General features: G+C 44.5%; 1 protein-coding gene across 7 annotated transcripts; it reads left to right on the top strand.

The window, feature by feature from the left end:
- The first annotated feature begins 47705 nt into the window (after positions 1-47705).
- LOC143765604 (keratin, type I cytoskeletal 13-like) lies at positions 47706-112548 on the top strand. Of its 7 annotated transcripts, none has more exons than XM_077252447.1 (9): positions 47706-47889; positions 48317-48593; positions 76178-76260; positions 81194-81350; positions 84461-84625; positions 89317-89442; positions 93289-93509; positions 95667-95716; positions 112233-112548. In XM_077252447.1, exons 2-9 carry the CDS (start codon positions 48387-48389, stop codon positions 112349-112351), a joined length of 1128 nt encoding a protein of 375 aa, XP_077108562.1. In that variant the 5' UTR covers positions 47706-47889; positions 48317-48386; the 3' UTR covers positions 112352-112548. The 7 variants fall into 7 exon arrangements, with proteins under 7 accessions (XP_077108562.1, XP_077108564.1, XP_077108560.1 ...); XM_077252449.1 differs by having other exon boundaries at positions 47732-47889; positions 112254-112548; XM_077252445.1 differs by having other exon boundaries at positions 47733-47930.
- The last annotated feature ends 31631 nt before the right edge of the window (positions 112549-144179 follow it).

Here is a 144179-nt window from a genome sequence, read left to right as displayed (position 1 = left end):
AGTAACTTGACAATAAACGGCTTCACCCAACCACTAACCACGAGTGGAGAAAAAAGTTTGGTGTTATCATGCATATTCTCTGAAAAAATGGCCAAGAAAGCAAAAATGTAAACTTTTGAGCACAACTGTAGATGAAGCCATAACTGCTGAGTCCTCTTGGTCTGGAGCTCTTCTGTGAGGGCTTAGGTAACCGGTATTTGCCAAATTTTCAAAGTATCCTTCCGGGAGGAGAATGATTTTCCTCGAAGTGTTGAAGTATTTTTTAGACCATGCCTCCTCCGAGCCTCCACCATGCCATCCCGTTACAACTTTACTGCCCCTGACCTGAATGTGCATATGGATACTGCCAAAGGCTCCCAAAATCTAGAAAGTTTTGAGAGACGTTGGCAGCGACTATAAAATTTACAGACTCGGCGGGTACTGGAGGTCTCTCTATCCGAACTTACAACCTCATATGTGTCTATGAGGCTGTAAGTTCACACTGTAAGACCCGCAGTCCGTCGGTGCATGGCGGTTCGTTTGTCCTTACAATGGTAGCTGTATCCAGAAACAGAAGGCAAAAAAACTCTGTTTTTCTTGATATGACTAGTAGGCATCATCAGCCATTTCAGCAGGTAATATAATATCCTCCCACACATGTATGAGCATAACCTCACCTGCTATTAAATAATAAAAGACGTTCCCACATTGCATAAACAGTTTCTCCAGGGTGAGGGAGAAATGAAGTCATGGTATTAATCCAACACGTAGCGCTGGCTAAACTGGATCTGCCAGGTCTCCGAGTGATTCTACCATACATATATAAATAAGATAACACATTGCGAATCTACATATCAATGGTAACTCCTATTTATTTATATACCTGTTCATATTCTTTATTTCCCGATAAACCGCACCCGCTAAATGAAATATTTCCATAGAACTTACCATATAATGTCTATGAAGTGATTTATAATAACAGCATTAACCTCTTAAAGGAACATTAACGTTTGAAGAAATTTACATTTTTTGTACAATAAATAAAAAATATAATTTATTAATATTTTTTTTTCAGTTTTCAAGATTTCTCCTTATTGCCGACTTTTTTTGTTAACTGATACACATGCTGTAACCAGATCATTCCTGCCCACAAGGTTTGTTTGTAGTCTGTTACCATGGAGACCCATAAGTCTGCCTAGGAGCTGTGTATACAAAATTGTTAGAAACTGATTTTAAAAAAGTGCAATGGTCCCAGTCCTGCCCAGCTACACCAACTTTTTGAGAAAGTGGACAGAGCTTAGTGGGGAGGGCTGTTTTCGAGTGTGACCAGCGCATTTATCCTAATTTTCACAACAAAAATGTAGCTCAGTCCCTGAGCTATTCGATCCTCCCTATTAGGCCGGGATCACACATGCGAGAAACACGGCCGAGTCTCGCATGTTAATACCCAGCACTGCACCCGTCACTCAGAAGCGGAGCGGGCGGCTGCATGTATTGCTATGTGTCCACATGCTCCGCTCCTGAGTGCCGGCGGCAGTGCCGGGTATTAACATATGAGACTCGGCCGTGTTTCTCGCATGTGTGATCCTGGCCTTAAAGAGGTTTTCCACTAGTCAATCGCTTCAAAGATTCTAAATAGAAATCAGATTTGGGTGAAACTTGAATTTTGCCATATTTTTTCATCTTTACTCTGAAGTTTGCCATAGAATTGGATTAGTTATGGCAAATCCTAAAAGTTTATTTACATTTTTAGTTTGCTATGGAAATGTTTTAAAAATGCATATAATTCTCACATGAAGTATCAATAAAGTTTTATCAAAACCAAATATTGTGAAGTATCAAAACAAAGCAGCTTTATTTAAAACATGTTATACCAAAAAGTGACAAAAACTGCGGCATCAAAAGCGCTACAAAAAATGCAATGAAAAAAACTCCACAAGTAACCTAATTTAGCTAATTGGTGCAGAAAATCTGCAACCTCAAAAACTCCCCAAATACTTAATGTTGAGACATAACCTTAATGAGCATAGCATGATGGATGTGCTCTGCAGCACCATCTACTGGCACAAACCTTATCCCTGCAAGGCAAGTTCCTACACAGGATGTATCATATGCCATGATACAATTTATATGTTCTTCCCGAATGTTTTGAGTGGTTGCTCATAGTCTGCAGCCTTTACACTTCTGTGTGATGGAACTGTGAATGCTGCAGTCAATCAGCTGCTAAGCTTCAGCCCTCGCAAAACATAATAAGGTACTCTGGCCTCTGGGAGACACAGCACTGACATTGCCAGGCTGTGAAGTGGGGAAGTATCAGGGGAAACAGTTTTAACAAAACCTATGGAAACTGGCATCAGTTCTTCAGTAATCTTAAAACGATTTTAGAGCAAAAGGTCAAGAACACACACTTGTACAGTTTTGCAACTAAAATAATGCACTAAAGTTAATTGAGCCAAATCAAATGTCCAATATTGTACTTTGGGGTCATTCCAAACTTAAAAGTATAATAAATGTGAAGTGTAAAAGAAAAATAATTATTACCCTTCTCTGGTGAGCGACTCTTCAGGAATCTTCACTCTGCATTGGGACATCCGGGAAGATGTCCTCAGATGTGATCCTTTAAATGATGGTCCGTCTTCTGGCGGCAGCGGTCGGTCTCTGGTACCTTCTGCTGAGCCCCTAGTCCATAAACACGCGCGGTCAACACAAACAGAGGAACGGGCGCAAAGTCACTGGCAGGAAAGGCCTCATGATTCTGTCCGGTGCTTGGCCTTCTCTCCTCTGCTCGTGCGCAGTACTCTCAGTCACAGAGTGCACAGTACCTATCTCCTCAGCAGCCCCGCTGGAGACGGCAGGGACCAACCAACGCAGCCTGTCGTGGTTCCGATACTCAGGGGATAGAGCACGCTACTCACCCAGCTGTGCGCTGTTAGGTTGCGTCAAACTGCCCGCTGCTGCGCGCGCTTTTATGTTCCCCTCCTACCCAGGTCATGAGGTTGGTCTGGCTCCTCATCTTTTCCCCCAGGTAACAAGGAAGGCAGCCTCAACAGTTCCAGACTCAGCTCAGTACAGGTACTCGTAGCTCAGTCTTTTTCCTTACACTCCCCCTCTCCTTTAGCTCACCATTCCACAAGCGAAAGTTCTTACAGGCATTGACACTCCTCTGTTGTGAATTAGACTTTTTTGGCTCCCTCTAGTGGTTACTAGTGATATGACTCTGGGATTTCCTTCCCTCTGTTTGCACCCAGCTGGGTCGTTACTTCAGGGGTGTTGCTATATAAACCTCCTGGAACCTTAGTCCAGTGCCTGGCATCGGTGTTATCAGACACATTCTGTTTGCTCCTGTTTGCTGGTCCTGGTTCGTGCTAAATTAAGCTAAGTCTTGCTTCTTTGTTTTTTGGGTTATTTGTTTGCTATCATTTTTGTCCAGCTTGTACTAAATGTGATTCCTGATCTTGCTGGAAGCTCTAGGGGGCTGGTGTTCTCCCCCCGGGCCGTTAGACGGTTCAGGGGTTCTTGAATTTCCAGTGTGGATATTTTTGATAGGATTTTTTGCTGACCATATAAGTTATCTTTCTATATTCTGCTATTAGCTAGTGGGCCTCTCTTTGCTAAATTCCTAGCTCATTCTTATGTTTGTCTTTTCCTCTTACCTCACCGTTATTATTTGTGGGGGGCTTCTATCCAACTTTTTGGGGTATTTCCTCTGGAGGCAAGAAAGGTCTTTCTTTTCCCTTCTAGGGGTAGTTAGCTCTCCGGCTGGCACGAGACGTCTAGGATCAACGTAGGAACGTTCCCCGGCTGCTGGTATTTGTGGTGCTAGGATTAGTTATATGGTCAGCCCAGTTACCACTGCCCTATGAGCTGGTTTTCTGTATTTACTGACTTAGCATTATTCCTGAGACCCTCTGCCATTGGGGTCATAACACTCCTCCATCTCTCGGATGATCTGTTGCTAAATAAACTGGTCTTGTTCATATCCGAGATGAGCAGGACCCACGGTCAAGTAGTCGATCATAAGCAGTTCCAAGGGAGCGGAGGTCATAATAGTCCGTGAGAGAGCTCTCTGTTCTGGAGGTTTAGCCAGTTCACAACTCTGACACTGTCGACAGGCCTCTTCCACTGCAGACTTCAAACGAGGATGAAAGACCAGCTTCTGTAACCACTGAAACGTCTTCTTCACCAAAGTGAGTCCCTCTTGCATGAGCTTCTGTGGCCACCTCACTGATCACCATCTCGGGGAGTACTACTTGCCAGGTGACTCCCAATTCCCATACCAACTGCACCTTACAAAAGAGCAAGCCGTCTTCGAGTTGGAGCCTCTCCCATTGTCGGAGAATCTGCCTCATTGCTGAGGACAAGGCATCTCGCTCACTCTGGCTGGAAAGTTGTTTTAGGGCCACCCGTCTCAACTGGGTGAGTTCTCTGTCTTCTTGTTGAAGCCACACCCAGTCATCTCGAGGTCATCCCAATAAGTGTTTTCCTGGCGCCTCTTCGACCTGTTTCTGCGTCATTGCCAACGTCCTGGAGAGGTTCCAGAACCCAGGGATCTCTTCTGCCTCCAACTCCTCATCTCAGTCACGGCCAGGTCGCTTGTAAGTCACTCTGGACAAAGCATCGGCATGTGTATTCTCAGCTCCTTTCCTGCAAGCGATCTTGTATTGATATTTTGCCATACGGGCTACCCATCTTTGCTTCAAGACCCCCAATTTTGCATTTTTATGGTGGGCCAGGGCTTTGCTATCATTGCGGATACTGACAGGTACCCGGCAAACTTCTCGGTCATCGCCCACACTAATACCAGTAACTCCAACTTGAAAGAACTATAGTTGTTGGGGTTTCGTTCTGAGTCATAGAGAGACCGGCTTGCTTAGGCAATCACTCGTTCCTTTCCGTCCTGTATCTGTGACACTACAACCCCTAATCTCTGGAGACTTCCATTGGTGTGGAGGATGAAAGGATGAGAGAAGTCTGCATAAGCGAGTATGGGCGCTTCAATTAGGGCCATCTTTAGGGCTCAAAAGGCTTCCCCCTGGCTTCTTCCACACTGCATGGTCCGATTCTTCGCACCAGACGGCACTCCCCTTAACAACTCTAACAGTGGATTGACAATTCAGGTGAAGCCCTTCATGAACCGTCGATAGTATCCCGTAAGCCCCAGAAAGGCCCACACATCCCTGTTTTCAGAGTGGGCCATTCCTGTATTGCCGCTATCTTCTCACACACAGGTCGCAATCCCACAGCAGATACAACATGTCCGAGGTATTCAATTTGCTGCCGAAAGAGGTGACACTTCTCTGCTTGACTTCTGACGTGCCCATCCGTTTTACATTCCTGTTTTGGATTGTTCTATCTGGCTCCGATCTTTGGCGTGTTTCTGGCTGTGCTTTCGTCTTGTCCTCTTGTTACCTCGCTCCCCACCGGCTTTTTGACCTCCGACTTGCTTCAGACCTTGCTCCTGCCTTCTTCTCTGACACTGTGTTCCTGGCTGTTGCTTATTTGGTTTGTACGTCCTCTCTACTGCCTCCTAGTGGATTTGCCCAGCTCTTCAGGTCTTCGCTTGAGCTCAGCTTCAGTTACCTCCCTTCCTCTCCCCCTGGTGGTTGTCCCTGTACTGCATGGCATAAACTGGCTTAGACCCACTCACAAAGTATGGACCACCTAAATCACAGAACACCAATACAGTTAAAACTTGTATGGGCTCCCTGCTTTTCTAGCCTCCACCTTTATAGGCCACAGGTTGGTGAAGGTAAATACAGTGGGGAAAAAAAGCATTTAGTCAGCTACCAATTGTGCGAGTTCTCCCACTTAAAAAGATGAGAGAGGCCTGTAATTGACATCATAGGTAGACCAAAACTTTGAGAGTCAAAATGAGAAAAACAAATCCAGAAAATCACCTTGTCTGATTTGGCAAGATTTATTTTGCAAATTATGGTGGAAAATAAGTATTTGGTCTCCTAAAAGCATGCAAAATTTCTGGCTCTCACAGACCTGTAACTTCTTCTTTAACCCCTTTCTGACATCAGACGTACTATTCCATCGAGGTGGCCTGGGCCCGTATGACCACCGATGGGATAGTACGTCATCACCGATCAGATGCGCTCTCGGGGGGAGCGCGGCTGAGCGTGGCCGGGTGTCAGCTGATTATCACAGCGGTCACGGACCGCTCCCGGCACATTAACCCCCGGACCACTGCAATCAAACATGATCACAGCATTCTGGCGGCATAGGAAAGCATCGCGTAGGGAGGGGGCTCCCTGCGTGCTTCCCTGAGACCCTCAGAACGCGATGTTGTTCCGAGTGTATCCTCCGTCCTCCTCCCTGCAGGCCCTGGATCCAAGAGGTCCCTGGGGGGCCTTCCAGGTCCTGCAGGGAGGTGGCTTGCAAGCGCCTGCTAAGAGCAGGTGCCGGCAAGCCTGCAGCACTGCCTGTCAGATCGCTGATCTGACACAGTGCTTTGCAAGGTGTCAGATCAGCGATCTGACACTATACTGTGATGTCCCACCCTGGGACAAAGTAAAAAATTTTTTTTTACATGTGTAAAAAAAAGAAAAAATCCTAAATAAAAAATAAAAAAATATGTTGTTCCAATAAATACATTTCTTTATGTAAATAAAAAACAAACAATAAAAGTACACATATTTAGTATCGCCTGACCTGACCCACTAGTTAACCCCTTCAGTGAACACCGTAAAAAAAATTAATAAAAAATGGGGCAAAAAACAATGCTTTATCATCATACCGCCAAACAAAAAGTGGAATAACACACGATCAAAAAGCCGGATATAAATACACATGGTACTGCTGAAAATGTCATCTTTTCCCGCAAAAAACAAGCCACCATACAGCGTCATTAGCAGAAATAAAAGAAAGTTATAGCCCTCAGAATAAAGCGATGCAAAAATAATTATTTTTTTTTTATATAAAATAGTTTTATTATTTTATTATTTATTACATAAAAAACATATATATGAGATATTGCTATAATCGTACTAACCTGAAGAATAAAACTGCTTTATCAATTTTACCAAACGTGGAATGGTATAAACTCCCCCCCCAAAAGAAATTCATGAATTGCTGGTTTTTGTTCACTCTGCCTAGCAAAAATCGGAATAAAAAGCGATAAAAAAGTCATGTGCACGAAAATGGTACCAATAAAAACGACAACTCGTCCCGCAAAAAATAAGAGCTCACATGACTCTGTGGGCCAAAATATGGAAAAATTATAGCTCTCAAAATGTGGTGACGCAAAAACTATTTTTTGCAATAAAAAGCATCTTTTAGTATCTGACAGCTGTCAAACAAAACCCGCTATAAAAACCCGCTATAAATAGTAAATCAAACCCCCTTCATTGGGGCTAAAGTTAGGGTTAGGGTTGGGGCTAGAGTTGGGGTTAGGGTTTGGATTACGTTTACGGTTGGGTTAGGAATGTGTCAGGGTTAGGGGTGTGGTTAGGGTTATGGTTAGGGTTGTGATAAGGGTTAGGGGTGTGTTGGAGTTAGGGGTGTGTTGTGGTTGGAATGAGGGGATTAGGATTAGGGGTGTGTTTGGGTTAGGGGTGTGGTTAGGGTTGGGATTAGGGTTAAGGGTGTGTTATGGTTATGGTTGGAGTTAGAATTGGGGGGTTTCCACTGTTTAGGCACATCAGGGGCTCTGCAAATGTAACGTGACACCCACAGACCATTCCATAAAAATCTGCTTTACAAAACGCCACTCCTCCCCTTCCGAGCCACGACATGAGCCCTAACAGTGGTTTACCCCCACATATGGGGTATTAGCGTATGCAGGACAAATTGGATAACAACTTTTGTGATCCAGTTTCTCCTGTTACCCTTGGGAAATTAAAAATTGGGGGGCTAAAAAGTCATTTTTGCGGGAAAAAATGTTTTTTTTTTTCATTTTCACGCTCTGCGTTATAAACTTTAGTGAAACACTTGGGGGTTCAAAGTTCTCATAACACATCTTGATAAGTTCCTTTGGGGGTCTAGTTTCCAATATGGGGTCACTTGTGGAGGGTTTCTACTGTTTTGGTACATCAGGGGCTCCTTAAACGCAACGTGACGCCCACAGACCATTCCATCAAAGTCTGCATTCCAAAACGCCACTTCTTCCCTTCCAAGCCCCGATTTGTGCCCAAACAGTAGTTTTCTCCTACATATGGGGTATCAGTGTACTCAGCACACATTAAACAACAACTTTTGGGGTCCAATTTCTCCTTCTACCCTTGGGAAAATACAAAACTGGGGGCTAAAAAAATCATTTTTGTGGAAAAAAAAGATGTTTAATTTTCATGGCTTTGCGTTATAAACTTTAGTGAAACACTGGGGGGTTCAAAATTCTCACAACACATCTAGATAAGTTCCTTTTGGGGTCTAGTTTCCAATATGGGGTCACTTGTGGGGGTTCTACTGTTTAGGTACATCAGGGACTGTGCAAACGCAACGTGACGCCGGCAGACCATTCCATCAAAGTCTGCATTCCAAAACGGCATTCCTTCCCTTCCGGGCTCTGCCATGCACCCAAACGGTGGTTTTCCCTCACATATGGGGTATCAGCGTACTCAGGACAAACTGTACAATGACTTTTGGAGTCCAATTTCTAAGGATACCCTTGGGAAAATAAAAAATTGGGGTCGAAAAGATCATTTTTGTGGGAAAAAAAGGATTTTTTAATTTTCACGGCTCTATATAAGAAACTTTAGTGAAACAATTGGGGGTTCAAAGTGCACACCACACATCTAGATAAGTTCCTTAGGTGGTCTAGTTTCCAAAATGGTGTCACTTGTGGGGGGTTTCCACTGTTTAGGCACATCAGGGGCTCTCCAGACGCGACATGGCATCTAATCTCAATTCCAACCAATTCTGTGTTAAAAAAAAGTCAAACGGTGCTCCTTCCGTTCGGTGCTCTGCCATGCACCCAAACAGTGGTTTACCCCCATATATGGGGTATCAGCATACTCAGCACAAATTGCACAACAACTTTTGGGGTCCACTTTCTCCTGTTACTCTTGGCAAAATAAAAAATTGGGGGCTAAAAGTTCATTTTTGTGAAAAAAATATGATTTTTTATTTTTACAGCTCTGCATTATAAACTTCTGTGAAGTACTTGGGGGTTCAAAGTGCTCACCACTAGGGTTGAGCGACTTTCATTTTTTTAAGATCGAGTAGGGTTTTGGGAAACCCGATTTTGTCCAGAGTCGAGTCGAGTGCAGTCGGCCGATTATCGCTAAAAGTCGGGGATCGACCGAAACACGAAACCCAATGCAAGTCAATGGGGAAGCATAGTCGGCAGTGAGTGGAGGCCAGGAAAACACCTACAGTGCCCATTTTAATGCCAAAAACATCCATTCTTGTTTCTGAAGCTTGCCAATCTTAATTAACTGTATAATAATAGTTGGGCATAGGGAATTGGGGGAAAGTTGTGGGGGGAGTAGGGCTGGCTCAAGTTTTTCGTGGGCCCAGGAAATGCGGACTACGTCACGGCGGTGTTGCAGGGAAAGGTAAGTATTTAAAAGTTGCAAGTGCTGTGATCCTGAGCAAGCAGGGGGGGGGCCACTCGTTCGCATTGCCACTGGCACAGGGCCCCTCAAAGTACGGCGGTGTGTTTGCATGGCGGGGGCGCCTCCCACCAGCAGCGACACTTTTGCGTACTCTGAGGGGCCCTGTGCCAGTGACGTCGCCAACGAGTATGCCCCCCCACCTGATGAAGGAACCTGCACTTTCATCTGCACCTTCCTCTTTGTCCCTGTGTAAGGTGGTATAACATGCGGGAAGGGGAACCTTACTTTCAGCAGGGTCAGATTCTGGCTGTGTAGAGTACAAGGGGAATGTAGTGGTCTAGGTCAATGTACCAGCAGACTCATTTAGCAGTGGCTGGGCAATGGGCAGGATGAGGAGGAAACAGATATAGGGCCAAAGAATAAAGTAGGCTACATGCAGTTCAAAATTGGTAACAGGACTAAACAGGCGGCATTGCTTTGTTCAGTGGAGTAGCAAACCCAAGAGCAGCAGACACTGTTTCAAGGGCCTAACCACACTAGTAGGCCAAATGCAGTTTAATATCTGATAGTATAGGGCGAAAGCCAGAATGTGGAAGCTCAGCTTTGTTCAGTTGAGGACAACACCAGGGAGGGGCAGACACCTTTAGTAGGCCGGAAAAGCCTATTGCATTTTTTAAAATGGTAATTTGGAGCAGAAGGTTGAAGCTCAGCTTTATTTAGTTGAGGGCAACACCAGGGAGGGGCAGAAGCCGTTAGTAGGCCCTAACCACCATTTTTTTTTTTTAAAACCACTTAATGAGAGCCGGAAGGTTGAAGCTCAGCTTTATTTAGTTGAGGACAACACCAGGCAGGGGCACACAGACAGACACCTTTAGTAGGCCGGAAAAGCCTATTGCATTTTTTAAAATGGTAATTTGGAGCAGAAGGTTGAAGCTCAGCTTTATTTAGTTGAGGGCAACACCAGGGAGGGGCAGAAGCCGTTAGTAGGCCCTAACCACCATTTTTTTTTTTTAAAACCACTTAATGAGAGCCGGAAGGTTGAAGCTCAGCTTTATTTAGTTGAGGACAACACCAGGCAGGGGCACACAGACAGACACCTTTAGTAGGCCGGAAAAGCCTATTGCATTTTTTAAAATGGTAATTTGGAGCAGAAGGTTGAAGCTCAGCTTTATTTAGTTGAGGACAACACCAGGCAGGGGCACACAGACAGACACCTTTAGTAGGCCGGAAAAGCCTATTGCATTTTTTAAAATGGTAATTTGGAGCAGAAGGTTGAAGCTCAGCTTTATTTAGTTGAGGGCAACACCAGGGAGGGGCAGAAGCCGTTAGTAGGCCCTAACCACCATTTTTTTTTTTTTAAAACCACTTAATGAGAGCCGGAAGGTTGAAGCTCAGCTTTATTTAGTTGAGGACAACACCAGGCAGGGGCACACAGACAGACACCTTTAGTAGGCCGGAAAAGCCTATTGCATTTTTTAAAATGGTAATTTGGAGCAGAAGGTTGAAGCTCAGCTTTATTTAGTTGAGGACAACACCAGGCAGGGGCACACAGACAGACACCTTTAGTAGGCCGGAAAAGCCTATTGCATTTTTTAAAATGGTAATTTGGAGCAGAAGGTTGAAGCTCAGCTTTATTTAGTTGAGGGCAACACCAGGGAGGGGCAGAAGCCGTTAGTAGGCCCTAACCACCATTTTTTTTTTTTAAAACCACTTAATGAGAGCCGGAAGGTTGAAGCTCAGCTTTATTTAGTTGAGGACAACACCAGGCAGGGGCACACAGACAGACACCTTTAGTAGGCCGGAAAAGCCTATTGCATTTTTTAAAATGGTAATTTGGAGCAGAAGGTTGAAGCTCAGCTTTATTTAGTTGAGGGCAACACCAGGCAGGGGCACACAGACAGACACCTTTAGTAGGCCGGAAAAGCCTATTGCATTTTTTAAAATGGTAATTTGGAGCAGAAGGTTGAAGCTCAGCTTTATTTAGTTGAGGGCAACACCAGGGAGGGGCAGAAGCCGTTAGTAGGCCCTAACCACCATTTTTTTTTTTTAAAACCACTTAATGAGAGCCGGAAGGTTGAAGCTCAGCTTTATTTAGTTGAGGGCAACACCAGCGAGGGGCAGAAGCCGTTAGTAGGCCCTAACCAAAGTTGAAGGCCAAATGCAGTTTAATTTCTGATACTATAGGCCGAAAGCCAGAAGGTGGAAGCTCCGATTTAGACAGTGGAGGACAATTTGAATTAGGGACTGCAGACAGACTTAGTAGGCTGTCCCCTGTGGACCATGCATCCACCACATTAACCCATTGCGCCGTAATGGACACGTAATCTTCCGTGGCCATGCCTACAGGTCCATGCGTCTGTTGTCAGGTGCACCTTTGTACTCACAGATTGCCAGAGTGCATGGACAATGCGGTCTTCTACATGCTGGTGGAGGGTTGGGATGGCTTTTCTCGCAAAAGAAGTGTCGACTGGTTAGCTTGTAGCGTGGTACAGCGTAGTCCATCATGGCCTTATTAATAGTAAATAAAATATATAACTAGGCTCTATGAACTTTTAAATAGGTTCCAGGGGTACACGGGCAGCATTGGTGTGGTCAGTGGAGGAGTATTGCAAGTAGGGGCTGCAGACAGGCTATCAAAGGCCTAAAATAACAAACAGTAGGCAGTCATGGCAGTTTTACATCGGTTACATGGATACACAGGCAGGCACTCCAGGCAGCATTGTGGTCAGTGGAGGAGTATTGCAAGTAGGGGCCGCAGACAGGCTATCAAAGGCCTAAAATAACAAACAATAGGCTCATTGCCATTGCAGTTTTACAGCGGTTACATGGATAGACGGGCAGGCAGCTTGGTGGTGAGTGGAGGAGTATTTAAAGTAGGGACCGCAGACAGGCTATCAAAGGCCTAACATAACAAACAATAGGCTCATGGCAGTTTTACAGCGGTTACATGGATACACGGGCAGGCAGCTTGGTGGTCAGTGGAGGAGTATTTAAAGTAGGGACCGCAGACAGGCTTCAAAGGCCTAACATAAGAAAATGGGCTGGCTGTAGGCACTTTATAATTGGTTCCAGGGGTACACGGGCAGCAGTGGTCTGGCCAGTGGAGGACTAGTGGAAGGAGGGACCGCAGACAGGCTTCAAAGGCCTAACATAAGAAAATGGGCTGGCTGTAGGCACTTTATAATTGGTTCCAGGGGTACACGGGCAGCAGTGGTCTGGTCAGTGGAGGACTAGTGGAAGGAGAGACCGCAGACAGGCTTCAAAGGCCTAACATAAAAAAATGGGCTGGCTGTAGGCACTTTATAATTGGTTCCAGGGGTACACGGGCAGCAGTGGTCTGGCCAGTGGAGGACTAGTGGAAGGAGGGACCGCAGACAGGCTTCAAAGGCCTAAAATAACAAACAATAGGCTCATGGCAGTTTTACAGCGGTTACATGGATACACGGGCAGGCAGCTTGGTGGTCAGTGGAGGAGTATTTAAAGTAGGGACCGCAGACAGGCTTCAAAGGCCTAACATAAGAAAATGGGCTGGCTGTAGGCACTTTATAATTGGTTCCAGGGGTACACGGGCAGCAGTGGTCTGGTCAGTGGAGGACTAGTGGAAGGAGGGACCGCAGACAGGCTTCAAAGGCCTAACATAAAAAAATGGGCTGGCTGTAGGCACTTTATAATTGGTTCCAGGGGTACACGGGCAGCAGTGGTCTGGTCAGTGGAGGACTAGTGGAAGGAGGGACCGCAGACAGGCTTCAAAGGCCTAAAATAACAAACAATAGGCTCATGGCAGTTTTACAGCGGTTACATGGATACACGGGCAGGCAGCTTGGTGGTCAGTGGAGGAGTATTTAAAGTAGGGACCGCAGACAGGCTTCAAAGGCCTAACATAAGAAAATGGGCTGGCTGTAGGCACTTTATAATTGGTTCCAGGGGTACACGGGCAGCAGTGGTCTGGTCAGTGGAGGACTAGTGGAAGGAGGGACCGCAGACAGGCTTCAAAGGCCTAACATAAAAAAATGGGCTGGCTGTAGGCACTTTATAATTGGTTCCAGGGGTACACGGGCAGCAGTGGTCTGGTCAGTGGAGGACTAGTGGAAGGAGGGACCGCAGACAGGCTTCAAAGGCCTAAAATAACAAACAATAGGCTCATGGCAGTTTTACAGCGGTTACATGGATACACGGGCAGGCAGCTTGGTGGTCAGTGGAGGAGTATTTAAAGTAGGGACCGCAGACAGGCTTCAAAGGCCTAACATAAGAAAATGGGCTGGCTGTAGGCACTTTATAATTGGTTCCAGGGGTACACGGGCAGCAGTGGTCTGGTCAGTGGAGGACTAGTGGAAGGAGGGACCGCAGACAGGCTTCAAAGGCCTAAAATAACAAACAATAGGCTCATGGCAGTTTTACAGCGGTTACATGGATACACGGGCAGGCAGCTTGGTGGTCAGTGGAGGAGTATTTAAAGTAGGGACCGCAGACAGGCTTCAAAGGCCTAACATAACAAACAATAGGCTCATGGCAGTTTTACAGCGGTTACATGGATACACGGGCAGGCAGCTTGGTGGTCAGTGGAGGAGTATTTAAAGTAGGGACCGCAGACAGGCTTCAAAGGCCTAACATAAGAAAATGGGCTGGCTGTAGGCACTTTATAATTGGTTCCAGGGGTACACGGGCAGCAGTGGTCTGGCCAGTGGAGGACTAGTGGAAGGAGGGACCGCAGACAGGCTTCAAAGGCCTAACATAAAAAAATGGGCTGGCTGTAGGCACTTTATAATTGGTTCCAGGGGTACACGGGCAGCAGTGGTCTGGCCAGTGGAGGACTAGTGGAAGGAGGGACCGCAGACAGGCTTCAAAGGCCTAACATAAAAAAATGGGCTGGCTGTAGGCACTTTATAATTGGTTCCAGGGGTACACGGGCAGCAGTGGTCTGGTCAGTGGAGGACTAGTGGAAGGAGGGACCGCAGACAGGCTTCAAAGGCCTAAAATAACAAACAATAGGCTCATGGCAGTTTTACAGCGGTTACATGGATACACGGGCAGGCAGCTTGGTGGTCAGTGGAGGAGTATTTAAAGTAGGGACCGCAGACAGGCTTCAAAGGCCTAACATAAGAAAATGGGCTGGCTGTAGGCACTTTATAATTGGTTCCAGGGGTACACGGGCAGCAGTGGTCTGGTCAGTGGAGGACTAGTGGAAGGAGGGACCGCAGACAGGCTTCAAAGGCCTAAAATAACAAACAATAGGCTCATGGCAGTTTTACAGCGGTTACATGGATACACGGGCAGGCAGCTTGGTGGTCAGTGGAGGAGTATTTAAAGTAGGGACCGCAGACAGGCTTCAAAGGCCTAACATAAGAAAATGGGCTGGCTGTAGGCACTTTATAATTGGTTCCAGGGGTACACGGGCAGCAGTGGTCTGGCCAGTGGAGGACTAGTGGAAGGAGGGACCGCAGACAGGCTTCAAAGGCCTAACATAAAAAAATGGGCTGGCTGTAGGCACTTTATAATTGGTTCCAGGGGTACACGGGCAGCAGTGGTCTGGTCAGTGGAGGACTAGTGGAAGGAGGGACCGCAGACAGGCTTCAAAGGCCTAAAATAACAAACAATAGGCTCATGGCAGTTTTACAGCGGTTACATGGATACACGGGCAGGCAGCTTGGTGGTCAGTGGAGGAGCATTTAAAGTAGGGACCGCAGACAGGCTTCAAAGGCCTAACATAAGAAAATGGGCTGGCTGTAGGCACTTTATAATTGGTTCCAGGGGTACACGGGCAGCAGTGGTCTGGTCAGTGGAGGACTAGTGGAAGGAGGGACCGCAGACAGGCTTCAAAGGCCTAACATAAAAAAATGGGCTGGCTGTAGGCACTTTATAATTGGTTCCAGGGGTACACGGGCAGCAGTGGTCTGGCCAGTGGAGGACTAGTGGAAGGAGGGACCGCAGACAGGCTTCAAAGGCCTAACATAAAAAAATGGGCTGGCTGTAGGCACTTTATAATTGGTTCCAGGGGTACACGGGCAGCAGTGGTCTGGTCAGTGGAGGACTAGTGGAAGGAGGGACCGCAGACAGGCTTCAAAGGCCTAAAATAACAAACAATAGGCTCATGGCAGTTTTACAGCGGTTACATGGATACACGGGCAGCTTGGTGGTGAGTGGAGGAGTAGTGCAAGGAGTGTCTGTCCCAGTACTCCCAAAATATAAATAGATGTTAATGTCTCGCAAAACAACCAAAACAAAAAAAAAGGTGGCATACTTAGGTACAGGGGTGGGCTCATCTGCTGAGTTTCTGACATAGTAATTTGGCAGTAACTATTTAATGGTGCCAATATAGGACACAGACACAGACTACTTTAAGTTGCATCGTAGATGTCTACAAATTTGTATTGTCAGTGCCAGACATTGAATGATGTCAGCGAATAGACTAAAGATTGGTGGAGCTGTGCGACATAATTTTGCATGTGGTAGAGCACATTTTGAGCTGGGGTAGGGGGGAACTCTCAAGAGGCCGGCGGGACCGCCCCAGGGCCCCTCATGTTACAACGGTGTGTCTGATGTTGGGTGCGCACCACCACCGCCAGAGACACTACATTGTACTATGAGGGACCCAGTAGCAATGCCGTCAACCAAAAGCGAGCACACCCACCTCTTCAGACAAACAGCAGTCTCACGGGTGCTTGCGCCAAGTCGCGATACCACGGCCCCGTGTGGGGAGTTTGGCCATTTAGGGAGGTGTAAACATGTCGTATGCTGTACAATCAGCTGCAGCAAATTAGACATTAGAAAAGTAATTCACAGGCAAGAGCCTTTCATAGGAAAGCTAGGTGTCGGCCGGGCAAGGTGGGGCAAAAGATTTCGAAATCCAGTTGTGGTTCATTTTAATGAATGTTAGATCGTCAACATTTTGGGTAGCCAGACGAGTCCTTTTTTCGGTTAATATTGAACCTGCAGCACTGAATACTCTTTCTGATAGGACACTTGCTGCCGGGCAAGCAAGCTCCTGCAATGCATATTCTGCCAATTCTGGCCAGGTGTCTAATTTGGAGGCCCAGTAATCAAATGGGAATGACGGTTGAGGGAGAACATCGATAAGGGATGAAAAATAGTTAGTAACCATACTGGACAAATGTTGTCTCCTGTCACTTTCAATTGATGCAGCAGTACCTGTCCTGTCTGCGGTCATAGCAAAATCACTCCACAACCTGGTCAGAAAACCCCTCTGTCCAACGCCACTTCTGATGTGTGCACCCCTAACACTCCTAGTCTGCTGCCCCCTGGAGCTCGTGTGAGAACGATCACGTGCGCTGTGTGCTGGGAATGCCTGAAGCAAACGGTCAACAAGAGTTGATTGTTTGGTTGCTAATATTAGTTCCAAGTTCTCATGTGGCATAATATTTTGCAATTTGCCTTTATAGCGTGGATCAAGGAGGCAGGCCAACCAGTAATCGTCATCGTTCATCATTTTCGTAATGCGTGTGTCCCTTTTTAGGATACGTAAGGCATAATCCGCCATGTGGGCCAAAGTTCCAGTTGTAAAATCTCCGGTTGTGATTGGTTGAGGGGCAGTTGCAGGCAAATCTACGTCACTTGTGTCCCTCAAAAAACCAGAACCCGGCCGTGACACGCAACCAATTTCCTGTGCCCCCGGGAAAGGTTCGGCATTAAAAATATACTCATCCCCATCATCCTCCTCGTCCTCCACCTCCTCTTCGCCCGCTACCTCGTCCTGTACACTGCCCTGACCAGACAATGGCTGACTGTCATCAAGGCTTTCCTCTTCCTCTGGTGCAGACGCCTGCTCCTTTATGTGCGTCAAACTTTGCATCAGCAGACGCATTAGGGGGATGCTCATGCTTATTACGGCGTTGTCTGCACTAACCAGCCGTGTGCATTCCTCAAAACACTGAAGGACTTGACACATGTCTTGTATCTTAGACCACTGCACACCTGACAACTCCATGTCTGCCATCCTACTGCCTGCCCGTGTATCCTCCCACAAATAAATAACAGCACGCCTCTGTTCGCACAGTCTCTGAAGCATGTGCAGTGTTGAGTTCCACCTTGTTGCAACGTCTATGATTAGGCGATGCTGGGGAAGGTTCAAAGACCGCTGATAGGTCTGCATACGGCTGGCGTGTACAGGCGAACGTCGGATATGTGAGCAAAGTGCACGCACTTTGAGGAGCAGGTCGGAGAACCCAGGATAAGTTTTCAATAAGCACTGCACCACCAGGTTTAAGGTGTGAGCCAGGCAAGGAATGTGTTTCAGTTGGGAAAGGGAGATGGCAGCCATGAAATTCCTTCCGTTATCACTCACTACCTTGCCTGCCTCAAGATCTACTGTGCCCAGCCACGACTGTGTTTCTTGTTGCAAGAACTCGGACAGAACTTCCGCGGTGTGTCTGTTGTCGCCCAAGCACTTCATAGCCAATACAGCCTGCTGACGCTTGGCAGTAGCTGGCCCATAATGGGACAACTGGTGTGCAACAGTGTCATCTGCCGATGGAGTGGTTGGCAGACTGCGTTCTGTGGAAGAGCTGTAGCTTCTGCAGGAGGACGAGGAGGAGGAGGAGGAGGGGGTGCGAACGCCTACAGCCAACTGTTTCCTAGACCGTGGGCTAGGCACAACTGTCCCTAAATTGATGTCGCCTGTGGACCCTGCATCCACCACATTCACCCAGTGTGCCGTGATGGACACATAACGTCCCTGGCCATGCCTACTGGTCCATGCATCTGTAGTCAGGTGCACCTTTGTACTCACAGATTGCCTGAGTGCATGGACGATGCGCTGTTTAACATGCTGGTGCAGGGCTGGGATGGCTTTTCTGGAAAAAAAGTGTCGACTGGGTAGCTCGTATCGTGGTTCAGCGTACTCCATCAGGGCTTTGAAAGCTTCGCTTTCAACTAACCGGTAGGGCATCATCTCTAACGAGATTAGTCTAGCTATGTGGGCGTTAAAACACTGTGTACGCGGATGCGAGGATAAGTACTTGCTTTTTCTAACCAGAGTCTCATGTAGGGTGAGCTGGACTGGAGAGCTGGAGATCGTGGAACTTTCGGGTGTGCCGGTGTACATGGCAGACTGAGAGACGGTTGGAGACGGTATTGTTTCCGCCGGTGCCCTAGATGCAATATTTCCTCCTACAAAACTGGTGATTCCCTGACCCTGACTGCTTTTGGCTGGCAAAGAAACCTGCACAGATACTGCCGGTGGTGCGGAAAATGGTGGCCTTACAGTGACGGAAGGGATGTTGCGTTGCTGACTGGCTTCATTGGCCGAGGGTGCTACAACCTTGAGGGACGTTTGGTAGTTAGTCCAGGCTTGAAAATGCATGGTGGTTAAGTGTCTATGCATGCAACTAGTATTTAGACTTTTCAGATTCTGACCTCTGCTTAAGCTAGTTGAACATTTTTGACAGATGACTTTGCGCTGATCAGTTGGATGTTGTTTAAAAAAATGCCAGACTGCACTCTTCCTAGACTCGGATCCCTTTTCAGGGATTGCAGACTGAGCTTTAACCGGATGGCAACGCTGTGCTCCAACAGGTTTTGGCTTTGACACGCGTTTTGGGCCAGATACGGGCCCGGCAGATGGAACCTGTTGCGATGTTGATGCCTGCTGCGGCCCCTCCTCCACCTCCGCTTCTGAACTACTGCCGCCTGCACCCTGTTCCCCCAATGGCTGCCAATTGGGGTCAATAACTGGGTCATCTATTACCTCCTCTTCGAGCTCGTGTGCAACTTCGTCTGTGTCACTGTGTCGGTCGGTGGTATAGCGTTCGTGGCGGGGCAACATAGTCTCATCAGGGTCTGATTGTGGATCTGTACCCTGAGAGGGCAATGTGGTGGTCTGAGTCAAAGGAGCAGCATAGTACTCTGGCTGTGGCTGTGCATCAGTGCACTCCATGTCAGAATATACTTGTAATGGGCATGGCCTGTTAAATGTTTCACTTTCTAAGCCAGGGACGGTATGTGTAAAGAGCTCCATGGAGTGACCCGTTGTGTCGCCTGCTGCATCCTTCTCTCTTGTTGTAGTTTTTGCTGAGGAGGACAAGGAAGCGACTTGTCCCTGACCGTGAACATCCACAAGCGACGCGCTGCTTTTACATTTACCAGTTTCGGAAGAGGAGGCAAAAGAGCTAGAGGCTGAGTCTGCAATGTAAGCCAAAACTTGCTGTTGCTGCTCCGCCTTTAAAAGCGGTTTTCCTACTCCCAGAAAAGAGAGCGTTCGAGGCCTTGTGTAGCCTGACGACGAAACTGGCTCCACAGCTCCAGACTTAGGTGGAATATTTTTATCCCCACGACCACCTGATGCTCCACTACCACTACCATCATTACCAGCTGACAATGAACGCCCACGACGACCTCTTGCACCAGACTTCCTCATTGTTTTAAAATCTTAACCAAAGTAACTTTATTTGTTGCTGTCAAACAACTTACACGGTGAGCTATAACTTCAGTATGATTTCAATATCCCTTAACAGGTTGGTGAGACCACAAGGAAAATCAGGCACAATGTTACACACTCTGTTTTCTGTGGCACAAAATCACAGAGATGACACACACGCAGGACTGTCACTCAAGCACTAATGTCAATATTAATCTCCCACCTAATTTATTTTTATTTTTTTCTCAGGGAGACTTTAGAAACCAAATAATATTAAAAAAAAAAAAAAAAAAAAGGCTTTCTATGGCCCACAATTAGAGAGAGAGAGGTGGCACACCCAGGAGTCAAGACTGGCGCACAAGCTGAAAGGGCAATATTACTCTCCCACTGTTTTTTTAAGTTTTTTTTTTATTTCAGGGAGACTTTAGAAACCAAATAATATAAAAAAAAAAAAAAAAAAAAAAAAAAAATAGGCTTTCTATAGCCCACTGAATGAGAGAGAGAGGTGGCACACCCAGGAGTCAAGACTGGCACACAAGCTGAAAGGGCAATATTACTCTCCCACTGTTTTTTTATGTTTTTTTTTTTTTTTTCAGGGAGACTTTAGAAACCAAATAATAAGAAAAAAAATAAATAAATAAATAGGCTTTCTATAGCCCACTGAATGAGAGATAGCACACACAGCAGTGGCACACAAGCCCTGACTGAGGCCAATATTTTTCTCCCACTGATTGATGTAGTGTTTTTGTGTTGAGGTAGATTTTAGAACACAAATCAAGGAAAAAAAAAAAATGCTTTCTATGGCCCACTGAATGAGAGAGAGGTGGCACACCCAGGAGTCAAGACTGGCACACAAGCTGAAAGGGCAATATTACTCTCCCACTGTTTTTTTATGTTTTTTTTTTTTTTTAAGGGAGACTTTAGAAACCCAATAATATATTTTTTTTAAAAATAGGCTTTCTATGGCCCACTGAATGAGAGGGAGAGAGGTGGCACACCCAGGAGTCAAGACTGGCACACAAGCTGAAAGGGCAATATTACTCTCCCACTGTTTTTTTATGTATTTTTTGTTTTTTAAGGGAGACTTTAGAAACCCAATAATATTTTTTTAAAAAAATAAATAGGCTTTCTATGGCCCACTGAATGAGAGGGAGAGAGGTGGCACACCCAGGAGTCAAGACTGGCACACAAGCTGAAAGGGCAATATTACTCTCCCACTGTTTTTTTATGTATTTTTTGTTTTTTAAGGGAGACTTTAGAAACCCAATAATATTTTAAAAAAAAAATAAATAGGCTTTCTATGGCCCACTGAATGAGAGGGAGAGAGGTGGCACACCCAGGAGTCAAGACTGGCACACAAGCTGAAAGGGCAATATTACTCTCCCACTGTTTTTTTATGTATTTTTTGTTTTTTAAGGGAGACTTTAGAAACCCAATAATATTTTAAAAAAAAAATAAATAGGCTTTCTATGGCCCACTGAATGAGAGGGAGAGAGGTGGCACACCCAGGAGTCAAGCCTGGCACACAAGCTGAAAGGGCAATATTACTCTCCCACTGTTTTTTTATGTATTTTTTGTTTTTTAAGGGAGACTTTAGAAACCCAATAATATTTAAAAAAAAAAAAAATAGGCTTTCTATGGCCCACTGAATGAGAGGGAGAGAGGTGGCACACCCAGGAGTCAAGACTGGCACACAAGCTGAAAGGGCAATATTACTCTCCCACTGTTTTTTTTTTTTAGGTTTTTTTTTTTTTTTCAGGGAGACTTTAGAAACCAAATAATATTAAAAAAAAAAAAAAAAAAATAGGCTTTCTATAGCCCACTGAATGAGAGATAGCACACACAGCAGTGGCACACAAGCCCTGACTGAGGCCAATATTTTTCTCCCACTGATTGATGTAGTGTTTTTGTGTTGAGGTAGATTTTAGAACAGAAATCAAGGAAAAAAAAAATGCTTTCTATGGCCCACTGAATGAGAGAGAGGTGGCACACCCAGGAGTCAAGACTGGCACACAAGCTGAAAGGGCAATATTACTCTCCCACTGTTTTTTTATGTTTTTTTTTTTTTTTAAGGGAGACTTTAGAAACCCAATAATATTTAAAAAAATAAATAAATAGGCTTTCTATGGCCCACTGAATGAGAGGGAGAGAGGTGGCACACCCAGGAGTCAAGACTGGCACACAAGCTGAAAGGGCAATATTACTCTCCCACTGTTTTTTTATGTATTTTTTGTTTTTTAAGGGAGACTTTAGAAACCCAATAATATTTTAAAAAAAAAATAAATAGGCTTTCTATGGCCCACTGAATGAGAGGGAGAGAGGTGGCACACCCAGGAGTCAAGACTGGCACACAAGCTGAAAGGGCAATATTACTCTCCCACTGTTTTTTTATGTATTTTTTGTTTTTTAAGGGAGACTTTAGAAACCCAATAATATTTAAAAAAAAAAATAAATAGGCTTTCTATGGCCCACTGAATGAGAGGGAGAGAGGTGGCACACCCAGGAGTCAAGACTGGCACACAAGCTGAAAGGGCAATATTACTCTCCCACTGTTTTTTTATGTATTTTTTGTTTTTTAAGGGAGACTTTAGAAACCCAATAATATTTAAAAAAAAAAATAAATAGGCTTTCTATGGCCCACTGAATGAGAGGGAGAGAGGTGGCACACCCAGGAGTCAAGCCTGGCACACAAGCTGAAAGGGCAATATTACTCTCCCACTGTTTTTTATGTATTTTTTGTTTTTTAAGGGAGACTTTAGAAACCCAATAATATTTTTTTTAAAAAATAAATAGGCTTTCTATGGCCCACTGAATGAGAGGGAGAGAGGTGGCACACCCAGGAGTCAAGACTGGCACACAAGCTGAAAGGGCAATATTACTCTCCCACTGTTTTTTTAGGTTTTTTTTTTTTTTTCAGGGAGACTTTAGAAACCAAATAATATTAAAAAAAAAAAAAAAAAATAGGCTTGCTATAGCCCACTGAATGAGAGATAGCACACACAGCAGTGGCACACAAGCCCTGACTGAGGCCAATATTTTTCTCCCACTGATTGATGTAGTGTTTTTGTGTTGAGGTAGAATTTAGAACACAAATCACGGAAAAAATAAATAGGCTTTCTATGGCCCACTCAGTGAGAGATGGCACACACAGGGATGGCACTGTAGCAGAAATGCCAATCTTAATCTCCCACAAAAAAAACAAAAAAAAAACAGGGACTGTCCTACAATTACTATCTCCCTGCAGTAATCTAAGCCAGGTATGGCAGGCAGCAATAGGAGTGGACTGATGCACAAATTAAATAAAAAGTGTGGACAAACAAAAAAGATAGCTGTGCAGAAAGGAAGGAACAAGAGGATATGTGCTTTGAAAAAAGCAGTTGGTTTCCACAGTGGCGTACACACAGCAATACAGCTATCACGGAGCCTTCTAGGGCAGCCCAATGAGCTACAGCGCTGAGGGGAAAAAAAAAAAAAAATAGCTTCCACAGTCCCTGCACACCGAAGGTGGTGTTGGACAGTGGAAATCGCTGCAGCACAAGCGGTTTGGTGGTTAGTGGACCCTTCCTAACGCTCTCCCTGCTTCTGACGAAGCGGCAGCAACCTGTCCCTAAGCTCAGATCAGCAGCAGTAAGATGGCGGTCGGCGGGAACGCCCCTTTATAGCCCCTGTGACGCCGCAGACAGCAAGCCAATCACTGCAATGCCCTTCTCTAAGATGGTGGGGACCAGGATCTATGTCATCACGCTGCCCACACTCTGCGTTCACCTTCATTGGCTGAGAAATGGCGCTTTTCGCGTCATTGAAACGCGACTTTGGCGCGAAAGTCGCGTACCGCATGGCCGACAAGCACAGGGGTCGGATCGGGTTTCATGAGACGCCGACTTAGCCAAAAGTCGGCGACTTTTGAAAATGATCGACCCGTTTCGCTCAACCCTACTCACCACACATCTAGATAAGTTCCTTAGGGAGTCTAATTTCCAAAATGGGGTCACTTGTAGGGGGTTTCCACTGTTTAGGCACATCAGGCGCTCTCCAAACGCGACATGGTGTCCTATCTCAATTCCAGCCAATTTTGCATTGAAAAGTCAAATGGCGCTCCTTCCCTTCCAAGCTCTACTATGCGCCCAAACAGTGGTTTACCCCCACATATGGGGTATCGTCGTACTCAGGACAAATTGTACAACAACTTTTGGGGTCCAGTTTCTCCTATTACCCTTGGTAAAATAAAACAAATTGGATCTGAAGTAATTTTTTATGAGAAAAAAAGTTAAATGTTCATTTTTATTTAAACATTCCAAAAATTCCTCTAACAAGAAAAATTTTGGTTCCAAAATTGTGCTGATGTAAAGTAGACATGTGGGAAATGTTACTTATTAAGTATTTTGAGTAACATATCTTTGTGATTTAAGGGCATAAAAATTCTAATTTGGAAAATTGCGAAATTTTCTAAATTTTTGCCAAATTTCCATTTTTCTCACAAATAAACACAAGTAATATCAATTTTTTTTTACCACTATCATGAAGTACAATATGTCATGAGAAACCAATGTCAGAATCACTGGGATCCGTTAAAGCGTTCCAGAGTTATAATCTCATAAAGGGTCCGTGGTCAGAATTGTAAAAATTGGCCAGGTCATTAACGAGTAAACCATCCTTGGAGGTAAAGGGGTTAACAGGCTCCCACTTATTACCTGTAGTAATTGCACCTGTTTGAACTTGTTATCAGTATAAAAGACACCTGTCCACAACCTCAAACAGTTGCACTCCAAACTCCACTATGGTGAAGACCAAAGAGCTGTCGAAGGACACCAGAAACAAAATTGTAGCCCTGCACCAGGCTGGGAAGACTGAGTCTGCAATAGGCAAGCAGCTTGGTGTGATGAAATCAACTGTTGGAGCAATAATAAGAAAATGGAAGACATACAAGACCACTGATTAGCCTCCCTCGATCTGGGGCTCCACGCAAGATCTCCCCCCATGGGGTCAAAATTATCAGAAGACCGGTGAGCAATAATCCCAGAACTACATGGGGGACTAAGTGAATGACCTGCATAGAGCTGGGACCACCGTAACAAAGGCTATCATCAGTAACACACTACGCCACCAGGGACTCAGATCCTGCAGTGCCAGATGTGTCCCATTGTTTAAGCCAATACATGTCAGGGCCCATCTGAAGCTTGATAAAGAGCATTTGGATTATCCAGAAGAGTATTGGGAGAATGTCATATGGTCTGATGGAGAATGTTCGTCCTGTAGGCTTGTTGAGGACAGGCAGTGACCCCTGTTACAGCTAGGGGGCGTTGTTTCTGCGTGCAGATGGATGAAGTCCAGAGGTGTGCATGGCAGTCGCAGGTGTAGCTGTGATAGCAATGCGAGGCAGTGACTTGTGTAATAGGTAGGGGTCACTGTGTGTTCTCCCCAGGTTGTACATGCAGATGGATGAAGTCCATAGGTGTGCATGGGAGTCACGGATTTCCGATCCTGGTTTTCCATGTGGCTGAAGGCCACAGGTTTGTGTGTGTTAAAAGCCCTGCAGTAAAGAGGTATAGGTGTGTCAGGTGTGTCAAGTGCAACCTCAGTGTCAGTCTGGTGTGTGCTGGTGTGCAGAGCAGAGGCCTGCAGAGCACTGGCTGAGTACATGGAGACACAGGCCAGCAGAGCCAGCACCCAGGGCAGCTGAATAGCCTGGCACCCACAGGTATACAGTGATGCAAGTCGTCCATGGTACTGTTCTCGGATGTGGACAGTCCTATGCCTGGACGTGGATGTCCTGTGCCCGAGTCTGATGTGGACAGTCCTGTGCCCAGAGGTGGATGTCCTGTGCCCGAAAGAGGACTAGCATGTGTAACGATTGCAAACAGGTGGATATGGTGGATATGGTGCCCGGCTGCTATCCAGAGGATATCCTGGACTGTGTACGGCTGTGTGAGTAAAGAGACTGTAAGAGACTGTGATACAGTGATGCAGGATACCCACGAGCAATAGTCAGAGGAGGGCTGGTGTATGTAGTGTCTGCAACATATGAGACTGTGTGTATGGAGACTGTAATATGGTGTGCAGTCGCCCAGGGAAACTGGACAAGGGAAGTCTGGCCTGTTTAGGGACCCCAATTTAAAGCCATATGATACTGTATGTATTGCTATGAACTGGTCTGAACTGAACACTGATAATATACACTGAAGTTATATGCATTTGTGTGAAATGGACTTTAATGCTGTAATGCTGTGAGGAAACACATTAAAGAGACTTTTGTGTTGGAACTTTGTGGGTCACTGCCTCTTCACTGCGTACGATGTTACTGCAGCCTTAATATATATATATATATATATATATATATATACACTGTATATATACTGTATGTGTGTATATATATATATATATATATATATATATATGTATATATATATGTATATATATATATATATATATATATATATATATATATATATATATACACTGTGTATATACATACAGCTCTGGCAAAAATTAAGAGACCACTGCAAGATGTTCGGTTGTCAGATTTTTCTCTTTATAGGTATATTTTGGAGTAAAATGTAAATTGTTCTTTTATTCTATAAACTTCTGACAACATGTCTCCGTCTCTGTTCCCAGCAATAAATGTTGTGGGGTTTTTTCTGACAAAGAAAAATGGTCAAAATTTAAAAAAACAAAACAAAACAGTGCTTTCAGACCCCAAATAATGCAAAGAAAACAAGTTAATAATAGTTTACCAACAACATACTAATGTTTTAACTCAGGAAGAGTTCAGAAATCAATATTTTGTGGAATAACCATGATTTTTAATCACAGCTTTCATGCGTCTTGGCATGCTTTCCACCAGTCATTCACACTGCTTCTGGCACAAAAATTTAAGCAGTTCTTCTATGTTTGATGGCTTGTGACTATCCATCTTCCTCTTGATTACATTCCAGAGGTTTTCAATGGGGTTCACATCTGGTGATTGGCCATGATAGGGTTTTGATGTGGTGGTCTCTTAATTTTCGCCAGAGCTGTATATATATAAAGAAATATTGTCCTATTTGAACTTTAAATTGTAAGAATTTCTCCTGAGTGTCCTCCTTTTCATGTACTAATGTCCCATGAGTGCCCTCATAAAGTAATAACACCATCTGACAAGCATAAAAAAACTGGTAATGTCCCCTGAGAGTCACCTCAACAATTAATGCCCCATGAATGATTCCTTAACAATTATTAATGTCACTTGTATGTCTGTTAAAAATGTTCCCCTCACCCCCACCCCCTCAAAAGAAGTGTGAGGGCACTCATGGGATATTAGTACATGAAAAGGAGGACACTCGGGAGAAATTCTTACAATTTAAAGTTCAATTAGGACAATATTTCTTTAAAAGGAGTTTCTTGGCATTATTACTTTCTAAGTGGGCACTTTAAAAGGCATTAGTACATTTAAAGGGGCACTCTTGAGCAAAACTGCTTTATAAGTATACACTTGGGCATTATTCCTAGGATGTTGACGCTAATTGTGGCGTCATCACCGCTTACCATCTTGGTGGACTCCTCAAAGTTTTTCAGGATGGTACAGATGTCTGACATTCATGTCCACTCCTGAGGTCTTATGTGGGGAGTCTGAACAGAATAACTACAGCCTTGTTGGTGCTGGTAGTCAACAACAGCCCTCTTCTGCTCACAAATCCTTTCCAACATATGCAGTGTAGAGTTCCAACATGTGGAGACATCACACACCAGTCAGTGAGCTGGAAGCTGCAAACGCTGCTGAAGAACGGCAAGGGCTGCTGAAGCTGTAGCTGACTTTCTAAAATGGGCACACAGTCGTCGTACTTTCATAAGCAGTATTGATGAGCGAATATACTCGTTACTTGAGATTTCCCAAGCACGCCCTGGTGTCCTCCGAGTATTTTTTAGTGCTCGGAGATTTAGTTTTTAGCACCGCAGCTGAATGATTTACATCTGTTAGCCAGCATAAGTACATGTGGGTTTTTTTATTTTTATTTTTACAATACGAGGTCACGGGAAAGGCAGCGCAACATAAAGTCAGCCATGTGTGCCAGACTGGTAACAGGAAAGCCTTCCATTTCCTCAACAACAGGTCGAGTGACCAAGGTATCCTCCTCCTCCTCCTTCCTGTCCTCAGGCTTTCCTGTTATGGTTTCCAATGGCAAGGAAACATCAGAAGCATAGAATAAACGGACAAGCTCTCGGGTGATGGAAACTAGAGCTGACCGCGATGCTAAACCTACACACCACACTAGAAGTAGCCAGGGGGCATTCCTGCGTTGTCTCTAGATGCAGCGCGCCAGCTGGAGAACTAACTACCCCTGGTAGAAGAAAACACAGTCCTGGCTTGCCTCCAGAGAATGTCCCCACAGGAGATAGCAGCCCCCCACATATAATAACGGTGAGAGCAGATGAAAAGACACACGTAGTATGAAAGCAGATTTAGCACAGAGAGGCCCGCTAACTAAATAGCAGAAAGATACAACAGAGGACTTCGCGGTCAGCTGCAAAACCCTTCAAAACACCATCCTGAAATTACCTTAACTCATGTGACAACTCATGCCACTGGAGTGGTAATTTCAGCCCAACAAGAGCTTCCAGCTGCAGAGATTCACATAAGTGCAAACTGGACAAAACATACAAAAATAGACTTAAGGACTAAAGTGTCCAACTTAGCTGAGCAGAAAACTGGGAGCAGGAACATGCAACAGAATCACTCTGGATACATTGATGGCCAGCATTAGAATGACTGAGGAGCAAGGTTAAATAGGATACTCCCACATCCTGATAGGAACAGGTGAACTGAGAAGGCAAAGCTTGCAGGACACCAGTACCACAAGAGACCACCGGGGGAGCCCACGAACCGAATCACAACAGTACCCCCCCCTTAAGGAGGGGGCACCGAACCCTCACAAGAACCACCAGGGCGATCTGGATGAGCCCTATGAAAGGCACGGACCAAATCAGAAGCAAGAACATCAGAAGCTGTAACCCAAGAATTATCCTCTTGACCGTAGCCCTTCCATTTCACCAGATATTGAAGTCTCCGTCTGGAAACACGGGAGTCCAAGATTTTCTCCACCACGTACTCCAATTCACCCTCAACCAGCACAGGAGCAGGAGGCTCAACAGAAGGCACAAGTGGTACCTCATACCTCCGCAATAATGACCGATGGAAGACATTATGGATAGCAAAGGATGCTGGGAGGTCCAAACGAAAAGACACAGGGTTAAGAATTTCCAAAATCTTATAAGGACCGATGAACCGAGGCTTAAACTTAGGAGAAGAGACCCTCATAGGGACAAAACGGGAGGACAACCACACCAAGTCCCCAACACGAAGACGAGGACCAACACGACGATGGCGATTAGCAAAACGTTGAGTCCTCTCCTGGGACAACTCCAAATTGTCCACCACCTGCCCCCAAATACAATGCAACCTATCCACCATGGTATCCACTCCAGGACAATCCGAAGACTCCACCTGACCAGATGAAAAACGAGGATGGAACCCTGAATTGCAAAAGAAAGGGGAGACCAAAGTGGCAGAACTGGCCCGATTATTAAGGGCAAACTCAGCCAACGGCAAAAAGGAGACCCAGTCATCCTGATCAGCAGACACGAAACACCTCAAATAAGTCTCCAAGGTCTGATTAGTACGTTCCGTCTGGCCATTTGTCTGGGGATGAAATGCAGACGAAAAAGACAAATCAATGCCCATCCTGGCACAAAACGCCCGCCAAAATCTGGACACAAACTGGGATCCCCTGTCGGAAACGATATTCTCCGGAATACCATGCAGCCGAACCACATTCTGAAAAAACAGGGGCACCAACTCAGATGAGGAAGGCAGCTTGGGCAAGGGCACCAAATGAACCATCTTAGAAAAGCGGTCACACACCACCCAAATGACGGACATCTTCTGAGAAACAGGGAGATCAGAAATAAAATCCATAGAGATGTGTGTCCAAGGCCTCTTAGGAACAGGCAAGGGCAACAACAACCCACTAGCCCGAGAACAACAAGGCTTGGCCCGAGCACAAACATCGCAAGACTGCACAAAAGTACGCACGTCCCGAGACAGGGAAGGCCACCAGAAGGACCTAGCCACCAAATCTCTGGTACCAAAAATTCCCGGATGACCTGCCAACGCAGAAGAATGAACCTCCGAGATGACTCTATTGGTCCACTCATCCGGCACAAACAATCTACCAGGCGGACAACGATCAGGCCGATCCGCCTGAAACTCTTGTAAAGCACGTCGCAGGTCTGGGAAGACAGCAGACAATATCACCCCATCCTTAAGTATACCCGTAGGTTTAGAATCACCAGGGGAATCAGGTTCAAAACTCCTAGAAAGGGCATCCGCCTTCACATTCTTAGTACCTGGCAGATACGAAACCACAAAATTAAACCGGGAGAAAAACAACGACCAGCGCGCCTGTCTAGGATTCAGACGTCTGGCCGACTCAAGATAAATCAAATTTTTGTGATCAGTCAAGACCACCACCTGATGTTTAGCACCCTCAAGCCAATGACGCCACTCCTCGAATGCCCACTTCATCGCCAAAAGCTCCCGATTACCGACGTCATAATTTCGCTCGGCGGGCGAAAATTTTCGAGAAAAGAACGCACAAGGTCTCATCACTGAACAATCTGAACTTTTCTGCGACAAAACCGCCCCCGCTCCGATCTCGGAAGCATCAACTTCCACCTGAAAAGGAAGAGAAACATCAGGCTGGCACAACACCGGAGCAGAAGAAAAACGGCGCTTAAGCTCCCGAAAGGCCTCCACCTCCACAGCAGCAGGAGACCAATCTGCAACATCAGCACCCTTTTTAGTCAAATCAGTCAAAGGCCTGACAACTAGTGTTGAGCATTCCGATACTGCAAGTATCGGGTATCGGCCGATATTTGCTGTATCGGAATTCCGATACCGAGATCCGATACTTTTGTGGTATCGGGTATCGGGTATCGCAACAACATTAATGTAATAATGTGTAAAAGAGAGAATTAAAATAAAAAATATTGCTATACTCACCTCTCCGACGCAGCCTGGACCTCAGCGAGGGAATCGGCAGCGTTGTTTGTTTAAAATTCGCGCGTTTACTTGGTTACGTGAAGTCCCGGCTTGTGATTGGTCACGGCGGCCATGTTGCCGGGACGCGGACCAATCACAGCAAGCCGTGACGAAATTACGTCACGGCTTGATGTGATTGGTCCGCGTCCCGGCAACATGGCCGCCGTGACCAATCACAAGCCGGGACGTCACTGGAGGCTGGACACGCGCGCATTTTAAAATGTGCGCGTGTCCAGACTCCCGTGACATCACGGCTTGTGATTGGTTGACCGCGGCGCAACCAATCACAAGCCGGGAGGAAGGAAAAGCGCACATTTTAAAATGCGCGCGTGTCCAGCCTCCCGTGATGTCACGGCTTGTGATTGGTCACGGCGGCCATGTTGCCGGGACGCGGACCAATCACAGCAAGCCGTGACGAAATTTCGTCACGGCTTGCTGTGATTGGTCCGCGTCCCGGCAACATGGCCGCCGTGACCAATCACAAGCCGGGACTTCACGTAACCAAGTAAACGCGCGAATTTTAAACAAACAACGCTGCCGGTTCCCTCGCTGAGGTCCAGGCTGCGTCGGAGAGGTGAGTATAGCAATATTTTTTATTTTAATTCTTTATTTTACACATTTATATGGATCCCAGGGCCTGAAGGAGAGTTTCCTCTCCTTCAGACCCTGGGAACCATCAGGAATACCGTCCGATACTTGAGTCCCATTGACTTGTATTGGTATCGGGTATCGGTATCGGATTGGATCCGATACTTTGCCGGTATCGGCCGATACTTTCCGATACCGATACTTTCAAGTATCGGACGGTATCGCTCAACACTACTGACAACGCTAGAAAAACCAGTTATGAATCGACGATAAAAGTTAGCAAAGCCCAAAAATTTCTGAAGGCCCTTAAGAGAAGTCGGTTGCGTCCAGTCACAAATAGCCCGAACCTTCACAGGATCCATCTCAATAGAAGAGGGGGAAAAAATGTACCCCAAAAAAGAAATCTTCTGAACCCCAAAAACACACTTTGAACCTTTAACAAACAGAGAATTGGTCCGCAAAACCTGAAAAACCCTCCTAACTTGTTGAACATGAGATTCCCAGTCATCCGAAAAAATCAAGATATCGTCCAAATACACAATCATAAATTTATCCAGATATTCACGGAAAATATTGTGCATAAAAGACTGAAAGACCGAAGGGGCATTTGACAGACCAAAAGGCATCACCAAATACTCAAAATGGCCCTCGGGCGTATTAAATGCGGTTTTCCACTCATCCCCCTGCTTAATTCGCACCAAATTATACGCACCGCGAAGATCAATCTTAGAGAACCACTTCGCCCCCTCAATGCGAGCAAATAAATCTGTCAGCAATGGCAAAGGATACTGATACTTGACTGTGATCTTATTCAAGAGTCTATAATCAATACAAGGTCTCAAAGAACCATCGCTTTTAGCTACGAAAAAGAACCCCGCTCCAAGAGGAGACGAAGAAGGACGAATATGTCCCTTTTCCAAGGACTCCCTAATATACTCTCGCATGGCAGCATGTTCAGGTACAGACAGATTGAATAGACGACCCTTAGGAAATTTACTGCCAGGGATCAAATCTATGGCGCAATCGCAATCTCTGTGAGGAGGAAGAGAATTAAGAGTAGATTCCTCAAAAACCTCACGATAATCAGACAAAAACTCAGGAATTTCAGAGGGAATAGATGAAGCAATGGAGACCAAAGATGTGTCCCCATGATTTCCCTGACATCCCCAGCTTAGTACAGACATTGTTTTCCAGTCAAGGACTGGGTTATGAGTTTGCAACCATGGCAATCCCAGCACCAACACATCATGTAGATTATACAGTACAAGGAAGCGAATCACCTCTTGATGGTCTGGAGTCATACGCATAGTCACTTGTGTCCAGTATTGTGGTTTATTACTAGCCAATGGTGTAGAATCAATACCCTTTAAAGGTATAGGAACTTCCAGAGGCTCTAGATCAAACCCACAGCACCTGGCAAAGGACCAATCCATAAGACTCAAAGCGGCGCCAGAATCCACATACGCATCCGCAACAATAGAAGATAACGAACAAATTAGAGTTACAGACAAAATAAACTTGGACTGCAAAGTGCCAATAGCAGAGGATTTATCAACTTTCTTTGTTCGTTTAGAGCATGCTGATATAACATGAGTAGAATTTCCACAATAGAAGCACAAATGATTTTTGCGCCTATAAATCTGTCGTTCGCTTCTGGACAGAAAGCTATCACATTGCATACTCTGTGGTGCCTCTTCAGAAGACACCGCCAACTGGTGCACAGGTTTGCGTTCCCGTAAACGCCGATCAATCTGAATTGCCATTGTCATGGACTCATTCAGACCAGTAGGCGCAGGAAACCCCACCATGACGTCTTTTACAGCATCAGAGAGACCTTCTCTGAAAATTGCCGCCAGAGCGCACTCATTCCACTGAGTAAGCACAGACCATTTTCGAAATTTTTGGCAATATATTTCGGCTTCATCTTGCCCCTGAGAGAGGGCTATTAGGGCTTTCTCAGCCTGAATCTCCAAATTTGGTTCCTCATAAAGCAACCCCAAAGCCAGAAAAAACGCATCCACATTGAGCAACGCAGGATCCCCTGGTGCCAATGAAAATGCCCAATTTTGGGGGTCACCCCGCAGTAAAGAAATAACAATTTTTACTTGCTGGGCAGGATCTCCAGCAGAATGAGATCTCAGCGAAAGAAACAATTTACAATTGTATTTAAAATTTAGAAAACAAGATCGATCTCCAGAAAAAAACTCCGGTATAGGAATTTTAGGTTCAGACCGAGGAGCATGTAACAAAAAATCTTGTATATTCTGAACTTTAGAGGCAAGATTATACAAATTGGTAGCCAGACTCTGGGGATCCATATTTCAACAGATAAAGTCTGAGCCATTCAGGGGTTAAGAGGAGAGGAAAACAGGAGACTGCAATTAGAGCTGGAGTGCAACTTCAGAGGAAGGAAAAAAAAAAAAAAGGTTTCACACAGTTCCTTTTCTCTCCTGCTTCAGCCTATAGATTAAACATTTGGGCTGGCCATACTGTTATGGTTTCCAATGGCAAGGAAACATCAGAAGCATAGAATAAACGGACAAGCTCTCGGGTGATGGAAACTAGAGCTGACCGCGATGCTAAACCTACACACCACACTAGAAGTAGCCAGGGGGCATTCCTGCGTTGTCTCTAGATGCCGCGCGCCAGCCGGAGAACTAACTACCCCTGGTAGAAGAAAACACAGTCCTGGCTTGCCTCCAGAGAATGTCCCCACAGGAGATAGCAGCCCCCCACATATAATAACGGTGAGAGCAGATGAAAAGACACACGTAGTATGAAAGCAGATTTAGCACAGAGAGGCCCGCTAACTAAATAGCAGAAAGATACAACAGAGGACTTCGCGGTCAGCTGCAAAACCCTTCAAAACACCATCCTGAAATTACCTTAACTCATGTGACAACTCATGCCACTGGAGTGGTAATTTCAGCCCAACAAGAGCTTCCAGCTGCAGAGATTCACATAAGTGCAAACTGGACAAAACATACAAAAATAGACTTAAGGACTAAAGTGTCCAACTTAGCTGAGCAGAAAACTGGGAGCAGGAACATGCAACAGAATCACTCTGGATACATTGATGGCCAGCATTAGAATGACTGAGGAGCAAGGTTAAATAGGATACTCCCACATCCTGATAGGAACAGGTGAACTGAGAAGGCAAAGCTTGCAGGACACCAGTACCACAAGAGACCACCGGGGGAGCCCACGAACCGAATCACAACACTTTCCACGCTGAACAGATGTGACAGTTGTGCCTGTAGTACCGTCTATACCACTAGGGTAGCAGACAGCCCAAAAGGGGAATGTAGGCCTGAAAAGCAACTATTTGGTGAGCACAGATAGACCAGGAGTCTGACGGAGATAACAGACTGTTGAATACATGGCCTATATTTTTTTAGTTTTTACCCCAAAATAGTAAAATAGTGTATAGACCTAGAGTAGCAGACAGCTCAAAATGTGGAATGTAGGCCTGAAAAGCAATTTTACAGCACAGATAGACCAGGAGTCTGACGGAGATAACGGACTGTTCAATATGTGGCCTGTATTTTTTTTTTTTTACTCCAAAATAGTGTCTGTCAGACTCCTGGTGTATCTGTGCTCTCCAAATAGTTGCTTTTCAGGCCTACATTCCACTTTTTGGCTGTCTGCTACACTAGGTCTATACACTCTTTTGGGGTAAAAAAAAAAATACAGGCCACAGTGTTATGATCTGGTGGCCTAGGAGCAGCATGGACAAGCTCTGGAGTAGGTGGCCTCTATACTGACTGCAGACCCTGAACTTAACACCGCAACTATAAGTAGCCGTGGGATGTTCCTGTCACTCCCTCGACACCTCGTCACAGCCGGAGGACTAATTACCCCTAAAGAAAGAAACAGGAAAACTATCTTGCCTCAGAGAAAATCCCCAAAGGAAAGACAGCCCCCCACAAATATTGACTGTGAGAGGAGAGGGAAATTACAAACGCAGACTGAAAACAGAATTTAGCAAAGGAGGCCACGCTACCTAGAAAGAAAAGACAGGACAGAGTACTGTGCGGTCAGTATTAAAATACTACAAAAATCCACCACAGAGAATACAAAAATCTCCACACCTAACTAAAGGCATGGAGGGTAACTCTGCGACTCCAGAGCTTCCAGCTTGGCTGAATAAATCCTTACACAGACAAAGCTGGACAAGAAAAAACATAGCAATTCACTGAACTATAAAGTCCACCGCATGTGGACTGCAAAAACAAAGCCAGGACTTATCTTTGATGATTTGGACAATCCAGCAGGAGAAACCAAGCAGAGATGTGAATCCTCCAGAAAAACAATGGACAACTGGCACTCACAAAAGGGTGAAGCCAGACTATATAGCCCCGTCCAAAGTGGAAGCACCTAATGACTGCTGTGAAGGACAAACAGCAGCACTACCACTTATAACCACCGGAGAGAGCCCAAGAGCAGAACCCACAACAGAATTCACAACACCACAGTCCTTCAGACTCCTGGTCTATTTGTGGCCTACAAATTGTGGCAATTTAGGCCTATATTCCACTGTCTTTACTGTCTGTTACCCTAGTTCTGTACACTGTTTTGGGGTATAAAACAAATAAAATCCAGGCCACATATTGAAGAGTGTGATATTTTCGTCAGACTCCTGGTTTATCTGTGCTCTACAAATAGTTGCTTTTCAGGCCTACATTCCACTTTTTGGGCTGTCTGCTACCCTAAGTCTATATACTGCTTTGGTTGTTGCCATAATAGGGATCAGCAGTTTATGTCTAATGCCTGCGTCTTACATTAGGCCCTGTTCACACTGCCTTTCTTTACTGCGTCTGGTGGGTTCTGCCTGAATCCTGTATAGAGCCATAGATTGCAATGACAGGAATGGATTTCAAATTAATTCCATTGGTGATTTTTTTTTCTGAACGTGTTCTTCTGTTCCAACAGCCACAGAAAAGTGGACACTTTTAGACAAAAAAACTCAAGCAGACTGATGGTAAGTTCAGATGATTAGTAAACGAGGCGTACTTGCGCAGCGTCCAACCCACAGTGCCCAGATGTTATAGCATAGTGAATGGGAGTTCAAGAAATCCCATGCTCACTATACGTGCACAGACACCCGTCAATCTCCCACGGAGATGGACTTGCGGTGCGTCTCTCCAGAGCACAGCATGTCTATTTATCTAGTGAGGCCGTATATAAAAAAGAAAACTGAGTCCTCTGGGGAGTAGGTCCCGGCTCCATCGCTCTGCACCATGACGGGTAATGTTATTTGACTTCAGCCCTTTACTTTATATTTTGTGCCGCCAGCATAACATTCTCATGCAGTGAGTGGTTAGCAACGAATATGAAGGCATTATAGGGGCTCCTATTTATCCAGGAGTAGCCTTTAGCACCTGTGGGAGCATCCCTACTAAAATCCTGGCTATACTTGGTTTTGCAGCTAACCCTACTATGTTTAAGAGTATTATCTCTATGGTGGCACAATAAATGTTATAGACCTTTTGGTGCAATGCTCTGCAGCCGCTACCTAACAACTTGGGACTTCTTGTTCACTGACCCAGTGTTTACTTATTAGCCTATTAGCCTATTAGGCTGTTTTACACGTTGCTTGTCTTTTGGTTTTTCATATCTTGTATTTTACATGGTCTAAATAAAGGTATTTCTGTATTTTTGATAAATTAGCTAAAACTCAGTTTTCTTTTTTATATACTGCTTGGTCAGAGTCGCTAACGCATAATACGCAATTAGCATATAGATGTAGATTTGCACATCGTACTATATATTTGAAATAATGATTTGGAGAGGTTATATATTATTTATCTAGTGAGGCCGTAGTGGGCCACCGGCCCTTTAAAGGGAGGCCGGCATGACAAGTAGACGTGGGATGATAAGGAGCGGTTTGGTTTTAAAAGTAAATAAAGGGTTAATGGGAATGCTGAGGTGATGAGATCACTGTTTGGGAGGGGCAGAGGGATTCAAAAAAGGCCGGTTTATAAATAGTGCAGCCATATTGGTGGGACAAACAGTCAGGTACCCACCTGTTAGAAGAAGCGTCCCACCCACCCTCCCTGTAATGTAGTCGGTGTTTATGTCATGCTTATATGGGGTCGAGATGTCAAAGATTATTGGGGTGGTTGTGTACTTTGTGCTTGTAAATTTTAATATCATGTCATGGCAGCGTGGCGTGGGGGGAAGGTCCTCGAAGTTGGTGGAAATGGAAATGGTGGATTGGTAGGGGGGGGGGATCTCACAAGGTCCTGGACTCCCCTAAGGAATTTCGGTTGGACAGGGTCTGTTCGATCCTATGGAAGGGTTAATCAAGGGACCCGTCAATTGTTTAGTGGTTCGGACAGGTTGGTTATCATCTGCCCCCGAGCTGGTGCATAGCGGCTGGGGGTAAGACTTGACCTGGGGCCACGGTGGGCTGTGGATACTTAAGATTAGGTTTTGGGGCTTCGAGGACCACACCCCCTCTTTTGGACTTTATTGATAAATCGTTTTATTAAATGTTAATAAAAGGCTGCTGTTGCCATTTAATCCAATTTCAGTGTAAAGTTTTTATTCGGCAATGGTCACCGCATCAGGTATTTGGGCAAGGTTTCAGTGAAAGAGGTCGGTATGGTGGATAGATGGGGAGTAGGTTAACTAACATCTAAGCTACTTTTGACTCATGGATACCCTAATGTCATGTGGAGACGCGAGTCTCCACAAGATAAATTTCACCTGTTTCAACCCATACAATGTGGTGGATGCGATGAATCCGCACGGTTCAGTGAACACATGAGGATTCACCTGCGTTTAATAGCCGGCAGCGGACATGTGCAGCATCAAAAACGCTGCCCATTCCTGACCGTGTGCACATACCCTGAACTCTGCTTGTGTCAGTGCAGTCTGTGGCCCCGTCGGAGATTTATGTGTATCCTATTTTAGGGGGATTCAGGCAGAGCCCCCGGACACACTGCAGAAGCGCAGTATGTACAGGGCCTAATATACTATTGTGTGGAATAGTGCAGTCTACTATACTATTCCTCGCTGTCCGAGTACACCGGCCAGACACGGACACCGGCCAGAAGACACTTTCAAATCTGTTGCATGTCGTCTTTCAGCATTTCTGCAGTGTTTTTTTTCCTTGTTCAAATGAATGGAGACACTACAGGGGTTTTCTGAGAATGTAAAAATAATAATTAGCATGAAATGATAAATCCCCCCGTGGCTCCAGCAGTGATGCTCTGGTGTTCTCGGCCAGTCTCAGCACTAGGCTGCAGGGGTCTTGTGGCTCCGGGGGTCTCCGTCAGTCTCAGCACTGGGCTACAGGGGTCTTGTGGCTCCCGGGGTCTCCGCTAGTCTCAGCACTGGGCTGCAGGGGTCTTGTGGCTCCGTGGGTCTCCGTCAGTCTCAATGCTGGGCTGCAGGGGTCTTGTGGCTCCGGGGTTCTCCAACAGTCTCAGCACTGGGCTGCAGGGGTCTTGTGGCTCCGGGGGTCTCTGACAGTCTCGGCACTGGGCTGCAGGGGTTTTGTGGCTCTGGGGGTCTCCAACAGTCTCAGCACTGGGCTACAGGGGTCTTGTAGCTCCCGGGGTCTCCGCTAGTCTCAGCACTGGGCTGCAGGGGTCTTGTGGTTCCGTGGGTCTCCGTCAGTCTCAATGCTGGGCTGCAGGGGTCTTGTGGCTCCGGGGGTCTCCAACAGTCTCAGCACTGGGCTGCAGGGGTCTTGTGGCTCCGTGGGTCTCCGTCAGTCTCAATGCTGGGCTGCAGGGGTCTTATGGCTCCGGGGGTCTCCAACAGTCTCAGCACTGGGCTGCAGGGGTCTTGTGGCTCCGGGGGTCTCTGACAGTCTCGGCACTGTGCTGCAGGGGTCTTGTGGCTCTGGGGGTCTCCGCCAGTCTCAGCGCTGGGCTGCAGAAGTCTGGTGGCTTCGGAGGTCTCTGCCAGTCTTAGGCAGCACACGCTGCGGATTACTCTGCAGATTTTTCCTAACTGATTTTGGTAAATCCGCAGGTAATCCGCACTGCGGATTTCCTGCGGAATTATGGCAGATTTACAGCGTTTTTTTTGCATTTTTTGTACGGATTTCACCTGCGGTTTTACACCTGTGGATTCCTATTATGGAGCAGGTGTAAACCGCTGCGGAATCCGCACAAAGAATTGACATGCTGCAGAATAAGCAACGCTACGTTTCCGCGCGTTTTTTTCCGCAGCATGTGCACTGCGGATTTTGTTTTCCATAGGTTTACATGGTACTGTAAATGCATGGAAAACTGCTGCGAATCTGCAGCGGCCAATCCGATGCGGATCCACATCAAAATCCGCAGCGTGTGCACATACCCTTTGCACTGGGCTGCAATGGTCTTGTGGCTTCACCGTATATTATAGCTGCAAAGTGAATAATAACCATCAGGGACCCCGAACCATCAACCACGGAGCCAGAGGCGATTTAGCAGAGTAGTTAGGGGGACATGTAGGACATTTTTTTTTATCGCTTTTTATTCTGCCGTTTGTGAGGTAAGGTGTAGAAAAAGATGACAATTCTGCTAATGTTTTTTATTATGTGACTGTACAGCCCCCTTCACACGACCTATCATGTTTTCACAGATGCCACGTGTACCCTTTTTGACCTATGGTGCTGCACTCATGTCCGTGTTTTCCCAGCATCAGAGATGACAATGGCCAATACAAGTCTATGGGTCCGTGCAAACATGGCGTCTGTGTGCCATATGTGTGTGGAGCGCCCCCACTGCCGCAGGGCCGAGGGGTACCCGGTACCGGGCCTCTGAGTCTCTGTCCTGGGGTTGTCACAGTGGCTAGACCCGGTCCGTGACCCTGCTGAGGGGCGCCCAATGAAAGGTGTTGGTGGGGGTTATGTTATGGTGCGGTGCAGGTAGCAGTAAATAACGAGGACACCAGGTTGCAGTCTTTTTACCTCTTTACTGAAGGCCCCAGGATCCTCAGTCCGGAATACGGTTAACCGGGCTGCGCAAGTCCGGCCGGTCCGATGGCACCTCCAGAGTTCCCTTTGCAGGTGGAAATCTGTGCCTACCTTCTAGCGCTTGTGTGTTGTGGTCCTCCCCTGCTGTGCTTACGGGATAGTCCCCACAACTGTTGTGTCTGTTTCTGAAGTTCCCTCACAACTCGATTATGATGTTCTTCTTCGTCCCCCAGATGATATGGCTAGGACGCACCCGTATGACGGGTAGGCTCGGAGCTCTTCCTGGACCCTAGTGTCGCCCCTCTCCTGTTGTTGCCCCCTATGTCTTCTTAGGTGAATTGAGTGAGACAGCCCGCCTATAACTGACTGTCCTGCCGTAGGTTTGAAGTTAGGCCTGGAGCTCTATACTTCCTCGGCGTTCCGGCCACCGGCTGCGCGCCTCAGTAGGATGTTGCCTCGTCTTACAGCACGACTCCTACTGGTGTTTCTCCTTGTTGCGTTGATCTCGTTTCTCACTCAGCACAATATACCTCACTTCTTGTCCTTTCTTAGGGTACCGCCGCGATGAAGTGCAGGCGCGGTCCCGTAACGTTCTCTCTGTTCACTAGGCCTCTGTCAGGATCCCACCCCTGACAGTGACCCCCCTGAATCTTCCCCTGCAACACCCTCTGCCACAGGATGTTGCCTGGTTCCAACCCAGTCAGCTTCTAACTAACTTCCTATCTAACCCCCAGTTTTACCAGACTGTGAGGAGTGGCCTAATACATAGCACCCTTAGCTCCCCCTGGAGGCCAGACTGTGAAGTCTATTGGTGTCTGTGATACCTGGTCAGATGAACTCCTTCAGTGCCATCAGACGTACCATAGCCCCCCTTAGCGGCGGAGCATCAGTACTGCAACGACCAGGACTCTGGGGCGCTGCATGTGCTGTACGAGTGTAACACGGAAAGTTTATGAGAAGCTTTGTAATTTCATTTCCAGTATCCAAACTGAAAAAGCACGGATGGCACAAGGACGACACACTGATTGAAAACACTGGTGACACCGATATTGGTGTAAACCGTACGAGTTTTATATGGACATGTGAAGGGGGCCTAACAGTGCTGGTGGAATATTTCAGGATTGGGGGCCCCACATTTGAATTTTGCCCAGGGCCCCAATGTGTCTAAAACTGTCCCTGTCCCCAGCCCCACTATGTTATGTGGAACCCTTAGCTATGGCACTGAGTAGAGCATATAATATTTCTAATTATTCTCACAGCTGCAAAGCAGCTTATTTACCGTGAGGGTGGGCTTCTTGCTCACAATTATTAGAACCCCTAGTCTTGCAGCACCTGATCCCCCTCCTCTACATAAAGAGTTAAAGAGGAACTGTCGTCAGATCAAAAGTGGCCAAAAATGATCAGATTTTCCTGTTGTTACCACAGTTCCCCAAGTATGCGGTTTTGTTTATTTGCTTCCACTTTTATTTAGTGCTAATTTTTACGGTCTTTGTACCAAGGGAGCGTGGCTCACGGTTATAATGCAGAGTTGCCTGAAGATGCACCTCTTGAGTCGTGCCCATTTGGCAAATGTCATAAAAATTTTTAGTAAATAGTAAAGAACCAAATATCTGTAACAGTATGGTGGATTAAAAACATAAAAAAACAAAGAAACATAAAACTGATTATTCAGGGAGCAGCAGGAATGAAATAAGAGCAGAGCCTCACTGTTTTTCATTGGATGACAGATCCTCTTTAGGCTATGTTCACACGATCCTTTTTTCGCTGTGGAATTTTCAGGTCCTGATTTGGGAAAACCGCAGTGCAAAACCTGCGGTGGTTTTCACTGCGGTTTTCAGTCCTTTTTCTACTGCGGATTCCACTGCGGGTTTCCAGCTGCATTTTCCTATTGGTGCAGGTGGAAACCCGCAGCGGAATCCGCAGAAAGAATTGACATGGTACTTCTTTTTTTCCGCAGAAAATCAGCGCGGATTTTCCAGCGGAAAAAAGGAACGTGGGAACAGCGGTTTTCTTTTTCCATAGGGTAACATTGTACTGTACCCTGCATGGAAAAAGGATGCGGATCTGCAGCTGCAAATCCGCTGCGGATCCGCAGCGAAAACCGCATCGTGTGAACAAGCCCTTAAAGAGTGCACCAGCGCAGCACTGCTCATCTCTGTGTGTCAGATTAAGGGTATGTGCACACGCTGCGGATTTTGCTGCGGATCTGCAGCGTTTCCGCAGCTGCGGGTCCACAGCGGTTTCCCATGAGTTTACAGTATAATGTAAACCTATGGAAAATGAAATCCGCAGTGCACATGCTGCGGAAAAAAACGCACGGAAACGCAGTGGTTTACATTCCGCAGCATGTCAATTCTTTGTGCGGATTCCGCTGCGGGTTTACACCTGCTCCAATAGAAAACTGCAGGTGAAAACCCGCAGCGGAAACCGCGATAAATCCGCAGTAAAAACCGCAGCGGTTTTGCACTTCGGATCTATCAAATCTGCTGCGGAAAATTCCGCAATGGAATCCGCAGTGTGTGCACATGGCCTTAATGTGTGTACAACTCTGAACTACTGTGTATTTGCTCATTATTATGCTATTTCAATGTCTATAATTTTATATATTTTGTTGAACACAATGTTTTGCGCTCAACCAACTAGATTACCGTTAAATACTAATGCTGTGTCCGAAGTTAATAGAGACACGTTGCGATACACTGTTAAAGGGGTTGTCCAACCTCAGGTTACAAATCTGCAGTCACTCTATGTGACTGCAGAATTGTGGATCTTCACATTGCACACACTGCGCGCTGTAAGGATTCTCCACCGCCACAAGCAGGTGGTCATGTGACCGCACGTAAGCTATTGGAATACTTCCGGCTACATTCTGACCAGCAAGGCTGCACTCATGTAGTCAACACAACCATCGCTCCCTGCATCAGCAATGGAGAATCCTCACAGTGTGTGCGATGTGAGTATTCACATGTCTGCAGACACAAAGTGACTGCAGACTTATAGCTTAAAGCGAGACCCCTCCTTTAAGGGCAGCTGTAGACATCCGTATATTCTCTCAATGCAGAGAATTAGACAGGTTATGCAAATCACACTACGATCAGACTGTGATCTGATGCTCCAGGCTGACGACAAGACTGAGAAAAATATTTTCCATTTTCTCTATTCTGTCAGTCTGTGGAAATCGGATTGCAATCAGATGTCACCCAAGTGCAGTCCAATGGTTGACTTACATGGCCGAGTGCTATCAGAACAGGGCCAGACTAGACTAAAATTCAGCCCTGGCATTTGAAGGTACACAGGCCCACTTGTCACATGGTGACAGTATAATATCTTTGCACACTTGTAGGTTACAAGAAGTGAGGGGAGTGTAACACGACTATATAACATATAATCACAGCTGTATCCACATTACAGCTCAGTCCTATTTATTGCTTTTAGTTGCAGTATCAAGAAAAGCCGCTACTTTACCTACATAACTGGATCTCGTAGATAATGAAGGGATTGAGACGACCAAAGGCTATGGAATCTCCTTCTGATGCTCCATAAACTTTGCCTACAGCCATTTTTGGTTCTGCTGCGCAGCACGAGACCCGGTGAATCTGAAAAGAGGTGACATCAGTAACGTCACCGCTCTTCAGATATTCCGGGTCTTGCGCTGAGCTCGGCGACTGTGAAGAGCGGTATTGTTACTACCGTCACCGCTCTTCAGAGTCGCTGGATCTTGCCAGGTCTGGGCTAGTAGTGGGAGTGTCTGATAGACACATCTCCATTACTTACACCAGGGATTGATAGCAGCTGGCATTACGCAGCTGACATCAACCCTAAAAATCATTACACATACCAGAATTAAATGCTCTGGCGGCTGGGAAAAGCAGTAGAGTTAGCGCTATTCCCAGGCGCCGGGTGCTAACTACAACTGTCATCATCCTTGCCTGGTCTCCCTGCGAAGCATTTCTGCTGTATTTACATGCACTAATGTCAGGCCACTAAACGAGTGTGATCGACAATAGTGAAGTCGTTTGCTTGTTTCCCGGCCTCTTTACACCAACTGAGAAAGAATGATGGGGACAGAACAATCACAATTAGATCAATCTGTCCCCATACAGTATCATGTTATCAGCAGCACATCTACAGTTTACACCGGCGATGTGCTGCTGAGAACAAGGATTTCTGTTCCCACATAAACAATCCAATCACTCGATGAAAAGGCAGCATTTTGCTTGTTTAGTATAATACACCCCATAGTCCTTCATATATTCTAATGTGCACCTCAGTCCTCCATATAGTATAATACACTCTTCAGTCCTCCATATAGTATAATACACTCTTCAGTCCTCCATATAGTATAATACACTCCTCAGTTCTCCATATAGTATAATACACTCCTCAGTCCTCCATATAGTATAATACACTCCTCAGTCCTCCATATAGTATAATACACTCCTCAGTCCTCCACATATTAAAATACACTGCTCAGTCCTCCATATAGTATAATACACTCCTCAGTCCTCCATATAGTATAATGTACTGCCACAGTCCTCCTAATAGTATAATACACTCCTCATAGTGCTCTATATAGTATAATGCACCGCCATTGTCATCCTTGAAGTACAATTCACTTCCCATAGTATAATGCACCCCATAGTTCTTCATATAGTATAATGTATTCCCCATAGTCCTCGATACAGTATAATGCAGCCCACATATAGTATAATGCAGCCACCCCACAGAATATATTGTAGCCCCCTGAGTATAATGTAACCCCCCAGAGAATATAATGCAGCCCCCTCATATGGTATAATGCAGCCCCTGCATATATATGGTAGCCCCCTCATAGAGCATAATGCAGCCCCCATAGAATATAATGCAGCCCTCATCATATACTATAATGCAGCTCCTCATAGAATATAATGTAGCCCCCATACAATGTAATACAGCCCCCCATAGAATATAATACAGCACCCCATATAATGTAATACAGCACACTTCCCACAGAATATAATACAACCCCCATGGAATATAATGTAGCCCCCATAGAATGTAATACAGCCCCCATAGAATGTAATACAGCACAGCCCCCCTAGAATGCAATACAGCACAGCCCCCATAGAATGTAATAAAGCCTCCCAATAGAATGTAATGCAGCCAGCCCCCATAGAATGTAATACAGCCAGCCCCATAAAATGTAATTCAGCCAAGCCCCCATAGAAAGTAATACAGCACAGCCCCATTGAATGTAATACAGCACAGCCCCCATAGAATGTAATACAGCACAGCCCCCATAGAATGTAATACAGCACAGCCCCCATAGAATGGAATACAGCTCAGCCCCTATAGAATGTAATGCAGCACAGCCCCCATAGAATGTAATACAGCCCTTCCCCATAGAATGTAATGCAGCCATTCCCCATAGAATTTAATGCAGCCCTTCCCCATAGAATGTAATGCAGCCCTTCCCCATAGAATGTAATGCAGCCCTTCCCATAGAATGTAATGCAGCCAGCCCCCATAGAATGTAATGCAGCCAGCCCCCATAGAATATAATACAGCCAGCCCCCACAGAATGTAATACAGCACAGCCCCCATAGAATGTAATACAGCACAGCCCCCATAGAATGGAATACAGCACAGCCCCCATAGAATGTAATACAGCCCTTCCCCATAGAATGTAATGCAGCACAGCCCCCATAAAATGTAATACAGCACAGCCCCCATAGAATGTAATATAGCACAGCCCCCATAGAATGTAATGCAGCCAGCCCCCATAGAATATAATGCAGCCAGCCCCCATAGAATGTAGTACAGCACAGCCCCCATAGAATGAAATACAGCACAACCCCCATAGAATGTAATACAGCACAGCCCCCATAGAATGCAATACAGCCCTTCCCCATAGAATGTAATGCAGCCAGCCCCCATAGAATGTAATGCAGCCAGCCCCCATAGAATGTAATACAGCACAGCCCCCATAGAATGCAATGCAGCCAGCCCCCATAGAATGTAATATAGCCCCCCTCAATTGCCCCACAATCAAGTTATCACTCACTGATATATAAAAAAAAAACAAGAAAAACACTCTCCTCCCCTCTCCTCGTGCCCCGCGCTGCTCCTGGCTCCAGTCTCAGCAGCTGCAGTCTAACACGGCACACAGCAGGTGCGATGATATGACATCATCGCGTATCCGCAGTGTCAGAGGCAGAGAGGAGAATGATGGGAAAGGGAGCGACAGCAGATGCTCTCTCCTCCATCATTGCATTCAACTGTACTGGCGTCATAGATACCGGTATAGTTGAATGTGGGGCGTGGCGGGGGATGTGAGTCGGCGCTGGCGCCGCTGATAGCGGCAGCGGCCCACTCCTGGCACCGGCCCTTCTGGCATTTGCCAGAAGTGCCCGATGGCCAGTCTGGCCTTGTATCAGAATATTGGATCAAACTCGGGCATGTGACAATTCTTTTTTTCCTTGGACTGGCTCTGTTCGAGGAAAAAATTGGACATGTGAGCAGCACATCAAATTAACATTGGTCCGAGTGAGATCCAATGTTTTGTCAGATTGTCCTTGGACCAAAAATATAGTTGTCTGCAAGAGCCCTCATTGGGGTTATGTGTGTAGGCAAACATGTCAATCAGTGAGCACACTGCACATGCTGCACTTTATGTTGTTAAAGGGAGCAGAGTTATAAGATACAAGGTAAGCGCACACTGACAGCGCACCTGATGAATATTTGCCTAGTATCAATGTATGGTAAGAACACTGTCTGCCATGGCGGCACTTTTGGTGTCAATGAATGCCTCTGACAGTGCTCCCAAGAGACTGTCGCTCTTTAATATGAAAACTAACTATCCATTGTTCTATCCTTACCTAGGTCAGGGCAAGTTAATCCCATGACCGGTCAGAGAATGCTGTTAGCAATGCTCCATTGGTAACACCAAAATAATTGCACTAAATAAAATTGCCCAAAGCTCTGGAACTGTGGTGGATAAAAAAGCTAATATTAAGGGGAGTAGCAGGAATAAATTCGTAGCAGAACCTTGCCATTTTTCGTCAGATTACAGGTTCTCTTTACCAGTGCACCAGCGCAGCACCGCTCATCTCTGTATTAGTGTCAGATTAATGTTTGCACAAGTCTGAACAGCTGCATATTTGCTCATTATTATGCTCTTTCAATGTCTACAAAAAGTAGAGAAAGAAAATCTCTAATCGGAATAGTACGGTAATTAGTATACTCTGTAAATAATAAGCCATGTACTCAAGAAAAACAGGAACCCTGGACTGCTTCCCAGTCATTCCTGTCCTGTTAGTTCTCACAGTCTGAAGGTATTTCGAGGCGGTCATACCTCATGAGTAGAGGCACAGGTGAGACAATCCGGCTACACAGAACATAAGAATGGGCTCCATTATTCTCTGTGCCTCCTGGTCCAGAGTCAACATGACTTGACCCGAGGGAACGTCTTCCTATACTTCTTCTGGTGAGTCAGTTTAACCCCTTGAGTATGTGTATGTATATCAGGTACTGTATTTACTATCTTTATAGCCCCTGGCATTTCAGGAATTTCTCACAACCCCCTTAATTTTCTGCCAAGCCAAAGAAAAGCTGTTCTGCAAGTAATCTTGTACTGCAGAGCTGCCGATCCCGCAAGTCAAATTAAGGAAAATAAATAGCAGGGAAAAGATTATTTGGAGCCCAAGGTGAGTGAAATCTGAGCCGCGAGACATGGTTCACAGGCTAAGCCAATAATATGCAGTTAAAGTAAAGCCACGAGACTTCCTTATTTCAGGTTACTATGGGAGCTGGTTAATCACACATTAGAGAGTCACCATGCCCTACAGTAGTAGGTCTGCACTCATGTCATGTGGGGATTCTTCTAAACCTACATCTTACCCTATGTCTTTCAGACGATTTGATGCTTTAGGATTGAGAAGAAAACTCCAAGATAATGGATGCAGGCTGAGCCATGTGGATACCATGGCCAGTGGAAACGTTTTCAGTCCAAACCAGAAAGATGTCTTGATAGGTTTGAACAGTCGTCTGGCTTCATATCTTGAAAAAGTAAAGACACTGGAAGAGTCCAACCACAAACTTGAACTACAGATCCAACAGGTTTCTGAGAAACGGGTGGCATACCGAGACAGCAGTCACCATTGGAAGACCATTGCTGAACTCGAAAATCAGGTGAGATATCACAGGTTCTTCATCTTTTATTCATCGTAAGGTATCCATATCATGTCATTTTTTTATTGCATGGTAGGCCGTAATGCCCTCCTGTCTTCTAGGGTCATATGCATATGTGAGTCAATGACGGAGACTGAAGAAGGACCAGTATATATTAATCTTATTTTGGCAAATGTATTATCCACATAAAGTGACCTTGATGTAACATAGTTGTCATTACCAAGCTCTGTGCCAAAAATCTGCACAACCATTCAACCCAAAACAAGCTAGAATTATAGGATGCTATAAAAAGCTTTACGTTGACTTTTGCCATTTATGGTACATTCTACTATTAAAGAGAATGATATAGTGTGGGGTGGGGGGATGCAAGTTCTAAATGCCCCAGGTAGACTGACACCCTGTCCAGTTTTTACAAGTAGTACATCCCAGCCCTGCTTTTGAGCCACTGGGGTAGATACTTTTTAAATAAATGACTTCACATCCAGAACTCATCTTTTCAAGGAGGTTCTCTGACCCTCAAGAATAGGTTCAGGCTTTCAATATTAAACCTACGGTTTGTGATACTTACCTTACAATTTAGAAGAATTCAGATGAACAAATGTGTCCCCTTCCAGTACATGTTTTAATATGGAGGTATTCTCATTAGAAGCATTGCTAAGGGAGATAATATTGTGCTTTATGGTGGCACAATACAGCAATAATAAAAGTGCCTGTAGGTCAATAACAAGGAATTTTAGAACTTTGTATACCACCATACTTTGCAGAGTGCATGGACTCCAAGCTGGTACTGTTATATGTCCAGCATGAATGGAGATAAACATTCTGTTTCGAAGAGCAACCAGTAGATTTTTAAAGCAATTATCTACTAAATTGAGAAAGAGATATAAAATCAGAATAAAACCGTAAAGCCAAGTATATGTGACATACTCAACTTGTAAGGATTTAATACTAATTTCTGTAGGAATTCTCAAACCCATGGAAAGCATGGAGGAGGAAAAATTAATGTTTATTTGCTGGAGTCAAAAATATTTCCAACATTGGAGATCAAAGAGATTGCATGACCTGGGCTTTATTGAAAAACAACATTAACCTTTTGAAAGTGTTTTACTCTGTGCAGCCAGCATTCCCATAGGTTTATCCACTAATGAGGGGCACCGTTGTGTTCCTTCTAGGTGTGATATACATGGCTGTTTTTCAACATCAAGCAAAACAATAGAAGGGCAGCTGTTTTGAAGCCTGTGGTTTACCACTGAACTAGGGTGTGCGCGCCATACAGGCAGTAGACCGGAGTTAGGGTTCGGGGGGAGCATAGGACTTATGGAGTAATACTTAAGGAGTGTACACATCTGAGACATTTGAAGGCATAAACCATAAATGTTTCTTAGGTGTATATTCCACCTATAAGGGCTGCAACGTTACAGTGAAAACCATACTTTAAAAGCCGATGTATAGATGGCCTAAGAGGGCCATCCTCTGATAGAAGTCCTTTAATGCCTCATATAGTGATTTCTGGAGTGCTAAAAGGGGTCAAGAAATCTTATTTTCTCAATAGCACAGTAGTTATATGCCTAGTTTCCACGCTTGCATCTCTTCTAGCCACGTTTCATTTTTGCAATGATCATTGCCCATGACATCTTAAGTGCCTCACATTTCCATCATCTGCTTTACCTTCTGAACATAAACTCCCCATCTGCATAGGTGCCACATCCTTCCCCCTAAAAAAACTGCTGAGTAGCTTTTGCCCTCAATCAGTAATAGTGTCCCAGAAAACAACAGTGCATGGATTATGGCCCTAGCAGTAATTGGTGCTTCATACAATACCCAGAACAAGATGTTGCCAACAAAAATAAGTCAAATCCGAGTCAAAAGCCAAAAACCATTAAGGGTTCAGCCATAGTGCTAACCAGAGTGCCCGTAGAGCGCCTTCTATGGCACTCAAGCACATTACTCCCACATTGCCCCCAGTATAGTGCCCACATAATTCATCTCAAAATAATAATTTTAGAGTTCCTGTAAAGTGCCACACAGCATTCCCCTAAAGTAACACTGACCACTGATTTATTAGGCTTGCTTATATAGTAAAATATAACATACTGCGAAGTCCCAATGGGACTCGCAATCTAAATTCCTTACCAGTAATCAGAGTACCAAGTGGAAAACCAAAGAAACCCATACATACAAGCTGCATGCAGATGTTGTCCTTGGGGGATTTCAACTTAGGACCCCAGTGCTGCAATAGTGCTAACAACTCAGTCACCGTGCTGCCCAAAATATGACTTTTTGAGGTGCTCTCTCTGTAGCTGTTGCTAGATTCAACTCATGGCGTGACCCTCAAGTGGGGAACGACTCTACACACACATTCCAATGGTGCTACTCCTGATGCTTATATTGTGGCCCCACCTATTCCATAGTGGTGAGACACATACTCCAGGAATTGTTCTGATCAGTCTGATCGCCTGTTGCCTCTTTTCCATCTTCATTGGCTGCTTTAGCCCTAGTATGTGATGTCTCTTATGGGGCACAATACTCTGCACCCAGTTTTCTGCGCAATGAGGACGTGGAGCTCGACAAAGATCTGGGGTTTCTGGAAAATCCCAGGGATGAACCTCACGTGTCAGATGCTAACAACAACCCTGACTCATAACGTGCTTTGCAAATAAAACTGTCCTGTAAGTAGTTGCAGACTATAGACAGACTGTACATCACAGGGGCAGACATACAGCCGGTGGAACTGCACCGGGGCCCGGAGGTGGAGGGGAGGCCCCGCGTACTGCCCATGGCAGCAGAGTTTGCAGCCACTATGGGGCCACTGAGTCAAGATTATGGGCGGGAGTGAGTGGGGCCTGGTGTCATGCAGCACTGGACCCTCTCACTCCCTCCCGTAATCATGTGGATACCAGAGCCGGGGAGAGAGTGCTGCACACAGCGCAGGAGTTCAAAAAGGAGGCATGTCATCGGTGTCGGACTGTGGTGCCGAGGGCCCTCCAGTAACATTGACTTTGGGTGGGCCAAGATTTCACCTGCATACAAATATTACACGACCCACCTTGACAAATTTACCAATATCTCTATATAACAATAAACTGGGAAGTTTAGTGAATGAATGATGAGATGCTGCTTTTTTCTGTACAGAGTGAATCAAGTGAATTATGACAAGTACTGCCCACACAGTGGGGTTGGGGGTCCAGATCTGCACAGGGGCCCATCGGGGGATTCCCCTCTTACCCTATAGGCCAGTCCGAGCCTGCATGTCATGCAGGGAGAGACGCTGGCCAATGAACGCTTTCCCCACCAGACTGATGAGAATGCTCACTGGCTGCCGTCTCTGTCCTCCTGCATGGAGCATCCCAATGGTGAGTGCTCATCTGTAGTCAGGGGGCCCGGGCACACAGCACAGGACGTAGGGGACAACATTGGAGGAAGAATAGGACTTACAGTGGGTCTTCTGCTCCCTCCACTGTGCCATTCCTAGCAGGCTGCAGCATCTCACAGAGAAGAGGTCGGGTGAGGAGGGCTCACTTCAGTGGACAGCACAGCCACAGCAGGGAGCTAAAAAACCTCTCTGCTCTATGTTCCCAACAGTGGGCCGTGCAGTCCTCTCAAGCTGATCTCTGAGCTATGAGGCTGATCTCCTCCATAGCTCATCTGAACAGAACATCTGATATCATAGATTAATATGTGTGTGTTTGTATATGTACATATGTGTATGTATGTACAGTATAATGTATGTATATGTGTGTATCTATGTGTGTGAATGTATGTGTGCATCTGTATGTACGGTATATGTGTGTGTGTATGTATGTACGGTATATGTGTGTATGTATGTATGTATGGTATACAGTAGGGGAAAAGTGGGGGAAAAAAGTATTTAGGCTACGTTCACATTTGCGTTGTGCGCCGCAGCGTCGGCGACGCAACGCACAACGCAAATGTGAATGCATGCACAACGCAGCGTTTTGTGACGCATGCGTCCTTTTTTTGCTTGATTTTGGACGCACAAAAAATGCAACTTGCTGCGTCCTGTGCGCCCTGATGCGTGCGCCGCAGCGACGCATGCGTCACAAAACGCAAATGCAACGCATGTCCATGCGCCCCCATGTTAAATATAGGGGTGCATGACGCATGCGGCGACGCAGTGGCGCCCGACGCTGCGTCGCACAACGCTAATGTGAACGTAGCCTTTCTCAGCCATCAATTGTGCAAGTTCTTGCATTTAAAAAGATGAGAGAGGCCTGTAAGTGACATCATAGAACGGTAGACCACAACCATGAGAATCAAAATGAGAAAACAAATCCAGAAAATCACCCTGTTTGATTTGGCAAGATTTATTTTGAAAATTATGTTGGAAAATAAGTATTTGGTAACCTAAAAAATGCAAGACCTGTAACTTCTTCTTTAAGAGGCTCCCCTGTCCTCCACTCATTACCTGTAGTAATGGCAACTGTTTGAATTTGTTATCAGTATAAAACATACCTGTCCACAACCCCAAACAGCCACAATCCAAACTCCACCATGGTGAAGACCAAAGAGCTGTCAAAGGACACCCAAAATAAAATTGTAGCCCTGCACCAGGCAGGGAAGACTGAATCTGCAATAGGCAAGCCGCTTGGTGTGATGGAAACAAATTGTGGGAGCAATAATAAGAAAAAGGATGACATACAAGACCACTGATAATCTCCCTCAATCTGGGGTTCCATGCAAGTTCTCACCCCGTGGGGTCAAAATGATCACAAGAACGATGAGTAAGAATCCCAGAACCACACAGGGGGACCCAGTGAATGACCTGCATAGATCTGGGACCACTGTAACAAAGGCTACCATCAGTATCACACTACGCTGCCAGGGACTCAGATCCTGCAGTGCCAGACGTGTCCCCCTGCTTAAGTCAGTACATGTCCGGGCCCATCTGAAGTATGTTAGAGAGCATTTGGATTATCCAGAAGTGTATTGGGAGAATTTCATATGGCCTGATGAAACCAAATTAGAACTGTTTAGTAGAAACAAAACTCGTCGTGTTTGGAGGAGACAGAATGCTGAGTTGCATCCAAAGACCACCATACCTTTTGTGAAGCATGGGGGTGCCAACATCATGCTTTGGGGCTGTTTCTCTGCAAAAGGACAAGTACGACTGATCCGTGTACATGAAAGAATGAATAGGGCCATGTATCATGAGATTTTGAGTGCAAACCTTCCTCCATCAGCAAGGGCATTGAGGATGAAACTTGGATGGGATCTTTCAACATGATAATGATCCCAAGCATACCACCATGGCAATGAAGGACTGGCTTTATAAAAAGCATAAGCAGGTCCTGGAGTAGCCTAGCCAGTCTCCAGATCTCAACCCCATAGAAAACCTTTGGAGGGAGTTGAAAGTCTGTGTTTCCCAGCGTCAGGCCCAAAACATCACTGCTCTAGTGATCTGCATGGAGGAATGGGCCAACATACCACCAACAGTGTGTGCCAACCATGTGAAGACTTACAGAAAATGTTTGACCTATGTCATTGCCAACAAAAGATAAATAACAAAATATTGAGATAAACTTTTGTTAGTGACCAAATACTTATTTTCCAATATAATTTGCAAAATAAATCATGCCAAATCAGACAAGGTGATTTTCTGGATTTGTTTTTTCATTTTGACTCTCATAGTTGTAGTCTACCTATTTTGTCAATTACAGGCCTCTCTCTTTTTTAAGTGGGAGAACTTGCACAATTGGTGGCTGACTAAATAGTTTTTTTCCCCACTGTATGTGTATGTATCTGTGTATGTATGTACGGTATATGTGTGTGTATGCATGTACAGTGGGTATGGAAAGTATTCAGACCCCTTTAAATTGTTCACTCTTTGTTTCATTGCAGCCATTTGGTAAATTCAAAAATGTTAATTTTTTTCATATTAATGTACACTCTGCACCCCATCTTGACTGAAAGAAAAACAGAAATGTAGTAATCTTTGCAAATTTAATAAAAACAAAAAACTGAAGTATCACATGGTCATAAGTATTCAGACCCTTTGCTCAGACACTCAAATTTAAGTCACATGCTGTCCATTTCCTTGTGATCCTCCTTGAGATGGTTCTACTCCTTCATTGGAGTCCAGCTATTTATAACAAAACTGATAGGACTTGATTTGGAAAGGAACACACCTGTCTATATAAGACCTCACAGCTCACAGTGCATGTCAGACCGAATGAGAATCATGAGGTGAAAGGATCTGGCCAAGGAGCTCAGACAGAATTGCGGCGAGGCACAGATCTCGCCAAGGTTACCACAGAATTTCTGCAGTACTCAAGGTTCTTAAGAGCACAGTGGCCTCCATAATCCTTAAATGGAAGAAGTTTGGGACCACCAGAAGTCTTCCTAGACCTGGCCGCCCAGCTAAACTGAGCAATCGTGGGAGAAGAGCCTTGGTAAGAGAGGTAAAGAAGAACCCCAAGATCACTGTGGCTCAGCTCCAGAGATGCAGTAGGTAGATGGGAGAAAGTTCCACAAAATCAACTATCACTGCAGCCCTCCACCAGTTTGGCCTTTATGGCAGAGTGGCCTGACTAAAGCCTCTCCTAAGTTCAAAACATATGAAAGCCCGCATAGAGTTTGCTAAAAAACACATGAAGGACTCCCAGACTATGAGAAATATGATTCTATGGTCTGATGAGATGAAGATAGTAAAACAAGCCCAAGATGAAAGAAAACAGTAAAACATTCCTCCACATACTCACAACCACAGTGGGGGAGTCTACCAGGAGGACATGTTTAGTATAATACGGACACTCCTAAAGCCAATACAATAGAACAGAGAAAAATGAAGTTCATGTCCAGAAAGTTTACATAAATATTTTATTATGTTACAAAAAATACCCAGTAGGTTTACCAACAATATATGAACAATACATAGAAGTAAAAAATCAAGACAATTAGAGATGTAGGGTAGCACCCTACATCTCTAATTGTCTTGATTTTTTACTTCTATGTATTGTTCATATATTGTTGGTAAACCTACTGGGTATTTTTTGTAACATAATAAAATATTTATGTAAACTTTCTGGACATGAACTCCATTTTTCTCTGTTCTATTGAGATGAAGATAGACCTTTTTGGTGATAATTCTAAGCGGTATGTGTGGAGAAAACCAGGCACTGCTCATCACCTGCCCAAAACAATCCCAACATTGAAACATTGTGGTAGCAGCATCATGCTATAGGGGTGTTTTTCAGCTGCAGGGACAGGAAGACTGATTGTCAATGAAGGAAACATGAATGCAGCCAATTACAGAGATATCCTGGATGAAAACCTCTTCCATAGTGCTCTGGACCTCAGACTTGGCCGAAAGTTCACCTTCCAACAAGACAATGACCCTAAGCACACAGTTGAAATAACAAAGGAGTGGCTTCAGAACAACTCTGTGACCATTCTTGACTGGCCCAGACAGAGCACTGACCTAAACCCAATTGAGCATCTCTGGAAAGACCTGAAAATGGCTGTCCACCAACGTTCACCATCCAACCTGAAGGAACTGGAGAGGATCTGCAAGGAAGAATGGCAGAGGATCACCAAATCCAGGTGTGAAAAACTTGTTGCATCATTCCCAAGAAAACTCATGGCTGTACTAGCTCAAAAGGGTGCTTCTACTCAATACTGAGCAAAAGGTCTGAATACTTTGACGTTGTGATATTTAAGTTTTACTTGTTTAATAAATTTGCAAAAATTACTGCATTTCTGTTTTTTTTTTCAGTCAAGATGGGGATGCAGAGTGTACATTAATAAGAAAAAAATGATCTTTCCTGAATTTACCAAATGGCTGCAATGAAACATTTAAAGGGGCCTGAATACTTTCCACACCCACTGTATATATGGTGTATGTCTGTACAGTTATTGGATATGTATGTGTTAGGTGTCGAGTTCCAGCCGCTGCACAGGGGGAATCTCGAACCACCTCCGCTGCAGTCTCTCATTCTCCTCCAGCCGCATTGGACCCTGCTCAGCAGAGACGTCGGTCCCAGCGCCTGACTCAGGCAGATACTGTGTGTTTGGTTATTGCTGCCCTTCCAGGTTCAGCCATTATACCCAGCACTGATCAGTGGCTAGCAGGCGCTCCTGGGACTAAGTCCTGCTTTTCTTCTTCTGAGCATGCCCAAGAGAAGACCTCTCATTGGTGTTCGGGGGTCACATGCTCAGGTCCTCTGGCAGCTCCTATTGGACCACTAGGAAGGTCCTGGAGAGCTACAGCTATAAAAGGTTTCCATGCGCTAGTATAAACCTGTTATCGTGTGTGTGTGGATGTATGCCTGTTCTGGTGATTGCTCTTTAATCATTCCCATTCCTAGTGTTGTTGAATGCTCACGAACGTTGGAGCTACCTAGCGTCTGACAGTGCTATCCTAAACACAAGAGCACGATCCTTACTGCATGTAACCAGCAGTGACCGCCAGTGTGGCGCCATGCGCAGTTAGTGCGCTTTCCTAGCCCTAGTTAGGGTGGATAGTGGCATCCGCCAGAACGGCGCTGTACGCACTCTGTGTGGTTATCTTTAATTAGTCCTGACAACCGGCCAGTGTAAGGTGGGAACTCCCGCTTGATCTCAGCATCTGACTCAGGGCGTCATCAGGCATGGGCTCAAAAGCCACTGAGGGTCAGAGCAAGATCAATCACCAGCATAGTTGGGGTGAATTTCAGGGAACCCACTAGCATCCATCTGCTGCACCCTGTGACTGCTAACAGGGCACAGCGTTTCTTTTGTTTCCCTGCGACTCTGTGAAGCAACAGAGTTCGCATCAGTTCATACTGGGTGACGGAACCCGCGTTTATTCTGGCGTAGTACCGCCATATAGTGCCGCCATTACCCAGCAGCAGGTCCCATCTCTGCACGGTGGACCCCGGGCTGCGAATGCACCTTTTACTATCTTTATATTTATTCGGTGTGTTCCGCCAGCCCTAACAGTATGTGTGTACAGTATGTGTATACTATGTGTATATAAGTGTTTGTGTATGTATGGTATATGTGTGTGTATGTACGATATATTTGTATGTATGTATGTATGGCATACGTGTGTATGAATGTATGGTATATATGTGTGCATGAATGTATGGTATATGTGTGTTTCTGTGTATGTACGGTATATGTGTGTGTATGTCTATATGGTGTATGTATATGTGTGTACAGTTTGTATATACTATATGTGTATATAAGTGTTTGTATGTATCGTATGTTTGTACGGTATATGTGTGTATGTATATATGGTATGTGTGTGTATGTACGATGTGTGTGTGTATGTAGATACAGTATACAGTACAGACCAAAAGTTTGGACACACCTTCTCATTTAAAGATTTTTCTGTATTTTTACGACTATGAAAATTGTACATTCACACTGAAGGCATCAAAACTATGAATTAACACATGTGGAATTATATACTTAACAAAAAAGTGTGAAACAACTGAAAATATGTCTTATATTCTAGGTTCTTCAAAGTAGCCTCCTTTTGCTTTGATGACTGCTTTGCACACTCTTGGCATTCTCTTGATGAGCTTCAAGAGCTGGTCAACTTGAATGGTTTTCACTTCACAGGTGTGCCCTGTCAGGTTTAATAAGTGGGATTTCTAGCCTTATAAATGGGGTTGGGACCATCAGTTGTGTTGAGCAGAAGTCTGGTGGATACACAGCTGATAGTCCTACTGAATAGACAGTTAGAATTTGTATTATGGCAAGAAAAAAGCAGCTAAGTAAAGAAAAATGAGTGGCCATCATTACTTTAAGAAATGAAGGTCAGTCAGTCCGAAAAATTGGGAAAACTTTGAAAGTGTCCCCAAGTGCAGTGGCAAAAACCATCAAGCGCTACAAAGAAACTGGCTCACATGAGGACCGCACCAGGAAAGGAAGACCAAGAGTCACCTTTGCTTCTGAGGATAAGTTTATCCGAGTCACCAGCTTCAGAAATCGCAGGTTAACAGCAGCTCAGATTAGAGACCAGGTCAATGCAACACAGAATTCTAGCAGCAGACACATCTCTACAACAACTGTTAAGAGGAGACTTTGTGCAGCAGGCCTTCATGGTAAAATAGTTCTTAGGAAACCACTGCTAAGAACAAGCAACAAGCAGAAGAGACTTGTTTGGGCTAAAGAACACAAGGAATGGACATTAGACCAGTGGAAATCTGTGCTTTGGTCTGATGAGTCCAAATTCGAGATCTTTGGTTCCAACCACCGTGTCTTTGTGCAACGCAGAAAAGGTGAATGGATGGACTCTACATGCCTGGTTCCCACCATGAAGCATGGAGGAGGAGGTGTGATGGTGTGGGGGTGCTTTGCTGGTGACACTGTTGGGGATTTATTGAAAATTGAAGGCATACTGAACCAGCATGGCTACTACAGCATCTTGCAGAGGCATGCTATTCCATCCAGTTTGCCTTTAGTTGGCCCTTCATTTATTTTTCAACAGGACAATGACACCAAACACACCGCCAGGCTGTGTAAGGGCTATTTGACTAAGAAGGAGAGTGATGGGGTGCTACGCCAGATGACCTGGCCTCCACAGTCACCAGACCTGAACCCAATTGAGATGGTTTGGGGTGAGCTGGACCACAGAGTGAAGGCAAAAGGGCCAACAAGTGCTGAGCATCTCTGGGAACTCCTTCAAGATTGTTGGAAGACCATTCCCGGTGACTACCTCTTGAAGCTCATCAAGAGAATGCCAAGAGTGTGCAAAGCAGTCATCAAAGCAAAAGGTGGCTACTTTGAAGAACCTAGAATATCAGACATAGAATGTCAGACATATTTTCAGTTGTTTCACACTTTTTGGTTAAGTATATAATTCCACATGTGTTAATTCATAGTTTTGATGCCTTCAGTGTGAATGTACAATTTTCATAGTCATGAAAATACAGAAAAAACTTTAAATGAGAAGGTGTGGCCAAACTTTTGGTCTGTATTGTATATCCACTGTGTCAAGTACAAAAAGTAGACAGCACCGCCGGCTTCACTGGGTCCGTACGCCTGAAGTGCAGTACACAGACTAGAGCTGTGCCTTGGGATCTCGGGTGCGCCTCAGAAAAATCATGTGAATACTGTCCATCAGAGGAAAGAAAAATAGGTAGCACTCACCGATCCTTAAAATTTATCCTTTATTCAGTTACGATTAAAAAGTCTTCATGGCCCATAAGTGTGAGGGCAGGAGTGTGCAGGTGCTGACGACGGCCGTTTCGCGTTGCTATAGCGCTTCTACGGGTCAATCCTCACACAGTGAGCAGGAACTTCCTGGTTGTTTTTTTTTTACAGTGAATCATTGGCAATACAACACTATTGCTGGAGACAGAAACTCATGCACTATTAAACAGTACTAAACAGTAGTTGCTGCAATATATACATTAATAAGCTTTATTCCAACAGGCAGGCACCATAACTGCAGGAGTAGATTTCAACAACAGGAGATTTTTCATCAAGACTATGATCAGAGTTGCTTTATTTTTCATTTTCAAAGCATTGTAACAATAAAAAAAACATGGCTTAGAAGGTGGATATAGCCTTCCAGTGCCATCAGAATTTCATATTATTATTGCTATCAAACAATACAATACACAGTGAGCATCAGCAGATAAAGTAATATTCATACAGATAGTCTAATGCATTCAAAGCAGGGAGTAAACAGAACAAGCCATCTTTTCATGCCCAATGCTATTTTCATCTGTATGAAAATGACAAACCCTAGTGTTAGGTCTATTCACACGTGGTGTCTGGCCAGATAACAGCACTAAAATCAGACGTCTGATTGAGGCCTATCTGCAGTTTGCACGGATCACACTCGTACCTATGATAGTCTATGGGTCATTCACATGAATGATGCTTTGCTGACCGAGTTGTCAGCGGACAATCATGGAGACATGTCTGATTTTAATTTGAGGGTTGGATCAAAATAAGTAATATAAGTCGATGAATGCTTCAAAAAATTGGGTCACACTTGGATCACATTGGTCCATGTTTACAAAAACATAAGTCTGAATGAGGCCTTACTAGCTGACATATCTGTAGTTCTGACGTCAATAAAACATGGCCAAAACGCTTGAAATCAAACACACCAGGGGGTGCAAAATATATTTCACCAGGGCAAGCCACACAAGTAATGCTAAAGCTAATTATCATCTGGTCATCATTTTGCTGCTATATGTAATACAAAATGTGCAGTGTATATATAATATATATACAGTGTATATATATATATATATATATATATAGTGACAGAGTCACTGGTGAAGTGATGGAGGGGAGATACGTGTCACTGCGCATGACTGCGCCAGTGATGTAAAACCAGAATAGTTTCCTCCAGCACACTGCGTGTTGGGGCGGTTTATATAAAGTTATATGATGGGCTGGCTTTAATGGACATTCATAGAGTGGGAGGGAGAATGTCCACGTATCTCCCCCTGCATATCTGCCAGGACCTGTGTGATGTCAGAATCATATAATTATAGTCACATGATGGAAGAGTCACAAAGTTTAGGTTTAAATGGCTGACTGGCAGAGCTTTCAGTGTTCAGGAGGAGTCTGGAGAGAGAGCACTCCAGGAAAGTGTATGCTTTCCTGATATGCTGATCCTTGTTAGGAAAAGGACTGTGTTTCTCTTTCTTTCTTTGTTTTACTGTTTTGCCCAGAGGGCTGTGTTGCTTTACAAAAGCTTGGTTTATGCTATCTTCAACAAACCAAGCACCTTCTTAAAGAGACAGTGTTCCCATTATACCTCTGTGTACAGCAGAGAGAGCCGCTCTACCACAATATATAGACAGTTGTGCTCAAAAGTTTACATACCCCGGCAGAATTTTTGCTTTCTTGCCCTTTTTTCAGAGAATATGAAAGATAACAGCAAAACTTTGTCTCCACTCATGGTTAGTGGTTGAGTGAAGCCATTTATTGTCAAACTACTGTGTTTTCTCTTTTTAAATCATAATGACAACCCAAAACATACAAATGACCATGATCAAAAGTTCACATACCCAATTTCTTAATACCGTGTATTGCCCCCTCTAACATCAATGACAGCTTGAAGTCTTTTGTGGTAGTTGTGGATGAGGTTCTTTATTTTCTCAGATGGTAAAGCTGCCCACTCTTCTTGGCAAAAAGCCTCCAGTTCTTGTACATTCCTGGGCTGTCTAGCATGAACTGCATGCTTGAAATCTCGCAGAGTGGCTTAATGACATTGAGGTCAGGAGACTGAGATGGCCACTCCAGAACCTTCACTCAGAAGTTTTGAGGCTTGTCTCTGCGCTGTTTTGCGTATTGCAGGCTAGATACTTTGTGGCATTTGTGCAGTAATGGCTTTCTTCTGGCGACTCAATCATGCAGCCCATTTTTCTTCAAGTGCTTCCTTATTGTGCATCTTGATACAGCCACACCGCTAGTTTTCAGAGAGTCCTGTATTTAAGCTGATGCTATTTGTGGGTTTTTCTTTGCATCCCAATTTTCCTGGCAGTTGTGGATGACATTTCTGTTGGTCTACCTGACCGTGGTTTTGTTTTTACAGAGCCCCTGATTTTCCATTTGTTAATCACAGTTTGAATGCTGCTGACTGGCATTATCAATTCCTTGGATATCTTTTTGCATCCTTTTCATGCTGTATACAGTTCAACTATTTTTTCCCGTAGATCCGTTGACAATTCTTTTACTTTTTCTCCATGACTCACATGAAAGACGCAAGAGTCTGTCTGGATCCCAGAAACTCACTCAGCTTTTATGCACACACACTGATTACAAGCAAACAGGTCACAGGTGAGGATGTTACCTTTAGTAGCCATTCAAACCCATTTGCGACAACTTCTGTGCCTGTTATCAGGCCAAAATCACCAGGGTATGTGAACTTTTGATCATGGTCATTTTGATGTTCTGGGTTGTCATTATGATTTAAAAAGAGAAAACACAGTAGTCTGACAATAAACGGCTTCATCCAACCACTAACTATGAGTGGAGAAAACGTTTTGGTGTTATAATTCATATTCTCTTAAAAAAATCCAAGAAAGCAAAAATTTGTTGTCAGATGCTATCTCTGTTAGAGTTAATAGCCAAGAGAGTAATGGTGATCATACCCATAACAGTAAAAAACAAAAACGGTCCGATTTTGGTCCAGAAAAGTGGAACAAGTGTCATGCGAGAACAATCTGATTTTTAACACCTAGCATCCAAATGACATCTGATATACATGCGGATGCGATCCATTTGCAATGCGATTTTAACATGTGACTTTGCTGGTTAGTAATTATAGGGAGTCCCTATGTCTTTTTTTTTGGGGTGGAGTCCCTCATTTTAATAACCAGTAAAGGCTAAGTATACAACTATGAGCAGATATTAACAGCCTGGGAAGCTCCATATGTATTACCCCCTTCCTAGGCTATAAAGATCTGTCCCCAGCTGTCTGCTTTCTCTCTGCTTGTTAACAAAATATCGGGGAATCTACACTTTTTTTTCAGAAAATAATTAGTGATGAGATGAGCAAATATACTCGTTACTCGAGATTTCTCGAGCATGCTCGGTGACCTCCGAGTATTTTTTACTGCTCGGAGATTTAGTTTTCATCGCCGCAGCTGAATGATTTACATCTGTTAGCAGCATAAGTACATGTGGGGGTTGCCTGGTTGCTAGGGAATCCCCACATGTAATCAAGCTGGCTAAGAGATGTGAATCATTCAGCTGCGGTGAGGAAAACTAAATCTCCGAGCAGTAAAAAATACTCGGAGGACACCCGAGAGTGCTCAGGAAGACCCGAGCAATGAGTATATTCGCTCATCACTAAAAATAATATAGTAATTAATAAAATACATGTACAGTAAACTACACAAACACTGTAATAATTGTTTATGTGACTGACATCTTTATATCTATCTGTTCTGTGTGTATATATCTATTCTACCTAATCTATTCTAACCTGCCATGCTGTGATTTTACTGTAAAGGTATGTGCAGGTTTTTTCGCTATAAAAACGCTATAAAAACTCATTAAAAATGCATGCATTATGCATGCTATCATTTAGAATGCATTCTGCAATTTTTGTGCACATGATGCGTTTTTTTTCCACGAAAAAAACGCATCACATTAAAAAAAGCAGCATATTCATTAATTTTGCGTTTTTTTCGCGTTTTTCCCGCTATTCTATGCATTGGGAAAAAACGCATCAAAAACGCTGTAAAAACGTGGTAAAATCGCGGTAAAAATGCATGCGGATTTCTGTCAGAAATGTCCAGTTTTTGTCAGGAAAATTTCTGCCAGAAATCCTGACGTGTGCACATAGCCTAAGAGGCAGATAAATTGGTGGCTTTTCAAAGCTCATCGGTGTGTAAAAAATTGGACGGCACTCACATGGTCCGAATGCTGTGCGGTTTTCTTTTTTTCTTTTTATCACAACCATTGATTTGCATTGGCGAGCCTACGCCTAGATATGGGGACAGTCGCAGCATGCCACGATTTTTTTTTCATACCGATCTGAGAAGAAAATCGCAGATGAGCAGGGACTCATAGATTAAAATTGGTCAGAGTGCCATCCAATTTATTTTATCGGATTGCACTCATCTGTTTTCCTCAGAGATGAGTACGAACCCTTAAAAGAATAACATTATTTTTTAATATGGAGATGATGACAATCTATGGCCCTGATTTATCAAGACTACCATTGTTCACATTGTTTTTGATAGGCATGTTGGCACCAGAATCTTTTGATTCACTTCTGACAAATGACGCGCTCCTCACCACAAATCTTACTCCAGTCAAGACGATTTTTGGCATAAGGGAATGCAACAGCTTGTCATGAAGTAGATTATCTGTGACATTGCGCTCTTAGCTTACCCTTGTTTTGCCAAAGCTCCACCCATTTTGGCAGAGCTGCACGAAACTGGTGTGAAACCTTAAAGGGACACTGTCACCAGAATTTGGAGGGAACAATCTTTAGACCTAAGGGCGGGGTTTTCGGGTGTTTGATGCACCCTTTCCTTACCCGCCGGCTGCATGCTGGCTGCAATATTGGATTGAAGTTCATTCTCTGTCCTCCGTAGTACATGCCTGCACAAGGCAATCTTGTGTAATTATAAATTATTATAGTCCTATGGTCTGAGTGCAAAATTTGGAGCTATGACCCCACCTGCATGTTCGTCAGATGTATGGGTCCTTGTAGTGATCCAGATCCTGTGAAGGCATATGTGTGCACCCTGTCATGTAACCATGTCCCCCATCCTGTAATAATGTCCCCTATCCTGTGCTCCTTTCAGTAATATATCATGGGCCCCTTCCTGGTATAATGTCCTCCATCCTGTGCTTTTCCTGGTGTAATGTTCTTCATCCTGGGACCCTTTCAGTAATATATGCCCCCCATCCTGGTACAATGTCCTCCTGTCGCGCTCCACCAAGGAGCCAGATGGAGCATTGTGAGACAGATGTGAAGGAGAGCACTGCCACTAGGGAAAGATTAGAGGGACACCCCTGAATTCTGACCTTTGCAACCCTGAGCTCCTTGACGTCCATAGATGAGATCTTTCACCCCATGCAATGACCGCATTACAATCACTGTCAGCCCTAAGCACTGTTCTGGCTATTGCGTGGGGCAGCAGGACGCAAAGGGAAACAGACAAGCATAAAAGAAAACGGCAATCACACAAAGCGCACCCAGATTAAGTTATGGTATTTAAGGAAAAAGGAAGGGAGAGGCAAACCAAAAAGGAGATAAGGAAAAAGAGGACATCAGACAAACTTCCAAACAACAATTTCTGGAGAAGACACCTAAACAACTTTTCTTTCCACGGCTCACAGCTCCAACCAATTCCAAGGTAAAGCAAGCTATCACTGGCAACTAACCAAGCTAAGAGGTGAGTACTTATACCAGAGAGGAGTGGCGAAAATCAGAACAGCTGAAATCACTCAGGACAGAAAGCTTTAGGAACAAAGCAGTAAGCTGGGGTGTTTAACCCTTGCAACCAATGAACAGGAGAAATCTGCATAGCTTAGGGTTCTTTCACACTTGCGTCACTACGGGTTCGTCACTAAGCGTCGGCACGACGTACCGACGCACGTTGTGAAAATTTGGCACAACGTGGGCAGCGGATGCAGTTTTTCAACGCATCCGCTGCCTATTGTAAAGTCCAGGGGAAGAGGGGGCGGAGTTCCGGCCGCGCACACGCGGTAGGAAATGGCGGACCCGACGTACGAAAAACGTTCCCTTGAAAAACACGAAGCATCCAGTGCACGACGGACGCGACATATGGCCATACTTCGCGATCCATCGGCGATACAAGTCTATTGGCAAAAAACGCATCCTGTGGGCACATTTGCAGGATCCGTTTTTTCCCAAAACGACGCATTGTGACAGATTCCAAACGACGGAAGTGTGAAAGTAGCCTAACTGGAAAGCAGATGCAACCAGTGCAGGCATGTTTGTAGTCAAATGCTGTGATCCCCTGACCCCTGAATTAGAGGCAGTGGCGTATCCAGGGGGGGGCAGCCGGGGCATGTGCCCCGGGCGCAGCCGACAGGGGTGCGCCACGGGCCGCCTGATGATGTGGCGGTCCAAGGAGGGGGTTGGCAGGGCCAGGGAGCGGGGGCTGACTATACTCACCTACTCCTGGCGCGGTCCCTGCAAGTCCCTGGCTGCCCGGCGCTGCTGCTTCTTCCTGTACTGAGCGGTCACATGGTACCGCTCATTACAGTAATGAATATGCGGCTCCACCTCTCATGGGGTGGAGCTGCATATTCATTACTGTAATGAGCGGTAACGATGACCGCTCAGTACAGGAAGAAGCAGCAGCGCCGGGAAGCAGGGACTGCACCGCGCCAGGAGCAGGTGAGTATAACGGGGAGGGGAGCACTGAGCGATATTCACCTGCTCCTCGTTCAAGCCGCCGGTCCGTCTTCTGCAGTGACGCTGAGGTCAGAGTGCGCGATGACGTAGTTAGTGCGCGCCCTCTGCCTAAAGTCAGTGCAGAGGAGGCGGAAGATGGAGCGGCGGCTGGAACGAAGTCAGGGGAATATTGAAAGTGCCGGGGGCCTGAGCGACGGAGAGGTGAGTATGTGATTTTTTTTATCGCAGTAACATCAAATGGGGCAAATATCTGTATGGGGCATCTTAGGCCTCTTTCACACTAGCGTCGTGCACTGCACGTTGCTATGCATCGTTCTGTAGAAAAAACGCATCCTACAAAATTGCTTGCAGGATGCATTTTTTCTCCATAGACTTGAATTAGCGACGCAGTACGACGCATTGCCACACGTCGCAACTGTCGTGCGACGGTTGCGTCATGTTGCGTCGGACCGTCGGCACAAAAAAAGTTTTTTGTGCGTCGCTAGCGTCTGTTCCGCCCGCGCATGCAGTGCAGTGGGGGCCATAATGTTTGTGCAGCATTATATGGGGGCCATAATGTTTGTGCAGCACTATATGGGGGCCATAATGTTTGTGCAGCACTATATGGGGGCCATAATGTTTGTGCAGCACTATATGGGGGCCATAATGTTTGTGCAGCACTATATGGGGGCCATAATGTTTGTGCAGCACTATATGGGGGCCATAATGTTTGTGCAGCACTATATGGGGGCCATAATGTTTGTGCAGCACTATATGGGGGCCATAATGTTTGTGCAGCACTATATGGGGGCCATAATGTTTGTGCAGCACTATATGGGCCCATAATGTTTGTGCAGCACTATATGGGGGCCATAACATTTGTGCAGCACTATAACGGGGCAAGTGTCTGTATGGAGCATCTATGGGGCCATAACATTTGTGCAGCACTATATGGGGCAAGTATCTGTATAGAGCATCTTATGGGGCCATAATGTTTGTGCAGCACTATATGGGGCAAGTGTCTGTATGGAGTATCTTATGGGGCCATAATGTTTGTGCAGCACTATATGGGGCAAGTGTCTGTATAGAGCATCTTATGGGGCCATAACGTTTGTGCAGCAATATATGGGGCAAATGTCTCTATGGAGCATCTTATGGGGCCATAATCAACGTTTCTGCAGCACTATATTGGGCAAATGTGTCTATGGAGCATCTTATGGGGCCATTGTTAACCTTTAGGCAAGATTATATGGGGCTCCTGATTCAATACGGATATTCAAAAACACTTAACCTACTGATGTCTCAATTACTTTTACTTTTATTGGTATCTATTTTAACATTATGGAGATTCAGGAATGTACCTTGGCTTGGTCATACAGTTTCAATAGAGTTAAGGTTCAAATGGGGGAGGGATTGGGGAGGGTTTGGGGGGGGGGGCGCCAAACTGATCCTTTGCCCCGGGTGCTGGAAAGGCTAGATACACCTCTGAGTAGAGGAGACCACTCTCTGTTGCGGCATCCCTGTGACTCCCCCAACTAGGGCCCCTTCCAGTAATGTGTCCCCCATCCTGGTATAATGTGCTTCATCTTGTGATTCTTCCATTAATAATGTACCTGTTCTGCGGGTCTTCTCTAACAAATATTAAAAAAATAAACCATTCTACTCACTTTACTCCACTCCCATGACACACAGTGTCCCCTTCTATAGCTGACAGCTGACTTCAGCATGCAAGCGTCGGCTGCACATGACGTCACTGCCTTGCGTCTCCAGTGACATCAACTGCCAGCCTCCGGTTGGCTGATAGCATGTATTGCACTGTGGGGTTTCTGTGCCGCAATACATATCAGTTCAATGTTTGTCATAGGACCTACATCCAGCTGAAAAGGCATCGGCATGCCACCATCCAGCCTGGGCCTGGTCGCGGTCGTTTTCTATGCGACCTTGATTGTTACACCCCTGACAGTTCCAGTGCAGACTTAGGCATTAGAACTATGTTATTATTATTATTATTATTTATTTGTTATAGCGCCATTTATTCCATGGCGCTTTACATGGGAGGAGGGGTATACATTTTAAAAACAAGTACAATAATCTTAAACAATACAAGTCATAACTGGTACAGGAGGAGAGAGGACCCTGCCCGCGAAGGCTCACAATCTACAAGGGATGGGTGAGAATACAATAGGTGAGGCTAGAGCTGGTCATGCAGAGGTTTGGTTGATCGGTGGTTACTGCAGGTTGTAGGCTTGTCGGAAGAGGTGGGTCTTCAGGCTCTTTTTGAAGGTTTCGATGGTAGGCGAGAGTCTGATGTGTTGTGGTAGAGGGTTCCAGAGTAGGGGTGATACGCGAGAGAAATCTTGTATACGATTGTGGGAAGAGGAGATAAGAGGGGAGTAGAGAAGGAGGTCTTGTGGGGATCGGAGGTTGCGTGTAGGTAAGTACCGGGAGATGAGGTCACAGATGTATGGAGGAGGCAGGTTGTGGATGGCTTTGTACGTCATGGTTAGGGTTTTGTAGTGGAGTCTCTGGGCAACGGGGAGCCAGTGAAGGGATTGACAGAGGGGAGAGGCCGGGGAATAGCGGGGGGACAGGTGGATTAGTCGGGCAGCAGAGTTTAGAATAGATTGGAGGGGTGCGAGAGTGTTAGAGGGGAGGCCACAGAGCAAGAGGTTGCAGTAGTCAAGGCGAGAGATGATGAGGGCATGGACTAGGGTTTTTGCAGATTCTTGGTTGAGGAATGTACGGATTCGTGAAATATTTTTGAGTTGAAGTCGGCAGGAAGTGGAAAGGGCTTGGATATGTGGTTTGAAGGAGAGATCAGCGTCAAGGATTACCCCGAGGCAGTGAGCTTGTGGGACTGGGGAGAGTGGGCAGCCGTTTACTGTAATGGATAGGTTCATTGGGGGGGTCGCGTGAGATGGGGGAAAGATGATGAATTCTGATCAGCTGTTAGCTGATATCAACAGATTCGGCTGACAATCTAGTGTGTATTAACGTGCCGCCCCAATGATCAGGGCCAGCATCAGCACCAAGCCAAGTACCGGGGCTCTGAGCAGGCGGGGGGCACTCACTGTTGGGGACACCTGTGTGCTATGGGAGCCTGGTACGAGTGCCTGCGAGTGGGCCTCACAGGAACCCCCCCTTGCTTGCTCAGGGCCCCGGTACTTCCAATATTCCAATATTTACTCTCCCTGTTCCTCCGCTGTGGCGTCTTCCACGTCTTCTTACTCTGACGTTTCAGGTCAGAGGACTTAAATATGTCACTACTGTGCACCCTCTGCTCTGAACAGTCAGTGCAGAGAGTGGGAAAACAGCGACGCTAGGAAACCGAACCTGCGGCCAGAAAGGAGAGGTATTTCATTTTTTTTAATGTATGGAGCAATATATGGGGCCCATTCTGTATGGATCGTTACATGGGCCCATTATGTATGGAGCATTATATATATGAGGCCCATTATATACTGTGTGGAGCATTATATGGAGTTCATTGTATATGGAGCAATATATAGGGCCTATTATATATGGAGAAATCTATGGGACACATCATATACTGGAGCATTATATAGAACCCCTTATGTATGGAAAATTATATGGGGCCCATCATCATTATACAGAATGGAGCAATATATGGGGATCATTATTTTGCATGGAGCACTATGTGGTGTAAATACTGTATGGATCAATATATGGGTCTCATTATCTATGTGGAGCAACATTTCTGAGCTATTGTAGAATTTACAAAAGAAGTCACTAATGTCCTACATTACATGAGTGATATACTCATGTAATGTAAGACATTAGTGAAATCTTTGGCATTGTACTATACCTATATTTCTCTGCTGTATCTGAGCATCATGAATTGTAGTATATGTTAAAGTGGCCTCACAAAAGCCTGAAGCCGGCCCTGCTACTGATGGTTGGGGGAGATGTCTGTTAGCAACATTTTCTTAGAGAACAGCTGAGCGAGTGCTCCTATGTATGGGAGAGAGAACCAAGATAGCTGTCAGCCAAATTGTTGTCCAGCCAATAGCCATATAGTGTGTATGGCCAGCTTTATGCATCTCTGTAATTGCTAACTGCAAACAAACTGTCTCCTGTCTGATCCTGTACTGTAGTTATATTCCTATCAAATCTCCTTGTTTGAATAATGCTCATTGTCTATCTTGCATAAACTACTATTGTTTAATAGTGCATGAGTTTCTGCCTCCAGCAATAGTGTTATATTGCTAACATTTCACTGTTAAAAAACCTGCTCAGTCAGTGTGTGTGTAGCTCGAGACATACAAGATGCTAAGATCCTAAGCTGTAAGAAATACCAGTTGTGAGCTGTTATTTTTGTTCTTGAGTAAATATATATTCACTGTTAAACGGCTGGACAGTACAGAGATTAATCTGCTGCCAACACTCCTAAGCAACTAATTGTAAGTTAAAGGGGGTCGACTTATCTCAGACAACATTTTTCAAAATACTGACTCCTGACACCCCCAGAAAATTGATTTGGTTGGAAGTAGCCTTGGTCAGGCACTTGCCTGAGGCAACTGCAGAGTCCGCTACATGAAGAATGTGGTATTATACTGTGATCAATGTGGTGAATGGACATTCATGTAATACAACTGCTCGAGTTCACCAGGAGAGACCCTTGGACATATCTCTCTCCCACTCATAGGGGAGGATTTCACTCAGGGACTGTATCTTTGATGTGCAAATGCCCGAATAGGATATATGGACAAAGGATGTCTTCAGAAAAGAACTCCTTTATGCTAACAAATAAGAAACAGATGGAAAGTCATCTGACTGCAGGATGAGACTACACAAGGTTTATTTGCAGTCTGTAACTATGAACATGGAGCGCCCCCACTGTCGCAGGGCCGAGGGGTACCCGGTACCGGGCCTCCCTGTCTCGGTTCTGGGATTGTCACGGTGGCTAGACCCGGTCCGTGACCCTGCTAAGGGGCGTCCAGTAAAAGTTGAGAGTGATGATGTGTGGTGCCGGGTGCAATGAATAACGAGGACACAGGGTTGCAGTCTCTTTACCTCTTTACTGAAGGCTTCAGAATCCTCAGTCCAGAGTACGGTTAACAGGGCTGTCTGAGACCGGCCGGTCCGATGGCACCTTCAGAGTTCCCTTTGCAGGTGGAAATCTGTGCCTTCCTTCTAGCGCTTGTGTGTTATAGTCCTTCCCTGCTGAGCACCACAGGATAGTCCTCACAACTGCTGTGTCTGTTTCTGATGTTCCCTCACAACTGATTCTGATGTTCTTCTCCGTCCCCCAGATGATATGGCTAGGACGCACCCGTATGACGGGTAGGCCTGGAGTTCTTCCGGGACCCTAGAGTCGCCCCTCTCCAAATGTTGCCCCCTATGTCTGCTTAGGTGATTTAGGTGAGACAGCCCGCCTATAACTGACTGTCCTGCCGTTGGTTTGAAGAAAGGCTTGGAGCCAGTACTTCCTCTGCGTTTCCGGCCACCAGCTACGCGCCTCAGTAGGATGTTGCCTCGATCTTACAGCATGACTCCTACTGGTGTTTTCTCCTTGTTGCGTTGATCTCGTTTCTCACTCTTCACAATAAACCTCGCTTCTTGTCCTTTCTTGGGGTACCGCCGCAATGAAGTGCAGGCGCGGTCCCGTAACGTTCTTTCTGTTCGCTAGGCCTCTGTCAGGATCCCACCCCTGACAGGGACCCCCCTGAATCTTCTCTTGCAACACCCTCTGCCACAGGATGTTGCCTGGTTCCAACCCAGTCAGCTTTCTGTCTAACTTCCTATCTAACCCCCAGTTTTACCAGATTGTGAGGAGTAGCCTAATACATGGTGCCCTTTGCTCCCCCTGGAGGCCAGACTGTGAAGTGTATTGGTGTCTGTGATACCTGGTCAGGTGAACTCCTTCAGTGCCATCAGACGTACCATCACCCCCCTTAGCGGCGGAGCGATGTTACTGCAACGACCAGGTCTCTGGGGCGCTGCAAACACACACAGGTTTGTTTACCATGACTATTCAAGTTGCAATATTTTTTCTTTTATATGCACTGGACCAGTGCAAAAAAAAAATTATTGTGTTGCCTTTAAAAGAAAAATGACCTCCAAGTTTTTACGTGGATTACAACATTTATATATAAAGGTTTTTTTTTTGTACGAAGATGTTTCAAACCTACACAGAGATGAGACACCAATGTCCATACACAGCCTGCGAGTTTGCCAGAAGAGGTGATGGGTCCCTAGTAAAGCAACTTTTTATATCTCACTGATGAGAAAGTGTTAAAGCGTTGTCGAGGATTTTTATATTCATGGCCTATCCTCAGAATAGGTAATTAATATCAGTCACCTCAACAGCCAGCACCCACACAAATTAGTTGTATTGGGCGTAAATTGGTGCAAATGGTGCTCCAGAACCAGAACAGCTCTTTACACCTTGTAGTGTCTGTTCTCGAATACAAAAGCTCATTTCTTATTGAAGTGAATGGGAACTGAGCTACAGTACCAAAGAATGCTTAATATAGAGTGTATTGAGCTATTGCTTCACCTATGTATACTGTTTATTTCCTACTACAGTTGGACCTGCTAACAGCTGATCTATAGTATTGCTGGGTGTAGGACTGTAGGGATGTGCACTGTCTTACCCTGTTCCTGCCCCTGAAGACAACAGATACGCTATGTGAATACTATTGTTTGGTTTTATAAATAAAAGTAATGTGTCTAATGTGATGCAATGTATTATGGTGAAGTACAGTATATAAGGCTTCTTTCACACTTCCGACGGTCGTCCTGCGTCAGAGTGCAGTGAACCGACGTATCAACGGACGTTGCAAAATAAGAGGAAAACGTGTGCTACGCATCCAGTGTTATGACGGATGCGTTGCACGAGTCCCGGGCTAAATTTGAAGTATAAATCTCTGGAGAGAGAGGGAGAGAGGGACAGAGGGGGAGAGGGAGAGAGAGAGAGACTTTTCGCCGGGTTGGAATTTGCTTCCTGGCATGCTCAGATGGAAAAACTGCATCTGTCACTGGATTCCTGCGTTTCACAGTGTGCGCAGGATCCAGTGTCCATAGGCTCCCATTCTGTGCAACGACGTATGCTGCAGGAGGCGTTGGGGCACGTTTTTCCACTGCAGACAAAAAACGTTCATCTGAACGTTTTTTCCAAAAGATGGTCCGTCAAATTCCGCAGGATCGGACGAAACGTGTGGCCATCCGTCGCAATACGTTGCTAATACAAGTCTATGAGAAAATGCAGGATCCTGCAAATTTTTTTGCAGGATCCCGTTTTCTCAAAAAACGACATATCTCGACGGGGCTACAAAGACTGAAGTGTGAAAGAGGCCTAAGGTGTTAATGCATAATGCGAGTATAGCATAGGATAAGCTTAGGACAGCATAGTTTATAAAATAGGGATAAGCAGGTTCAGCATGTAAGATAGGAAATGGTTAAGGGTAGGAATAGCCCAGTGGGTGGGCACTAGTGCTGATAAAGAGGAGGGCACTGGCTGGTTAGAGGGAGTTCAGTGTAAGCCAGTGAAGTGTGTGCAGCGCCCCAGAGTCCTGGTCGTTGCAGTACTGATGCTCCGCCGCTAAGGGGGGCTATGGTACGTCCGATGGCACTGAAGGAGTTCACCTGACCAGGTATCACAGACACCAATACACTTCACAGTCTGGCCTCCAGGGGGAGCTAAGGGTGCTATGTATTAGGCCACTCCTCACAATCTGGTAAAACTGGGGGTTAGGTAGGAAGTTAGTTAGAAGCTGACTGGGTTGGAACCAGGCAACATCCTGTGGCAGAGGGTGTTGCAGGGGAAGATTCAGGGGGGTCCCTGTCAGGGGTGGGATCCTGACAGAGGCCTAGCGAACAGAAAGAACGTTACAGGACCGCGCCTGCACTTCATTGCGGCGGTACCCTAAGAAAGGACGAGAAGCGAGGTTTATTGTGCTGAGTGAGAAACGAGATCAACGCAACAAGGAGAAACACCAGTAGGAGTCGTGCTGTAAGACGAGGCAACATCCTACTGAGGCACGTAGCCGGTGGCCGGAACGCCGAGGAAGTATTGAGCTCCAGGCCTTACTTCAAACCTATGGCAGGACAGTCAGTTATAGGCGGGCTGTCTCACTCAAATCACCTAAGAAGACATAGGGGGCAACATTTGGAGAGGGGCGACTCTAGGGTCCCGGAAGACCTCCGAGCCTACCCGTCATACGGGTGCGTCCTAGCCATATCATCTGGGGGACGAAGCAGAACATCATAATCGAGTTGTGAGGGAACTTCAGAAACAGACACAACAGTTGTGGGGACTATCCCGTAAGCACAGCAGGGGAGGACCACAACACACAAGCGCTAGAAGGTAGGCACAGATTTCCACCTGCAAAGGGAACTCTGGGGGCGGACTTGCGCAGCCTGGTTAACCGTATTCCGGACTGAGGATCCTGAAGCCTTCAGTAAAGAGGTAAAGAGACTGCAACCTGGTGTCCTCGTTATTTACTGCGACCTGCACCACATCATAACATCATCACCATACCTCCACCTTCATTGTACGCCCCTCAGCAGGGTCACGGGCCGGGTCTAGCCACCGTGACAACCCCAAAACAGAGACTCAGAGGCCCGGTACCGGGTACCCCTCGGCCCTGCGGCAGTGGGGGCGCTACATGTACACTGGAGTTCAAGTTCAGGTGGGGTGGATTGCTAGGGGCAGCAGGGGCCAACCGTTAGAGGCAGTGGGAGGCCAAATAGAGTTCTCTGATGGAGATTCCAACATCGTCCAGATCTAAGGAATCTGGCCAGGTACCATGGAGTTGGCCTGGACTTCTGACATCATGAAGGCGGTGGACATGGAACTACATGGGGGCCAAGTGGATGGTCCCTCGTGCACTGCTGGAGTGGACAACGATCCCTAAGGCTGATGGAGTCAGCTTGGGGGTAGTCCAGAACGAATGAGTGGCAAGACAGATGAGAAGTTGTACTAAGGAGAGAGGAAGTGCAAATTACTGTGCCTTATCGCATTTGTACCCACCTGATGAACTTGGACTTCTTAGTAAAAGTTTGACTGTTACTAAGAACTTGGTGTCCCATGTATCATATGCGGTGGCTTCTGAAGACAGAAGTTTCGAGACAGAGGAGACCTGCATCCTACAAGTGAGTATGATGTAACCCACACCCCACAGCACACTGGGAATGGAAAACCCCTTGTCTGAAAAGTGCCAGAGCGCAACCGGACAGCAGCTCATTTGCTACTACTGCTCTCGGCCACTTTACAGGACCTACAGATGAGCCATCAATATTAAAGTCCTGGGCAACCTATTTAAACAGATTTTTTTGATACAAAGTCAAATCCCCTGAGGTGTTAATGATCCAGGGACTGACTGCAGTAGAGAAATTAAGTTATAGAACAGATGCACCCTATTGGCTAGTGCATAGTGACATATATACATTTTTTCAAGCAATATACTGTATGTTTTAGCAACAGGAGTTTGCAAAGGACTATTACTGAGTGTTAGATGTGCCTACAATTGCCATAACTTCCTCTTTCCATCATTGTTGGTGTTTTTGCTAAAAGGAGAGGAAATTTGTGTGGTCAAATGCAGAGGAAACTCAAATTAAGTGCGTTTATTCTTATTCCATGGTCAATGAAGACCATTTTAAAACTGTTACATAGGTTTACTTACAGATCGGCTTTGGGTCGAGGACTGAAGTCGAAAAGGTCTCATTGCCCCTTGTGGTTGAGTATTTAAGATACTTAAGATGAGACAAGAGGTTTATAATATTTATATTCTGTAATTTATCACATCATTTTTGTTTCTTGAAGATAAACAGCGCAAAGCTGACAAACTCTGGGCTCCACTTGGACATCGACAACACAAAACTACGAGTGGATGGCTTAAAAGCGAAGTGAGTGTCCATTATCTTCTCATAGCTTTTTCTCAAGAGCATCTGTTACATCTATGGCTGTATGCTGTATTTGGTCTGCACTCTCCAAGTCTAGACTTGGGGATAATGAATAGTTTTCTTTGTTATTGTTCTGGTTTTGTTTTTATTATTTTTTCTAATTAATGAGATTGTTGATGACTGACTTTTATTACATCGATCAGACATGAGCTAAGATTCTCATCCGTAGACACTACCTCATCTTTACATGGCAAAAAAATCAATATTACAGAAGCCCTTAAATGGGATTGGAAATGTTAGAACACACAGACATCTAATTCTGTGCTTAAAATGGCATAGGATCACTATGGATCCTAGCTTGTTTGTTGTAAAATAGGCTTGGGGTAAAAGTCTGCAGTCACTTTATATGACTACAGACTTGTGAATCCTCACAAACTGAAGATTCTCCGGTGCTGGCTCCAGGAGTGGGTAGGCCCATGACCACAATTATGCGGTTTGCATACATACGGTTATATGCTGACTAGACATGTGCAGCCTCACTTAACCCTAGAATGCGTGACCATAGGAATCTACACTATTACGTACCTGGGGCCTTTGAGGCCTGTTTTCAAATAACATGGAATAACTCAAAAAAATTTTTTTTTCAAAGTTATTTGAAAGTAAGCATGCATTCCCACTAGCTCTGGGGTCCGCCTGGACGGGATTTCGTAATGGATCTGACCTCCTGGTGACCCCGGCTAAGGCTGGTATAATGCGTACCTGGGGCCTCGCAGGCCTGTCAGGTTACTTTTTATTATTTTCTGTAAAACTACTTTAGTTACAATTTTGAAACTCTAGGTATTCCTCAGCTATATAGTTGTTAGTAATTTCCAGTTGTTCGTATATTTTTATGTTATAGGCATTTCGTATAGCAACGCTTTTTTTGTGACTACCCCATATTCACGTACCTGGGGCCTTTTAGGCCTGTGTGCAAATAACATGGAATAACTCAAATAAAAATACTTTTCAAAGTTTATTTTAAATTTGCAAAGTAAGGATGCATTCCCACTAGCGCTGGGGTCCACCAGGAGGGGATCCGTAATGGATGTGACCTCCTGGTGACCTCAGCTAAGGCTGGTGGAATCCCGGCATTCCATCAGCCTTAGCTGGAGTTACCAGGAGGTCAGATCCATTATGGATCCCATTCTGGTGAACCCCAGCGCTACTTGGAACATAGCCTAAGATGTGTATAATTCCAAAAAAAAATTATGTACATAAAACAACAAAAATGTAACTAAACGGGCACGCCCAATATATTCACTCAGTACAATTTTTTATGATGGATACATTTTTTCTTATAAAAAGTTTTTACATAAAGTCTGTAGCAAACTTGGTGCAGGAATATTTATTTTCCACTTTACATATTCCCCCGACAATTCTTGCATATTATTTTTTCTTCAGAATGTTCCCTGCATACATTTTGTCTGCAAGTAGAACATAAACGCTCCGATTTTCTTTCTTTCTTTGCTGGACAAATATAGCAGCGCTTTCTTTTTTTTTCTCTTTGCTCTGGCTGTTCCTGAAAGCATATTCCACATCGGATCATTGCCTCTGTAATTTGCCTTGATAAGCATTTTGTGCTGCTTCTCTCTAGCATAGTAGGCATCAAAAGTTCATAACAAAGTTCTGTCAAAAATATACGTCTATTGTCCTTCCTGTTGGCATGGAATTCTGGATTAGTTTGACAATAAACAATATAGCTATTGAGGGATGACACATCAAGGATATTGGAAAAAAGGGCAACAGGCCAACGTTTAGTCTGCCTTTTACACAAATATTCAGTAATCATTTTGTCCATCTTGTCGACACCTCCTTTTGTCTTATTATAATGAAGTATAATTTCAGGTTTTTGTTTCCTGTCATTGGTGTCAATACTTTCATCGTGATGCATTGTGCTCAGTAATATCACAGATTTTTCTTTCTTGGCTTTATAGGACACCATTGTTGCCTCATTGCAGAAACCGAATACACTCTCGTAGATTGGTCGCTGTGCATTGTGCTTCATTATTGGTGGAATTTCGCGGCGGTTTGGTCTCATTGTACCAACAAGTGTTAGTTGTTTCTGAAGCAAAAAATTGGCCAGTTCTAAATTAGTAAAATAATTATCCATAGTGATATTTTTTCCAGAATGGAAAATTGGTAAAGCTAGTGTTTTCACTATGTTGGAACATAGATCTTTCTGGACTGGAGCGTCAGCTTCTTTTCCACAGTAAATCATGCCATTCATCCCATAATAAGTTGCTGAATCGCACATCCAGAAAATTTTTATGCCGTATTTAGCTGGCTTACTGGGCATATATTGGATAAATTTGCAACGTCCCCTAAAGGCAAGAAGTTGTTCGTCCACTGTCACATATTCGCTAGAATTGTAAAGTTTGTAACAGTTCTTGATAAAAAGATTCCATATACACTCACCGGCCACTTTATTAGGTACACCTGTCCAACTTCTTGTTAACACTTAATTTCTAATCAGCCAATCACATGGCGGCAACTCAGTGCATTTAGGCATGTAGACATGGTCAAGACAATCTCCTGCAGTTCAAACCGAGCATCAGTATGGGGAAGAAAGGTGATTTGAGTGCCTTTGAACGTGGCATGGTTGTTGGTGCCAGAAGGGCTGGTCTGAGTATTTCAGAAACTGCTGATCTACTGGGATTTTCACGCACAACCATCTCTAGGGTTTACAGAGAATGGTCCGAAAAAGAAAAAAAATCCAGTGAGCGGCAGTTCTGTGGGCGGAAATGCCTTGTTGATGCCAGAGGTCAGAGGAGAATGGGCAGACTGGTTCGAGCTGATAGAAAGGCAACAGTGACTCAAATCGCCACCCGTTACAACCAAGGTAGGCCTAAGAGCATCTCTGAACGCACAGTGCGTCGAACTTTGAGGCAGATGGGCTACAGCAGCAGAAGACCACACCGGGTACCACTCCTTTCAGCTAAGAACAGGAAACCGAGGCTACAATTTGTACAAGCTCATCGAAATTGGACAGTAGAAGATTGGAAAAACGTTGCTTGGTCTGATGAGTCTCGATTTCTGCTGCGACATTCGGATGGTAGGGTCAGAATTTGGCGTAAACAACATGAAAGCATGGATCCATCCTGCCTTGTATGGAGCATCTTTGGGATGTGCAGCCGACAAATCTGCGGCAACTGTGTGATGCCATCATGTCAATATGGACCAAAATCTCTGAGGAATGCTTCCAGCACCTTGTTGAATCTATGCCACGAAGAATTGAGGCAGTTCTGAAGGCAAAAGGGGGTCCAACCCGTTACTAGCATGGTGTACCTAATAAAGTGGCCGGTGAGTGTATAGCTAATAGGCGCTAATTTATCGGTTGCCAACCTCACAGGCCGAGTTCTCTTTTCATCAAAACGAATGCATCTCCGAATAGCCTCAAATCTATCTACGGACATAGTGGCTTTGTAATGTGGATCTGCAAATGGGTTCAGAAATAACTCTCTGATTGGCACATCATATGATTTAGTCGACCCTGCCAGAAGAGTAAGGCCAATATAGGCATATAGTTCCTCTTTAGTTAAATTTTTCCAAGTTTTTTTTTTTTCCGAAGCAATACGTTTACCTTCCACATTCGTACACAAAACTACCTCATCTGCAATATCATCTGAAACAAATTTACTGAAAACATCTTTTTTGGACATGAATTGGGAAATTCCGACAGCTCCTTGAGGAACTCTGATAATGTTATGTGATGGGGTGCGTGCATGAGCCACAGCAGTACTGTTCCAAAAAACATTTGTTTTAGATGTTCTACTTGCACATTCTGCTGGATCTATTACTTCTTCATCATCTGAGGAATCGCTGGACGATGAAGTTGATACACTAGCTGGTGGAATATACTCTTCATCCGACAAAGAAATGTCACTGTCTTCATCACTATTGAAAATAATCGCCTCAATTTCTTGGACAGTCAATCCCCTTGATGTAGACTGTGCCATTGTAATCTTAGATGTGAGTAAACTAAAATGAAAAGTAAAAAATAAAGATTACAATCAGGCTTGTGCACTATACACTGTGTGTGCTAAGACTTTGTTAGTGTTTGTGTGCTTAGGGTAAAGTACAGCCCCCCTACTCTTACCTTCAACAGATCACTTTCTTGTAAGTGCAGTAGAAGCCTCTGGTTTTGGAGCTCAGAAAGGTTCTTTGTTACAGACCAAAGAAAGCTGACTTCTTCCTCCAAAGTCTCTCCAGCAACTAGGATTTAGGACTAAAGGACCTGTACTGACATCATAATCACGTTACTTTGTGAGGGGAAACTCCCTTCCAGGATCACATTACCATGTCAGGCAGAATCCACACTCTTCCCAGCAACAGCCATCGACCAATAGTCATAAAGACTGAGTCATAAGTTCTTCCCCAACAACAGTACAGACAAAAAGACTGAGGAGTACATGTAAACCAAAGCAGGCCTCAAAGGCCCCAGGTACGTGAATCTGGGGTAGTCACAAAAAAAGCGTTGCTATACGAGATGCCTATAACATAAAAATATATGAACTGGATATTACTAACAACTATATACCTGAGGATTACCTTGAGTTTCAAAATTCTAACTAATGTAGTTTTACAGATAATAGAAAACAGGTAACCTAGCAGGCCTGCGAGGCCCCAGGTACGCGTTCTAGGGTTAAAACAAGTGATTTGGGCGAGGCTGGACACGTCTAGTCGAAATGTGGCCTGAAGTCAGATGACCGCCCGCTCCCGGCATCGGATAACACAACTGCAGATTTGAAGTCCAACGCCAAACAACCCATTTAAGAAATGACTACAATTTGTTGTAGCCTATAACCCTGGAGACCTATAGTTATGCATGGGAGCTGTATACACAGAATTTTTAGTGAGTGTTTTAGTTTTCATTTGCTTTTTTTTAATCAAATCTCAGGTATGATGCTGAACTGGCCACACGTCTGACTATAGAAGCCGATATGAAAAAATTAAAGACAACCGGTGATGATCTGGACATGCAGAAACGTTGTCTGGAAGCAGAAGTGCAGATCTTAAGTAATGAGCTCGAACACCTAAGGAATGACCACACTGAGGTACTGTAAGCTACTCCTCATATCAGCATTTATTTCTACCTATTACATCCCACAATTTGTAACAGATGGAAGGACCTTATCTATAATTCTGTCCAGACTTATCTCCTGGTTTTTGAAAAAATAAAAATAAATCAGTAGAATGTCATTTTATTTGCAAATCGGTTGCAGATTTGTTGCAGATTTTCTTTGTCAGATTCAGTAGATAATTCAAAATCTGTAACAAATTCTACTATGGATTTTTTGCGGATTAAATGTGGATCAGCAAAAAAATCTGAAGCTCATCAAAAAACACTATGCAAAGTTCAAATTAAGAAAAAAAATCACTTTACTCATGTACTGATTTCCTGCTGCTCCTCTAAAATGTTGCTTGTTGCTCGTCTCCATGTTTCCTCTTCTGGCAAAGATGTGCAAATAAACACCTAAGGCAATCACTTCCTACAGTGGTGACCAAGGCATCACTGCTGTGGCTAGTGGTTGGCTAATGTGGCCACATACTTTGATCAGAACATGATAGAAACCGGAAGAGAAAGTCCTAGATTAGCAGGGGATTGATAGGTGGAGTGGCATTGAATTGGTATGTGAACATACATTTTTTTAATTTTTCGACTATGCTGGGCCTTGTTAAAAGAAAATAGGTATAGATAATCCCTTAAAGTATTTATACCATAAATATTTTATAGCATTTATACCATACCAGAACACATATGACCCATCATTTGGCCAGACTTCTGGGATCCTCACAAATAGAGACGATGGTGAGCAATCTTGTTGGGCCTGTCACACGTCTGTGATTTTTCACTGAATGAACCTGATATTTCCGAAAAATTGCCAATTTCATCCAAGTGCTGGATCAAAATCACCAATGCAATTCTATGTGTCTGTGAAAAAATTGGACTGCACTCTGATGTCAGACTGCTAGATACGCGAAGGTAGACATCCTTTTTTTTCTGGTTTGGTTTAATTCCAAGAAAAACTCATAACTCAGACCAAACACTAAGGCTGGGTTCACATTACGTTTACAGCAGCCCGTTCAACACATACGGTAATGGGCTGCTGTAAACTTAAGTGCCGGTATGGCAGCACGCTAGGGCAGATAGAGCATCTGCTAGCTCTATCTGCGCTAGCAGTGACGGACCCGGAAACGCTGCAGCCCGCGTCTCAGGGTCTGTCACTCAATGACGGCACATCCCTAGCGCACACCCATTGTGGGCGTGCGCTAGTGATGCGTCCGACATTGGAGTCAATGGCGGCGTTAACAGACTACGTTACACCGCGTTATGCCGCTGTGTAACATAGTCCATAACGTAGTGTGAACCCAGCCTTATAGTAAAAGCTGACACATTAACCAAACTCTGATAAAACTTTGACCTCTGGAAAAAAAATTGAGAAAATCACTGACGTCTGAATGAGCCCTAAGTGAAATAAAATATGGAAATGTTTAGGTAATTTATTATTATTACATTTGCCTTCTTTCAATTATGGCCTATTTAATAAATCCACTTTTGTTGTTTTGCATGAGAAAAAATAATCCATTTTGACCATTTTTTACTGATCTGGATTTCATCAGCTTTTTTGATCCATGTGTCCATTTTTACCATAAGTTTAGCATCTGTTTTTCTTAAAAAAGATAAAAGTTTAAAAGCATCACCTTCCCATTACGTAATACAAATATTAATAATAATATTTAAAAAATGGATAGCACTAGAATACAACATGGTTGACACCAGTATGCTGCCTGTTTTTTCCCACTTGACTTCCAGGGGAGATTTTTATCAGCAAATCTGGAGGCCATCAATCCTTCCCCCCAAAATGGACTTGAAAATAATGCCCATAGACTCTAATGGGTACATGTTCTAGCCATGAAAAACATAGATAAAACATGTATGAGAAATGTGGATGTGGAAATGGGGCCAAAGAGTGAATATACCACAAACCTTGTCATTTCTAGGAACCGTTTGGAGAGATGAGGTCTGGTGGTTGCTTCTTCCTACATTCGGACTGGTTTGCAAAAACAAATTCATGACTCCCTTATCCAGAGCAACTGCATTATTATCAAACAAGGGGTGTGATAATTGCTCAAGAGTTCTGATGAACAGGCCATGGAGGGGAAAGACTGGACTTTTAAGGCCACGTTCACACGTTCAGTATTTGATCAGTATTTTACCTCAGTATTTGTAAGCCAAGACTAAGAGTGGGTGATAAATACAGAAATGATGATGTGTTTCTATTATATTTTTCCTCTGATTGTTCCACTCCTGGTTTTGGCTTACAAATACTGAGGTAAAATTCTGACCGAATACTGAATGTGTGATCGTGGCCTAAGGCTGGGATCACACATAAGCGAGATACGGCCGAGTCTCGCAGGTGAAATCCCTCCTCTGGCGCCGGCACTTGGGAGCGGAGCGTGCAGCTCCGTGTATTGCTGTGCGGCTGCACGCTCCGCTCCGGAGTGCCGGCGCCAGAGCTCGGTTTACACCTGCGAGACTCAGCCGTATCTCGCATATGTGTGATCCCGGCCTTAGGCCACGATCACACATTCAGTATTCGGTCAGAATTTTACCTCAGTATTTGTAAGCCAAAACCAGGAATGGAATAATCAGAGGAAAATTATAATAGAAACACATCATCATTTCTGTATTTATCACCCACTCATAGTCTTGGCTTACAAATACTGAGGTAAAATACTGACCAAATACTGAACTTGTGAATGTGGCCTAAGGCAAATCATTGCATCAATGTGAGAGTTCTTTACCCTGAGGCACGCTCACATCTACAGAGTGTATGCCAACCATTACAATACATTGTCTTGAATTTTGTAAAGGGTTTATAATGCTTCAGAGTTTTCTATTCTTCTACAACAGTAAATGAGACATGATATTATTATTCCTCAATTTTCTCTTGAAAAATTAGTTTTTAATTTGGAAAGATTAACAGAAATGGACACACATGGTCCAACACATTTTCCTGGAATTGGATTTTTTCTGCCTTGGACCAGTTCACAGTCATTTCTGGAATGACCTGTCTGGCCAGGTATTCCGATCTACTCCCATGTTCTGTTTTGAATCCCTAGAAGACTATAAAATCACGTGACAAAAATGTAAACCCTTTAGGAACGAGAACATCTTCTTCAGCAAAAATTGAGGCGTCAAGTTAATGTTGAGGTCGAAACACTGGAGGCAACACAGCTCACCAATGACCTGAATAAACTGCGGCAACAGTATAAAGAAATAGCAGATCATCACCAGAGGACTTATGAAGCTTGGTTTGACCAAAAGGTAAGAGAAATTATCGTAATTTTAAAAGGCATTCCTGAGTTTAGAAACTCCACTTTTGAATACACTTTTTACAATATTCATAGTTAATAAAGAGTGTCCCTCATCTATTAGGTTGAGAGTGTTAATAAAAATCATCTTCAACTTTGGAAGACTAGGCTATTCTATTAGAGTTTGATTCACGCATTATCTGAGTGTGATCCGATTCTCAAAAATGTAAGAATCATATAACAGCTGCAGAGGAAACGGAGAACTTAATTTCTTTATCTTCTCCATTGTCTCTGTGCGCGTACATGGGACTGCACTCGGATGACATCCGAGTGCAGTCCGATGTTTCACGCACACACATAGACTAGAATGGGTGTGCGTGATCAGATTATCCAATGCACTTGCATGGATTGTTTTCTCATGCCGATTCGGCATGAGATAAAAAATAGCAGATGTAAACTGCTCCATAGTGTAACATTGGTCCAATTGCTATCCGATAAAACATCAGGTTAGATAATGCAGTGCAGTGTATAAGTACTAAGTGTATTATCAATGTAAAAACTAAAACAAAACCCTCACAAAAACAACACACATTTAGCATTGCTGTATTTTTAAAGACCCGTACTAAAAAACCATCTTACTATTTGTTGTTCATGGTGAATGCTGTAAAAATAAAACATGAAAAACTATGCAAATAATTTTATTTTTGATCATCTTGCCTCAAAAAAAATAAATAACTAAAAAGTGCTGAAAAAATTATTAGTATTCCAAAGTGGTTTCCCCCAAAAAATAAGCCTCATACAGTTCTGTATTCAGAAAAATTATGAAGTTAGGGTTCTCACTATATGATGACCAACCGAAAAAAACTTTTTTTCTTTAGTGATTTTCTTGTGTAAAAGTAGTAAAACATAAAAAAACTACGGTACCACCGTAACCATATTGACACACAGTATGTTAATTATACTGTATTGTGAACTCCATAAACAAATACATTTAAAAAACTATTTCAGATTTATTGTTTTTCTTTCATGCCGCCTACATAAAATTGAATTTAATAGTGATCTAAAAAGTCCTATTTACTCCAAAATAGTACCATTGAAAACTATAGCTTGTTCCATAAAAATCAGCTTCTTCTTCTTCAAAAAAAAAAGTTATGTAAAGCATAATATAGTGACCAAACAAAAGATTATTTTTTAAAATGTAATTTTTTATGTGGAAAAGTGAATAACATAAAAAGCCTATACAGCTCTGGCAAAAATTAAGAGGCCGTTGCAAAATGTTCAGTTTGTCTGATTTTTCACTTTATAGGTATATTTTTGAGTAAAATGTAAATTGTTCTTTTATTCTATAAACTTCTGACATGTCTCCAAATTTCCAAGCAATAAATTTTGTATTTTTTTTCTGAAAAGGAGAAATGGTCAAAATAAAAAAAAAAACAGTGCTTTCAGACCTCAAATAATGCAAAGAAAATAAGTTCATAATCATTTAGAAACAACAATACTAATGTTTTAACTCAGCAAGAGTTCAGAAATCAATATTTTGTGGAATAACCATGATTTTTAGTCACAGCTTTCATGCTTCTTGGCATGCTTTCCTCCAGTCTTTCACACTGCTTCTGGGGCAAAAATGTAAGCAGTTCTTTGTTTGATGGCTTGTGACTATCCATCATCCTATTTATTATATTCCAGAGGTTTTCAATGGGGTTCAGGTCTGGAGATTGGGCTGCTCATGACAGGGTTTTGATGTGGTGGTCTCTTAATTTTTGCCAGAGCTGTATATGTGTGGTATTGTCGTGATTGTAGAATAAAGATTAATATGACAATTATACCCAACAGTAAACAGTGAGTTTTTAAAAAAAAATCCAATTTGTTTGTTCATTTTGTCTCCCAAAGAGTGTAATAAAAAGTGATCAGAAAATGCATGTACCAATAAAAATTACAGTTTGTCACTCAAATAAATGCCCAAATACAGCTATGCTCAAAATGTGGAGACCCAAAAACAAGTGTTTTTATGAGTGTATTTATTGGACAATATAATTAAATCTAAATAAAACTATAGAAGTTTGGCATTGCCATTAGGGATGAGTGCGCCCAAACTCTAAAGTTTGGGGTTCGTACCGGTCACCTGGTGTCCGATGTCAAACTCCAAACACAGACTTTTTACCAGAAGTCTGTTTTTTATATTCGGGTTCAGTGCAGAATAAAGTTTGTTGAAAGGCTTCAGAATAGTCAACCAACAAGCTTTTAGGCTGTGGGCAAACCCGAAGCCAACACAGCCATGTCATATTTGTACTGATCTACAAAATAAAGTTAACAGCTTATTTGTGCAGCATGACTAGTAGCATAAAATTAAAAATGCAAAAACAGTGGCAGAAATGCTATTTATGTTCATATTTCTTCCATTGAGAGGTAATAAGTTATTTGTACACTAGGGACACCCTACTGTATTGGCTCTGGTCAATTGGGTCGATGACCACCTTAAATATCGCTGTCAATCTTGACAGCGGTATTTAAGTTGTTACAAAGGGGGTTACAAAACCCCCTTGGGGATCGCAGGTCCCAATCGTTACCATGGGACCCTGAGGTCATGTGATGAACCCAGAGTATGGTGGCATGTGACAGTGAGTCACTGACAAGTGATAAAAATTATACATGTCCCACAGTGGAACTAAGTAAAAAAGTGAAAAAAAAGTCAAATAAAACATGTAAAGTAAAAAAATCACAAAAAAAAGTGCACACAAATCACTAAAATCCGTTTCGTCACTCAAAACGCAGCATTCGTTATAAAACAAAAATAAACAAAAAAGGTACACATAATTGGTATCACCGCGTCCGCAATGACCCGCTCTATAAAACTGGCACGCTATTTATTCCATTTGGAGAACTTAAAAAAAAATTTAAGCAAAATAGGTCACTTTTTCATCATACGGACTCACAGCAAAGTGAATAAAAAGTAAGCAAAAAGTCATTTGTAGTAAATAAATAAATAAATATGGCATAAATTGAAACCCCAAACTATCCCGCAAAAAAAAGCCCTAATATGGCTAATTCGGCAAAAAAAAAAAAAGTTACAGTGCTCAAAATATGACGATGCAAAAACAAATTCATTTTTGTAAAATATTGTTTTAGTTTGTAAAAAGAGAAAAGCATAAAAAATATTTAAATCTGGTATTGCTGTAATCGCACTGACCCGAAGATTAAATTAGCCTTATCACTTATACCGCACGGTGAACCGTGCAAAATTAAAAATAAGAACTATTCTCGTACTCAGCTCACATTTATCCTGCTCTCTCTGCTGAGCACTTACATTGGGGTTTCCGTGCAAATTCCCCAAAAAGGCGATTCATGGAAAACCGCAGATGGAAAACCGCGCTTATGAGGCAGATGGAGTCACTTTGGACTAGTCTGTGTTCTGGAGGTGTCCCTTCATTTTAATCTTCTTTTTAGTGCACAAGTGTGGTTGACAACAGATCTGTGCACGCCTATAAAAATGGAAACCACTGAAGCAGGCGCCAAACGGAGTACAAAGTGTCTCCATCTGCCTCAAGGTGGGAGGATCCATTGGGGGTTTTGTCTGAATCGCATTTTTCTGGGACTTAAACGGAAACTCAGACGTAAGTTCTCAGCATATAACACAAGAATGTGATCCCAGCCTCATACTGGAAGCGATCAAAAAACGTTTTGTACCCAAAATGTTACCAATAAAAACTCTTAATTTATCCCGCACAAAAGCAGCCCCCACTCAGGTCCGTCTTCTGTCACTGGAACTATAGGGGGTTGCGACGTTACTGTTAGAACAAACACTCTGGAAAAGCAACATGGCTCCTGCCCCTATAAATAAAATCCAGTGAATTCTGCCCTCCCAAATCCAAATACACCATTTTTGAACCACAATGTGCCTAAACCACAGTAAGCGGCCACATGTTTGGCATTATTGTAATGGAGAGAAGGCACTTAATTTACGAGTGTGTATCGCCAGCACAACCTGAACAAAATATATGGAGGCGCTATTATATATGGTGGCTCTACACTATATGGGACACAATGTATGGGTACTAGACTTGTAGACTAGTTTGAAAGTTTGAAAATTGCAAAATTTTCACCAAATTTCCTTTTTTTTTATAAATGAAAGTCATATAGAAGAAATGTTACCACTATAATGCAGTACAATACATCACAAAAAATACAGTCTCAGAATCAGTGGGATCCGTAGAAGCGTTCCAGAGTTATTACCACATAAAGTGACACTGGTAAGAATTGTAGAATTTGGGTTGGTCATTAAAGGGAACCTGCCAGCAGGATTGTGCACAGTAACAGTTTCATTCTAATCAGTGTAACGACGCCGACCTGACACTGTCTGTAGGTTACTGTGCACAATCCTGCTCACAGGTTCCCTTTAAGGTTAAAGTTGACTCAGTACCTAAGGGGTTAAAGAAGCCCTCATTTGACTATTTCGCCCAAAAAATAGAAACGTTATTGCTCCTGGACAATAGAAATGAATGGTCTGGCATAAAAGCCAAAACTGGCTGTGGCACGAAGGAGTTAACACAAATTTAACCAAAACTTACAGCTGATGATGATGTATGAGGCAAGGGTTCTCTTTTTGATATTTTGCACATTGGCCCTACAAAATGCATTCACCGTTCTTATACAATCTGTTTGCAATCTGATAAATTTGTTATATTTCGGTTTCTGCTCCTCTTGAAGAATCGGGAAACTACCCATCAAAATATTCAAACAAGTCATTCTCTTGTGAAGTACAGAAGACAATTATTCATGTTGAGGAGAACTGTCCAGGAACTGGCAATTGAGCATGAAGTTCTTCTAAGCTTGGTGAGATGCCTACTAAAGCTATGAAGGAAAACTGAAATCAGTGTTAAGCCAGTTTCACATTAGCGTTCGGCAGGGCTGCGGATGTCAGCCTTCTTCCTCCTTTAAGCCCTGCCCACTGCCACGCCTCTTCCTACAGCTCCACCTACATCTGCATGCGTCCTGCATACCCTATCTTTAACATTGGGTACGCAGGCCATGCAGATGTGTGCGGATGCCTCTGCATGCGTCGTTTTGATGAAGGAAGAGGTGCGACAGTGGGCAGGGCTTAACGGAGGAAGAAGGCTGCCATCCGCAGCCCTGCCGAACGCTAGTGTGAAACTAGCCTTACACAGTAGACATAGCAGAGTACAATTTATTGTGTAACTGTTTTTCTCTACTCTGAAATATTAACAAATTATGATACCAAAAGCTTAAATGACAAACCAAACTCTACTGCAAATAATTAGGGTTCTTTAGTGAGTAAGATTTTCCCTTGAAAATTCAACATAGGCTGGAGTCACACTAGTGATTTTAAAATCGGTCCGATTTTGATGCAGGAGAGTCGGACGAGTGTAATGCAAGTGTCATGTGTTTTTTATGCGAGTACAATCCGATTTTTCACACCTAGCTTTCGATTTATATCAGAATGCAGTGTGATTTTAACATGAGCTTTTACATAGAGAAATTCATTTACACATAATTTTCAAAGGAAATATTCTTCAACACATATATACTGTATATATATAGATACAGTTGTGCTCAAAAGTTTACATACTCTGGCAGAATTTTTGCTTTCTTGGCCTTTTTGTTAGAGAATATGAATGATAACACCAAAACTTTTTCTCCACTCATGGTTAGTGGTTGGGTGAAGCCATTTATTGTCAATCTTCTGTGTTTTCTTCTTTTAAATCATAATGACAACCCAAAACATCCAAATTACCCATTTCTTAATACCGTGTATTGCCCCCTCTAACATCAATGACAGCTTGAAGTCTTTTTGTGGTAGTTGTGGATTTATTTTCTCAGATAGTAAAGCTGCCCACTTTTCTTGGCAAAAAGCCTCCAGTTCCTATAAGTTCCGGTAGTGTCTAGCATGAACTGGGCACTTCAGATCTTCCCAGAGTGGCTCAATAATATTGAGGTCAGGAGACTGAGATGCCACTCCAGAACTTTCACTTTGTTCTTCTGTAGCCAATGACTTGGCCTTGTGTTTTGGATCGTTGTCATGTTGGAACGTCCAAGTACGTCCCATGCACAGCTTCTGGGCTGATGATTGCAAATTTGCCTCTGGTATTTGCTGATAACATGCTGTATTCATCTTTCCTTCAACTTTGACCAAGTTTCCTGTGCCTTTGTAGCTCACACATCCCCAAAACATCAGTGATCCACCTCCGTGCTTTACAGTAGGAATAGTGTTCCTTTCATCATAGGCATTGTTGACCTCTCTCCAAATGTAACATTTATGGTTGTAACCAAAAAGTTAAATTTTGGTCTCATCACTCCAAATTTCCTTGTTCCAGAAGTTTTGAGGCTTGTCTTTGCGCGGTTTTGCATATTGTAGGCAAGATACTTTGTGGCATTTGCGCAGTAATGTCTTTCTTCTGGCAACTCGACCATGCAGCCCATTTTTCTTCATGTGTCTCCTTATTGTGCATCTTGAATCAAATACATCGCTTGTTTTCAGGGAGTACTGTATTTCAGCAATTTTCCTGCCAGTTGTGGATGACATTTTTGTTGGTCTACCTGACTGTGGTTTTATTTTTACAGAGCCCCTGAATTTTCATTTATTAATCACAGTTTGAATGCTGCTGACTTGCATTTTCAATTTCTTGGATATCTTTTTTGTATCCTTTTCCTGTTTTATACAGTTCAACTACCTTTTCCCGTAGATCCATTGACAATTCTTTTGCTTTCCTCATAACTCACAATCCAAAAACGTCAGTGGCTGGATGAAAAATGCCAGAGTCTGTCTGGATCCCAGAAACGCACTCAGCTTTTATGCACACACACTGATTACAAGCAAACAGATAACAGGTGAGGATGTAGCCTTTAGTAGCCATTCAAACCCATTTGTGTCAACTTCTGTGCATGTTATCAGGTCAAAATGACCAGGATATGTGAACTTTTGATCAGGGTCATTTGGATGTTTCGGGTTGTCATTATGATTCAAAAAGAGAAAACACAGTAGTTTGACAATAAATGGCTTCATCCAACTACTAACCATGAGTGGAGAAAAAGTTTTGGTGTTGTCTTTCATATTCTCTGAAAAAGGCTAAGAAAGCAAAAATTCTGCCAGGGTATGTAAACTTTTGAGCACAACTGTATGTACAGTGGGTACGGAAAGAAACAATTCTGCACCCCATCTTGACTGAAAAAAACAGAAATGTTGAAATTTGGCAAATTCATAAAAAAACAAAAACTGAAATATCACATGGTCATAAGTATTCAGACCCTTTGCTCAGCACCCTTTTGAGCTAGTACAGCCGTGAGTCTTCTTGGGAATGATGCAACAAGTTTTTCACACTTGGATTTGCGGATTCTCTGCCATTCTTCCTTGCAGATCCTCTCCAGTTCCATCAGGTTGGATGGGGTGCAGAGTGTACATGAATGAGAAAATAATGAACTTTTTTGAATTTACCAAATGGCTGCAATGAACAATAGAGTGAAAAATTTAAAGGGGTCTGAATACTTTTCGTACCCACTGTAAATACTCGCATGGTACGAGTGCTGTGTGGTTTTTTTTTTTGCACCCATTGACTTCTATTGCGGGATGCGATCCGATTTCTGATTACAATCGCAGCATGCTGCGATTTTTTTCCAGTCCAATCGTGATCAGATTCGAGCTGGAAAAAAAAATGCAGATGAACACACAATGATAGAATAACATTGGTCCAAATTAAATCCGATTGTTTTTTTGTTTTTTTTAATCGAATTGCATTCGTCTGATTTCATCACAAGTGGGAATGAGCCCATAATGTAGGATAGGGCAGCGGGCCGCATTTCCAAAATACCTATTCTATTGTAATCTGGCACTTCCTTACAACGAAACTTACAATTTATCAATGTGCAAATAACGACTGAAAGTGCACTGGTTGGAGATCAGTGCTCTTGCAGTCCTTGGTTTGTTTTCACTTCTCCCAGATGGCTCCACCTTTGCTTCTAGTTTGACAAGAGAGCAGAAGTGTTGTCACCCAACAGAGCATCTGTCTCCTTCATCAATGAAACTGGGGGAGCGAAGTGTTGGAATTTGTTTGGGATGTCTATAGCATTAGCTTAATTAGGGAAACTGGGGTCCATCAGGTACAGCAACCAACTAGTCAGTTATGACTATGGATGGTGCAAGGAGTAAGAGAGACCAAGAAAGTAAACAAAAGTAACATGGCAGAGAATTGATCGTAAGTATTGTACGCCTTGAACTCACATGCTGATAAAGATGATTATGACATAGTAAGACTCTATTCCAAGTTTACCAATGGGACACCAAGTTAAGCAAGTTAAGGGGTAGGATTCGTCATGAGGTTCCACATAATATACTAAATTTCAGGAACAGGAAGTGTTGATTTTGACCCTCAGAAGGAAGAGCCTAGTACAGAATTAAATAGGCTTGATGGAGCAGTGTCTTTTTTAACCTTATTAACTTCTCATTTACAGCACCATGGAATTAATAGTGCTATATGAATAAATAATAATAATAACCATGTAAACTTATGGAATTATCTTTTTATTTACAATATATGCCATTCCTGCTAGAACAGTGTTTTGTAAGATCCAAAGGCATTTGAAATGTTTAAGAAGTTGAAGGAGGAAGCATCTTCCTAAACTCCATATTAGACTCTTTGCTATCATTTCCCGTTATTTTTATTGTAGACCTCTGCTCAGGAGGGAGCTCTGTATGAGACCATATCCGGCTATGATAACCAGCTGCAGAATATCCAGGAAATTGTGGCAAAGAAAGAAGATGAGTTGTCTAAGCTGAAAACTGAAGCGGATAGATTAGCATCTGACAGTAGGTTATTGTGCTACCTGAAAGATCTCCTTGAAATGGAAATACGGACGTATTCTTTGCTGATGGATGACGAGGAAAACAGGTAGGACAATGGTAAAAGTCAAATTTAAATGTACCTACATTTTTTTATTGAAGCCTATCTAGGTGACTGCAGTCCTCTGAATTCTCACAGAACGCATACTTGTGGTTTCATGACCTCTCACTCTTACCACCAGCACCAGAGAATCCTGACAGTGTGTAGTGCGCACTGTGAGAATTCAGAAGTCTGCAGGCAAATACAATGACTGCAGACTCATGAGAAACTTGGATAATCCCTTCCATATTCCTAACAAATATTAACAAATATAAGCTTATAAAAAATAATTAAAACATTCGAAAGTGGCGCTAGGGGTTAGGAAAAGTGTGCAGTCATAACATTATTTAAGGTAGATCTTCTAAACAAGTGAAAGGTTTGTATATATATATATATATATATATATATATTTGATGAAATCAATATGTTATAAAATACCAATCATGATAAAAATAAACCTTTCACTTGTTTAGAAGATCAACCTTAAATAATTTTGTGAGTGCATGCTTTTCCTGACCCCTAGCGCCATTTTGGAATGGTTTAATAATTTTTTATATGTCTATTTCTAGACAACAGGTGAAAGTTGTCTACCAAATCAGCCAGGTGGGTAAGTTTTAGTGTTTATAGTGACAGTGGTATTATTTTTTACTTTTTGCAAAAAATATAAACATAGTAACCCTTAACTTGTCAGATGGCACAACACTTTATTAACATAGTCATGTATCTCGAAATTTTCACTAGAACCACCAAAAATACATAAATACATGACTAGAACTCCCATCAGTACAATAATACATCACTGGAACCATCAGCAGTACAGAAATTCACATCAGAGCCACCAGCAGTGCAGAAATATATCCGAATAATCCCCATCAGTACTGAAACACAGCATCAAAACCCTCATCAGAACAGGAATACATCACAATAACCACCATCAGTACACGAATACATCACTAGGACTACCATCAGTGCATGAATTTAGCACCAGGACCACCATTATTACATGGTACATCAATTGTAATGTCAGGTTAGACCCATATACATTGATATCGCAAGGACCTACAACTTCCAAGCAATTTCTGTGGGAAAAGTCTCAGAAAAACGTACATTTTAAGTTTTGAAATCACTGGTATTTGTATCCCGACGAGTCCAGTGTTTTCCTTCCTGTCTGTGTTTTTTCCATTGTAGATGTATGTGCATGCTTTTCACGGCATGTACAATGTGGCCAGTTCGGAAAGTACCCCGTGTCTCTTTCTGATTAGTAGATTCTTTTATATATTGGTAATAATAGTTATCTTTTTTTGAAAACCATGGCAGGCCGGACCTTTAGCTATAAGCCACAGGTTGCACTGCTGAGAACAGGAGATTTTTTTTTTCTGTCTGAAGACCAAAATGGTATTCTTCTTCTTTACCAGCATATTGCATTGGCACATAGAGATACATTAACTATTGTTTCTTTTTCTCTACTACATTAGAAAAAAAAAATAATACAATTGTAATGCTTTGCATATATGGCAAAATGGCACAAAAAATTTACAGCTCATTTCACAATAAAACAAGACATCATATAGTGAAACGTATAGCGAACCTGTGAGCATGATTTTGCTAAGTACACTAAGGGCATTGTAAGGTTGGTGTTGTTACACTGATTAATATGATACTTGGGGAGAACCCCCAAAAGAAATCCCTCTCTATTAGGGCATACAGCATAGCTTTTACTTATTATTCATATTAAAATGAATAGATGATATGAAATTATTGTCCCTAATCTGTCTGTTTCGTTATGTTTATAGAATAGAATGACACTCTGGAGTGCTGCTTATTAATGGCTGATAATTACGTAGGAAAGTATCAAACATGGGGGTCATAAAAAATAGAAAAGTCAGTGACATTTATCTCCCTTCATACACTGTGCCAGTGACTCTGTCACAATATATATATATATATATATTGGCGGGGCTGGGTCAAATGCATGAAATACATTTATGCATTTGTCAACTCTAGGGGGCTCTTTTGTGTTTTAGGAGCAATACACTTTTTACTATCTTTTCTACAAACCGTGTTGACCTCTTTCAAGTTGTGATTTTTCTATTTTTTTAACTTGATTTGTTTTTTTTTTTATTTTCTATAACATTTTTGCATACTTTTTTTCTTCTTTCTATGTAGGATAGAAGATGCACTCCATGAGCAACCTTATGACATTACAAGCAGGCAAAGTAAGTTTTTATTATGTTATTTTCAATACAATGATATACTGCATATACAGTAGAATCAGATGAGAATAGTGATTATGGGAAATGTTTAACATTTTATATAATTTGTCGATAGATTATAGAAATTAAGAACATTATAGGTAATCAGTGGAAATTGAACAAAACGTGAGCTGCATTAGAAGTATTATAAACAACCCAATTATTACCCAAAACCTTTGGCTTAAAGGGATTGTTCACTCCTGGCAATCCTCTCTTAATAAGACTGGTCAGCAGAACAATATAGAAAAAATGCATACTTGCCTTACTGATCAGGTTGCTCTAGTGATTTCTACTATGTCTCCTAGCGGTCCAAGTAAAAATGTCACATGATCGTTGCAGCCAATTAGCAGGGGTCCAAATCAAAAGTGCCACAAAGAGATCTTTATTATGTAACTAGATGGTGGCCCGATTCTAACACATCGGGTATTCTAGAATATGTATGTACAGTAGTTTATTTATGAAGATTTAAGAATAATGCAATGAATACACAGGATTCGGCCGGCCGGGCGCGACCAATCAGTGAAGAGTGGTTTAAATCCCGCGCCAATTCGCGGCCGGACTGCGCCTGTCAGGGCCGGCTCCAGGTTTTTGAGGGCCCCGGGCGAAAAAGTCTCAGTGGGCCCCCCTTTAACACATACCACGAGTCATGTTTCACAGATACAGCAGAGAAATATAGCATATAACACAGCCCACGTAGATTATATAACACAGCCCTCGTAGCATATAGCACAGCCACGTAGCATATAACACAGCCACGTAGCATATAACACAGTCACATAGTATATAGCACAGCCACGTAGTATGTAACACAGCCACGTAGTATATAGCACAGCCACATAGCATATAACACAGCCCACGTAGTATATAATACAGCCCATATTGCATATAGCACAGCCACGTAGCATATAACACAGCCACGTAGTATATTGCACAGCCACGTAGTACATTTCACAGCCCACGTAGCATATAACACAGCCCACGTAGTATATAGCACACCCACATAGTATATAACACAGCCACATAGTATATAGCACAGCCACATAGTACATTGCACAGCCCACGTAGTATATAGCAAAGCCACGTAGTATATAACACAGCCACATAGTATATAGCACAGCCACGTAGTATATAGCACAGCCGTGTAGTATATAACTCAGCCCACGTAGTATATAGCACAGCCCACGTAGTATATAGCACAGCCCACGTAGTATATAACACAGCCCACGTAGTATATAACACAGACACATAGTATATAGCACAGCCACGTAGTATATAACACAGCCCACGTGGCATATATCACGGCCACATAGCATATAACACAGCCACGTAGTATATTGCACAGCCATGTAGTATATTGCACAGCCCACATAGCATATAACACAGCCCACGTAGTATATAGCTGTCACGCGGGTATTTTGTAGACTACAGCTGATTACCTGGGCCCCTGCGATATCCCTAAGACTAGGGAAAACCCTGTCTGTCCCTCTCCCAGAATTTACACTGATGGTGTGCTTGTCTGGGCTGCCAGGCCTGACCCTGACTCCTGTTTCAGTCCCTATGCTGAAACCACCCACCACCCAGTGATAAGACCACACACCAACCCCTACAGAAAGCACAGACAGGGAAAACTAAAAATGCACCACGCCGCAGACACACAGGAAAACACTATAATGTGCACAGGGCAAAACAAATACAAATATAGGAAGGAGAAATATGACAAAGGATAATACACCACCAGATACGATATTAGTTCTCCTAGACCACCACTTCAGACTGAGATCACCAGGCACAAGACACAAGCTATAATCGGCGACGCCCAAAGTCCAGAATGACTATTTAAAGGCCATGGGCGTGACCCAGCCTCCAACCCGATTACCAGCTAGATTAACCCCAGACAACCTGGATAAAGTCTATCCGGCACCACTGAGCGTATAGTGGATGAATGTGGAATTACCGCTGTCTGTCGGACGCCCTAGTGTGAATAGCGTCCGACATGACTATAGCACAGCAATGTAGTATATAGCACAGCCATGTAGCATATAGCAGAGCCACGTAGTATATAACAGATCACGTAGCATATAACACAGCCCACGTAGTATTTAACACAGCCCACGTAGTATATAACACAGCCACATAGTATATAGCTCAGCCACATAGTATATAACACAGCCCACGTAGTATATAACACAGCCACGTAGTATATAACACAGCCCATGTAGTATGTAAGACAGCCCACGTAGTCTATAGCACAGCCCATGCAGTATATAACACAGCCCACGGAGTATATAACACAGCCCACGTAGTATATAACACAGCCCACGTAGTATATAACACAGCCACGTAGTATATAGCACAGCCACATAGTATATTGCACAACCACGTAGTATATTGCACACTCACATAGTATATTGCACAGCCACATAGTATATAGCACAGCCCACGCAGTATATAACACATCCCACATAGTACATAACACAGCCATGTAGTATATAGCAGTGTGGGCACCATATCCCTGTTAAAAAAAGAATTAAAATAAAAAATAGTTATATACTCACCTTCCGGCGGCCCCTGGATCCAGCCCAGGCCTTTAGCGATGCTCCCGCCAGGTACGTTCCCAGTGATGCTTTGCGACAATAACCCATGATGATGTATCATGGGGGATGATGGGGTCATTACCGCAAAGCATTACTGGGACCGGAGCATTGCAAGGAGCGGGAAAAGCTGCTGGGGACGCCGGAAGGTGAGAATATCACGATTTTTTTTATTATTATTTTTAACATTATATCTTTTTAGTATTGGTGCTGCAAAGGCAGCATCAATAGTAAAAAAGTGAAGCGGTGTTTAAATCCCGCCCCAATGTAACTGATTGGTCGCGGCGCGTGACCAATCAGCGACACGGGATTTCCGTTACAGACAAACAGACAGACGGAAGTGGACCTTAGACAATTATATATATAGATGAGGTCTCTACAGACCCTAAAGAATTATGTATACAAGGAAGCAATAGGTTAAAAATAATAAATATTAAATACCGTATATACTCGAGTATAAGCCGAGATTTTCAGCCCACTTTTTTGAGCTGGAAGTCCCCCTCTCGGCTCATACTCGAGTCATACCCAGGGGTTGGTAGGGGAGGGGGAGCGGGGGCCTGTCTAATGATACTCACCTGCTCCTGGTGCGGTCCCTGCAGGTCCCTGCTTCCCGACGCTGCAGTTTCTTCCTGTAGTGAGTGGTCACATGGTACCGCTCATTACAGTAATGAATATGCAGCTCCACCTCCCATAGGGGTGGAGCCGCATATTCATTACTGTAATGAACGGTAACGGTGACAGCTCACTACAGGAAGAAAATGCGGCGCCAGGGAACAGACGTGCAGCAATGGCGTCAGGAGCAGGTAAGTATGACGGGGGGGCAGTGAGCAGTCACCTGCTCCTCGTTCCACCTTCGGCGCCGCTGTGTCTTCTGCGTCCTCTGTGACGCTGAGTTCAGAGGGCGCGATGATGCGATTAGTGCGCGCCGCCCTCTGCCTGATCGTCGGTGCAGAGGATGGGAAGACAGCGGCGGTCAGCGGTGGAACGGGGACCAGGTGGCTATAGCAAGTGCCGGGGGCCTGAGAGGTGAGTATGTGATTTTTTAATTTTTTTAATCACAGCAACAGCATATGGGGCAAATATCTGTATGGAGCATCTTATGGGGCCATGTGCAGTGCATATATGGGGCAATTATCTGTATGGGGCATCTTATGGGGCCATGTGCAGTGTATTTATGGGGCAAATACCTGTATGGAGCATCTTATGGGGCCATGTGCAGTGTATATATGGGGCAAATACCTGTATGGAACATCTTATGGGGCCATGTGCAGTGTATATATGGGGCAAATACCTGTATGGGGCAACTTATGGGGCCATGTGCAGTATATATATGGGGGCAAATATCTGTATGGAGCATCTTATGGGGCCATGTGCAGTGTATATATGGGGGCAAATATCTGTATGGGGCCATGTGCAGCATGATATGGGGGCAAATATCTGTATGGAGCATCTTGTGGGGCCATGTGCAGCATTATATGGGGCAAATATCTGTATGTGGCCATGTGCAGCATTATATGGGGCAAATATCTGTATGTGGCCATGTGCAGCATTATATGGGGCCATGTGCAGCATGATATGGGGGCAAATATCTGTATGGAGCATATTATGGGGCCATAATCCACATTTGTGGAGCATTATACGGGGCAAATGTCTGTATGGAGCATCTTATGGGGTCCTAATCAACCTTTGTGCAGCATTATATGGGGCATATTTTAATATGGATTATCTTATGGAGCCCATCATAAACTGAATGGAACATCTTATGGGGCCCATGATGAACTGTATAGAGCATTATATGGGGCTCCTGATTCAATATGGATATTCAAAAACACTTAAACTACTGATGTCTCAAATAATTTAACTTTTATTGGTATCTATTTTTATTTTTGAAATTTACCAGTAGCTGCTGCATTTTCCACCCTAGGCTTATACTCGAGTCATTAAGTTTTCCCAGTTTTTTCTGGCAAAATTAGGGGGGTCGGCTTATACTTGGGTCGGCTTATACTCGAGTATATACAGTACTCATCTGTCCTAGGCCAGCCCTTCACCAGACGTAGCGCTAACACAGTTCACTGGTTGTCCGTGCCAGTCTTTGGTTCTTCTCACCCTCAGGCCTATGACAGGCCTCGCATCATCTTGTCAGATATCATTAATGGTGTAGGGTCAATCACAGGCCTCAGTACCAGAAGATCTGAAGACTGGCGCTGAGGGTCAAGGAGCTGCGGTTTTGAAGAGGGACAGGCCTAAGACAGGAGAGAACGTTTTTTGTTTTGTAATCCCTTCCTATTTTTCTGCATTCTTGTGAATCAAATCTTGACAATTTCAGATTTGCCAGAATTGTTTTTTCACTTTTTTTTATATATATTTTTTTATGAATTGATTCTCACATCTTTATTGGTATTTTCACTTTTAAAGTCCATGTGGCCTAACTCATAAAATTATAATTTTAATATCAGGATTATGTAGCCATTCTGATATGAATACAACAGCCTCATCAGGTCTAAGCAATCTGTTGAATAATGCATGTATAGGTAGATAGACCGTGGTGTTTTTATAGGTAATGTAAGCTAGCAGCAAATAGGACAATAACCACAAACTTGTCTAGAAATGATATCTGAAACCAATATATTTTATTTGCGCTTTAGCTAAATGTAGAGAGGAGCTAGAAATGGGAACCTTTTATTAGTATATAAACTGGCTCAAAAATAGCATATTTACCTGACTTAGTAACTCCAATTTTATAAGGTAAATGCTAGGATGAATACCAATGCTGGTTATGGGGTATTAGGATCTTAGGTAGCCTATTAGAGTTCAGGCAGTTCATATAATGGTCACAATAGAATAAGGTATGGGGCAGAATAAAAGCATTTACATGGTGATATTAGTCATAGTTCGTACTATGGACAATAATAACATGAAGTTTATTCCAATTACGGGGTAGTTTGTTGTTTATTACCATAAAATTGCTGTACGTAAAAGGTGCTTTAAAACGATGCCAGGTCAGGAGTTCAATCGCACCCCTCCTTAGTGGCTGTGTATGACCCCTCTACATAAAGTGCTGATTTAAGAGGCGCAGTCATATTTCTTCTTGCAAAAGCAAAAGAAAATATTAAGGGGATATCTCGCCTAGACCTTATTTATACCCCTAAAGAAACAGATCAAATAAGTACGGCAACCTTGGATGCGCCGATTATTACACAATTTAACTCAAACACACATATTGTGAGAAAGCTTGTAAAACAACACTAGGACACATTAAAAGATAAGATTATTCGGGCAAACTAAGTATGCAAAACTCCACATACAAATAATTAGCCATTAACCACTGAGTGACCAAGCCAATTTTTAAAATGTGACCAGTGTCACTTTGTGTTAGTAAGTCTGGAACGCTTCAACATATCCCATTGATTTTGAGAGAGTTTTTTCGTGACATATTGTACTTTATGATAATGGTAAATTTATGTTGATATTTTCTGCATTTATTTATAAAAATATCAGAAATTTTTTAAAAAAATTAAAAAAGTAGCAATTTTTGAAATTTGATTGATTGTCCCTTTAATCCAGATAGTGATACCACAGAAAAACATTAATAAATAACATTTCCCTCATGTCTGCTTTATGTCAGCACCATTTGTAAAATGTTGTGTTATTTTGTTAGAATTTTAGGAGGTTTAAAAATGTAACAGTACTTTTTCATTTCTCCAAGGAAATTTACAAAACTAATTTTTTTTTTGACTTATCAAGGTTTGAAGTGACTTTGGGGGTCCTATATATTGTGAAACCCCCAAAAGTGATACCATTTAAAAAACAGCACACCCTAATATATTCAAAATTGCTTTCAGGTAGTTTATTAACCCTTCAGGTGCTTTTAAGAAATTAATGCAAAGTGGCATAACTGGAATAAGAAATGTATTTTTGTCACCAAAATGTTTCTAACTTCTGAACAGGCCGCTATAGCTGGAAGACTTTATGGCTGTTATTTGGCCATGAACTGCCACGGCAAACATCAGGACTACATGATCAAGATCTCAGGATGCCAATGGGGTTAAAGAGGAAGCCTCCACACTCTGTTAACCATCTAGATGCTGTAGTCATTATTGGCAGCAGTATTTAAGGGGTTAAACGATTATAGTAGGTACCAACGCTGATTGTGGCTGATGCAGCAAGTTGTCAGCCATGGTGTACAGCCGACAGCTGCTGGATTGTCACCTGTATGGGGAGACTATTCTTTTATATCTCATGTTAGTAAAAAGACGTATTGGTGGTCACTAAGGGGTTAAAAGGAATCTGTCACCCCCCCGGGACATATATGACTTATTAATATGGGCATACAGGTGATAGAAATGTTACATCAGTCCTACTTGTATGCCTCATATTAATGGTCTTGTTGCTGAGAAATGTTATATTCTGTCTTTATGCTAATGATTTCTTCCAGGCTCTGGGGCGTGCTGTGCGTGGAAGAAATCTCTGCCTCCTCTTTTAATTACAATACTACCCCATCAGCGTCAGTCATGGCCATGGAATCCAGCACCTACACCCTGCACTCTCTCAGAAATACATACCTTATCTGTTGTGAATTTGCTTTTTGCTCCCTCTAGTGGTTACTAGTTTTTTTGACTCTGGTTTTTCTGTCATTCCTTTTATCCGCACCTGGGTCGTTAGTTAGGGGTGTTGCTATATAAGCTCCCTGGACCTTCAGTTCAATGCCTGGCAACGTAGTTATCAGAGCTAGTCTGCTGTGCTCTTGTCTACTGATCCTGGTTCCAGTTATATCAGCTAAGTCTGCTTTTTGCTTTTTGCTATTTGTTTTTGGTTTTGTATTTTTGTCCAGCTTGTTCCAAATCTATATCCTGACCTTTGCTGGAAGCTCTAGGGAGCTGGTGTTCTCCCCCCGGACCGTTAGACGGTTCGGGGGTTCTTGAATTTCCAGTGTGGATTTTGATAGGGTTTTTGTTGACCATATAAGTTACCTTTCTTTATTCTGCTATCAGTAAGCGGGCCTCTCTGTGCTAAACCTGGTTCATTTCTGTGTTTGTCATTTCCTCTTACCTCACCGTCATTATTTGTGGGGGGCTTCTATCCAGCTTTGGGGTCCCCTTCTCTGGAGGCAAGAAAGGTCTTTGTTTTCCTCTACTAGGGGTAGCTAGATTCTCCGGCTGGCGCGTGTCATCTAGAATCAACGTAGGAATGATCCCCGGCTACTTCTAGTGTTGGCGTTAGGAGTAGATATATGGTCAACCCAGTTACCACTGCCCTATGAGCTGGATTTTTGTATTCTGCAGACTTCCACGTTCCTCTGAGACCCTCGCCATTGGGGTCATAACAGTTTGCCAGGCCCGTATTAAATGTTTAATGCATTGCAGAAGAGGGATTATAAGAAAGAAGATTCTGAGTTTTTTTTTTTTTTTTTTTCTTCTTCCCCTTTACCTCAGAGTGGCTATGCTTGCTGCAGACATGAATGTCCAGACCTTGATTACAAGTGTGGACCAGCTGGCTACTCGTGTGCAGGGCATACAAGACTATGTTATCAGAAATCCTAGGTCAGAACCTAAAATACCGATTCCTGAACTGTTTTCCGGAGACAGGTTTAAGTTTAGGAATTTCATGAATAATTGTAAATTGTTTTTGTCCCTGAGACCCTGTTCATCTGGAGATTCTGCTCAGCAAGTAAAAATTGTTATTTCGTTCTTACGGGGCGACCCTCAGGATTGGGCTTTTTCGCTGGCGCCAGGAGATCCGGCATTGGCTGATCTTGATGCGTTTTTTCTGGCGCTCGGTTTACTTTATGAGGAACCCAATCTTGAGATTCAGGCAGAAAAGGCCTTGCTGGCTATGTCTCAGGGGCAGGACGAGGCTGAAGTGTATTGCCAAAAATTTCGGAAATGGTCCGTGCTGACACATTGGAACGAGTGTGCACTGGCCGCTAATTTTAGAAATGGCCTTTCTGAAGCCATTAAGAATGTTATGGTGGGTTTTCCCATTCCCACAGGTCTGAATGATACTATGGCACTGGCTATTCAAATTGACCGGCGGTTGCGGGAGCGCAAAACCGCAAATTCCCTCATGGTGTTGTCTGAACAGACACCTAATTCGGTGCAATGTGATAGAAAAACCGCAAATTCCCTCATGGTGTTGTCTGAACAGACACCTGATTTAATGCAATGTGATAGAATCCTGACTAGAAATGAGCGGAAAATTCATAGACGCCGGAATGGCTTGTGCTACTACTGTGGTGATTCTACACATGTTATCTCAGCATGCTCTAAACGTATAGCTAAGGTTGTTAGTCCTGTCACCGTTGGTAATTTGCAACCTAAATTTATTCTGTCTGTAACTTTGATTTGCTCACTGTCATCTTATCCTGTCATGGCGTTTGTAGATTCAGGTGCTGCCCTGAGTCTTATGGATCTCTCATTTGCTAAGCGCTGTGGTTTTACTCTTGAACCATTAGAAAATCCTATTCCTCTTAGGGGTATTGATGCTACACCATTGGCAGCAAATAAACCGCAGTATTGGACACAGGTTACCATGTGCATGACTCCTGAACACCGCGAGGTGATACGTTTCCTGGTTTTACATAAAATGCATGATTTGGTTGTTTTAGGGCTGCCATGGTTACAGACCCATAATCCAGTCCTGGACTGGAAGGCTATGTCAGTCTCAAGTTGGGGCTGTCGTGGTATTCATGGGGATTCCCTGCCTGTGTCTATTGCTTCTTCTACGCCTTCGGAAGTTCCGGAGTATTTGTCTGATTATCAGGATGTCTTCAGTGAGTCTGAGTCCAGTGCACTGCCTCCTCATAGGGACTGTGACTGTGCTATAGATTTGATCCCAGGCAGTAAATTTCCTAAGGGAAGACTGTTTAATCTGTCGGTACCTGAACATACCGCTATGCGTTCATATATCAAGGAGTCTCTGGAGAAAGGACATATTCGTCCGTCTTCTTCCCCTCTTGGTGCGGGATTCTTTTTTGTGGCAAAAAAGGACGGATCTTTGAGACCTTGTATTGATTATCGCCTTTTAAATAAGATCACTGTCAAATTTCAGTATCCTTTACCGCTGTTGTCTGACTTGTTTGCCCGGATTAAAGGTGCCAAGTGGTTCACCAAGATAGACCTTCGTGGTGCGTACAACCTTGTGCGCATTAAGCAAGGTGATGAATGGAAAACCGCATTCAATACGCCCGAAGGTCATTTTGAGTACTTGGTGATGCCTTTTGGGCTCTCCAATGCGCCTTCAGTTTTTCAGTCCTTTATGCATGACATTTTCCGGAAATATCTGGATAAATTTTTGATTGTTTATCTGGATGATATTTTGGTTTTTTCTGATAATTGGGATTCGCATGTGGAGCAGGTCAGGTTGGTCTTTAAAATTTTGCGTGAAAATTCTTTGTTTGTCAAGGGCTCAAAGTGTCTCTTTGGTGTACAGAAGGTTCCCTTTTTGGGGTTCATTTTTTCCCCTTCTGCTGTGGAGATGGACCCAGTCAAGGTCCGAGCTATTCTTGATTGGACTCAGCCCTCGTCAGTTAAGAGTCTTCAGAAGTTCTTGGGCTTCGCTAACTTCTACCGTCGTTTTATCGCTAATTTTTCTAGCATTGTGAAACCTTTGACGGATATGACCAAGAAGGGCTCCGATGTAGCTAACTGGGCTCCTGCTGCCGTGGAGGCTTTCCAGGAGTTGAAACGCCGGTTTACTTCGGCGCCTGTTTTGTGCCAGCCCGATGTCTCACTTCCCTTTCAGGTTGAGGTGGATGCTTCAGAGATTGGAGCAGGGGCCGTTTTGTCGCAGAGAGGCCCTGGTTGCTCTGTTATGAAACCTTGTGCCTTTTTCTCTAGGAAGTTTTCGCCTGCCGAGCGAAATTATGATGTGGGCAATCGGGAGTTGTTGGCCATGAAATGGGCATTTGAGGAGTGGCGTCATTGGCTCGAGGGTGCTAAGCATCGTGTGGTGGTCTTGACTGATCACAAAAATCTGATGTATCTCGAGTCTGCTAAACGCCTTAATCCGAGACAGGCCCGCTGGTCATTGTTTTTCTCCCGCTTTGATTTTGTTGTCTCGTATTTACCAGGTTCAAAGAATGTGAAGGCCGATGCTCTTTCTAGGAGCTTTGTGCCTGATGCTCCTGGAGTCGCTGATCCTGTTGGTATTCTTAAAGATGGAGTTATCTTGTCAGCTATTTCTCCGGATCTGCGACGTGTGTTGCAGAGATTTCAGGCTGATAGGCCTGAGTCTTGTCCACCTGATAGACTGTTTGTCCCGGATAAGTGGACCAGCAGAGTCATTTCCGAGGTTCATTCCTCGGTGTTGGCAGGTCACCCGGGAATTTTTGGCACCAGAGATCTGGTGGCCAGGTCCTTTTGGTGGCCTTCCTTGTCAAGGGATGTGCGGTCATTTGTGCAGTCCTGTGGGACTTGTGCTCGAGCTAAGCCTTGCTGTTCTCGTGCCAGCGGTTTGCTCTTGCCCTTGCCTGTCCCGAAGAGACCTTGGACACATATCTCCATGGATTTCATTTCTGATCTTCCGCTATCTCAGGGCATGTCCGTTATCTGGGTGATATGTGATCGCTTCTCCAAGATGGTCCATTTGGTTCCTTTGCCTAAGCTGCCTTCCTCTTCCGATCTGGTTCCTGTGTTTTTCCAGAACGTGGTTCGTTTGCACGGCATCCCTGAGAATATTGTGTCAGACAGAGGATCCCAGTTCGTTTCCAGGTTCTGGCGATCCTTTTGTAGTAGGATGGGCATTGATTTGTCGTTTTCGTCTGCTTTCCATCCTCAGACTAATGGACAGACGGAGCGAACCAATCAGACTTTGGAGGCTTATTTGAGGTGTTTTGTCTCTGCTGATCAGGACGATTGGGTGACATTCTTGCCGTTGGCTGAGTTTGCCCTTAATAATCGGGCTAGTTCCGCCACCTTGGTTTCGCCTTTTTTCTGCAACTCTGGTTTCCATCCTCGCTTTTCTTCGGGTCATGTGGAGCCTTCTGACTGTCCTGGGGTGGATTCTGTGGTGGATAGGTTGCAGCGGATCTGGAATCATGTGGTGGACAACTTGAAGTTGTCACAGGAGAAGGCTCAGCGCTTTGCCAACCGCCGCCGCGGTGTGGGTCCCCGACTACGCGTTGGGGATTTGGTATGGCTTTCTTCCCGCTTTGTTCCTATGAAGGTCTCTTCTCCCAAATTTAAACCTCGTTTTATTGGGCCTTACAAGATATTGGAAATCCTTAATCCTGTATCTTTTCGTCTGGATCTTCCTGTGTCGTTTGCTATTCACAATGTATTTCATAGGTCCTTGTTGCGGCGGTACATTGTGCCTGTAGTTCCTTCTGCTGAGCCTCCTGCTCCGGTGTTGGTTGAGGGCGAGTTGGAGTACGTGGTGGAGAAGATCTTGGATTCTCGCCTCTCCAGGCGGAGGCTTCAGTACCTGGTCAAGTGGAAGGGCTATGGTCAGGAGGATAATTCCTGGGTGGTCGCCTCTGATGTTCATGCGGCCGATTTAGTTCGTGCCTTTCATGCCGCTCATCCTGATCGCCCTGGTGGTCGTGGTGAGGGTTCGGTGACCCCTCACTAAGGGGGGGGTACTGTTGTGAATTTGCTTTTTGCTCCCTCTAGTGGTTACTAGTTTTTTTGACTCTGGTTTTTCTGTCATTCCTTTTATCCGCACCTGGGTCGTTAGTTAGGGGTGTTGCTATATAAGCTCCCTGGACCTTCAGTTCAATGCCTGGCAACGTAGTTATCAGAGCTAGTCTGCTGTGCTCTTGTCTACTGATCCTGGTTCCAGTTATATCAGCTAAGTCTGCTTTTTGCTTTTTGCTATTTGTTTTTGGTTTTGTATTTTTGTCCAGCTTGTTCCAAATCTATATCCTGACCTTTGCTGGAAGCTCTAGGGAGCTGGTGTTCTCCCCCCGGACCGTTAGACGGTTCGGGGGTTCTTGAATTTCCAGTGTGGATTTTGATAGGGTTTTTGTTGACCATATAAGTTACCTTTCTTTATTCTGCTATCAGTAAGCGGGCCTCTCTGTGCTAAACCTGGTTCATTTCTGTGTTTGTCATTTCCTCTTACCTCACCGTCATTATTTGTGGGGGGCTTCTATCCAGCTTTGGGGTCCCCTTCTCTGGAGGCAAGAAAGGTCTTTGTTTTCCTCTACTAGGGGTAGCTAGATTCTCCGGCTGGCGCGTGTCATCTAGAATCAACGTAGGAATGATCCCCGGCTACTTCTAGTGTTGGCGTTAGGAGTAGATATATGTTCAACCCAGTTACCACTGCCCTATGAGTTGGATTTTTGTATTCTGCAGACTTCCACGTTCCTCTGAGACCCTCGCCATTGGGGTCATAACACTTATCCTCCTTTCTATGGGCGCAGCATTCAGGAATCTTCTGCGCAGGCGTCGGCGATTTCCGCTCCTGTGACCTCCAGCATGCGCGCAGATAAGGTGTTCTCCCCACTTCCTTCCTGCATAGTCATCACTATGTACACATGGTTCCTAGTGAAGACTGTGCAGGGTGGAAGTGGGGAGAAGCACCTTATCTGCGTGCACGCCAAAGGACACAGTGATTATCCCGCGCCTACGCAGAAGACTCCTAAGTACAGTGCCCATAGAAGGAAGGATGAGGGACTGCAGGCGTGGGATTACGGGGACATAACTAACGCTGATGGGCGGGGGTAAGTATTACAATGAAGACAGGAGGCAGGGATTTCTTCCATGCACCGCCCGCCCTGGAGCCTTGAAGAAATCATTAACATTTAGACCGAATATAACATTTCTCAGCAACAAGACCATTAATATGGGGCATACTGGTAGGACTAGTGTAACATTTCTATTACCTCTATGCCCATATTAATAAGTCATATACGTCCTGGGTGTGACAGATTCCCTTTAAGAAGGGGGATGAAGAATACAAAATTTGGGACTTTATAACTTGCACCACTGAAGGAGTTATTTACAGTATTAAGGGTCCTTGCAATAAATTATATGTAGGGCATACCAAACGTCCTATGAATAAAAGAATTATTGAACACTTGCGCAACATCAAGAAAAAATTTGATAGCCATCACTTTTCCATGCATTTTATATAAAACCATGGGGGTTCAACAGAGGGCATAGAAGTAGCAAGCATACAAATTATCCACAAACATTGGCGTTAGGGAGTCTTTAATAAACAAATGTCATGAGTAGAAAGCTGCTCGATATTGAAATTAGATACCCTGAGAACAAGAGGCTTGACTAGCGAAGTGGGGCTTCAGGCATTCCATTGATCGACACCTGAATGACATTACTATCTTTAAAGCAGCATTTGCAAGCAAAGGACCATCCCTGATGAAGGAAACTTCTTGATTTCCGAAATGCATTGGATGAATTTTGGTCGTCTCATCTCATACCGGCTTCTACCACATGACTGTCCTACGTCACAAAGGTCTTGTCTGCATTTAGTAATCTCTTGCTAACCACCGGAAGAGCCGCACAGAGTGTCTGTCACTGGCCGAGACAACGCTCCGAAATTTCTTTTTTGATTAAGCTTTTTCTACCAGGAGTACCATTTCTAGTGGTTCTCCCTTCTCTGTGAATAATGTATGTAGTTAGCTTCATAAAATAAGGAACAGATCCAAGTTGTAAATTGGGAAGAACTACAATGACAGATGACTTTTTTCTAATTCAGGACAGTCTCTTTAACTAGACTTTTTCTCTGTTTCCTTCATGCTTTTCCTTCTTACTGAAAGATGAGTCAATTCAACTGCACCACTATATTATCTGTTTACGTATTGCTAAAAGTAAATATTATGCAGATTTTCCAAAGATTGTGAGTAGAGATATATGAATCTTTTCCGAACAAATTGCAAATTTGCTAAACACTTGGATTCCCTTGAATCCCAATTTTCCAGGATTTGATTTGCACAAATCTAGCAAATTGGAGTCAGCCTATCATCATTTTGATGAATTCTTCATAAGGCCAAGAATGGGTTAAAAATAATAAACAATTTTACCAACTCTTCCATAGCCCTGCCCTTCTCTGGGTTTTTGGTCTTCTTGTCTTCAGCCTTCCACTCTTTTCACCTTCGGTCTTTTGTCTGGGCTGTTCCAGCACTGACTAGGCCTTATTACATGGTCATGATTGATGCACCCACCTTGTAACCACATGAAACCAATTATAGGCTTCAGCGGTGGAAAGGAGCACCACAATATCAAAAGACTATCTTGGATAACAGGGAAATGTGGCATCTAGACAGATGAGGGATAGGCTTGGGCAGGTCATTGTTCTTATTTTTTTTCTGGGCCACTTTCAATTGAGACCTAATTTATCAGGGTTTGTGCCTCAGGTTAAGTAATAATGCTGATAAATGTACTCTTTACTCCCGAAAATTTTTAAGCTACAAAGGTAAGCTGTCACATTGCGAACATAGTTTCAAGGAAAAGATTTAGTATAACATTTATTTAATTCATATAAGGAGCTTGTCCAGGTTTATGGTATTGATGTCTTCTCATTAGGTCATCAGTATCAGATTGGTGGGATTCTAATTCCTCGCACCCTTATGATCAGACGTTCTCAGCTCCAGTGGGTGCATCTGAAACAACACAAATCCATTCACTATGCAGTGAGTGACAAATACAGAGAAATGCAGGTCAGCTTCTATTAACTTCAACATGAGCTGAGCTGCATTTTTTTGGAAATGGTCACTGCACAGTGAATGGAACAGAAATGTTCTGTTCCCCTCTCAGTGCTGTTGGAGCTGTAAAGAGCTGATCAGTGGAAGTGCTGTCCAGAAGTTAATCTATTTAGTGCGTTCCTTCACCCATGCTCAGAGGAGATGCCTGGCATAGGATGTCGATGGATCTGATGAATAACATAAAAAAATGCCGGTTCTTTGTTTCTTTTCTTAAAGAATTTATCCTTTATTTTATTTTCTTGCAACATAAAAGACATCTGTAATGCCGCTGTTGCATCGTACGCAGTGAAGAGGCAGCGAACCCACAAAGTTCCAACACATAGTCTATTTAATGTGTTTCCTCACAGTCCAGTTCACACACAAGTGCATGTCATTTCAGTGCATATCATTTCAGTGCATATAACTTCAGTGTATATTATCAGTGTTCAGTCCACACCAGTTCATAGCACTACATATCATATGGCTTTTAGATTGCAGTCCCTAAACACGCCAGACCTCTCCTTGTCCAGTATCCAGGGGGCAACCGCACGCCATATTACAGTCTCCATACACAGCCTCATATGTTGCAGACTCTACACACGACAGCCCTCCTCTGACTAGTTCCCGTGGGTGTCCTGCATCGCTGTATCACAGTCTCTCTACTCACACAGCCGTACACAGCCCAGGATATCCTCCGGATAGCAGCTGGGCACCATATCCACCTGTTTGCAATCGTTGAGATGATTTATGGCTGGAGTGGTGAGCTATTTTAGAGACTGATATTGATATTTTTATGATATTGATGAGTATCCTAAGTATAGGTAATCTATATCAAAAGCTGAGACAAAACTTTTAACTTCCTGCTCACTTTTGGGCTTAGGAGTCAAAGGAGAAGGTCGTATTCATGTTTCATAGCGAGCTCTGTATGACTGTGTATATACAGAAGGCTATCAATCACTATAGTCTGTTCTGCTCCTCCTACTCTAAAAGACACTGCCTACAGATCAGACTGCATTTAGTAAGTAGTAAATGACAGGCTTGCTTTAAGGTTTGTTTGTTTTTTCCTCTATAAGCTTTACAACGCTGGGCATTGGGTTGCGCTGCGAAGCCAGATATAGAGGATTAGAGGCCGGTGCAAGTTGATTATTATCATTTAATCTGACACTAGTTTAAAATTGCTTCTCTGTTATGTACGTTGTTATAATACCATGCCCAGATCAGGACACAGTTGCATCATTGACGTTTTCAGTGTTTCTGTTTTTGGTTTCAGAATCGACGTCCGTAATCACCAAAAATTCACCAGTTCCAGACTCATCAAGTGGATACTCAAAACGTGATGGGCGATCACAATTTCTCCAGTCGAATTAGCACCTATTTCTTACACTAAAGGGCTAACAAATTAATTTATTAATGTAATATTTTACTGTCATTTGTCTTTGCAAGCAATTATGATAGGAATACGAAAGATTTTTGTTAAAAATATCATAGCTTGAATGTGGCTCCAATGAAGAGCTGAAACGTTACTTGTAAAGATGCGAGAATAAACACCACACTGTTCAACACGGTGGAGGGATACTTCTCTTTTGGATTATTATTATTATTATTATTATTATTATTTATTATTATAGCGCCATTTATTCCATGGCGCTTTACATGTGAGGAGGGGTATACATAATAAAAACATAAGAAAAACAAGTACAATAATTTTGACCGATACAAGTCACAACTGGAACAGGAGGAGAGAGGACCCTGCCCGCGAGGGCTCACAATCTACAAGGGATGGGTGAGGATACAGTAGGTGAGGATAGATTATTTTTATTATTATTATTATTATTATTATTTATTTATATAGCACCATTGATTCCATGGTGCTGTACATGAGAAGGGGTTACATACAAATTACAGATATCACTTACAGTAACCAAACTAACAATTACTGACTGATACAGAGGGGTGACGACCCAGCCCTTGCGGGCTTACATTCTACAGGATGGTGGGGATGGAGACAATAGGTTGAGGGTTGTAGGAGCTCCAGTGTTGGTGAGGCGGTAGCTTTGGTAGTGGTGAGGAGGCAGCAGGGTCAGTGCAGGCTGTAGGCTTTCCTGAAGAGGTGGGTTTTCAGGTTCCATCTGAAGGATCCGAATGTGGTTGATAGTCGGATATGTTGGGCAAAGAATTCCAGAGGATGGGGGATATTTTGGAGAAGTCTTGGATGCGGTTGGGTGAGGAGCGTGGAGGAGAGAAGGAGGTGTTGGGAGGACCGGAGATTACGTGAGGGAAGATATCGGGAGATTAGTTCAGAGATATATGGAGGAGACAGGTTATGGATGGCTTTGTAGGTCAGTATTAGTAATTTGAACTGGATACGCTGAGGGAATGGGAGCCAGTGAAGAGATTTTCAGAGGGGGGAAGCAGAGGAGTAGCGAGGAGAGAGATGAATTAGTCGGGCAGCAGAGTTAAGGAGGGACTGGAGAGGTGCAAGGGTGTTAGCAGGGAGGCCACAGAAAAGGATGTGGGCATGCACAAGCATTTTAGTGGATTAACAGTTGAGGAAAGGACGGATTCTGGAGATATTTTTGAGCTAGAGGCGAAAGGAGGCAGAAAGAGCTTGAATGTGTGGTTTGAAGGACAGGGCAGAGTCAAGGGTTACTCCGAGGCAGCAGACTTCCGGTATGGGGGAAAGCGTGATGTCGTCAATTGCGATAGATAGGTCAGGTATAGAAGATCTATGAGATGGAGGAAAGATGAGTTCAGATTTGTCCACATTGAGTTTGAGGAAGCGAGAGGAGAAGAAGGAGGATATGGCTGATAGACACTCCGGGATTCTGGACAGCAGAGAGGTGACGTCTGGGCCAGAAAGGTAGATCTGAGTGTCATCAGCATAAAGCTGGTACTGGAATCCATGGGACTTTATGAGTTGTCCCGGGCCAAGTGTATAGATTGAGAAGAGTAGGGGTCCTAGAATAGAGCCTTGGGGGACTCCAATAGAGAGAGGGTGGGATGAGGAGGTAGTGTGGGAGTGGGAGACGCTGAATGTGCGGTTGGAAAGGTATGAGGAGATCCAGGATAGGGCAAGGTCTTTGATGCCAAAAGAGGAGAGGATCTGTAGTAGGAGGCAATGGTCAACTGTGTCAAAAGCAGAGGACAGGTCTAGAAGGAGGAGTACAGAGTATTGTCCGTTAGCTTTGGCTGTAAGTAGGTCATTAGTGATTTTGGTCAGGGCTGTCTCAGTTGAGTGATGGGGGCGGAAACCAGACTGTAGATTGTCAAATAGCAAGTTAGATGAGAGGCGGGAGGAAAATTCAAAAATTCATGGACGTGCTGCTCCAGCTGGACATAGCTGTTGGGTCGAGGGTTGACTTTTTAAGGATAGGCATGATTGTGGCATGTTTGAAAGCAGAAGGGAAGGTGCCAGATGTTAGTGATAAGTAGTGTTGAGCGATACCGTCCGATACTTGAAAGTATCGGTATCGGAAAGTATCGGCCGATACCGGCAAAGTATCGGATCTAATCCGATACCGATACCCGATACCAATACAAGTCAATGGGACTCAAGTATCGGACGGTATCCCTGATGGTTCCCAGGGTCTGAAGGAGAAGAAACTCTCCTTCAGGCCCTGGGATCCATATTAATGTGTAAAATAAAGAATTAAAATAAAAAATATTGCTATACTCACCTCTCCGACGCAGCCTGCACCTTACCGAGGAAACCGGCAGCCTTGTTTGCTTAAAATGCGCGCGTTTACTGCCTTCCGTGACGTCACGGCTTCTGATTGGTCGCGTGCCGCCCATGTGACCGCGACGCGACCAATCACAACAAGCCGTGACGTAATTTTCAGGTCCTGAATGCCTAGAATTAGGCATTCAGGACCTGAAAATTACGTCACGGCTTGTGATTAGTCGCGTCGCGTCACATGGGCGGCACGCGACCAATCACAAGCCGTGACGTAATTTTCAGGTCCTGAATGCCTAGAATTAGGCATTCAGGACCTGAAAATTACGTCACGGCTTGTTGTGATTGGTCGCGTCGCGGTCACATGGGCGGCACGCGACCAATCAGAAGCCGTGACGTCACGGAAGGCAGTAAACGCGCGCATTTTAAGCAAACAAGGCTGCCGGTTTCCTCGGTAAGGTGTAGGCTGCGTCGGAGAGGTGAGTATAGCAATATTTTTTATTTTAATTCTTTATTTTACACATTATATCGATCCCGATACCGATTCCCGATACAACAAAAGTATCGGATCTCGGTATCGGAATTCCGATACCGCTAAGTATCGGCCGATACCCGATACTTGCGGTATCGGAATGCTCAACACTAGTGATAAGTTGAAGAGGTGGGTTAGGGATGAGATACGTGTGGTGGTGAGGTTGGGGAGGAGGTGGGATGGGATGGGGTCAAGCGCACAGGTGGTGAGGTGTGATTTGGAGAGGAGACAATTAAGCCCCCCTTTAGTGATCTTGGAGAGGGGGTTATGGGGTTTGGGCATTGGTCTGGTATACAAAGGGGTTGTGGAAGTTGAACAATGAAGACTTGCCTTGTTTGGTCGATCTTATTTTTAAAGTGTGTGGCAAAGTCCTCAGCAGAGATGAGGGAGGTTGGAGGGGGCAGTGGGGGGCGGAGGAGGGAGTTAAAGGTTTTGAATAACTGTTTGGGGTAGCCTATGTTGTGAATAGTATAACCCATAGGATTGGACTGTATTAAGCTAGGGGGACAGTCGGTAGAAAAAAGAAAGAGAAGAACTAACCAAAAAAGTCCCAGTAAAGAACATGGTGATTACAAATAAAACTATTGAAACCAGGTAATAACAGGGGTGACAGAACAATGATAAAAATTATTTTTAAAAATGTATATAAAAACAGGGATGCACACCCAAGATAGTAAAGTCATCCCAGAAGGAGAACCAGAGAGGCTAGCACAGTATAATCATGATCATCATAGGAATAAGCGCAATAAAGTGAATAGCCAGATAAGAACAATTACATATAGATTCTATAGGGATAAACAAAGTGCAGGTGCAATCGGTGATAGCATAAATTAGTGTGTATTAGACAACTGAAGGGAGGTCCATATGCTGTAAGTACAGAGGTAGAAAAATAGATGTACACTGCTCAAAAAAATAAAGGGAACACTAAAATCCCATATCCTAGATATCGCTCAATGAAATATTCTAGTTGTAAATCATTATTCATTACATAGTGGAATGTGTTGAGAACAATAAGACCTAAAAATTATCAACATAAATCACAAGTAATATTCCACAGAGGTCTGGAGTTGGAATGATGCTCAAAATCAAAGTGGAAAATGAAGTTACAGGCTGATCCAACTTCAGTGGAAATGCCTCAAGACAAGGAAATTATGCTCAGTAGTGTGGGTGGCCTCCCTGTGCCTGTATGACCTCCCAACAATGCCTGTGCATGCTTCAGATGAGGCTGCGGATGGTCTCCTGAGGGATCTCCTCCCAGACCTGGACTAAAGCATCCGCCAACTCCTGGACAGTCTTTGGTGCAACGTGACGTTGGTGGATGGTGCGAGACATGATGTCCCAGATGTGTTCAATCGGATTCTGGTGTGGGGAACGGGTGGGCCAGTCCATAGCTTTAATGCCTTCATCTTGCAGGAACTGCTGACACACTCCAGCCACATGAGGTCTGGCATTATCCTGCATTAGAAGGAACCCAGGGCCAACCGCATCAGCATATGGTCTCACAGGGGGTCTGAGGATCTCATCTCGGTACCTAATGGCAGTCAGGCTACCTCTGGCGAGCAAATGGAGGGCTGTGCGGCCCTCCAAAGAAATGCCACCCCACACCATTACTGACCCACTGCAAAACCGATCATGCTGAAGGATGTTGCAGGCAGCAGATTGCTCTCCATGGCATCTCCAGACTCTGTCATGTCTGTCACATGTGCTCAGTGTAAACCTGCTTTCATCTGTGTAGAGCACAGGGCGCCAGTGGCGAATTTGCCAATCCTGGTGTTCTGTGGCAAATGCCAAGCATCCTGCGCGATGTTTGGCTGTGAGCACAACCCCCATCTGTGGATATCGGGCACTCAGACCATCCTCATAGAGTCGGTTTCTAACCGTTTATGCAGACACATGCACATTTGTGGCCTGCTGGAGGTCATTTTGCAGGGCTCTGGCAGTGCTCCTCCTCTTCCACCTTGCACAAAGGCTGAGGTAGTGGTCCTGCTGCTGGGTTGTTGCCCTCTTACAGCCCCCTCCATGTCTCCTGGTGTTCTGGCCTGTCTCCTGGTAGCGCCTTCAGCCTCTGGACACTACGCTGACAGACACAGCAAACCTTCTTGCCACAGTTCGCATTGATGTGCCATCCTGGATGAGCTACACTACCTGAGCCACTTGTGTGGGTTGTAGAGTCCATCTCATGCTACCACGAGTGTGAAAGCACAACCAACATTCAAAAGTGACCAAAACATCAGCCAGAAAGCATTGGTACTGAGATGTGGCCTGTGGGCCCCACCTGCAGAACCACTCCTTTATTGAGTGTGTCTTTATAATTGCCAATAATTTCCATCTGTTGTCTATTCCATTTGCAAAATAGCATGTGAAATTGATTGCCAAACAGTGTTGCTTCCTAAGTGGACAGTTTGATTTCACAGAAGATTGATTGAATTGATGGAAGTGCAGGGGCTCCAGCCTTTCACAAAATGTCGGTGGAGCCCCCGCACCACCAAGCATCTACAAATGTGGGCGCACCAGCCTGGGATGGATGTGTGGGGGCTCCAGGATTTCCACAAATGCCGGCGGAGCCCCCAAACCACCGATCATATGCGAAACTGCCACGCACCATCCTGGGATGGATGTGTGAGGGCTTTCACAAAATGACGGAGCCCTCGCACCACCAAACCTGCTGCACCAGCCTGGGATGAGCCAGACCACCGAGCACCACCTGTGAACCCGCTCCACCAGCGCTCCCTATCACACTCTACCCTCCAGGTAAGCTGAATATTTCGGACTGTAAGATGGACCCTCATTTGATGCATCCATTTTTTTCCTGAAAATTTGGGGTGCCTCTTATGGTCCAGTGCGTCTTATAGTCCGAAAAATATGGTATATATTATTATTATTATTATTATTATTTATATAGCCCCATTGATTCCATGGTGCTGTACATGAGAAGGGGTTACATACAAATTAGAGATAACACTTACAGTAAGCAAACTAACAATGTTATACACATACACATTATATATGATGTGTATATATATGTGTGTATGTGTATATATACATACATATGTATATATAAATATATATATATATATTCTATATTCTGTATAATCTGTCGATCCGTCACAGATGGCTGCTGGTTTTTGCTGACAAGCTGAAAATGAACATGCAATCATAATAAGCAGAGTGCCCCTCAGTGGCCACCGCTGTGCTTTGCGTTACCGCACTATTTTCCTCCTGAAATGTAATATTTTTCAGATATCAGATACCATCAGCAACTACCAGACCCCAATTTATAATAGGGTCTGTCAGGTTTTCCTGCAGTGTTCATTATTTCCATAAGAACAATAACTCTGTGTATCACTATTCCTCTGATCAGACAACACTGAATATTGAAGGAGACCAGATTATATTCCTAAAAAAAATTAACTGCGCTGAGCACACTGCAGTTTTTAATCTAAATGTTGAATACAGTTAAGGGATTTTTATCTGTGAGTTCCGCTGCTTGATCCTGTCATACATGTACGGGATACAACGCGATTAGTGTCTTCAGGGGCAGGAACGTGATAGCCATTGTCCACCACTATTACCCTAAGCCGAGCACCTCAATAATCCTCTAGAGATAATCACCTGCAGTCTTCTGTTGGGCACAGTATAGCCAAAAGACGGGACCACCAGAACCTCTCTACGGAGTGTGATGATCTATAAATTACCTTTGACTTTGTCGCCATCTGGTGGTGGTGGAATAAAAAGACACCTAGTATTTTCCAGAAATGTTATTCTTGTACCTGACTGAAATATTATTTCTGGCAAATCACACAGATTCGCACACCACTGAGTAGAGGTGCCAAATTAATTAAGTGTTATGCGCTTCTTAAAGCAATTGGCACATAATACTGCAGTGAGCCCTTCATTTATGCTGGGGTCATAAGATCAATGATTCAATGATAAGCTCAAATTCTGATCAGTGTCAGTTTACTGTGATCCGATTCTATTGGCTCAGAAAATCGTATCACTGGTGAAGAGAAGAAGCACTTAATTTCTTCATCTCCACCATTGTCTGTGTCAGTGGAAATTGCACTGCACTTGGATGTGACATCTGAGTGCAGTCCGATGTTTAACACATGTCCATAGACTTGAATGGGTGAGTGTCATCCAATTTGCAGAGCAACTCGCAGCAGGCTGCAATTTTTTTTTTAAATTCCTCTTGGCATGAGGAAAAAAAATGCTGGTCAGCACTGCCCCCTAGTGGTACCCGACAAAACATCGAATAGCATTCGACTGAGTTAAACGCTCATGTGAGTGAGCCCTAAAACTGGCGTATGAGACGTCAATAATAATGAATCGGCCCATAGAGCTATGTATTCAGTCTATCGTCCATTGTGTTTGGCTCCATCTGATGGTTGATGTTGCTATAAACATAAAACTGTAATAAGGGTACAAGTTTACATATGACAGATTCTAGCTATAGCGATATCTTTCAATTAAATACAGAGAGAGAAAGAGTGATAAAGATACAATCTCGCTAATATATATTAGGAGTGCCATCAGCTAAGAACTAGCAGAAACTAGTGGAATCCAGCTGCACTTATATACTGTTTGGTTAAGTCTGGCCTAAAGTGGTCTTCAGGGAATCTGACATGGAAACAAGGCTAAACAATGATGTGTGCAAAAACACAGGAACTGGAGTGTAGAAACATGGCACCAAGTGATTAGGACTGAGATAAAATGTGAAATATTTGGCTGTTACGGAAGGCAGTGTGTAACAGAAGGGCTGGAGAGCGGGAAATTAATGAGAGTCTGCAGTGACAGTAAAGCATGGTGGAGGTTATTTGCAAGTTCAGGGATGAATTCCTGCAGATAGCACTGGATTTGGTCAGTATTACTGGTGTTGTCAATGCTGAGAAATACAGGTGTATACTTATCCATCAAGCAAAGCCATTTGGGAAGCATCTGGTTAATTTGTTCTGCTGCAGGCCAATGACACCAAACATACAGCCAATGTTATTAGGAACTAAGATTTCTTCCACGCATCCCTCTACTGTGGAACTCTCTACCCCAAAATATCAGACTCTCGCCTACCGTGGAAACCTTTAAAAGGAACCTGAAGACCTGCCTCTTCCGACAAGATGGAAAGATTTTCACAAGCCTACATCCACAGAAGATCTGTGGTTAGTTCTTCAAGATGTTTGGAACAATCTCCTTGCTGAGTTCCTTCATATCTGTGAGCAAGTGTGCCTAAAAGAACTAATTTCAGTTCTTCAATACAAAAAGTGAAACTCATATACAAACAGAATGATCTATTTCAAGTGTTTATTTCTGTTGATGATTATGGCTTACAGCCAATGAAAAATCCCAAAAGTTATTATCTCAGTAAATTAGAATAATTAACAAAAAACACCTGTAAAGGCTTCCAAAGCGTTTAAAAAGGTTCCTTAGTCTGTTTCAGTAGGCTCCACAATCATGGGGAAGATTGCTGACTTTACAAATGTCCAGAAGGCAGTCATTGACACACTCCACAAGGAGGGTAGCCACAAAAGATCATTGCTAAAGAAGCTGGCTGTTCACAGAGTGCTGTATCCAAGCATATTAATGGAAAGATAGTTGAATGGAAAAAGTGTGGAAGAAAAAGGAGCACAAGCAACCGGGATAACCGCAGCCTTGAAAGGATTGTTAAGAAAAGGCCATTCAAAAATGTGGAGAAGATTCACAAGGAGTGGACTGCTGCTGGAGTCATTGCTTCAAAAGTCACCACACACAGACGTATCAGGACATGGGCTACAAGTGTCGCATTCCTTGTGTAAAGCCATTCATGACCAATAGACAGAAGCGTCTTACCTGGGCCAAGGAGAAAAAGAACTGGACTATTGCTCAGTGGTCCAAGGTGTTGTTTACAGATGAAAGTAAATTTTGCATTTCATTTGGAAATCAAGGTCCCAGAGTCTGAGGAAGAGTGGAGAGGCCACAATCCAAGCTGCTTGAGGTCTCGTGTGAAGTTTCCACAATCAGTGATGGTTTGGGGAGCCATGTCATCTGCTGGTGTAGGTCCACTGTGCTTTATCAAGACTAAAGTCAGGCAGCCGTCTACCAGGAAATGTTAGAGCACTTCATGCTTCCCTCTGCCGACAAGCTTTTTGGAGATGGAAATTTCATTCTCCAGCAGGACTTGGCACCTGTCCACACTGCCAAAAGTACCAGTACCTGGTTTAAAAACAACAGTGTCACTGTGCTTGATTGGCCAGCAAACTCGTCTGACCTTAACCCCACAGAGATCTATGGGGTATTGTCAAGAGGAAGATGAGAGACACCAGACCCAACAATGCAGACAAGCTGAAGGCTTCTATCAAAGCGACCTGGGCTTCCATAACACCTCAGCAGTGCCACAGACTGATCGCCTCCATGCCATGCCGCATTGATGCAGTAATTGGTGCAAAAGGAGCCCCGACCAAGTATTGAGTGCATACAACCTGCAGTAACCACCGATCCACCAACCTGCGCACGACCAGCTCTATCCTCACCTATTGTATCCTCACCCATCCTTGTTGATTGTGAGCCCTTGCGGGCAGGGTCCTCTCTCCTCCTGTACCAGTCGTGACTCGTATTAATTAAGATTATTGTACTTGTTTTTTATTATGTATACCCCTCATCACATGAAAAGCGCCATGGAATAAATGGTGCTATAAATAATAATAATAATAATAATAATAATAATAATAATATAATAAATAATAATAATTTACTGAACATACATTTCAGTAGGCCAACATTTTGAATAAAAAAAAAATTCAAGCTGGTGTTATAAAGTATTCTAATTTACTGAGATAATGACTTTTGTGTTTTCATTGGCTGTAAGCCATAATCATCAACATTAACAGAAATAAACACTTGAAATAGATCACTCTAGTTGTAATGACTCTATATAATATGAGATTCACTTTTTGTATTGAAGAACTGAAATAAATTAACTTTTTGATGATATTCTAATTTTGTGTATATATAAAACTATTATTATTATATGACCACGGGGTGGCGCATATACAGAAGACAAGTCTTGGAGCGTGAACAGTGATACATCAGCAGATGGCGCTGTTATCCCTTTGTAGAGAGCTATGATCCTAGGAAGTAGTTTTCATCTAAAAAATTTACTGCAACTACAGAATAAAAGCCTGATTCAATGTAAAAGAGCAAGCCCTTCCACTATCTATAATATACCATAATAGTATAACATGGCCCACAGATTAGTGCTGCAAGGTGCTGTACTACCATGTGAAATCTTAGTCATGTTTCCGAGACTGGGAGGCAGAGTTGCCAATCATCCAGAAATTCCTTGACAGTCCGAAAAAAATAGGTTACATTTTTGCCCTGTTTGTAAATAAATTTAAGGCGTCCATGTTTTTTTTTTTAAAGCTGAAGAAACTTATACAGATTATTTTTATGGTAATTATAATCATTTTACAGTTTACAGTGAATGAAGCTGATGTCTTCATATCAGAATTATGGACTGTAGACATATATCACTGATATTCATAATGATTTATTATGGTTTTCCAAAGTGTCCTTAAAAAATATTGTCTGTCCTTGATTTTTGGATAAGCTGTCCAATAAAAGTTCAACTTGGCAACCCTGCTGGGAGGTCTATAAGAGATGTTCCTCATGGTAGATGGATGTGTTTGCTAATGGATGGAGTTTGCTGATTATACTTCTTAGGACACTATATATGTGACCACTGAGATCTCAGTGTTGCAACACATTACACCGCCATATAAGTCATATCATAGATCACCGTCAGCCACATTTGCATAGTGTCCAGCCAATAATGTCTTGTGGATATGCTCGTCTAGATGCTTTTCCTGGTGACAGACATGGATTGTCCTAAATGTCAGGTGTATTTCCAGGTGACAGACGTGGATTGTCCTATTTGTCCATTGCATTTCCTGGTGACAGACGTGGATTGTCTTGTATGCCAGGTGTATTTGCTAGTAACGGACATGGGTTGTCCTATATGCCAAGTGCATTTCCTGCTGATGGACATGGGTTGTCCTATATGTCAGGTGCATTTCCTGCTGATGGACATGGATTGTCCTATATGTCAGGTGCATTTCCTGGTGACGGACATGGGTTGTCCTATATGCCAGGTGCATTTCCTGGTGACAGACACGGATAGTCTTGTATGCCAGGTGCATTTCCTGGTAACGGACATGGGTTGTCCTATATGTCAGGTGCATTTCCTGGTGACGGACATGGATTGTCCTATATGTGAGGTGCATTTCCTGGTGATGGATGTGGATTGTCCTATATGCCAGGTGCATTTTCTGGTGACGGACATGGATTGTCCTATATGCCAGGTGCATTTCCTGGTGACAGACACGGATAGTCTTGTATGCAAGTTGTATTTCCTGGTGACGGACATGGATTGTCCTGTATGCCAGATGCATTTCTTGGTATCAGACGTGGATTGTCCTATATGTTAGGTGCATTTCCTGGCGACAGATGTGGATTGTCCTATATACCAGGTAATTTCCTGGTGACGGACATGGACGGATTAATACAAAGAAGAGGGACTGACAGCACTCACTCAGTGGGGCGCACGTTCCGTTTCCAGGGAACCCTCCCAGATGTCCAAACAGTCTCAGATAGATGAACAGCGCTCCAGTCAGGTGTAATCATCAAAAATAGAAAATTTATTGAGCCATGGTACAGCAACGTTTCGACCAAAAATGTGGTCTTTTTCAAGCATACAACTTCTCACAACATGCTGGTTTATATGGTGTGGATACCACGCAGGGCACCAATCACCATCCAGCCATCAATTATACAAAAGACAGCACAAATTGTATATACACAGCATACAATACATACATATAATTAAAAGATGATTTCCCATATAGGTAATATAAATGTATAAACATATACACAAAAGAATAATTTGTTTAGCGGTATACCGTCCCTTTAGGAAGATCTTTTTTCCGGTATGCGGATGTTGTGAATTAGACTTTTTTGACTCCCTCTTGTGGTCACTAGTGATATGACTCTGGGATTGTCTTTCCTCAGTTTGGCACCCACCCCGTTAGTCCAGGGGTGTCGCTATATAAACTTCCTGTATTCTCAGTCCTGTGTCTGGCATCGTTGTAATCAGTTCCTTTCTGTTTGCTCCTGTCTGCTGGTCCTGGATCTTGCAAAATTAAGCTAAGTCTTGCTTCCTTGTTTTTTGGTTATTTGCATTGCTATTATTTTTTGTCCAGCTTGTACTAAATGTGATTCCTGATTTTGCTGGAAGCTCTAGGGGGCTGGTATTCTCCCCCCGGGCCGTTAGACGGTTCGGGGGTTCTTGAATATCCAGTGTGGAAATTTTGATAGGGTTTTTGCTGACCGTATAAGTCATCTTACTATATTCTGCTATTAGTCAGTGGGCCTCTCTTTGCTAAATATCTAGTTCATTCTTACGTTTGTCTTTTCTCCTTACCTCACCGTTATTATTTGTTGGGGGCTTGTATCCAACTTTTGGGGTCTTTTCTCTGGAGGCAAGAAAGGTCTTTCTTTTCCCTTCTAGGGTTAGTTAGTTCTCCGGCTGGCGCGAGACGTCTAGAACCAACGTAGGCACGTTCCCCGGCTGCTGCTATTTGTGGTGCTAGGATTCGATATATGGTCAGCCCAGTTACCACTGACCTATGAGCTGGTTTTTTGTGTTTGCAGACTTGGTATGTATTTTTGAGACCCTCTGCCATTGGGGTCATAACAGCGGATGATAGAAAAATTCTCCTTTCAGTAGATTGTTGCAACAGGCGCAGCCCAGGCACGGGAAATTCCCATTCCGGGGCGCACTCAAGGTCTGTTGAATCGAGACTTTCGATGTCCCAATGTCCGATTTAATCAATCTATCACCCAAATTTCGTCCCCTTCTATATGACATCAGGGGTAAACAACCAAAGGCTGGAACAGATGGGAAACCATGTTGTAAACATGACCAGTGTTTTTTTAAAATCCTATCAACCCGATAGCTAGCTGAATTGTAAGTCGAGACAAATGGGATCCGCCCACATGAGCGTTTTGGTGAGGTTTTCTCACGTATGGAATCCCGTGATACAGATAAAGCTCTCTCATTAAACCTCCTCAATTCCTTCTTGGGATAACCCCTAGCCGCAAACTTACAACACATCTCACCCAGGCGCCGTTCAACTATACTCTCGTCGGACACTATCCTGCGTACCCTCAATAACTGGCTCCAAGGCAAAGAATTTACCATTCTCCTTGGATGATTGCTGTCAAACAGTAACAGATTATTCCTGTCAGTGTCCTTGACAAAAATATCTGTTCTTAATCTGTCTGCTTCCTTATATACGAGGGTATCTAAGAATTGTATCTGGGTTATTGACTGCGTTAAAGTAAACTGTAACTCTGGGTAAATCCCATTAAGGTACTCATGTAATTGATCAAGTTCTGTTGCACTCCCCTCCCACACCACAAAGATGTCATCTATATAGCGCCACCAGGCTCTGACGTGGCGCCAGAGGCTGGAATTGTACACGTACCTGTCCTCGAATACCGCCATGTAGATGTTAGCATAAGTGGGTGCCACATTGGACCCCATGGCGGTACCCCTTAACTGCAAAAAGAACTCATCCCCAAACAGGAAATAGTTCCTGCTGAGGATGAGCTCCAGCAGTGTGAGGACAAGTCGTGCACACTCCGGGGCCACGTCAGAGCCCGATAGCGCAGATGACACAGCATCAAGTCCCTTCTCATGTTCTATCGACGTGTATAAAGATACAACGTCGAATGAAACCAAGATGGTGGATTCAGAGACAGTCAAGTCATTAATTTTGTTCAAGAAATCATTGGTATCGCGAATGTATGATCTCGCTGATACAGCAAATGTACGGAGCACCCGATCCAAAAAAATGGCAGTTTTACTAAATAGAGAACCCCTCCCTGAGACTATTGGTCTCCCGGGAGGGTTCAATAAATCCTTATAGATTTTGGGTAGCACATACAGTACCGGTATTACCGGTGTATCCACAATCAAATACTCTGACAGCTTGTGGTCAATGAGTCCCATGGCTAAGGAATCACTGACCACAAGCTGTAATTCCCCCTGAAAACGAGAGGTAGGATTACACGAAAGTCTTTCATATACACAATGATCATCAAGTTGGCGTAAAATCTCTGCTCTGTATTTACAACTATCCATAATTACCACCGCCCCACCTTTATCGGCCTGTTTAATTGTTATTGAGGTATCATCCGCCAACATGTTCCGAATTTTCTTATCCGCTGGGGACATATTTTGACATTTTTTTCCGGTGTTAATTTGTGCTAATTTGTGTTTTTTCTTATGTCAATTTTTTTTCTCCTTTAATTATTAGGTTGCCACTTGGTCATGGTCGCGCAGATCCGCTCTAGGGGGTTGTCCGCGTGTCTCTGCCTGACTTGTCCACCTCGCACTTGTGCGGTGGGGGCTCATCGGACGGATGATATGTGGGCACCTGCATGTTGCGTTATCTGCGCAACATGTGGTTTGATGCTATAGCTTTTGTTGATGTTGCCTGGGTTACTGCTGTGGTCTGGGCTGTGCGGGCGCTGTGTGGTGGGAGTGGCTTCCGCTGTGACGCTGGACACGCTCGCATCGCGGTCTGTTGTGAATTTGCTTTTTGCTCCCTCTAGTGGTTACTAGTTTTTTGACTCTGGTTTTTCTGTCATTCCTTTTATCCGCACCTGGGTCGTTAGTTAGGGGTGTTGCTATATAAGCTCCCTGGACCTTCAGTTCAATGCCTGGCAACGTAGTTATCAGAGCTAGTCTGCTGTGCTCTTGTCTACTGATCCTGGTTCCAGTTATATCAGCTAAGTCTGCTTTTTGCTTTTTGCTATTTGTTTTGGTTTTGTATTTTTGTCCAGCTTGTTCCAAATCTATATCCTGACCTTTGCTGGAAGCTCTAGGGGGGCTGGTGTTCTCCCCCCGGACCGTTAGACGGTTCGGGGGTTCTTGAATTTCCAGTGTGGATTTTGATAGGGTTTTTGTTGACCATATAAGTTACCTTTCTTTATTCTGCTATCAGTAAGCGGGCCTCTCTGTGCTAAACCTGGTTCATTTCTGTGTTTGTCATTTCCTCTTACCTCACCGTCATTATTTGTGGGGGGCTTCTATCCAGCTTTGGGGTCCCCTTCTCTGGAGGCAAGAAAGGTCTTTGTTTTCCTCTACTAGGGGTAGCTAGATTCTCCGGCTGGCGCGTGTCATCTAGAATCAACGTAGGAATGATCCCCGGCTACTTCTAGTGTTGGCGTTAGGAGTAGATATATGGTCAACCCAGTTACCACTGCCCTATGAGCTGGATTTTTGTATTCTGCAGACTTCCACGTTCCTCTGAGACCCTCGCCATTGGGGTCATAACAGTTTGCCAGGCCAGTATTAAATGTTTAATGCATTGCAGAAGAGGGATTATAAGAAAGAAGATTCTGAGTTTTTTTTTTCTTCTTCCCCTTTACCTCAGAGTGGCTATGCTTGCTGCAGACATGAATGTCCAGACCTTGATTACAAGTGTGGACCAGCTGGCTACTCGTGTGCAGGGCATACAAGACTATGTTATCAGAAATCCTAGGTCAGAACCTAAAATATCGATTCCTGAACTGTTTTCCGGAGACAGGTTTAAGTTTAGGAATTTCGTGAATAATTGTAAATTGTTTTTGTCCCTGAGACCCTGTTCATCTGGAGATTCTGCTCAGCAAGTAAAAATTGTTATTTCGTTCTTACGGGGCGACCCTCAGGATTGGGCTTTTTCGCTGGCGCCAGGAGATCCGGCATTGGCTGATATTGATGCGTTTTTTCTGGCGCTCGGTTTACTTTATGAGGAACCCAATCTTGAGATTCAGGCAGAAAAGGCCTTGCTGGCTATGTCTCAGGGGCAGGACGAGGCTGAAGTGTATTGCCAAAAATTTCGGAAATGGTCCGTGCTGACACATTGGAACGAGTATGCACTGGCCGCTAATTTTAGAAATGGCCTTTCTGAAGCCATTAAGAATGTTATGGTGGGTTTTCCCATTCCCACAGGTCTGAATGATACTATGGCACTGGCTATTCAAATTGACCGGCGGTTGCGGGAGCGCAAAACCGCAAATTCCCTCATGGTGTTGTCTGAACAGACACCTAATTCGGTGCAATGTGATAGAAAAACCGCAAATTCCCTCATGGTGTTGTCTGAACAGACACCTGATTTAATGCAATGTGATAGAATCCTGACTAGAAATGAGCGGAAAATTCATAGACGCCGGAATGGCTTGTGTTACTACTGTGGTGATTCTACACATGTTATCTCAGCATGCTCTAAACGTATAGCTAAGGTTGTTAGTCCTGTCACCGTTGGTAATTTGCAACCTAAATTTATTCTGTCTGTAACTTTGATTTGCTCACTGTCATCTTATCCTGTCATGGCGTTTGTAGATTCAGGTGCTGCCCTGAGTCTTATGGATCTCTCATTTGCTAAGCGCTGTGGTTTTACTCTTGAACCATTAGAAAATCCTATTCCTCTTAGGGGTATTGATGCTACACCATTGGCAGCAAATAAACCGCAGTATTGGACACAGGTTACCATGTGCATGACTCCTGAACACCGCGAGGTGATACGTTTCCTGGTTTTACATAAAATGCACGATTTGGTTGTTTTAGGGCTGCCATGGTTACAGACCCATATTCCAGTCCTGGACTGGAAGGCTATGTCAGTCTCAAGTTGGGGCTGTCGTGGTATTCATGGGGATTCCCTGCCTGTGTCTATTGCTTCTTCTACGCCTTCGGAAGTTCCGGAGTATTTGTCTGATTATCAGGATGTCTTCAGTGAGTCTGAGTCCAGTGCACTGCCTCCTCATAGGGACTGTGACTGTGCTATAGATTTGATCCCAGGCAGTAAATTTCCTAAGGGAAGACTGTTTAATCTGTCGGTACCTGAACATACCGCTATGCGTTCATATATCAAGGAGTCTCTGGAGAAAGGACATATTCGTCCGTCTTCTTCCCCTCTTGGTGCGGGATTCTTTTTTGTGGCAAAAAAGGACGGATCTTTGAGACCTTGTATTGATTATCGGCTTTTAAATAAGATCACTGTCAAATTTCAGTATCCTTTACCGCTGTTGTCTGACTTGTTTGCCCGGATTAAAGGTGCCAAGTGGTTCACCAAGATAGACCTTCGTGGTGCGTACAACCTTGTGCGCATTAAGCAAGGTGATGAATGGAAAACCGCATTCAATACGCCCGAAGGTCATTTTGAGTACTTGGTGATGCCTTTTGGGCTCTCCAATGCGCCTTCAGTTTTTCAGTCCTTTATGCATGACATTTTCCGGAAGTATCTGGATAAATTTTTGATTGTTTATCTGGATGATATTTTGGTTTTTTCTGATAATTGGGATTCGCATGTGGAGCAGGTCAGGTTGGTCTTTAAAATTTTGCGTGAAAATTCTTTGTTTGTCAAGGGCTCAAAGTGTCTCTTTGGTGTACAGAAGGTTCCCTTTTTGGGGTTCATTTTTTCCCCTTCTGCTGTGGAGATGGACCCAGTCAAGGTCCGAGCTATTCTTGATTGGACTCAGCCCTCGTCAGTTAAGAGTCTTCAGACGTTCTTGGGCTTCGCTAACTTCTACCGTCGTTTTATCGCTAATTTTTCTAGCATTGTGAAACCTTTGACGGATATGACCAAGAAGGGCTCCGATGTAGCTAACTGGGCTCCTGCTGCCGTGGAGGCTTTCCAGGAGTTGAAACGCCGGTTTACTTCGGCGCCTGTTTTGTGCCAGCCTGACGTCTCACTTCCCTTTCAGGTTGAGGTGGATGCTTCGGAGATTGGGGCAGGGGCCGTTTTGTCGCAGAGAGGCCCTGGTTGCTCTGTTATGAAACCTTGTGCCTTTTTCTCTAGGAAGTTTTCGCCTGCCGAGCGAAATTATGATGTGGGCAATCGGGAGTTGTTGGCCATGAAATGGGCATTTGAGGAGTGGCGTCATTGGCTCGAGGGTGCTAAGCATCGTGTGGTGGTCTTGACTGATCACAAAAATCTGATGTATCTCGAGTCTGCTAAACGCCTTAATCCGAGACAGGCCCGCTGGTCATTGTTTTTCTCCCGCTTTGATTTTGTTGTCTCGTATTTACCAGGTTCAAAGAATGTGAAGGCCGATGCTCTTTCTAGGAGCTTTGTGCCTGATGCTCCTGGAGTCGCTGATCCTGTTGGTATTCTTAAAGATGGAGTTATCTTGTCAGCTATTTCTCCGGATCTGCGACGTGTGTTGCAGAGATTTCAGGCTGATAGGCCTGAGTCTTGTCCACCTGATAGACTGTTTGTCCCGGATAAGTGGACCAGCAGAGTCATTTCCGAGGTTCATTCCTCGGTGTTGGCAGGTCACCCGGGAATTTTTGGCACCAGAGATCTGGTGGCCAGGTCCTTTTGGTGGCCTTCCTTGTCAAGGGATGTGCGGTCATTTGTGCAGTCCTGTGGGACTTGTGCTCGAGCTAAGCCTTGCTGTTCTCGTGCCAGCGGTTTGCTCTTGCCCTTGCCTGTCCCGAAGAGACCTTGGACACATATCTCCATGGATTTCATTTCTGATCTTCCGCTATCTCAGGGCATGTCCGTTATCTGGGTGATATGTGATCGCTTCTCCAAGATGGTCCATTTGGTTCCTTTGCCTAAGCTGCCTTCCTCTTCCGATCTGGTTCCTGTGTTTTTCCAGAACGTGGTTCGTTTGCACGGCATCCCTGAGAATATTGTGTCAGACAGAGGATCCCAGTTCGTTTCCAGGTTCTGGCGATCCTTTTGTAGTAGGATGGGCATTGATTTGTCGTTTTCGTCTGCTTTCCATCCTCAGACTAATGGACAGACGGAGCGAACCAATCAGACTTTGGAGGCTTATTTGAGGTGTTTTGTCTCTGCTGATCAGGACGATTGGGTGACATTCTTGCCGTTGGCTGAGTTTGCCCTTAATAATCGGGCTAGTTCCGCCACCTTGGTTTCGCCTTTTTTCTGCAACTCTGGTTTCCATCCTCGCTTTTCTTCGGGTCATGTGGAGCCTTCTGACTGTCCTGGGGTGGATTCTGTGGTGGATAGGTTGCAGCGGATCTGGAATCATGTGGTGGACAACTTGAAGTTGTCACAGGAGAAGGCTCAGCGCTTTGCCAACCGCCGCCGCGGTGTGGGTCCCCAACTACGCGTTGGGGATTTGGTATGGCTTTCTTCCCGCTTTGTTCCTATGAAGGTCTCCTCTCCCAAATTTAAACCTCGTTTTATTGGGCCTTACAAGATATTGGAAATCCTTAATCCTGTATCTTTTCGTCTGGATCTTCCTGTGTCGTTTGCTATTCACAATGTATTTCATAGGTCCTTGTTGCGGCGGTACATTGTGCCTGTAGTTCCTTCTGCTGAGCCTCCTGCTCCGGTGTTGGTTGAGGGCGAGTTGGAGTACGTGGTGGAGAAGATCTTGGATTCTCGCCTCTCCAGGCGGAGGCTTCAGTACCTGGTCAAGTGGAAGGGCTATGGTCAGGAGGATAATTCCTGGGTGGTCGCCTCTGATGTTCATGCGGCCGATTTAGTTCGTGCCTTTCATGCCGCTCATCCTGATCGCCCTGGTGGTCGTGGTGAGGGTTCGGTGACCCCTCACTAAGGGGGGGGTACTGTTGTGAATTTGCTTTTTGCTCCCTCTAGTGGTTACTAGTTTTTTGACTCTGGTTTTTCTGTCATTCCTTTTATCCGCACCTGGGTCGTTAGTTAGGGGTGTTGCTATATAAGCTCCCTGGACCTTCAGTTCAATGCCTGGCAACGTAGTTATCAGAGCTAGTCTGCTGTGCTCTTGTCTACTGATCCTGGTTCCAGTTATATCAGCTAAGTCTGCTTTTTGCTTTTTGCTTTTTGCTATTTGTTTTGGTTTTGTATTTTTGTCCAGCTTGTTCCAAATCTATATCCTGACCTTTGCTGGAAGCTCTAGGGAGCTGGTGTTCTCCCCCCGGACCGTTAGACGGTTCGGGGGTTCTTGAATTTCCAGTGTGGATTTTGATAGGGTTTTTGTTGACCATATAAGTTACCTTTCTTTATTCTGCTATCAGTAAGCGGGCCTCTCTGTGCTAAACCTGGTTCATTTCTGTGTTTGTCATTTCCTCTTACCTCACCGTCATTATTTGTGGGGGGCTTCTATCCAGCTTTGGGGTCCCCTTCTCTGGAGGCAAGAAAGGTCTTTGTTTTCCTCTACTAGGGGTAGCTAGATTCTCCGGCTGGCGCGTGTCATCTAGAATCAACGTAGGAATGATCCCCGGCTACTTCTAGTGTTGGCGTTAGGAGTAGATATATGGTCAACCCAGTTACCACTGCCCTATGAGCTGGATTTTTGTATTCTGCAGACTTCCACGTTCCTCTGAGACCCTCGCCATTGGGGTCATAACAGCGGTCATGTGATGGGGGTGTGCCCGGCTGATCGTGCGCTTGCGCTCTCCCTTTGCAGTGCCGGCTAAACCTTGACCCGGTTATAGACTCCGGGGACGGACGCATCTATATGAGGAAGGTATGGAAGTACTATTTAACATAGCGTCCCATTGGCTATTGAGACAGCATGCTTCATATGAGTAACCCTATTGGCTACCTGTGCTTTCTGGCGCCGTTTTTGGCGATACACTATTGGCTTCATGGATCGTGTTAAGTATATGGACATTGGAGGAACATCACCATGACAACGGAAATGCTTTTGTTCTATTTGCGGACCAGTAGCTAAACAAATTATTCTTTTGTGTATATGTTTATACATTTATATTACCTATATGGGAAATCATCTTTTAATTATATGTATGTATTGTATGCTGTGTATATACAATTTGTGCTGTCTTTTGTATAATTGATGGCTGGATGGTGATTGGTGCCCTGCGTGGTATCCACACCATATAAACCAGCATGTTGTGAGAAGTTGTATGCTTGAAAAAGACCACATTTTTGGTCGAAACGTTGCTGTACCATGGCTCAATAAATTTTCTATTTTTGATGATTACACCTGACTGGAGCGCTGTTCATCTATCTGAGACTGTTTGGACATGGACGGATTGTCCTATATGTGAGGGGCATTTCCTGATGACAGACATGGATTGCCCTGTATGTCAGGTGCATTTCCTGGTATCGGACGTGGATTGTCCTTTATGTCAGGTGCACAATTATTATGCACTAGATGGTGGCCCGATTCTAACGCATCAGGTATTCTAGAATATGCATGTCCGTGTAGTATATTGCCCAGTCACATAGTATATTGCCCAGCCACGTAGTATATTGCCCAGCCACGTAGTATATTGCCCAGCCACAGAGTATATTGCCCAGTGACATAGTATATTGCCCAGCCACGTAGTATATTGCCCAGTTACGTAGTATATTGCCCAGCGATGTAGTATATTGCCCAGCGACGTAGTATATTGCCCAGCCACGTAGTATATTGCCCAGTTACGTAGTTTATTGCCCAGCGATGTAGTATATTGCCCAGCCACATAGTATATTGCCCAGCCATGTAGTATATTGCCCAGCCACGTAGTATATTGCCCAGTTACATAGTATATTGCCCAGCGACGTAGTATATTGCCCAACAACGTAGTATATTGCCCAGCCACGTAGTATATTGCCCAGTTATGTAGTTTATTGTCCAGCGACGTAGTATATTGCCCAGCCACGTATTATATTGCCGAGCCATGTAGTATATTGCCCAGCCACGTAGTATATTGCCCAGTTACGTAGTATATTGCCCAGCCACGTAGTATATTGCCCAGCCACGTAGTATATTGCCCAGTTACGTAGTACATTGCCCAGCCACGTAGTATATTGCCCAGCCACGTAGTATATTGCCCAGTCACGTAGTATATTGCCCAGCCACGTAGTATATTGCCCAGCCACATAGTATATTGCCCAGCCACATAGTATATTGCCCAGTCACGTAGTATATTGGCCAGCCACGTAGTATATTGCCCAGTCTCGTAGTATATTGCCCAGCCACATAGTATATTGGCCAGCCACAGAGTATATTGCCCAGTGACGTAGTATATTGCCCAGCCACGTAGAATATTGCCCAGTTACGTAGTATATTGCCCAGCGACGTAGTATATTGCCCAGCGACGTAGTATATTGCCCAGCCACGTAGTATATTGCCCAGTTACATAGTTTATTGCCCAGCGATGTAGTATATTGCCCAGCCACATAGTATATTGCCCAGCCATGTAGTATATTGCCCAGCCACATAGTATATTGCCCAGTTACATAGTATATTGCCCAGCCACGTAGTATATTGCCCAGCCACATAGTATATTGGCCAGCCACGTAGTATATTGCCCAGCCACATAGTATATTGCCCAGTCACGTAGTATATTGCCCAGCCACGTATATTGCCCAGCCACGTAGTTTATTGCCCAGCCACGTAGTATATTGCCCAGCCACGTAGTATATTGCCCAGCCACGTAGTATATTGCACAGCCACGTAGTATATTGCCCAGCCACGTAGTTTATTGCCCAGCCACGTAGTATATTGCCCAGCCACGTAGTATATTGCCCAGCCACGTAGTATATTGCACAGCCACGTAGTATATTGCACAGCGACGGATTATACAGCACAGAGCCATATAGTATACAGACTTAAAATAAAAAATTAACATATACTCACCTTCCGAAGGCCCGTTGAAGTCCTGGCCCTGTGTGCAGTGCACATGGCAGCTTCCGGTCCCAGGGTTGGTATGAGCGCAGGACCTGTGATGACGTCGCGGTCACATGACTGTGACGTCATGGCAGGTCCTTCTCGCATACCATCCTTGCCACCGGAACCTGCCGCTTGCATGGAGCGGACACCGGAGCGTCGCGAGGAGCGGGAAAGGCAGCAGATGGTGAGTATAGCAGGTTTTTTGGGTTTTTTTAGTTATTTTTAACATGACATATTTTTACTATTGATGCTGCATAGGCAGCATCAATAGTAAATAGTTGGGGACACACAGGGTTAATAGCAGCGGTAACGGAGTGCGTTACACCGCGGCCCGTTACTGCTGCCATTAACCCCGTGTGAGCGGTGACTGGAGGGGATTATGGAGCGGGGGCCGGGCACTGACTGCAGGGGAGTAGGGGAGGGACTAATTGGACTGTGCCCGTCGCTGATTGGTCGCGGCAGCCTTGTAGGCAGCTGCCGAGACCAATCAGTGACACGGGATTTCCGTTACGGAAGTTGAGGACAGAAAGACGGAAGTACCCCTTAGACAATTATATATATAGATTTATCACTAATCCCTATATATGGATGCTAATAACTGGCATTTCCTGCCCAGACTCTCCTACTAATAATGCTACATGATAACACAAGACCCACTTAAATAAAATAAACACACAAAACCTTAGTTATAGAATATAAAGGCTGTGGCGTTTTATTTTGGGTTATCTTTAATAAATTAATCATTTATATAATAATGAATAATAAAACCATCAACTGAATTGAAATATGACCAAGACATCCAATCCACCCGGAAAACCGTGCGATTTTCCCACAAATTAAACGCCATGACATAAAATAAATAGGGAGGGAGGGAGGGCGGGATCTTCTTTCTTCCTGACAGGAATGACTCTGACCGTTAGAAACAGCTGCTATTTATAAACAAATTCTTTCCTGCATTTTTTGTCTCTGCCAATCAGAATCAAAGAAAAAAGGCGGCAAGCCATCTGACAAAAACCGGTTTGAACCTGCTCGTGCCCAGCACAGCTTACTCAGGAACTAAATTATCCCTTTCAGAAAAAACCTTGTAACATCATGAATCCATATAACATAAATTAATTTTTATATTAATCCATAGGGGTCTGTGTTCTCATGAGACCCCCCTTGTATTTGCAAGGGGAGGACTTCCATTCTGCTATGTATGGAAGTTATTTTCTCCTATATCAGGTCCTGTCATCAGATCAAACATATATCAAAGTTTCGCAGTATTAACACCTGTTACATAGCAACCCCAGTAGATGATTTACCATTTTATAGCTAAAGGTCAAAAACCCATGGTAACCTATATTATCCTAGGTGTAAAGTGAAAGTAAAGTAAAGATATTTGCGTAGTGATCATCCATGATAGCATTTTGGAGACCACATCAGACATTTGCAAGACCACATAACAGAGACACCAGATCAGACATTATTTTTGAATGCAGACCGAAAATAAAAGCCTTTGCTTTTCCACAGTCATGTTTAAAATGGGAGCTGAGCTCTGGTGTCTATGGGCAATACAGCGGCCATATGTATGGATCCTGACAGGGAACCTGGCATGTGGAGAAAACCAGTATTCACCTGCAGATATAGGGTCAATATGCAAATACACAGTGTTAAAATGCTGCCTGGCTGTTTTACTGAAACTTAGATCCTCCTGAGAGCCATTCTCTTTCAGTCATAGGGGCGGTGCAGGGAGCGGCTACAGTCGCCGCTTACTATACTCTGAGCTCAGCTTTAATCACCCCTCAGCACACTGATATGACTGTCTATGCAGTGGCGTAACTACAAAGTTATGGGCTCCGGTGCGAACTTCCAAATGGGGCCCCCCCCGCCATAAAATTCAATGTAACCCCCATAGAATACAATGCAGCCCCCTCATAGTATAATGCAGCCCCTCCATGCAGGGGCAGTGAGAAAGACACGAGCAAATGGTGACGAGGGGGCAGGGGAGAGGGCACAAGGGGGCAAGGAAGACAGGCACAAGGGGACACATGGGAGCTAGGAGGCAGGGGAGAAGGTTACAAGGGGACTAGTGGGCAAGGGAGACTGACACAAGGGGACAATGGAGACTGACACAAGGAGCACATGGGGACAAGTGGGCAAGGGAGACTGACACAAAGGGCACACGGGGACTAGTGGACAAGGGAGACTGACACACGGGGACACAGGGACTAGTGGGCAAGGGAGACTGACACACGGGGAATAGTGGGCAAGGGAGACTGATACAAGGGGACCAGTGGGCAATGGAGACTGACAAGGGGACACACGGGGACAAGGGACAAGCACAAGGGGACAAGGGAGACAGGCACAAGGGGACACACAGGGACTAGTGGGCAAGAGACTGACACAAGGGGACAAGGGATACAAGCACAAGGGGACACACAGGGACAAGTGGGAAAGGGAGACTGACACACAGGGACTAGTGGGCAAAGGAGACTGACACAAGCACAAGGGGACAAAGGAGACTGACACAAGCACAAGGGGACAAAGGAGACAGGCACATGGGGACACACAGGGACTAATGGGCAAGGGAGACTGGCACATGGGGACACAAGCATAAGGGAGACAGGCTCAAGGGGACACACGGCCCCCTGACCTGCCAGAGCCGCTTGCAGCTGCGACCGTGGTAGTTACGCCGCTGCCTCAAACACACACATACTACAGATATCACACACACACTACAGATATCACACACACATCATACTACAGATATCACACACACATCAGTTATCACACACACACTACAGATATCACACACACACACACACACTACAGATATCACACACACACACACACACACACACACTACAGATATCACACACACACTACAGATATCACACACACACATCATATTACACACACACTACAGATATCACACACACAGAGACATACTACAGATATCACACACACACTACAGATATCACACACACACACATCATACTACAGATATCACACACACACATACTACAGTTATCACACACACACTACAGATATCACACACACACACACACATACTACAGATATCACACACACACACACACACCAGAGATACCAGCTCATATACACAACTCACAATCTCCTCTCTGGTACAGGGGTGGCTGATGTAAACCGGCTGCAGCTCCTCAGCTTCTCCTGACTAAAGCGGCTCTGTCCCGCACCTCCCCCCTGCTCTCGCCTTCTGTCCCGGGGTTATTTTGGCTTTCTCTTAAATACGATCTCATTCAGACGTACATGAGATGTATGAGGGGGGAAAAATACAGACTGAGAAGCTGTCTCATCGTGATGACTGGAGCTGCTTCCTGTCTCTCACGTGCCCCGGCTGCCCCCTTCCCCTAGATACGCCTCGGACTGTTGCCGTGCAGGAGGAATCTCCTGCACTGCAACATGGTGTTGGGTGCCAGCACAACCCGCACAGTGGTCTATCCAGCACAGCCCGCACAGTGGTCTATCCAGCACAGCCTGCACAGTGGTCTATCCAGCACAGCCCGCACAGTGGTCTATCCAGCACAGCCCGCACAGTGGTCTATCCAGCACAGCCCGCACAGTGGTCTATCCCGCACAGTGGTCTATCCAGCACAGCCCGCACAGTGGTCTATCCAGCACAGCCCGCACAGTGGTCTATACCAGAGGTCCCCAACCTTTTTTGCACCAGGGATCGGCTTTAAGCAAGACCAGTTTTCCATGGCCCGGTGGGGGTGGGGCAGGGGCGGGGCTTTGGTCATATGGGGGTGGCGTTATGGAGGGATGGAGCTTAGTGCATACTTATCATATAATTATGACATTTATAACGAGGTTACCGACGCTAGCATTGTCTCCGCCGCACAATGGGGGCAGCGGATGCATTTTTCCAGCGCATCCGCTGCCCCATTGTGAGGTGCGGGGAGGTGGGGGCGGAGTTCCGGCCGCGCATGCGCGGTCAGAAATGGCGGACACGACGCAGCAAAAAACATTACATGCAACGTTTTTTGCGGCCGACGGCCTGCCACAACACGGCGCAACCGTCGCGCGACGGTTGCGACGTGTGGCAATCCGTCGCAATGCGTCGCTAATGTTAGTCAATGGAGAAAAAACGCATCCTGCAAGCACTTTTGCAGGATGCGTTTTTTCTGCAAAACGACGCATTGTGACGGATTGCAGTTAACGCTAGTGTGAAAGTAGCCTAAATTAAGCAATTACCTAACTTCAAACTGGAGTTTCTTGTATAATTACAACAACAGGTGTGCAGGGGGCATATAACAGGTGTGCAGGGGGCATATCACAGGTGTGCAGGGGGCATATAACAGGTGTGCAGGGGGCATATAACAGGTGAGCAGGGGGCATATCACAGGTGTGCAGGGGGCCATATCGCAGGGGGCATATAACAACATCACATGGCACAATATCCAACAGGTCAGTGACTGCAATGTGCCAACTAGTGACATGGCAGCAGCCTTCACTTGACAGAATAATATATAGAGTTGATATAAAAGAAGACAGACTGGAGAGATGAACGCTCAGCACTGAGCTCATAGAAGCTGGGTCCCTACCAGGCCTCTCCTCTCACTGGCAAACTTTGCGGCCGGCTCCTGGCAGGTCGGCTGGTGTGCAGGCAGTGCCGGCGGGCAGACACTCTGCTCCCAAGTGCGGCTCTCTGCACCGTCTTCATTGCCCTGGCAAGATGGGGGGGCCCACTCACGCTGTCTGGGATACAGCGTGCTCATACTATGCGGTGACCGTCCGCCGGACTGTGTGATGTCAGGAGGAGGAGAGCGCTGAGGCTGGAGACACACACCAGGAAAAGGGCAGGAGGATCATGAACAGTGCCTGAGGGCAGACACTCCGCTCCCGAGTGCGGCTCTCTGCACGTTTCCAACTGTGTTCAAGATCCTCCTGCCCTTTTCCCGTTGTCTCCAGCCTCAGCGCTCTCCTCCTCCACCTGACATCACACAGTCCGGCGGACGGTCACCAAGTAGTCTGAGCACGCTGTATCCCAGACAGCGTGAGTGGGCCCCCCCCCCCGTCTCGCCAGGGCCCCGGCACTTGGCCGGGTGCTGACGCCGGCCCTGGCTCTCTCTCTGTCTTCTTGCTCTTAGGATGATGAGCCGACCGGAAGTAACAGGAGAGATGACCCAGCGTCGCCCGGAAGTGTATTGTGTGTATCCATGGTGAGGGCCGGCGGGGGTGAGTATTGCTGCTATTGCAGCTGTGCAGTGCCAGGAGCCGGCGAAACAGCTCAGACAGAGCTCTGTGGCTGTGGACCCCCTGCAGCCGAGGCGCCGCCGGGGATGATGAGGGATTTAATTGTGCGAGCTCTGACCAGGCGCAGGGCCGCGGAGCTAGCTGTCAGCGGCGCCGCGGACTGGCTGAAAAACCCCAACGGCCCGGTCCTGGTCCGTGGACCGGCGGTTGGGGACCTCTGGTCTACACAACACAGCCCGCATCTCTCGCCCCCCCCCGAGAATGCCCCCACAGTCCAGTAAAAAAAAAAAAAAACACTCTCCTTACCTTTCCTCTTGCCCGCGTTGCTTTCTGCTCTGGTCTCAGGCTCGGCTGCAGTCTGCCCGGGACACAGCAGGTGCGCGATGATATGACGTCATCGCGCACCCTGTTATGATCCGGTGGTAGGATCACCAAACTGACCTGATAGGTAAACCTGAATATTAGGACGAGCTCTGGGGATGTGGAAACTATACTGACCGCAACCCTAATCCTATCCAAACACACTAAAGGCAGCCGTGGAGCGTTACCTAAAAACCTAGACGCCTCCTCACAGCCTGAGGAACTCACTACCCCTAGAGAGAAAGCAAGCCTCACTTGCCTCAGAGAAATAACCCCAAAGTTTTAGACAGCCCCCCACAAATAATAACGGTGAGTTAAGGGGAAAATACAAACGTAGTAATGAAAAACAGGTTTAAGCAAATGAGGCCCGCTAACACTAAATAGACTGAAGATAGCAAGGGATCTGTGCGGTCAGTACAAAAACTATCAAAAACATCCACGCAGAAAATACAAGAACCCCCACACCGACTCACGATGTGAGGGGCGCACTCTGCACCCCAGAACTTCCAGCAAGCGAAAAATCACATATAAGCAAGATGGACAGAAGTCATCATATATTGAGAAACATTTTCAAGAGAAATATGAGCAAAAAAGAACTAGCAAGACTTAGCTTCTCCAGATGGAGACAGGTCACAAGGAAGTCCAGAGAGATCAGAACCAGTACTGAATACAACGACAGCAGGCAACAAGTAAAGGTCCAGGTGGAGTTAAATAGGAACCAGCATAGCAGGAAATGAGGCAGCTGAGCCCAGCTCCAGACCCGCAGTATTGCTAAAGGCCACCAGAGGGAGCCCAGACGGAATTCACAACAGCACCCGCAGTGTCAGAGGCAGAGCAGGGAATGATGGGAGAGGGAGCATCTGTAGACGCTCTCTCCTCCGTCATTGCATTCAACTGTACCAGCGTCATAGACGCCGGTATAGTTGAATGCGATGGCAGGGGGGGTGAGTCGTCAGCGGTGGGGGGAGGCGGATCGAGCGGCCCATGACTGGCACCGGCTCTTCTGGCATTTGCCAGAAGTGCCCGATGGCCAGTCCAGCCCTGCTCTGACCTGCCGGCCCCGGGCCCCTGACCTGCCAGGCCCGGTCGCAATGGCGACCGCTGCAACCGCGGTAGTTATGCCCCTGTCCATACTGTACAATGGCCACACATAGTGCTCCATACTGTACAATGGCCACACATAGTGCTCTATACTGTGCAATGGCCACACATAGTGCTCTGTACTGTGCAATGGCCACACATGATGCTCCATACTGTACAATGGCCACACATGATATTGCCTACAGTATAATGGCCACACATAGTTACTCCTACACACGCGGCTGAGCTCCGTACACATTGCACATGCGCCTCCCCTCCGTACACCTCGTACACACCCGGCTCCGCCTTGTACACCTCATACACACACGGCTCCGCACCATACACCTCATACACACACGGCTCCGCTCCATACACCGCATAAACACCCAGCTCCGCTCCGTACACCTCATACACACCCGGCTCCGCTCCGTACACCTCGTACACACCCGGCTCCGCTCCGTACACCGCATACACACCCAGCTCCGCTCCGTACACCTCATACACACCCAGCTCCGCACCGTACACCTCGTACACACACAGCTCCGCTCCGTACAACTCGTACACACACAGCTCCACTCCGTACACCTCGTACACACCCGGCTCCGCTCCGTACACCTCGTACACACCGGGCTCCGCTCCGTACACCGCATACACACCCAGCTCCACTCCGTACACCTCATACACACCCAGCTCCGCACCGTACACCTCGTACACACACAGCTCCGCTCCGTACAACTCGTACACACACGGCACCGCTCCGTACACCTCGTACACACCCGGCTCCGCTCCGTACACCTCGTACACACCCGGCTCCGCTCCGTACACCTCATACACACACGGCTCCGCTCTGTACACCTCGTACACACCCGGCTCCGCTCCGTACACCTCGTACACACGGCTCCGCTCCGTACACCTCATACACACCCAGCTCCGCCTTGTACACCTCATACACACCCGGCTCCGCTCCGTACACCTCATACACACACGGCTCCGCTCCATATACCTCATACACACCCAGCTCCACTCCGTACACCTCATACACACGCGGCTCCGCTCCATACACCTCATACACACACGGCTCCGCTCTGTACACCTCATACACACACTGCTCTGCTACATCCACACAAACCCCTCCTGACCTCACACAAAAGCTTACCCTCCTCCAGCACAATGACAACCAGCACTGCACTACTGTCCTGCACTACACGGAAGCCCTTGATCATGTGACTCCGACTCCTCCCCTCCTGTGACCTCATCACAGGTCCTGTGCGCACAGAGCAGCTGCAGCCATAGTTGTGGTGTGCGGCTCTCTGCAGTGGAGGGGCTCTGCTGCGGGACAAGTGCAGTCCCACCCGTGATCGCGCATGCACTGAGAGAGTGCACGCGCACCAGGGCCTGTAAAGAAGATTTATTTAAAGGGCCGGCGGCCCAATTTGTAGCTCAGAGTTCTTAGGGGCCCGCCCAGTCTGCTGGACTGGGCGGGCCCCTAAGCACTGGGGCCCCTAAGCAATTGTGACCCCTGCGACCACGGTAGTTACGCCCCTGTGTCTATGTATAATGTCTATATACTTTAGGGTATATGTAAGACTGGATTCACACATCGATAATACATGAATCGTGCCCAGAACGGAATACACAGCTCGACAGCGGGTCTTCTGACTTGAACTAACTACTTCTAACTGCAGATGGGGTCCGAGCACAGAAAATACATGGTGGGCCATTTATATGGATACACCTGGGTGGGCCATGTATATGGATACACCTAAATAAAATGGGAATGGTTGGTGATATCAACTTTCTGTTTGTGGCACATTAGTATATGAGAGGGGGAAAACTTTTCAAGATGGGTGTTGACCATGGCGGCCATTTTGTTTTTGAAGTTGGCCATTTTGGATTGCATCTTTATAAATGGCCCACCCAGGTGTATCCATATAAATGGCCCAACCTGTATATTACAGAACAGATGTGTGACTCCAGCTAAAAGAGAGTGCAGAAATTCTGTCAGATTTGATGGGGAGAAATAGAGCTGTGAATAGCGCTATTCTCCTAATCAGAGCGATGGGCACAACAATAGTTGAGAGATCCTAAATCAAAGAAGTCTATTGACGCCAGTGGTATACTTTGCTCTACGTCATTGTTTCCATCATAAGTGGAAATCATTGTACAGATATAAAAAGTGGCCAATAGTTTTCTGTATTATGCATCTTTACTCGGCCTAAAATGGTGGGCCACAGAAGTCCTGCAGAAAACAACCCCAGTTGATGGCGACTTTCGACACTAGAATATATTTGTTATGAGTTGATCACCAATAATGTGTTTGATCATCTTGATGAAATATCCTCTTGGTGCAATATCTTTCACTTAAAGATAAGCAAATTGCTTTTGTGCAATCCATGCTCCAGGTCAGTACTCTCTAACCGTGGACAGGCACTGCACAAGTTTCTTGACCTTCCATGATGCCTGGCTTGTCTTGTAATTTGCTGTGCTGACATTTTGTCACCTATGTGTCACCTACACGATGCACACCAGGCTGATGATTTAAGAACCACATAAAGGAACCAGGAAAGTCAGGAAATTTGCGCAGCATCTGTTCATGGCAGAACACTGACCTGGACCGTTAACTGGGGTTGCACAAAGCAATCCACTCACCTCCACTTTCACTGTCATTAGTTATGGTTGTACCCACA

This window comes from Ranitomeya variabilis, chromosome 4, assembly GCF_051348905.1.
Source record: "Ranitomeya variabilis isolate aRanVar5 chromosome 4, aRanVar5.hap1, whole genome shotgun sequence".
In the NCBI taxonomy this organism is placed as follows: domain Eukaryota; kingdom Metazoa; phylum Chordata; class Amphibia; order Anura; family Dendrobatidae; genus Ranitomeya; species Ranitomeya variabilis.
Note: the sequence above shows the minus strand (reverse complement) of the source record. Positions and strands in the feature narration are given on the sequence as shown.

Excerpts from the sequence above, each read along its gene's own strand:
- LOC143765604 (XM_077252443.1), top strand. The coding sequence starts at position 48,240 with ATGCCCTACAGTAGTAGGTCTGCACTCATGTCATGTGGGGATTCTTCT. Across the intron at positions 93,510-95,666 it reads ATGGATGACGAGGAAAACAG|GATAGAAGATGCACTCCATG; the intron begins GTAGGACAATGG and ends CTTTCTATGTAG. Across the intron at positions 95,717-112,232 it reads TGACATTACAAGCAGGCAAA|TGTTTCTGTTTTTGGTTTCA; the intron begins GTAAGTTTTTAT and ends TGACGTTTTCAG.